Source organism: Pipistrellus kuhlii, unplaced genomic scaffold, assembly GCF_014108245.1.
Source record: "Pipistrellus kuhlii isolate mPipKuh1 unplaced genomic scaffold, mPipKuh1.p scaffold_m20_p_42, whole genome shotgun sequence".
In the NCBI taxonomy this organism is placed as follows: Eukaryota; Metazoa; Chordata; class Mammalia; order Chiroptera; family Vespertilionidae; genus Pipistrellus; species Pipistrellus kuhlii.
Genome location: NW_023425543.1, coordinates 215,970 through 337,865, shown reverse-complemented (window position 1 = coordinate 337,865; position 121,896 = coordinate 215,970). Strand labels below are relative to the sequence as shown.

The 121,896-nt window shown below is 50.3% G+C and overlaps 3 protein-coding genes and 2 long non-coding RNA genes across 8 annotated transcripts; 3 read left to right on the top strand and 2 right to left on the bottom strand.

Moving 5' to 3' along the window:
- Positions 1-2,285: 2,285 nt before the first annotated feature.
- Positions 2,286-22,389, bottom strand: LOC123651271. Its single transcript, XR_006739865.1, has 2 exons — positions 22,278-22,389; positions 2,286-2,323 (listed from the first exon to the last, which is right to left on the bottom strand). It is a non-coding gene; the product is annotated as an uncharacterized LOC123651271 (long non-coding RNA).
- Positions 22,390-28,023: 5,634 nt separating this feature from the next.
- SYNM (synemin) lies at positions 28,024-37,248 on the top strand. The gene is made up of 5 exons (XM_036411816.2): positions 28,024-28,982; positions 31,292-31,416; positions 33,286-33,356; positions 33,642-36,127; positions 36,867-37,248. Exons 1-5 carry the CDS (start codon positions 28,149-28,151, stop codon positions 37,149-37,151), a joined length of 3,801 nt encoding a protein of 1,266 aa, XP_036267709.1. The 5' UTR covers positions 28,024-28,148; the 3' UTR covers positions 37,152-37,248.
- A 2,840-nt stretch (positions 37,249-40,088) lies between these two features.
- TTC23 (tetratricopeptide repeat domain 23) lies at positions 40,089-65,696 on the bottom strand. Of its 3 annotated transcripts, XM_036411779.2 has the most exons (12): positions 65,421-65,695; positions 64,234-64,433; positions 62,802-62,925; positions 61,927-62,077; positions 61,141-61,266; positions 55,997-56,174; positions 52,182-52,287; positions 49,216-49,343; positions 48,031-48,180; positions 44,933-45,055; positions 41,231-41,313; positions 40,089-40,605 (listed from the first exon to the last, which is right to left on the bottom strand). In XM_036411779.2, exons 2-12 carry the CDS (start codon positions 64,411-64,413, stop codon positions 40,476-40,478), a joined length of 1,479 nt encoding a protein of 492 aa, XP_036267672.1. In that variant the 5' UTR covers positions 64,414-64,433; positions 65,421-65,695; the 3' UTR covers positions 40,089-40,475. The 3 variants fall into 3 exon arrangements, with proteins under 3 accessions (XP_036267672.1, XP_045427967.1, XP_036267675.1); XM_045572011.1 differs by lacking the exon at positions 44,933-45,055 and having other exon boundaries at positions 41,231-41,401; positions 65,421-65,696; XM_036411782.2 differs by lacking the exon at positions 44,933-45,055 and having other exon boundaries at positions 65,421-65,693.
- Positions 65,697-65,973: 277 nt separating this feature from the next.
- LRRC28 (leucine rich repeat containing 28) lies at positions 65,974-100,400 on the top strand. 2 transcript variants are annotated; one of them, XM_036411783.2, is made up of 10 exons: positions 65,974-65,993; positions 67,863-68,090; positions 68,982-69,022; positions 71,886-71,923; positions 72,609-72,746; positions 86,232-86,438; positions 89,650-89,752; positions 94,476-94,651; positions 95,833-95,992; positions 100,184-100,400. In XM_036411783.2, the coding sequence occupies exons 2-10, from the start codon at positions 67,923-67,925 to the stop codon at positions 100,254-100,256; spliced, it is 1,104 nt and encodes a 367-aa protein (XP_036267676.1). In that variant the 5' UTR covers positions 65,974-65,993; positions 67,863-67,922; the 3' UTR covers positions 100,257-100,400. The 2 variants fall into 2 exon arrangements, with proteins under 2 accessions (XP_036267676.1, XP_036267677.1); XM_036411784.2 differs by lacking the exon at positions 86,232-86,438.
- Positions 100,401-105,099: 4,699 nt separating this feature from the next.
- On the top strand, positions 105,100-107,339 carry LOC123651275. Its single transcript, XR_006739871.1, has 3 exons — positions 105,100-105,637; positions 105,852-105,932; positions 107,036-107,339. It is a non-coding gene; the product is annotated as an uncharacterized LOC123651275 (long non-coding RNA).
- The last annotated feature ends 14,557 nt before the right edge of the window (positions 107,340-121,896 follow it).

Genomic DNA, 121,896 nt, shown 5'->3' with positions numbered 1-121,896 from the left:
AAGGGAGCGGGAGAAAGAGAAGCATCAATGATGGGAGAGAATCATTGATTGGCCACCTCCTGCATGCCCCCTATTGGGGATGGAGCCCACAACCTGGACATGTGTCCTGGGACCCTTCCATCCTCAGGCAGATGCTCTATTCACTTAGCCACACTGGCTAGGGCTGTCTATACTTTTTTTTTTAAATTGATTTCATCAGAATAAACTCTGAAAGGCAGATTTTTTTTTTTCCGAGTGGAAGTTCTTTTGTTTGTGTGGGATATGCACGGTCCAGGTCCTCTTCAGAAGAAACGAACCAATTTTTATGGCCACCAACAGACCAGGGCCCCGTGTCTCCCCACCAGCCGGCCATGGGGCTTGTCGTTTGCTTTCCTTTACGTGAACTGAATGGGTGTGAGATGACACGCTGACTGAATTAAAGTTGAAGGATGTAGCGGTGAGTTCGTCGGATGTTGTGTTTCCTACAAGGGCTGTGTGCTGTTTAAACGATTCCTTTTCAGCTGAAACCGGTGTGGCTCAGTGGATAGAGCGTCAGCCTGCGTACTGAAGAGTCCTGGGTTCGATCCGGTCAAGGGCATGGACCTTGCTTGCGGGCACATCCCCAGTCGGGGGTGTGCAAAAGGCAGCTGATCGATGATTCTCGCTCATCGATGTTTCTAACTCTCTATTCCTCTCTCTTCCTCTCTGTAAAAAAAATCAATAAAATATATTTTAAAAAATAAACGATTTCTTTTCTTTTCACGTTTGTCTCCTGAACACTGGCATTTGGTTCTGTCCTAATGAACATATATGCATTGGTAGTCTATTATAGGGAATAAGCATTTACCTATCCTCTATCTTATTTTTCCAACTTATAGGATTTTTTTTTTAATCTTATGCTATTTTTAAAAATGAAATTCTGTCCATCCACTTTTCCCATGGCTTGACTAACCAAAGCTATTTTCATAAATTGCACTATTCTGTGTTCTCCTCATGTCCCTATCATAATGATTATTCTCATTACTTTACCATTGAATCTGCTCACTGTTTATTGTAGGTTTAAGGTCAGGGTCTAAAGTTAATTTTTTTCTTTATTTTGATTTCTAATGCCTTCATTAAATAATCATTCCCTCTCCACATGCTTTGAATTTATCATTCTCCAAATTCTTATATATTACCGTCTACTCCTCCACACTCTATCGTGTTTAAATCTGTTTCTGTTTTTTAACCAAGACCATAACTGTTTTCACTTTCTGATTGTCACTAAGCTGTATATTCAAAGTTTTTTCCATAACCATATATTTTGTTTTCATTTGATTTTGATCTTTCATCAAGAGAAAACATCTTTAAAATAGTATTTACCGTTCAGGCATAATTATTTTTGAGACCTAACCCTGGGATATATTTTTCCCCCAGATTTTTGTAAGTATCGATATTTTTAGAGGTTTAATTGAAATCAAATCAGATCTAAAACTTAACATGTGAGAAAATATATTCTTTTCCCCCCCCATTACTTGATTTGGTTGTTTTTCTTTACATCTCTTCTTAAAGTTTAGCCTTTATGAGTTTTCGCACAACCCGAATTAGTGTCATTCTGGAATATTATATATATTTTTTTCAAGTATTGTGAATGGGATTGCCTCAAACCAATTTCCAGTTGCGTGCTGGTTTTTACCAGAAAAAAAACTTCTGCGTTTCATGGATTTCGCCTTTACTGGACACTTTCAAAAGCTCTCTTCTTATTTCTAATATTTTTTCATTGGAATTCTTAGTTTCTTTTGGTGCAGCTTAAAATAACAATTTTTAATAATTTTTACAATGGTGATGTTTGGTGCCTTTTGGACGCATTGTTAGGATAATAAGAACCTCCAAAAATGGGCTTAAAAATTTAACCAAAAAAAAAAAAATTTTTTTTTGTTTTATTTGGTTTTCAACAGAATGCTTCAAAAGTTACTGATTAAAGACTGGTAGGTTTTATTGTGTTCAAAAATATTTTTCTATTTCTGTTTTAAAATATTTTTTAGGAGAAAAGACCATTAAACTTTATCAAATATTTTAGCCTTTTATTAAGGCCATATAAACTTTGTTCCTAAAATTATTTACATTGGGGGTTTTATTCATAACTTTATTTACATTAACCTGGACAGATTGCTATGATTAAGCCTATTATAAACCCGGCAGATAACTTTCGTGGTAAAAATACTTTAAAAAATAGTGTCATATTCTACTTACAGAAATTTTCACATTTATATGCAGCTTCATCTAGAGAGAGATTTCCTTCCGAGCTATCAGCTTCAAGAACAGAATCAGCCTGGCCAGTGTGGCTCAGTGGTTAAGCATCGAGCTAGGAACCAGGAGGGTCATGGTTCAATTCCTGTCAGGGCACATGCCTGGGTTGGGGGCTCCATCCCCAGTAGGGGGCGTGCAGGAGGCAACTAATCCATGATTCTCTCTCATCCTGGATGTTTCTCTCGCTCGCTCGCTCCCTCTCTGAAGTCAATAAAAATAAATAAATATTTTAAAAAGAACAGAATCCGTGTTTGCCTGCTAGAATAAACGGAAATAGTCCAAATAAATATTTTATGGGTTATAATTCAGGCGTTAGTTCAAATTTCCAGTTAACTCGTTTGTGACTCTGTAGCAGGAAAAGGCAGCCACGTGGTTAACTCTAGCTCCTTCCGTTAGCTCTTGGTCTATTCCCTTGCTCAGGCTCTCACGGATTCATTTAGAATTCTTTGGTAAAATCATTTATTTTACTTGGATATCCAAATGCATCACCATTGTAAATGGGCAACACAGTCCCTAATGATTTTTAGTCTCTTTTTCTTGATGTTTACATTTTCACTGGTTTCTAAAAAAAATTTTTTTTAATTGAATTTGCTAGTGGATTTCATTTTATTTTCAGTCTTTTGTAAGGAAGAGATCTCTGCTTAGTATTTCAGAAACTATTTCTTGTCCTAATTGTTTCGTTCTGCATGAATTTTATTTTCCTGAAGGATTTTGCTTGCTGCTGCTGCTGCTGCTGCTGCTTCTTCTTCTTCTTCTTCTTCTTCTTCTTCTTCTTCTTCTTTTTAGAAGTATAGTTCTAGTTGTCAGAATTTTGCTTTCTTCTTAATAAAGTCATTTAAAGCAGTAAGTTTTCTCTGGACACATTTTCCCCCCCTTTTTTAAGTTAAAAAAAAATATTTTGACTGCTTTTTGAGAGAGAGGAAAGAGAGGGAGTGAGAGAGAAACATCTATGGGAGAGTAAAACATGGATCGGCTGTCTCCTGCACACCCCTACTAGGGATCAAGCCCACAACCCAGGCATGTGCCCTGACAGGGAATCGAACCAGCAATCTTTCAGTGCATGGGGAAACACCCAACCACTGAGCCACACCAGTCAGCACTAAACCCATTTTTTCCCTCAAGTTCAGGGATTTGATGGGTACTACCTTTGACTCGCACATTTTAAAACAATTTGTTATTGTACTTCAAGTTTCTTCTCTGACCATGCATTTGTTTCATTGATATTTAGTTATTTTTGCATTTTTAAGTGAAATATTAACTTTTTGCAGTGATATTATACAATGTAGTGCCTATATAGTTTTTGGTATCTTTTTTCTTCATTGGAATGTCTTGTTAATGTTTTTCTGTAAACGTTTTCCATATTTCGTGTTTTCCCTCCAACTTTGCACCTTAAAATTGCTCATTTAACTTTATTCGTTGTCATTTTGTAAATTCTTATTCCCCTCTTCCTCCCCCCCCACATCATTGACTTGTTATGGTGGAATAGGATTTCTGCTGTAACTTTGCTTCTTACAATTTTATCTTAAAATTCGAATGTGTTTTAGTGCCTATAAATTTAACCATTTTCGTTTTTTACTAATTCTTTTGCCTTTTACTGTCACATAATAAACTAACTTTGATTGTTTCACCCTTTTGTATTGCATTCTGCTTTGATATATGTTTGCTTGTTATTTTCAACCAATTCTTTTCACTCTTTCTGCATCTTGCAGAATATTCCTGTATTTTTAAGTAAAATATACTTGTATGTTTTTCTTTTTAAAAAAAAAAACCTGAAAAAATTTTAATACAGGAAAACTTAATTCGTTGGCATGTACTTTCACAATGTTATATCTAAATAATTGCAATGTATTTTTATTTTTATTATTCTCTATTTTTTTATTCTTTGTTTCTTCACTTTGGAAAGTCTATGTAGGTTTCTTTTTAAAAAATATATATATATATATTTTATTGATTTTTTACAGAGAGGAAGGGAGAGAGATAGAGTTAGAAACATCGATGAGTGAAACATCAGCTGCCTCCTGCACACCCCCACTGGGGATGTACCCGAAACCAAGGTACATGCCCTTGACCGGAATCAAACCTGGGACCTTTCAGTCTGCAGGTCGACACTCTATCCACCGAGCCAACTTAGTCAAGGCCAGGCTTCCTTTTTTTTTTTTTTTTTAATCTATTATTTTTGTAAAACGATCCCTGCTCACGATTAAATATTTGAACAATGCAGTAAAGTACAAAGGGGGAGAAAAAAGTACTCAAAACCTAACCATCTGAGAAGTAACAACTGTTAGACATTTGTGAGTGTGTGTGTGTGTCTAAAATTTTTTTCTTTAAATATTTTTTTATTGATCTCAGAGAGGAAGGGAGAGAGAGAGAGAGAGACATCAATGAGGAGAAAGAATCATGGATCGGCTGCCTCCTGCACACCCTCTACTGGGGATCGAGATCACAACCCGAGCATGTGCCTTGACCGGGAATCGCACCGTGACCTCCTGGTTCATAGGTCAGTACTCAACCCCTGAGCCACGCCAGCTGGGCTATGCAACTCCTAATGCTTCTATCAGAGGACACCACTTGTGGTAAACCATCAGCATACAGCAAACTGAACACCCCTGCATGACCAGCACCCGACTGGTACCCCCATACCCACCACCAACCACGAGCCCTGCAAAGCCCCAGGATCCTAAACACAACCTGCGACATCCATGTCCCCCTCAGTGGGAACTACAGAAACAGGCCACCTTCCACTCTTGATTGACAGCTCCCTCTACATGGACTCATTCCACCACTTGATTGACATCTCCTTCTACATGGACTCATTGCACCATGTGATTGACAGCTCACTCTACATGGACTCATTCCATTACTTGATTGACAGCTCCCTCTACATAGACTCATTCCACCATGTGATTGACAGCTCCCTCTACATGGACTCATTCCACCATTTGATTGACAGCTCCTTCTACATGGACTCATTCCACCACTTGATTGACAGCTCACTCTACATGGACTCATTCCACCACTTGATTGACATCTCCCTCTACATGGACTCATTCCACCACTTGATTGACAGCTCCTTCTACATGGACTCATTCCACCATGTGATTGACATCATTCCACAAAGCTCCGCCCAGGGCCCATGGACCTGGCTTGGCGCTGGGACCTCCAGGGCCCCAGCTTCAGCGAGGTTGCCTTCATGGGTCCAGGCGCTGTAGGACCATGTTCCCCCATATAAACACAGAGCAACACCCTGTAAGCCTCTGTCCCAGCCCGCCAGGCATAGGGCGCCATGCACGTACCTGCGGTGAGAAGCGGGGCTCAGTGAGGTCACGGTTATGCGTCTGGACTGTGCGATGCTGGCGGGAGGTGCTCACGCAAGTAGCTGAGCCTCGGGCTGTGGCCCTGTTCCCAGCGGGAGAAGGTGCTCCCTCTGGCCCCTCACCTAAGTCACCGGCAGTGGGGTGGGGTCCAGCTTTGCAGGATTGACGTGTGGGGATCCAACCGGGTGGTTTCTGGAGAGGAGACACAAGGGAAGGAGGCCAGAGGCTGTATTACTTAATTTTCAATGTTTTTATTAAAATGCCCAAATCTGTGGGAAAGTAGAGAGACTAGAATATATCACCGTTTTAAAAACTAAGATTTTAAAATGAAGACTTTTTTTTTTTTTTTTTTTGCCCAGCCACCGTGGCTCAATGATTGAGTATTGACCTATGAACCAGGAGGTCACAGGTGGATTCCTGTTTGGGGCATATGTCTGGGTTTGCAGGCTCGATCCCCAGGAGGGGGCGTGCAGGAGGCAGCCGATCCATGATTCTCTCTCATCATTGATGTTTCTCTCTCTCTCTCTCTCTCTCTCTCTCTCTCTCTCTCTCTCTCTCTCTCTCTCTCTTTCTCTCTCTCTCCCTTCCTCTCCGAAATCAATAAAATATATTTAAAATATATATTTAAAAAAATAATAATACAATTTTTAAGAGTGAAATCTGCTGAACTTTGAAACTCAACTGTATCTTTGAAACTTCCTTTATATAAAAGTTTAAAACTCGAATGTAAAAGAAAACTTTGCTTTTAAGATGTGTGTGTGTGTGTGTGTGTGTGTGTGTGTGTGTGATGATTTGAAGGAAGCTTTTCTGAATCATGGCAATCCTCGGTTATAACCTAAAATGAGTATCAAACGTCATGAGATAGAGAGGCTGTCTTTGGCCCTGGCTGGGCGGCTCAGTGGTTTGGAGTGTTGTCTTATACACCACAGAGGTTTCCAGTTCCACCTCCCCTAGGGGTGTACAGGAGTCGACCGATCGATGTTTCTCTCTCTACCTCCCTCTCCCCCGCCCCCTTCAAATCAATAAAATACCCTTGACTGAGGATTAAACAGAAAAACACAGATTGCCTCTGTGTCCGATGAAAATTCGCTGTTCACATGAGGACTTCCAATAAACATTGTTTGGACCGCCTTTGCACCTATTTTGCAAATCCTCCTCATTTTGGATGTCTTTCCTACCGGTAAATAGGATTTCCATATCCCACTCTTTAGTCGTCCTGTGCAATTTGTCCAGCTAGCATTCAACAGAATTTTAAATGATTAGGTTTAATAACTACCCTACAAAATAAAATAAAACACACACACACACAAACTGCAGCCTTTTAAATAAATGAAACACCTCTTTTGTAAGTGCGGTCGACTTTTTCAGCTCCCTTGCAGATGGAAGGAATTAACGATTAAGTAATTTCTTGTGTTAACAGGGATAACACCCTATGTTTTTATTAAAAATAATTTAAGATCATCAATAGTCATTTAAATAACATAACCCCGCCTCGGGTTGTTCTATTTCCATTAACTTGAAATAACACAATTATCCATTTTTGGCAAATTGCAAGCATACTCTTTGCCTGTAAGGACTACCTCAAAAAGAAAGCCAGGGGAATAAATAATTCTGATTTGACATTCCCCTTAATATTTCTGGAAAGAATTTTTCTTTTAAAACTCAGATTATTTCCTATAAAACATTTATAGAAACCTTTGGTAACTTCCTTTATTATGCATATGAGATGAATTTTTAAAAATTTTCTTTAAGCTTTCAAAGTTGAGTCGGAACATTTTCATATCCTAGTTGCATATCCTAGTAGAAGGGAGGGAGAAAAGGAGGTAGGGAGAGAGACAGAGAGAGAGAAACATTGATGTGAGAGAGACACGTCGATTGGTTGTTTCCCACAGGTGTCCCAACCAGGGCTGGGGATTGAACCTACCACCAAGATACATGCCCTTGACCAAGATCGACCCTAGGACTCTTCAGTCCTAAGGCTGATGCTCTATCCACTGAGCCAAACCACCTAGGTCCTCACCCTCTGTTTTTTGTTTTGTGTGTGTGTATTTTTTAATAAACTGAAAATACATATTTTTAAATTTCAATCATACTTTAAACTCGGTGTTATTAACAAAGTTTCAGTGTCCTTCATTATTTAGAAGTGTGTGTGTGTGGGGGGGGGGGAAGCTTGTCCATTCTTAGATATAAAAACATATACCCTATCTAGGTGGCCCCTGGGGAAGACTTTATAAAGATTTGCATCTTTATATGTATATTAAAAAAAAAATAACACACACACACAATGAGTCTGTTCTCTTTCGATCACAAAACCCTTTTCTCCGTGTGTTTGTTTTCCAGTCCCGTCCCTACCGGCTTCTGTGGCAACTTCAAGACGAAGACATCAAAGCGGCGAAACCACAGGACACAGATAACCTGGAGGAAACAGAAGGCAGAGATGTTCGGGGCTGATTACAGCCAGATAGGCCATGCCCTGGCCCCAAGCTCCCAGGCAACTCGGGGATAACCGATAAAAAAAAAAAGTTCTGGTCCAGGACATGGAGTTACAGGGTTGTTGGTTTTTCTGTTTGCTTTTTGAGGGGGGGGGGGGCAGTTTTGTTGCCTTTTTTTTAAAGAAGAGAGTTCTTTAAAAAACGTGGCTCAGTTGGTTGAGCGTGGTCCCATGCACCAAAAGGTTGCCGGTTCGATACCTGGTCAGGGCACATACTTGGGTTTTTAGCTCCATCCCTAATTTTTTTTTTTGGGGGGGTGGGGGTGGGGGCTGAGAGAGACAGTGCAGGAGACAGTTGATTTATGTTTCTTTTATATATATTTCCTATTGATTTCAGAAAGGAAGAGAGAGAGAGAGAGAGAGAGAGAGAGAGAGAGAGAGAGAGAGAGAACATCAATGATGAGACAGAATCATGGGTCAGCCGCCTCCTGCATGCCTCCCACGCCGATCCCACCCCCGCCACTGAGGATGGAGCCCCCCAACTCAGGCACGCGTCCTGACCAGGAACTGAACCCTGACTTCCTGGTTCATAGGTTGACACTCAACCACGGAGCCACGCTGGCCAGGCCAATTTATGTTTCCATCTCACATGGATGTTTCTCTCTCCTTAACCTCCCTCTATCTGTCCCTCCCCCATTTAATTAAAAAATCTTAAAAAAAATAAATAAATAAAAGAGAGCTTACAAATTAAACTACTTCTGTAAAAAGTTTCTCTAGAACTAAACTCATGCAGGAATTGATCTCCCAGGTCCATGTAAAAGTGACTCCTGTTTAAACAGCTTTGGCTAGAGGGAGGCTGAGCAAAGATGCAACATTTGAACAACCATTTCCATATTTTCCTGCTGGAAATATTTCTTTTCTTAGCCATTGAACTTACACAAGTAGAAGGTGTTGCTCATTGTATCTGCTGGGGTGTCGTGTTGCTATTAGCAATGTGCCTGAGCTCCTTATAGAATAAAGATGCTAACTCTTGCACGGCCGGTGTGGCTCTGAACCAGGAGGTCACGGTTCAATTCCCTGTCAGGGCACAGGCCCGGGGTGTGGGCTCCATCCCCAGTAGGGGGCGTGCAGGAGGCAGCCGATCCATGACTCTCTCTCTTCACGGATGTTCCTCTCTGACATCAATGAAAATATATTTTAGAACGAAATGATATTAACCCTTGCTTTTCTGCTTGGTCACGTGCTACAGATGTTTCCCTCCATTGATTTATTTGTTTGAAAACATGGCCACGTAGAAAATCTCAAAGCAGCCTCCCGCCTGCCCTCCCCCCCCCCCCCCCCAGTTGCAAATCATTCTCTGCTTCCCAGCTGGTGGAGGCTCAGGAGACGCGAGTGACTTTTCTGTCAGCCTCAGCAAAACGTAATCAGGAAGATCACTTTGCTGCCAGCTCTACTGCGCGCGCGCACACACACACACACACACACACACACACGTACACACACGAGTCACACGCCACTCAACAACCAACATCAACGCTCCACAGCCTTGGGTTTCCTGGAGAGACACCGTACGAGAAGTGGTTCTGAAGACCGAATTGGGGAGGAGGGTGGAGGAGAGAAGGTGACTCAGTCTTTCCTTCTGTAAAATGGGTGAGGTCGTATTCTATAGTCTTAGAAGAAACATCGATGGGAGAGAAACATGGGTCGGCTGCCTCCTGCACACCCCCTCCTGGGGATGTGCCCACGACCAAGGTCTTTGCCATTTCAGAAGAATGGAGCTGAAGTCAGGAGGGAAATACAGGAAGGAGTGAGGGTCTGGGCTCCCGGTCACATGCTCACAGAAATGCGGTCACAAATGCTTCGGGGGGGTGGGTGGGTAGAGGGGGGTCAATGCCAGGAGTATGGAAACGCGGCTTCGCCAACGTAACCTGTTATCCCGTTAATGCTGTGCTGTTAGCCGCACATGGGGAAAGATATGACTGATGGTGTTCTGCCTTGTAAATTACTTGCTTGCTTTTTTTTTTTTTTTTTTTTTTTTAATCCTCATCCGAGGCTATTTTCCCATGGATGTTTAGAGAGAGTGCAAGAGAGAGGGAAAGACAGGGAGAAAGATGGGTGTGAGAGGCACCCCTCGATGGGTTGCCTCCTGCACATGCCCCCCTCTGCCCTCCCCACACACACACACACACACACACACACACACACTGGAATCGAACCCAGGACCCTTCAGCCCACAGGCTGATGATCCACCTACTGAGCCAAACCGGCTAGGACTACATTACTTTGGAAGAACAGAGAGTGAAAGAATGAGACAGTGAGAGTGAGAGTGGGAGAGAGAGAGAGAGAGAGAAAAAGCGCGCGCTCTAGGCTTCTGCTCATTAAAGCCTTTACGAATCTGTAACACATAATCTTCATATCTGTGACAAACAGGGACGCTGAGACTTATAATTTGAATCGCATGGAGAACCACAACAATAAGCGATTCAGATTTTTTTTTTTTCTCTCTCTCTCAACGGCTAAAAATACCTCCTCCAGCCAAGATTCCCGAACACGTTTCCACGTTACCTCTCCGGGCCCGTCGGCTATTTTAACTCTTTTCAAACACCTAAATTTAGACAGGTTTTTACATAGGACTTGATTGGTCTCCGGGACACAGAGACTTGGTTGCCATGGCAGCGCCGCGATACAATTATTTATCGCCATGACAATCTGCTGTCGGCTTTTTAAAAATACATGCCGTCTATTTTTATTAGTCTTGTCGGTGGTGCTGGGAAGGGATGCGGCCACGTCAGATCACTGAGAGCAGGACCAGGGAACGGGGATTCCTAGGACCCTGGCTGATGCCCACCCCCTCAGCAGCAGCAGCAGCAGCAGCCCTGCCCAGCCTGCCGGCTGCAGCGAGCACCCCGACATGGGATAAGGGGATCCTCTGACGTCTTCCCTGTGGCCCCACCTTGCCACGGTGGGTCACCATCCGCCGGAACTAGAAAGCCTTGTGGGCACCGGAACCGACGACTCTTGTCCCTTTTCGGGAGGAGAGCTGTGTGTGTGCTTCGTACGGCCCCGAGAGCTGGCCTGGGCTGTTTGCAGGTAGATGCGGGGGGGCTGTGAAGGGGCGGGGAGGGGTGTAACCCAACCCTTACCATGCCAAAATGGTCTCAGTCCCGCCTGGCTCTTAGCCTGCTTCCCTTTTCCCTCTCCCATCTCCTATCCTCCCCAGCCTGCCCGTCTTGTAGAAAAATAATCCTATCTAATAAAAGGCTAATGTGCAAATGACCAAATGGTCGCTATAATGCACACTGACCACCAGCGGGCAGACACTCAACTTGTCTCTTCCACCCTTCCCTGTCGTCTCTGCCACAGGCCCACACCCTGGGGCCACGTCTCCCTCCCCACCTACATCCGACCAGTTCTGCCTCTCCAGTATCTCTTCCATCCGCTCCCTTCTCCTGGTCCCTGAAGTCACCGGCTGTCCTCCTCGTTGCTTTTCCTGAAAGGCTATGATCACCTCCGAAGGCTGTCCCTGCCCTCACCTCTCCTCTCCTCTGGGTCAAGGAGGAAACGCCTTCCATTGCTCCCCGTGGTCCTCGGGCTAAAATTCAGCTCCTCCACAGGGCTCGGCGTTCGAGACCTCCCCTAACCCAGCCTCTGCGTGTTTCTCCAGCCTTATCTTCTGGCAAACCAAACTCTAGGGCAAATTGACCTACTTATCTTTATCTATTCCTTGAAACGAGATAAGCTTCCCTTCCCCTCCTTCGCTGCCACTCACTCCAACCACCATCACCACTCTGACCTAGACAGCGGGTCGCCTCCCCAACCTTCCCCTTCTTCCTTAGTAACAACCCCAACTCTTGCCATGGAGTTAAGGCCCTCATTTCCTCGGCTCCCTTGCAGCTATGTGGAACAAAGTGATCGATTTAAAATATATATATATATCTTTTTATTGATTTCAGAGAGGAAGGGAGACGGGAAGAGAAAGATAGAAACATCCATGATGAGAGAGAATTATGGATTGGGCTGCCTCCTGCATGCCCCCTACTGGGGATGGAGCCTGCCACCCAGACATGGACCATGACTGGCAATAGAACCGTGACCACTGAGCCACTATAGCCAGGCCAATGTGATAGATCTTCATTTGTATATTTTACTTATTTACTTTTAACTTTATTTATTTGCTAATCCTCACCCAAGGACATTTTTCCATTGGTTTTTAGAGAGAGTAGAAGAGAGGAGGAAGAGACACAGAGAGAGAAACATCGATGTGAGAGAGACACATTAATTGGTTGCCCTCTGCACACCCTGACCAGTGCAGAGTATCGAGCCTGCAACCAACGTACGTGCCCTTGACTGGATTCGAACCCGGGACCCTTCAGTCTGCAGGCCGACACTCTATCCACTGAGCCAAACTGGTTAGGGCCCCATTGTGTGTGTGTTTTTTTTAATTTTATTTTATTGATTTTTCACAGAGAGGAAGAGAGAGGGACAGAGAGCCAGAAACATCGATGAGAGAGAATCATCAGCCAGCTGCCTCCTGCACACCCCCTACTGGGGATGTGCCCACAGCCAAGGTACATGCCCTTAACCGGAATCGAACCGGGGACCCTTGAGTCCGCAGGCCGATGCTCTATCCATTGAGCAAAACCGGTTTCAGCCCATTGTGGTTTTTGTTTGTTTGTTTATTTGTTTGTTTTAGAGAAAGAGAGTGGAAGGGAGAGGGGGGAGAGAGAGAGAGAAACATCAATGTGCGAGAGACACATAGATTGGTTGCTTCCCGCACACACTCAGACCATGGGGGCCGGGGGAGGGTGGGATTGAACCTACCATCCAAGTATGGAGGTCGAGCATGGCAGTGCCCCAAAACGGAAGGGCCGCAGGCTGCTGCCGCCTACCACAGAGTTTCCGTATCACTGCCGGGCTCGGGATATGCGTGTGAGAAACCAACTTCTATCCGGCGCTAGCCACTCATGGTGCATCTCTGCTATGTGTAGACAGACCAGACGCTAATGGGTATAGAGAGTGCCTTCAAGCTCTGTGGGAACTGGCTGCCCTGAGTTGCCGCCTCCTCTGGGAAGCCCTCCTGGCTTCCCACAGGCAGATCAGAGGCCCCCTTCTCGGGCCTCCCTAGCCCTTGGCACGGCTTCCCCTCCTGGCACGGGGACAGGTCAGATCTGTCCACATTTTTGCCACCACCACCACCACATTCCCCAAAGGAGCCCGAGGCCTGGCACTAAGAGGGTCTCCGTTACGTTTGCTGGATGAGAAAACGTGTTTCACACCCAAGTGATTCACCCCAGAGAGACGGTCGTGCTGTAACCTCGAAAGGGAGCCAAGTGAGCAATCATTGTAGTAGTGTTAGGGCAACTCTGCCAGGCCCGGTTTGAGTGTCGACCCAGGAACCAGGAGGTCAAGGGTCAATTCCCGGTCAGGACACACGCCCGGGTTGAGGGCTCGATCCCCAGGAGGGGTGTGTGCATGAGGCAGCCGATCCGTGATTCTCTCTCATCATGGATGTTTCTCTCTCTACCTCTCCTTACCTCTCTGAAGTCAATAAAAATATATATTTTTCTAAAAAAAAAAAAAAATCTTTCTATCAAAGGACCCAAGGACACGTTAAAAGAGTTACTGACTTAATGCCCAGCAAATGTGGCTCAGTGGTTGAACGTTGACCTATGAACCAGGAGGTCACGGAGGTCACAGTTCAATTCCCCCATCAGGGCAGATGCCCGGGTTGTGGGCTCCAGCCCCAGTAGGGGCTGTGCAGGAGGCAGCCAATCCATGATTCTCTCTCCTCACTGATGTTTCTCCCCTCCGCCACACACACACACCTGACCTGCTTTCTCTCTCTGAAATCAATAAAAATAAATTAAAAAAAAAAAAAAGAGTTACTGACTCAAGAGGAAAATATCAAGATGAAAGGAGTGACTGCTGTGGCCATAACTTGAGAAAACCCTGAATAAATATTCATACGGGCACGCCGACTAGAATAGATTCCTATCTGGTTACAGATGCCACCTCTCTGCGGACGCGTTAGGCACACAAATCTCGGTGCGCCTGGCTGGATTTTAAAACTAGGTTGTTGTGGTTTCGTAACCTAATCAACTAGGAGAAGCAAAGTGGAAATTCAAGGCCAAGTGTGCCTCAGATAGGGAGAGGGATTCAAAAAGCAGAGCAATGACGAAATAAAGCTGAGGGCTGAATCCAAGTTGGGTTGGTGATGGGGGTGGGGGAGTGAGGTGGGAAGTAAGGAAGAAACGATATGGAAAAGACACAAACTCTCAGGATTAAAATCACCAGCTCCAAACTTGTTCTGTCTATTGCTACAATTTACTTTTTTAAAATTATTTTTATTGGCTTCAGAGAGGAAGGGAGAGGGGAGAGAGAGAAAGCATCAAGGATGAGATCCCCATACTGGTGATCAAGCCTTGCAACCCAGGCATACGTCCTGACTGGGAATCAAACCCGTGACCTCCTGGCTCATAGATCAACACTCAACCACTGAGCAACAACAACAGCCGAAACCGGGTTGGCCCAGTGGATAGAGCGTTGGTCTGTGGACTGAAGGGTCCCAGGTTCAATTCCAGTCAAGGGCATGTATAATACATTGGCTGTGAGCACATCCCCATTGGGGGGGTGGTGCAGGAGGCGGCTGGTCGATGTTTCTCTCTCATCGATGTTTCTAGCTCTCTACCCCTCTCCCTTCCTCTCTGTGAAAAATCAATAAAATATATATATTTTTAAAAACAAAACAACTAAAACAAATGAAAGGAAGACCGGAGTTCTGGGGGAGTGGCTTTATTGACCTGGAGCGCCCGGTTAGGACACTCCTGCCTTGAGAGAAAAGGGGTTCGTTTGGGGACGACCCCCAAAAACGACCACGTGGCTTGGCTCAAAGAAGTGAGTCCTGAGGAGAGAGAACCCCAGGCCCCATGTCGGTGTCCTCGCCCCGGGCGAGCTGTAAATGCATTCTGGCCGGGGTTAAGAGGCTCTCCTGGAACACGCAATCATCTGCCTTTAAAAATGTGTAAATGGCTTTGAAGAAGATTGTGGCGCTGATTGCAGGCTGAGCTAATTAATTACTCGCATCCCCATTTAGGGAACTCGATTTCTTGATAAAGACCAAGGTGTCAGTCTCTCCTAATGACCGGGGAGGGGAAGGGGGAAACCGGTGTGGCTGGGACTGCTTTTTTTTTTATTTTTATTTCTTTTTTAATGTATTTTATTGCTTTTTAGAAAGGGAGAGGGAGAGAGAGAAACATCCGTGATGCGAGAGAATCATTGATGGGTTGCCTCCTGCACGCCCCCCCACTGGGGATCGAGCCCGAAATCCAGGCATGTGCCCTTGTCCAGAATCAAACACTGGGACCCTTCAGTCCGCAGGCTGACGATCTATCCATGGAGCCAAACCAGCTAGGGCTGGGACTGCTTTTAAAATATATATATTTGTGTTGATTTCAGACAGGAAGGAGAGGCAGAGAGAGAGAGAGAAACATCCATGATGAGAGAGAATCACTGACAGGCTGCCTCCTGCACGCCCCCTACTGGGGATCCAGCCAGCAACCCGGGCCTGTGTCCTGACCGAGAATCGAACCCTGACCTCCTGGTTCCTAGGTCGATGCTCAGCCACTGAGCCACGCCGGCCGGGCTCACTCGACATTTTCGTTTCCTGAAATCCACGTGGATTCCGGTTTCTACCTGCAGGTGCTCAGTGGTAGCTCTTCTGATCGATGGCGGACGTAGGGGGTGGGAGGAGTCCGCGTGGGGCAGCCACGCAACCAACTGCCTCTCGCCTTTCCCAGGCAGGGGGGGGGGGGGGGGTGCAGCGGCCAGCGTCTGTTTGGGGCGTGGGAACCCCACCGCATAGAGTAAACCAAAACATTTCATTAAGATTCATCTCTCCTCTCACGTCTCGCTGAAAACAGAACAATATTTCAACCTTGGCAAAGCCACTGAATGATTCATTGGAAAATTAAAAAACAAACAAACAAACAAAAAAAAAAATACAGGAACACAAAACGGGGTGCAACACAGCCCGATACCCCTGCCCTTCCCTCCTTCCTTGCCATTCCTTCTGCATGAGGTCCCCCTTCCCGACGGTGGCCGGGGTCCGAGGAGCCTGCTCCCTCTGGTCCCCTAGTGGGAGCAATGCCTGGACAGGAAGCACGGCTCCCGGGCACCAGAGGACCTGGGGCGGGGGGGTGCGGGGAGAGGGGTCCCACACCAGAATCTGTGGGACTCGGGGGGGGGGGGGAGGACAGAGAGAGGTACAGGCATTATCCCAGGGTGAAAGCCTTCCTTCCTCGCTCCCTTTTTAACAAATACATGTTCTTATGGATGTCAGAGAGGAAGGGACAGGGAGGGAGAGAGAAACATCCATGATGAGAGAGATCACGAATCGGCTGCCTCCTGCGCGCCCCCTACTGGGGATGGAGCCTGCAACGGGGCCTGTGCCTTTAACTGGGAGTGGGACCCGGGACCTTTCAGTCTGCAGGCTGGCCAGGGCTAAAAAAAAATCATTTTAAAAAGATCCCCATGGAGGCCTAACGGGTGTGGCTCAGTGGATAGAGCGTCGGTTGGCAGAGCACCAAGGGTCCCAGGTTCGATTCCGGTCAAGGGCATGGACCTTGGTTGCAGGCACATCCCCAGGAGGGGGTGTGCAGGAGGCAGCTGATGGATGTTTCTCTCTCATCGGTGCTTCTACCTCTCTCTCTCCCTCTCCCTTCCTCTCTGTGAAAAAAATCAATAAAAAATATATGTTTTTTTTTAAAAAAGATCCCTGTGGAGCACACTGATCAGCCCTGGAACGTTTATAGAAGGAACCGACCACCCCGAGCTGGTGCTGTGGTTTCTGCCACGCCCGTGATCTTCCTGGTTTGCGGGGATGCTCTGCCCAACACAGGAGAACAGGCTGACACACCCTGGGTCCCGGCAGGTGCCTCTGCCCTTCTCTTGTTCCCCGGTCTGTCTGGCTCGGATCTCCGAGGCTTTCCAGCAATTGCGGTTTTGCCAGCTCTGACCCTGGGCGCCTCCGACATGCCACTGCCTCTACGGGCGCCCGGCGGTGCCTGCAGCGCACGCAGGTGACCTCGGGGGAACCAGCCCTTCTGCCACGCAGGGCTGGGCACCTTGGCGTGCAGGAGCCCACAGCGGCCCCGTGGGCGGCTCTGTCAGCATTGCGGGTGAGGCCTGTCGTGGAGGATCTGTCCCACCCAGCTCCTTCTTCTTTGAAAATACACGGAGTGGCCAGATGATTACAAATCTCTGAACGCATGATAACCTGGCCACTCAGGGTATAACAATCTTAGAGGCCCAGTGCATGAATTCGTGCATGGGTGGGGTCTGGCCAGCCTGGCCGGGGTGGGAGGGACGGGGGGAGGGGGAGGGGCGGGGACATGTGTGGTTGGCTGGCCTGCCTGCTGATCGAACTCCTGGTTGAGAAGACAATTTGCCCTTTTGCCTTTTATTCTACAGGATAGACAACAGTCCTTGGGCCAGAATCTTAGGCCCCTGTGTATTTTTGCAAAGCTTTATTAAGACACAGCTGGCGGTGGCTCATCGGTTGAGTGTTGTCCTGTGAACCAGGAGGTCACGGTTCCATTCCTGGTCAGGGCACATCCCCCAGTGCGGAGTGTGCCCGGTAAGGGGGCGTGCAGGAGGCAGCGGAGGCCATGATTCTCCCTCATCACTGATGTTTCTCCTTCTCTCCCTCTCCCTTCCTCTCTGAAATCAATCGATGTAAAGTTTTACTCGGAAGCACAGCGACGTGCATTCGGTTAGGGGGAGCATCTGTGGCGGCTGCTTGCGTGCTAACCCCCAGCCGAGGGGAGCGGCTAACCACGGAGATCGCGCACAACCTACAGTAGGGGTGTCGAACTCAATCAGAGAAGGGGCCAAAATCTAAAAGCCAGCCTAAATTGCGGGCCGAATGGTTTACTGAACAGTCATAAACTGTCATTGTGATGGAAACGCAGCGGAGTGCAGTGATGACAGCGCGGTGCGGGCCACATTGCAAGGCCTGGCGGGACGGATTTGGCCCGCGGGCCTTGTGTTTGACACATGTGACCTACAGTGTTTGCACGTGGCCCCTGAGCTGGTGCAAACAGGCCTTTCGGAGAAAGTGAGGCGGAGAGAGGAAAAGTTGCAGAAGCCCAGCCAGATCCTGGCAAGGAAGAAATGAACACAGAGACGCTGCAGTGGAGATGGGAGAGAGAGAGAGAGGGGGGGGGGGGAGAGAGGGTTCCGTGGGCGGCGGCTCCATTCCTTCGTCAGCAGAGGGCCGAGGCTTGGGTGCGAAGTTGCCATGGGCCCACTGGTTTTTATAGAGGCTTCGCTCACGCTATCAGCTCCTGGCATCTCTGACTCACCCCTCAGCCGCGAGAAACTCGCAACCACGGGGGAGCCACAGGTCCCGGCCCCCACCCCGTCTCTTTGGAAGCTCCCACACGGGAGGGGAGGATCCACCTTCCTCCTGCCGGAGGGTGGGCGCCCTCCGCTACGCGGGTCCTGGCTCCCCACGGAGAGAAGAGGAATACGCGGTGTCCTCCCCGGGCCACAGGGCCCTATTGCCTAACAGGGTTCGAGATGGGCGGCTGGCGTCTGCCTGTGTGATGATCCTGGCTTTGGATCCCATGGCCCAGGGCTGTGTAGAGCAGGTTCTGGTATAGACTTTACTGGGGCTGGGGACCTTTTATATATATGTATTTTTAAAAAATATATTTTATTGATTTTTTACAGAGAGGAAGAGAGAGGGACAGATAGTTAGAAACATCGATGAGAGAGAAACGTCCATCAGCTGCCTCCTGCACACCCCCTACTGGGGATGTGCCTGCAACCAAGGTACAAGCCCTTGACCGGAATCGAACCTGGGACCCTTCAGTCCGAAGACCGGCGCTCCATCCACTGAGCCACACCCGTTTCGGCTCTTTTTATTATTATTTTTTTTAATATATTTTTATTGATTTCAGAGAGGAAGGGAGAAGGAGAGAGAGACACATATATCCATGAGGAGAGAGAATCACGGATCAGCTGCCTCCTGCACGCCCCCCTATTGGGGGATGGAGCCCACAACCCGGGCATGTGCCCTTGACCAGGAATCGAACCCTGATCTCCTGATTCCTAGGTTAACGCTCAACCGCTGAGCCACGCCAGCCGGGCCTGGTTTTTGCTATCATCCAGATCCCCGTGCGGTATGACTCCCCCCAGGCAGCCCCGGCACACCCCGAGGAGGCCCGGCATTTCGCTGCTGTCCAAGGCGGACCCTGCAGAGGAGGCGAACACCCCGCCCCACGCCTGAGCCCCGCCAGCATCTCGCACCCGTGTCGAGTTGACGCCTCGCGTTCCGGGTTGAAAAGCAGCGACAGAACAGATGGCGGCTGACACCTTTCTCAGGAATCCTGGAGCCCCACCAGTCTACCCACTGAGGGATGAGAAAAAGAGAAAAAATAAGTTGGGGAGGGGGTATAGAAATGTGGTGGAGAGAGAGAGAGAGAGAGAGAGAGAGAGAGAGAGAGAGAGAGAGAGAGAGATATGCCTGGAGTGGGCGGGGCCAAGAGAAGACTGTGCTGGAGAAGCCAGCACCACCCCCTGCCAGGAGTTGGGGAGCAGGGCAGGGCTCTCGCTCTCTCTGAGGTGGCTCCAAACAGCACCCCAACCAAGCCTGTGCACTGGGGACACTCCTGTCCCCCAAAGGTTCCGAAGATGAGCTAGCCCAGTGGTCGGCAAACTCATTAGTCAGCAGAGCCAAATATCAACAGCCAAATATCAAGAGCCGAACACCAACTTCTGCGCATGGGCCACGAAGTTTCAATGGCACTGTACGTGTGTGCCCGCACAGGGTGTTTTGTGGAAGAGCCACACTCAAGGGGCCAGAGAGCCCCATGTGGCTCTCGAGCCACAGTTTGCCGACCACTGAGCTAGAGGAAAGCATTCCTTCCCACGCCCCTCCCTCCTTTGGTTAATCCTCACTGGACGATATTTTCCCATTGATTTTTTAGAGAGAGTAGGAGGGAGGGTGAGAGACAGAGAGGAACATCAATGTGAGAGAGACACATCGATGGGCTGCCTCCCGCATATGCCATGACAAAGGCTGGGGATCCAACCCGCAGCCCAGGTACACGCTCTTGACCGGAATCGAACCCAGGACTCGAAAAAGGGTCCTGGGAAATGGACCCATCAAAGTCACACCCTCCAACCTAAGCCTTGCCTACCTTATTCAAAAGGCTCTGGTTTTGCCCTAATCAATGTGGCTCAGTGGATAGAGCGTCAGTCTGCAGACTCAAGGGTCCCAGGTTCAATTCAAGTCAAGGGCATGTACCTTGGTTGCGGGCACATCCCGGGTGGGGGGTGTGCAGGAGGTAGCTGATCCGTGTTTCTCTCTCATCGATGTTTCTAACTATCCCTCTCCCTTCCACTCTGTAAAAAAATCAATAATATATATATATTTTTTAAAAGGCTCTGGGGTTTTTTTTGTTTGTTTGTTTTTGTTTTTTTAATTCTCCTGCTCCTCTGCCGCCCCCTGCATCTCCCCCTCCGGCCGCCCCCACCTCCCTTCCAGTGCGTACACAAAAAGGAGAGTAGACCCCCCCCACACCCTCACCCCCAGAGCAGACAGAGGTGCCAGCCGGACCTGCAGACTTGTTTACCACTCAGGGTCTCCCCCGCCAGACAGCTGCTCAGCGCCGCCACCTGGCGGCAGGAGCCGGCGCTGCACCGCGGGCCGGCCCACCCCTGCTGGGCGGATGACCCAATGCCGCAGGCATCTGGGTTCACCTTCCCCCCTTCTCTCCAGCACCAAATAAGGGGGCTCTTTCCCCGGCGCGCCCAGCCTGTGGCGGGGAGGCCAAGGGGCGTGGAAAGGAAGATCCGGGAACGAGGCTGACAGTCCGCAAGACAACCGACCACATTGTTCCTCCCCAGGCCGCCTGCTGGCCTCCACCCAGCCTCCACCATCTTCCTCTGGGCGGGCACGGCCCCAGCCCAGGAGGGGGGCGCTCCCTGCAGCAGCCATGGTGGACCCTGGGCTCCTCAGAGCCCCGTGGGCAGTGCCACGGAGCCCTTCACCCCTGGAGAAGTGGAAGCGCAAAGCCTCACCCGCCCCTGCCCTTGCTCCATGCAGGCCCGAGGGCTTTTGAGGGTGCGGCTGCAGAACCCCCAGTTCAGGCTGCCAGGTCTCAGGACCTTGGCATCGCCCCCAAGGGAGGGCGTCCCTGGTGGCTGACAGGATCTGGTAACCACAGAAACCGAGATGTGACCTATATTTTTCGAGGCTGGCCTCAACGCCGGGTTTCTTTCCTTCTAGAAATCAACAGGAGAGCGTCCGGGCCTGGCCCTGGCCCTGGCCCTGGCAGGGTGTGAATGTGCCAGCCAGCCGCAGGGCGGGGCGCGTCAGAAGGCCTGGCTGGTTGGTTTGTGGCCGGTGAAGAAGATAGGCGAAGACGGGGAGGGGTCTGGGTTCAGCACCCCGTCCCAGCCCCCTCTCACCGCCTCCTGCCAAGCACAGACCCTCCTGGCACCCCAGGGGGACGAGCCATGGGGCGGTAGCTCTCAGGATCTCCAAGAGGCTCGTCGTGGGCTATTTGCGTGTACATCTAAGCTGCGTACTTAGAACGTGGCCGCCGCCCTGCTCATGGCTTCAGCTGAGCATTGACCATGTGCTAGGCCCGTGGTCGGCAAACTTCCTCAAGGACCTACCCTGTCCGAAGTCCCCAGGGAAGGGAGGATGGGTCGCCGCGTCTGCACGAAGCGCCCCCCGCCGCTGCTCTGCGTCCACCTGAAACAAAGGAACGTGTTCCACGTTAGTGACAGGCATGCTACAAAGCGCCATCTGTTAAAGGGGCGGCGAGTGTCCTCTCATATTAATGAGGATGGCAGGGGGGTAAGGGGAGGGGGACGTGTCCCGAAAGGTGTGCCGTGTTTCCAGATCGTCAGACTCTCCGCATCACCCCATTTCCCAGGGGAGGCCCCCCTGGGACCCCCCGCACCCTTTCACCCGATGAAAACCCAATTTGGCCGGAACCGGTGTGGCTCAGTGGATAGAGCCTCGGCCTGCGGACTGAGGAGGCCCGGGTTCGATTCCGGCCAAGAGCATGTACCTTGGTTGCGGGCACATCCCCAGTAGGGGGTGTGCAGGGGGCAGCTTCTCTATCATCGATGTTTCTAGCTCTCTATCTCTCCCTTCCTCTCTGTAAAAAAAAAAATCAATAAAAATATATTTTTAAAAAAAACCAATTCGGTGCCTGGCTGGCATGACTCAGTGGTTGAGCGATGACCTAGGAACCCGGAGGTGACAGTTCGATTCCCAGTCAGGGCACAGGCCCGGGTTGCGGGCTCGATTCCCAGTGTGGGGCGTGCAGGGGGCAGCCAGTCCGTGATTCTCATCATGGACGTTTTTATTTCTCTCTCTCTCTCCCTCACCTTTCCTCTCTGAAATCAATAAACATAAACCATGTGAAGCATGTTATATAGTAAATAATAAACCAGGAAGTAGTCATTTATCATCACGATCCAGTATTATTTGCTGCTATACATAAATGTACATGTGTTGTACTTTTATGCGACTGGCAGCGCAGTAGGTGTGTTTACACCAGCATCACCACAAACAAGTGAACAATGACATCACACAATGACATCACACAATGACATCACAACAATGACATCATAGTGGCTACGACACCATAGTGGTCACAATTTCATAGTGGCTGTGATATCATAGAGGGCTACGAAATCACAGTGGCTGTGACATCACAGTGGCTGTGACATCATGGTGGCTATGACTCATAGTGGCTATGGTATCACAGTGGCTGGGACAGCATAATGGCTGAGACAGCATAGTGGCTGGGACAGCATTGTGGCTGCAACATCATTGTGGCTGTGACAGCATAGAGGTTCTGATGTCATAGTGGCTGTGACATCATGGGGGTATGATGTCACCAGGAAACAGTTTTTCATTCTGTTATATTACGGGACCACCATCGTATATGGGACACGAAAATGTCGTTATATGGTGCATCACTCCTGTGTGTGTGTGTGTGTGTGTGTGTGTGTGTGTTGGTTCTCCTTCTCTGGGGAACCCTGACTCACACAGATCTTGGTACAACTTGTGGGGTAGGGTGGCTCCCGGCACCTCAGAGGACAGAGCCTGCTTGTGGATGAATAGCTGTGTTGGAAATCTCGGGTCCCCCGGTGAGCCCCCTGCTCTGGGACACAGCCCCCGTCTCATTCCTGCCTGAGCTGTCCCTCTTTCTTCTAAGAAAGCCGTGAGCTGTACCTTCCCAAAGAACACGATGGCTAGATGCCGTTGGGAGGGTGGGGGAGCACAAACGGTGTCAACACTGACCCAGCCGTTACACCTCAGTCGGGGAGGCTGGTTTTCTTGCACAGTTTTCCTTGAATCCTGTGTCTTGACGTTGCCCCTAATCACCACGAGGCACGCACTTCCAGGAAGCCAGCGTGTGCCATTTAAGGAGCCCGCAGCGCAAGGCCCAGCCACGTGGAGGCTGGTGTTTCTTTGGAGTCAAAGGGGGGGAGAAATGAGGCCCAGAGGTGCTTGTCTTCCGGGAAAATCACATGCCCGTGTGCTAGGGAGACTGCCATCTTTTAAAATGCAGCTGTTTTCTGCCGAGACCGGTTTGGCTCAATGGATAGAGCGTCGGCTTGCGGACTGAAGGGTCCCGGGTTCGATTCCGGTCAAGGGCATGTGCCTTGGTTGCAGGCATATCCCCAGTAGGGGGTGTGCAAAAGGCAGCTGATCGATGACTCTCTCTCATCGATGTTTCTAACGCTCTATCTCTCTCCTTTCCTCTCTGTACAAAATCAATAAAATATATTTAAAAAATAAATAAATAAATGTTTAAAAAATAAAAATAAAAAATAAAATGCAGCTGTTTTCTCCTATGTACTCATCTGAATCTATGCATAGGATTTCATAATTGCTCCCATCCCTGCTACTTACCACCCAGTCCATTATGTACCTTTTTAATATATATATATATATATATATATATATATATATATATGTTTACTAGAGGCCCGGTGCATGAAATTTGTGCACGGGGAGGGGGGGTTGGGGGGGGTGTCCCTCAACCCAGTCTGCACCCTCTCCAATCTGGGACCCCTCAAGGGATGTTCAACTGCCCAGTGGGATCGGGCTTAAATGGGCAGTCAAACATCCCTCTCACAATCCAGGACTGCTGGCTCCCAATGCTCACCTGCCTGCCTTCCTGATTGCCCCTAACTGCTTCTACCTGCCAGCCTGATCACCCCCTAACCACTCCCCTGCCAGCCTGATCGATGTGTAACTGCTCCCCTGCCAGCCTGTCTGCCCCCAACTTCCCTCCTCTGGCGGCTTGGTCACCCCTAACTGCCTTCCCCTGCAGGCCTGGTTCCACCCAACTGTCCTCCCCTGCTGGCCATCATGTGGTGGCCATCTTGTGTCCATATGGGGGCAGCCATCTTGTGTGTTGGAATAAGGAAAGTGTGTATTACCCTTTCCTTAGATAGGATTGCTTTCAGAAAGGAAGGGAGAAGAAGAAGAAGAGAGAGAGAAACATCCATGATGAGGGAGAATCATGGACCGGCTGTCTCCTACACACCCTCTCCTGGGGATGGAGCCTGCAACCCAGGGCACGTGTCCCGACTGGGAATCGAACCGTGACCTCCTGGCTCCTAGGTCGACGCGCAAGCACGGAGCCACATCAGCCGGGCCCATATGTGCTTTCCAAACAGCCTCATTCCATCTCACCCTGGCGGCCAGACAACAGAGGGTGTGGCCTTTCCACGGAGTGACTTTCTGCAGTTCACATCCAAGAAAAGACACAGCGATGGGGAGAAACAGAAAAGAGCTGTGTCTCCCGGACTTGACTGAAAGTCCGGCTCCGAAGCCGATATGGCTTTCTTCCTGGAACTTAAAAGAGACATACATACATACAGGGTGAGGCTTCACACCGGGACATATACCTGGTCCCCATCTGGTCCCTTCCATCCCTCAGAGCTCCCTGGCTGCCTCCTACTCTGCCTACAAAGAATGTTTGCAAAAATCCTTGTCACGGGGTCAGCGCTCCATCTAGTGGTCAACAGGATAATTGTAAAAAATAATAATTCACAGGAAAAAACAGCTCCCCAGGTCAAATGCCAAACTGTTTGCAAAACTGCCTGGTACGTGATCTGTGCCCGTGGTTCTCAGACTTTGCCACCCGCTACAGTCCCCTGAGCGATGTGTAAAAAAAATCTGATGCCCGGGCTGCACCCCGAGCCAATGAAGCCAGAACTTCAGAGAGCGGGACCTAGGCATCAGCATTTGTTTAAAACTCTAATAGGAAGCCGGTGACCACCACAACCAAAACGAGGCATGAAAAGCGAGAAAAACCTCCTGTAAATATTGAATGTCACACGTTTCATAAAAATAGTTTTATGTATAGAAGGGGTTTTCCCCCTTCTTTAAAATTGGAATTTTTTAAACATTTTATTGCCTTTTTTTTTTTTTTTTTTTTTTTTTTTTTTTTTTTTTTTTTTTTTTTACAGAGAGGAAGGGAGAGGGAGAGTTAGAAACATCGATGAGAGAGAAACATCGATCAGCTGCCTCCGGCACACCCCCCTACTGGGGATGTGCCCACAACCAAGGAACATGCCCTTGCCTGGAATCGAACCTGGGACCCTTGAGTCTGCAGGCCGATGCTCTATCCACTGAGATAAGCCGGATAGGGCAAAATCGGATCATTTTTAATATATATTTTTATTTATATCAGAGAGGGAGGGAGAGGGAAGGGGAGAGAGAGAAAGAGAAACATCAATGATGAGAGAGAATCATGGATTGGCTGCCTCCTGCCTGCCCCACACTGGGGATCGAGCTTGCAAACCCCCTTTCCCTCACTTCCCCCTCCCCCCTACTCCACTCCCTTTCACTCCTACCCCACCTCCCACTCCCTGCATGTGCCCTGACTGGGAATCCAACTGTGACCTCCTGGTTCATAGGTCGATGCTCAACCCCTGAGCCACACCATGGGGGCTGACTGCATTGCATTTTAGCAGCAATTACAGGGCATATGGAATCCCAATGGTAGCCCGGGCATTCCCTTGACTGGGTACTTTGGGGTGAGGTTCTGTGACGAAACAGCCAAGCAATAGAGTCACCTTGATAGAAAGAGAGAAAAAAATATGCCGGTAGCCATGGGATGCAGAGGTCATTTGGATTTCAAAACTGAGGGGTCATGTAGGTCAGAGAGGTTTTATGGCATTCAGTGGGACGTGCTCTAATTGTAAGGGGGCGGACAGAAGGAAGTGAGGCTGCTTTTAGGCATCGGAGAAAAGTGATTTGTGCCGTACAGGACGAAATGAAACAATGACCCAAGGACTATAGAGTGAGCAGCAAGCAAAAGAGGAATTAAAAAAAAATTTTTTTTTTGAAGCCTGGCTTGTGGTTGAGCGTAGACCCATGAACCAGGAGGTCACGGTTCGATTCCCAGTCAGGACACATGCCTGGGTTGGGGGCTTGAACCCCAGTGGGGAGGGGGCCGTGCAGGAGGCAGGTCCACCATGATTCTCTCTCACTGATGTTTCTCTCTCTCTCTCTCTCTCTCTCTCTCTCTCTCTCTCTCTCTCTCTCTCTCTCTCTCCCTGAAATCAATAAAAATATATCTTTAAAAGATTAAAAAAAAAAAAAGAGAGAGAGAGAGAGAGCCCCAATAGTGCTGAATTTTGGAAATTTATCCTGCAAAAGGTAGCTTCCTTGGCCCTAACCAGCGTGGCTCAGTGGATAGAGCGTCGGCCTGGGGACTGAAGGGTCCCAGGTTCGATTCCGGTCAAGGGCATGTACCTTGGTTGCGGGCACATCCCCAAGTCAGGGGCGTGCAAGAGGCAGCTGATCGATGATTCTCTCTCATCGATGTTTCTAACTCTCTCTCCCTCTCTCTTCCTCTCTGTAAAAATAAATAAATAAATAAAATATATATTTAAAAAATAAAAATAAAGTGATGAGACCCTTGCCCTGCTGGTGTGGCTCAGTGGTTGAGTGACAACCTATGAACCGGGAGGTCAGGGTTCGATTTAGAAAAAAAAAAAAGAAGAAGAAGAAGAAAGTGACCAGACATCCCGCTTTTGGCGGGACAGCCCCGAAAGAATCTTTTCCAAAAAATCGGGACCGTCCCGCCAAAAGCGGGACGCCCGGTCACCTTAGTTGAGAAGTTTAAGTTTAAAAAATGTGGCTCTCCAAAGAAATCCCAATCATTGCGCTGTTGATCGTTGGCTCTGTGGACTCCGGAGTTTGCCGACCACCGGGCTAGGCCAGAAGACAAACGTGTGTGGGGTTCCTGCCACCCCGCCTCAGGCGTCCCGGCTGGCGCGTCGTCAGAACTTCAGCACCTCGGCATGGACTTCTGTGTTTTCCGTGAACACGGGCCATAGGGGTGTGCACGTATGTGCATGCGCTGAGTCACATACGTCCATTAGACATGCATGTGCATCCTTCTTCAAGACGGAAACCCCTCCACACGCCGAGGCCTCCCTGCCACGCCCAGCCTCTCACCTCATATGGCGGCTCCGAGGTCGGTCCTCGAAGGCCCGGACCCTGAGGTGCCGTCGGTGCGCGCGCGGCGGGACAGCAATAGGGGAGCCCTGCCCACGTCGCTGTCCCTTCCGCCGGCGACAAGCACCCGACAACCAGCCGGCGCCATGGACCGCCCCCCCCACCCCGGGCGCGCGGGCCCTGAGGTGGGCATGGCCCCTGAGGTGCGCACCGGCTCGGCGACGTCGCGGCCACTCGGGCGCCAGGTGGCGCCGTGCGTCCGTCCCCTGCGCCTGGGGCGCGCTGCGCTCTGATTGGCTGAGCGCCGGGGGGGTGGAGCGCCGGGGCCCGCCCCCATGTCCCCTGCGCCTGGGGCGCGCCGCGCAGTGCGTTCTGATTGGCTGAGTGCTGGGGGGGAGCGCCACTCGCAGTGCGTTCTTATTTGCTGAACGGGGGTGGGCGGGATAACCAGGGTTCCGCCCCCCTGTCCCCTGCCCGGGACCTAAGTGCGGCTGCTCGCCCACTCCCCGCGCAGTCTGCGGGCTTCCCGGGCGGCGGCGGCGGGGCCGGAGCGGCGCATCGGAGGCGGGGGGACAAGACCAGGACAGGAGGGCACAGGCAGGCCGTGCGGACACCCGCAGCGATGCTGTCCTGGCAGCTGCACACGGGCCCCGAGAAGGCCGAGCTGCAGGAGCTCAACGCCCGGCTCCACGACTATGTGCGCCGCGTGCGCGAGCTGGAGCGCGAGAACCTGCTCCTGGAGGAGGAGCTGCGCCGCCGGCACGGGGGGCTGTGGGGGGCCGAGGACCAGGCGGCCCGCTGGGCGGCGGAGGAGGCGGCGGCGGAGGAGGCGCGCGGCCTGCGGCTGCAGCTGGACGAGCTGAGCTGGGCCACGGCGCTGGCCGAGGGCGAGCGCGACGCGCTGCGGCGGGAGCTGCGGGAGGTGCGGCTGCTGGCGGAGGAGGCGCGCGCCGCCCGCCGCCGCCTGGACGCCGAGCTCGGGGCGCGGCGGCGGGAGCTGCAGGAGGCGCTGGGGGCGCGCGCCGCCCTCGAGGCGCTGCTGGGCCGCCTGCAGGCCGAGCGCCGGGACCTGGACGCGGCCCGCGAGCGGGACCTGCGGGAGCTGCGCGCGGCGCTGGCGGCCAGCCTGACCGTGAGCTACAGCGCCCGCGCCCTGCTGCCCGCCGCGCCCCCGCCGCCGCTGCTGCGGGAGGTGCGCGACAGCTGCTCGCTGCTGGTGGCCGAGTCGTGGCGGGACACGGTGCAGGTGTACGAGGAGCAGGTGCGCGCGCTGGAGGCCGCCCTGAGGTGCGGCGAGGAGAGCCGGCGCCAGGCCGAGGAGGAGAGCCGGCTGTGCGCGCGGGAGGCCGAGGCCCTGCAGCGCCAGGCGCTGGAGCTGCAGCAGCTGCGCGCGCTGCTGGAAGAAGAGCTGATGCGGATGCGGGAGGCCTACGAGCTGCAGGCCCAGGAGCGGCAGGTCCGTGCACAGGGACCCGCCCCATCCCAGCTCCCCCGGTGCGCCCTGCAGGGGTTAGGGGAGCTGCGGGTCTCCCCGGACCCACAGCGCCTTCACCGGGCGTCACCCGTGGGTGGGGTCGGTCGGCCCCGAGGGTGCCCTTGCTCTGCCTCAGGACCTCAGGGTCCCAGCATCTCTGCAGCCAAGGAAAATGGGCTCCTTGGCCCATGGACTCGAGGGCCAGTGCCAAGTGCCGTGTCATCTTAAAAAAAAAAAATTTTTTTTTTTAAATTGATGTCAGAGAGGAAGGGAGAGAGAGAGAGAAACATCCATGATGAGAGAGAATCATGGACCCGCTGCCTCCCGAACACCCCACGTTGGGGATGGAGCCTGCAACCCAAGCATGTGGCCTTGACTGGGAATCGAACCTGGGAACCTCCATAGGTGGATGCTCTATCCACTGAGCCAGAGCCAGATAGGGTGTGTGTGTGTGTGTGTGGAACAGGGATGGGTGTGTATGTGTTAGGACAGGTGTGTGTGTGTGTGTGTGTGTGAGTGGAACAGGGATGGGTGTGTATGTGTTAGGACAGGTGTGTGTGTGTGTGTGTGTGGAACAGGGATGGGTGTGTATGTGTTAGGACAGGTGTGTGTGTGTGTGTGTGTGGAACAGGGATGGGTGTGTATGTGTTAGGACAGGTGTGTGTGTGTGTGTGAGTGGAACAGGGATGGGTGTGTATGTGTTAGGACAGGTGTGTGTGTGTGTGTGTGTGTGGAACAGGGATGGGTGTGTATGTGTTAGGACAGGTGTGTGTGTGTGTGTGTGTGTGAGTGGAACAGGGATGGGTGTGTATGTGTTAGGACAGGTGTGTGTGTGTGTGTGTGTGTGTGTGTGTGTGTGTAACAGGGATGGGTGTGTATGTGTTAGGACAGAGGTGTGTGTGTGTGTGTGTCACTGTGGGAGCTGAAGCCAGGGCCCTGGGGAGTGTAAGAGCTGGGGGACACGGCCGGAGGCAGGCTGTTATAACAAGAGCAGAGTTAGGTAAACAGCTGCCATTTCAGAGAAGCACAGGCCCAAACCTCAGACTCCGCCGGGTGACACCCGTGTGTGATTTACTGTCCGTCCTCCCCGCCCAGCCTCGGACAGAACTGGGAATGTTCCCAAACCTTCCTATCAGCGGTTCCCGGGAGGACGGCTTAAAATAACCCGCCCATAAATGCAGAAGGCTTTTTTTTTTTTTTTTTTTTTAAGGGAACAGTGTGCGGCCCCGTTTAAAGACGGACGATTGGGTGATGTTGGGGTGCAGGGCAGGGTTGGAAGAGGCTGCTCGGAGGTGTGTGGTGTGGGCTGAATCCTCGCCATTCCTTCGCCGTCTCGGCTCACTCAGCTCGGACCTCGAAGCTCTGGTTTCAGTCTCATTTTTTTAGGGGTGGAAAAAAAACAACCCTTTCCCCTAATTAAATATTTAAAAAAAATAAATTGAAGAAAGAGGGAGATGAGAGAGAGAAACATTGCCGAGAAACATCATAGATTGGCTGCCTCCTGCACCGGTCTGTGCCCTGACTGGGAATCCAACTGGTTCTCCGGTCCACGCTCAGCCACTGAGCCACGCTAGCCAGGCCCAAGTCCGAAGCTTTTTTCCATCAGTGGGATGGGTTCCAACCTCTCTGGAGAGCGCCCTGGCTGGTTTGGCTCAGTGGATAGAGCATTGGTCTGTGGACTAAGATGTCCTGAGTTGATTCCGGTCAGGGGCGCATGCCTGGGATGCAGGCTCCATCATCCCCTTGGTGGCAAGAGGCAACCAATTAATGATTCTCATCATTGATGTTTCTATCTCTCTCGCCCTCTCGCTTCCTCTCTGAAATCAATAAAAATGTTTAAAATCTCTTTAAATTCATTAACTCATTCGTTTATAAAAGGGGGGGGGGCATATACCTCAGTTGCAGGCTCAGTCCCCAGCCAGGTTGGAGACAATGGGTGTGTCTCTAACATCGATGTTTCTCTCCCCCTCCTCCCTTCCATTCTCTAAAAAAAAAAAAATAAAAAAAATAAAAAAAAAATCAATGGAAAGTATCCTTGGGTGAGGATAAAAAACAAAACAAAACACACATATCTTCCATACGTAATAATAATAATAATAATAATAATAATAATAATAATAATAAACGAAACACTTCTATGTGGAACAAATGCCCCACTTAAAACCATCCTTGCTGTGACTGCCTCTTTAACCTGGAGGGCTTCCATCTCGCTGTGTCCTAGGCTGTTGGTACTGCACGTTGCACCCAGCGAAGCTCGGGGCCTCAGCCTGAGCACCCTCTCCTCTTTCTAGAGTGCCATTGCCCGCCTGGAGGATGAGAAGGCTGCCCTCACCTTGGCCATGGCCGACCGTCTGCGGGACCATCAGGAGCTAGTACAGGTGAAGACCAGCCTCAGCCTGGAGGTGGCAACCTATCGGTAAGGATGGGCTCCAGGCTGTTGTCCTGGCAACTGAGGAGGGACCGTTGTCATGGCAACAGAGGAAGGACTGTTGTCCTGGCAACGGAGGAGGGGCCATTGTCCTGGAAACAGAGGAGTGGCTGATGTCCTAGCAACAGAGGAGGACCTGTTGTCCTGGCAACAGAGAAGGGGCTGTTGTCCTGGCAACGGAGGAGGGGTTGTTTCCCAGCCATCCCAGTGGAACTCCAGGGTCCAGGTCTCAGGCTCTCCTGGGTCATGCGTCCATCTCTGGCCAGGAAACAGAGTGCCTCATGGGTCACCTGCCTTCTGCACACCCCACGGGGGGGATCGAGCCCGCAAACCCGGGCATATGCCCTGACGGGGAATCGAACCGTGACCTCCTGGTTCAAAGGCCAACGCTCAACCCCTGAGCCACGCCGGCCGGGCTTGTCCCGACTCGTTAATGAGGCCGCAGACCTGGTTTTCTCACACATGTCCGCTTATTTTCGTGCTGCGGAGGCCGCCGGCCCGGGGAGCCACATGGAACGGTCACAAATAGCCGGTGAGTCAGGAGGCTGGCATCTCGCAGTTCCCAAGGCCCGAGGCCCGGTTTCCTCGCCTCAAAAATAACCAGAGACGCTCTACCCGCTTCTTAAAGCCCTACGAGTCTCCTCCTTAGAGATAGTCCTTTGCGCCCAGCTGGCGTGGCTCCGCGGTTGAGCGTCGGCCTAGCAACCAGGAAAGGGGTCACCGTTCGATTCCTGGTCAAGGTACATGCCCGGGTTGGGGGTTCGATCCCCAGTGCAGGGCCTGCAGGAGGCAGCTGACCCATGATTCTCTCTCATCATTGATGTTTCTCTCCCTCTCCCTCTCCCTTCTCTGAAATCAATAAAAAAAATATGAAGGGGAAAAAAAACAAGGGGGTTCCCCTTGGCTTGCTTCCCCCTGCCTCCCGACCCTCTCCGACCACAAAGTTCCTATATCCGTGGGAATCACCACCCTCGGAATCAGTGGGCAGGAAACCTGGTTCCCGTTTGCCTGAAGCGCCAGGCCCCTGCCGGCCCTGGCGACCCATCTCTGCTTCCGTGCCCGGCTCTCCATGGTCATCGGCAGCTGCTGCCCACCTGTGGCCACCCACGGGACACGCCGGGCCGGCCCAGCCCCAGCATGCCCTCCGCAGGCCCACAGCTGGCGTGGCCACCGTGTCCTCGGGGCTCTCCGTGGCCGACGGGAATTACGGCTTGATGAAGATGCTGCAGTTTCAGACTGTTGGAGCTAGACGTGGCCAGAGAAGCCACCTGATGGGATGCTTTTCGAGTTTTATTCAAAGAGCTCAGAAGTGGGCGGGCGTAGGAGGCGGGGAGTGGCTCACAATTTTTTCTTTTCTGCTCCTACCTGCCTCCCCTCTTTCCTCTCTCTCTTTAATATATATATATATATATATATATATATATATATATATATATATATTATTGATTTTAGAGAGGAAGGGAAAGGGAGAGAGAGAAACATCCATGATGAGAATCTATCATGGATCGGCTGTCTCCTGCATACCCCACACTGGGCATGTGCCCTTAACCGGGAATGGAACCGTGAACAGCTCCTGGTTCATAGATGGTGCTCAACCACTGAGCTATCCCAGCCAGGATCCTCTCTCCCTCTCTCTCTCTCTCTCTCTCTCTCTCTCGCATTTTGTCCATTCGGTTGGATGGATGCTCTACCCACCTGGTCTGCGTTCGGACGCGCGTCCTCAGACACAGAGCCTGTGACAATGTGGCCATCGACCGAGGACAACACAGGGCGGCCTCGCCGAGCCCATCGTGTGCTCCATTTCCTAATGAGTTGTTGTTGTTGTTGTTAATGATTATTATTTTATTATTTCTGCAGCGCCTTATTGGAAGGAGAAAGTAACCCAGAAATACAGATCCTGGCGGAGCGCCTGGAACACCTGCCCCGAGGTAAAGACCGGACTGAGCGGTCCTGGGTTTGATTCCCGGGGTTGTGGGCTTACCCTCTGTCACCACCGAGGACCCCAGGCAGGGCTATCGCGCTGTGTTTTACTGTGACAGGATCGCTTGGAGAGTAGAAACTACCTTGTTTATGACAACCGTTCCGTGGTGATAGTGTGTGTTCATTGGGGTGGGATGGGGTGGGATGGAGTGGCATAGGCCTGAGGGGGATGCTTTCATGATCGAAAAAGGTCCCGATGATTCTCGTCCTAATGAACCGTTCGATTCCCACAGAGCTCAGAACCGCGGCCTACGGTTATACCCACGCCGGTTATACCAACGCAGCGTTCCGGAGGGAAATGAGGGAAAACGAGCGGAATCTGTTCCTGACGCACAAGCCGCCACCTCCCCAGAATGTCCACCGCCGCAGCTGGGCCTGGCCGGCCCCGCCCACGCCCAGGAGGCCCTTCCCGGGCCCGGGATCTCCTGCCCTGACCCCCGCCTGGCGGGAGACCGCCTACGAGAAAACCAGCAGCAGCAGCCAGGCCAGTTCCAGGGCTTTCTCTCCAGCGTACGGGGGGCTCCGGAGGAAAGCTGAGGTCCCCGTGACGCCGAGAACGGAAGGCGGCACCAAGGCGCGTCCAGCCAGAGAGCCCAGCCCCGCCCGGGAGCCCTACCGAGTCCTCGGGGACCGCAGGGCGGCGGCGGGCGCTTCCGAAAGCACCGGGGACGAGGAGAGGATCGTGGTTTTGGGGAAGAAGATGACGAGCGAGCCGGAGAGAGGCCGCCCGGGGACGGCGGTCCACGTGAGGCGGGACGAGAAGATGTTCGACTCGAAGGAGAAGGCGTCCGAGGAGCGGAACCTGCGGTGGGAGGAGCTGACCAAGCTGGACAAGGAGGCGAGGGAGCGGGAGAGCGAGCTGCGGAGGGACAAGGCGAAGGGGAAGGAGCCCGCCGCCCGGGAGACGGGCCTGCGGGTGCGAGAGGTCCCGATCCGCCTGGAAGGGTCCCGGGAAGGCCGGGCGGAGGAGGGGTCCCCCAAAGGGGCCCGGACGCCCCTGCCGAAGGATGCAGGCGGCGGTCGGGGGGAAGGGATGGACGCGAGGAGAGAGACGAGGTTCGGGTTGGACGCCGGGGGCTCGCCCGGGGGCCAGGCGGCCACGACCGAGACCATCGCCGAGAGCATCGTGTCCAGCGTGCTGAAGCGGTTCACCCAGTCCCCCGAGGCCGAGGCCCCGAAGCCGCCGGACACGAAGGTCACGTACGTGGGCAGGACGGAGCTCCCCGGGGAGCGGAGAGCCAAGACGGAGATCGTGGTGGAGTCGAGACGGACGGAGGAGGTGGACGTGCGGGAGGGGGCCGGCCTGGACGCCCTCCTGAGCCCCGGGGCGCCGGCCGGCGGCCTGGAGCTGAAGGGCAAGGCCCGGGAGCGCGTGATCGGAGACCTCCTGAGCCTCGGGCTGCAGGGCCGGGAGGGCCGGGCCAAGGTGGTGAACGTGGAGATCGTGGAGGAGCCCGTGAGCTACGTGGCGGGCGCGAGGACGGAGGAGTTTCCCACGCCCTTCCGCGTGGAGGAGGCGGACGACGCGTCCCCCCTGGGGTGCAGGGCCGAGGAGGAGGAGGAGGAGGAGGAGGAGGAGGAGGACCTCTATGGGGTCACGGAGGTCGCCTTCTCCGCGGATCGCCGTGAGGCATCCAGGAAATCGGATCGGGTGTCCCGGGTGGAAGAGGTGACGGAGGCGGGCGACTCGGAGGAGGAGGAGGAGGAGCAGCAGAGCTATTTCGTGTCCACCCCGGACGAGGGCCCCGAGGAACGCAGCGGCTTCGGGCGGGACGGGGCCACCAGGGCTGCGGGAGGCTCGGCGTACGGGCAGATCCACATCGAAGAGGAGTCCACCATCCGGTACTCCTGGCAGGACGAGATCGTGCCGGCATCCGGGAGGAGGTTCGCGGGGCCCCCGTGGGGCGGGGAGACCACGGTGGCGGCGGACGCCCCGGAATCTCCCCCGGAGCCGGAGGCCGCCGGCTCCCCGCACTGGATCGAGGAGACCACCAGCGGCGAGGTCCGCGCCGAGGCCACGGTCACCGACAAGGAGATCAAGATCCCGCACCGGTTCCACTCGTCCATCAGCCGCGACTTCAAGGAGCCCCGGCACCAGCTGGCGGAGGCGCTGGGGCAGCTGGAGGAGAGCCTGCCGGAGCGGGTGCGGGAGGAGCTGTCGGCCCTCGCCGGCCAGGACCGGGCCGGCCTGGGCCACCTCTCCGTGGACGTGAGGAAGGTCCAGCCCTCGGGCGGTGGGGCCATGACCCTGGTGGCCGAGGTCAACCTGTCCCAGACGGTGGACACCGACCAGCTGGACCTGGAGGAGCTGAGCAAAGACGAGGCGGGCGAGATTGAGCGGGCGGTGGAGGCCGTGGTGCGGGACAGCCTGGCCAAGCGGCGCAGCCCGGGTCCCGGGAGCCCGGACGGGGACGCGGGAGGGCCGGCACCGGCCACCGGCTACGGCTTCAAGCGCTGGGCCACCCAGGAGCTGTACCGCGCCTCCGTCGGAGGGGAGGAGGAGGAGGAAGAGGACGCCGGCTGGGCCTCCCACAGCTCAGAGACCATCACCGCCATGCAGGGCCCCGTGTCCGCCACCGTGGAGGTCACCAGCCCCCGGGGCTTTGCCCGCTCGCACGTGCTGGAGGACGTCAGCTCGTCCGTCAGACGCGTGAAGATAGGCCCCTCTGGGGTCTGGAGGACCGAGCAGGTCGCCTCCGAGGGACCGCCTGCAGGACAGGTGAGTGGGGAAGGTGGCTGGGGCCGGGCGGCCAGTTCCGAGGGAGCCCACTGTTGTTGTTTTGTTTTTTAATATATTTTATTGATTTTTTTTTTTTTTTTACAGAGAGGAAGGGAGAGAGATAGACAGTTAGAACCATCGATGAGAGAGCATCATCGATCAGCTGCCTCCCGCACGCCCCCCGACTGAGGATCGAGCCCGCAACCTGGCCTGTGCCCTGACCGGGAATCAAACCCTGACCCCGTGGTTCACAGGTCAATGCTCAACCACTGAGCCATCGCCAGCTGGGCATGAGCAGATCCTTTAGGCACCGAGGTCTTCCAGAAACACAAACCTCTGAGCATGCTGCCTTCTGTGGGCCCACATATATATTAAAAATAAATAAATAAATAAATAAATATAATTTTTTTAAATTGATTTTTTACAGAGAGGAAGGGAGAGGGATAGAGAGCTAGAAACATCGATGAGAGAGAAACATTCATCAGCTGCCTCCTGCACACCTCCCCCTGGGGATGTTTTTCCCCAGTCAAGGTCCATGCCCTTGACTGTAATCGAACCCGGGACCTTTCAGTCCGCAGGCCGACGCTCTATCCACTGAGCCACACCGGCCCATTTCTAAGACATCGGCCCTGGCCGGTCCTGTGGGCTTGCTTCCCTGAGGAGCTAGGCGAGTCCGCAGGCAGCAGGACACCGCGGCAGGGGGTACTGGGCCCCAAAGGAACCGCGTTTTACCTTTCAGATGGACGCGAGTCCCCCGGCGGGGGCCCCCCGCTGGGCCCGAGAGACCACGGTCCTGTTCGCCACGGGCACGGAAGGGGACGCTCACAGCACTACGCGGAGAGAGGCCGGCCGGGAGCCGGACGGGGCGGCCGGCGTGGCCGCCTCCCAGGAGCAGGCCGGGTTCGACCGGACGGTGCAGCTGCAGAGGATGGTGGACCAGCGGTCGGTGATTTCGGACGAGAAGAAAGTAGCCGTGGTCTACCTGGACCGCCAGGCGGACGAGGACGACGGACACTGGTTCTGAGGACGTGACGTCCTTGCGTCCGATGGTACTCGGCTTCGTCACGTATACCCACACGCAGAGGCCGTGGCTGCACTGCAAGTGGGGGTGGGCTGATGGGTGGGGAGCGGAAAGAGTGCCCTCTCTGTTCTGAAGCCTCCCCTTTCTTTTTTAATTTCTCCAAAGAGGACGACGCCAGGGGAGGTCAACTTTCTTTGCAGCCTGGAAAGGTGTTGAAGGAATGAATGTATGTCTTAAAAGGCACCGGAGGTTTTTTTTTTTTTTTTTATCTTTGAGTTGGGGGCTTTTCAAAAATACTGTTTATTGCTATAGTCTTAAAAGTTGGTATTTAAAAAAAAAAAAAGTATTTTTATTGATTTTTTTTCACAGAGAAGAAGGGAGTGGATAGATAGAGATAGAAACATCGATGAGAGAGCTGCCTCCTGCACACTCCCTACTGGGGATGTGCCCTCAACCAAGGTACATGCCCTTGACAGGAATCGAACCTGGGACCCTTCCGTCTGCAGGCTGAGGCTCTCTATCCACTGAGCTAAACCAGTCAGGGCTGTATTTTTTTGTTTTTAATATATTTCTATTGATTTCAAAGAGGGAGAAAGAGAGATAGAGACATCAGTGATGGGAGAGAGTCACTGATCGGCTGCCTCCTGCATACCCCACACTGGGGACTGAGCCCACAACCTGTGCGTTGAACAGGTGCCTTCTGGCTCATAAGTTGACACTCAACTACCAAGCCATACCGGCTGGGCTTAAAAGTTCCTTTTTTCTTTTTTTTTCTCTCCCTGGAGTTTTTGCTCCTGGGGATGGTTTGCACCAGTTTGCACCTGGTCACAGACACAGTTTGCACCTCTACCTTTAGGTAAAGCTGCCGAACTGGCAGCCTTATGGACAAGAGTTACATAGTACAGAGAACTTTATCTTTGCATGTGCTACTAAGAAATAGTCTACTAACCTTGTAAAAAAAACAAACACAAAAAACAAAACAAAACAATGCACTTTTCTCTTTCTGGAGTCTTTTCAGAAAGAAATCGTAGGAGATAAGCAGATGGCTCACTTGAAGAGAAATCTACGTGATTCCATCTTTAGGAAAAAGTTACACGTCTTAGAGTTTAAACCTACTGCAAGACTTGAATGAATTGCATTCTCTGTGCAGACTTTTAGAAAATAGAGCGTTTTATTTATGGAGAGGGTAGCTGTTGCGGCATTTCATTTTTTAAAAATATATTTTTACTGATTTCAGAGAGGGAGAGAGAGAAACATTGATGGGAGAGAACCATGGATCAGCTGCCTCCTGCACGCCCCCTAGTGGGAATAGAGCCCACAATCCAGGCATGAGTCCTGCCTGGGAACGTTTAGCACAATGGTCGGCAAACTCATTAGTCCACAGAGCCAAATATCAACAATATGACGATTGAAATTTCTTTGGAGAGCCACATTTTAAAAATATATATATATTTTATTGATTTTTTACAGAGAGGGAGAGCTAGAAACGTCGATGAGAGAGAAACATCGATCAGCTGCCTCTTGCACACCCCCTACCGGGGATGTGCCTGCAGCCAATGTACATGCCCCTGACCGGAATCGAACCTGGGACCTTTCAGTCCGCAGGCCGACGCTCTATCCACTGAGCCAAACCGGTTTTGGCCTGGAGAGCCAAATTTTTTAAACTTAAACTATAGAGGTAGGTTCAGCGTTATTAACTTCATTAGGGCACTCCTGAGCTGGCCTTTGCTAAAAACTCAAGGGGCCAAAGAGTTCTGGCTCGCATATGGCTCTCGAGCCGCAGTTTGCTGACCACTGGTTTAGGGCGTTGGTCTCCGTCACGGGTAAGTGGAGAATAAGAGAGCATGGCTTTTGGGGCGAGGACACGCTCTTCGATTCATTGTTGTTTCGCTGTCATAGTATTCTCGGACTGCGTCTCACCTTCCTGTTGCTGTTTCGAGATCGGTTAAAATGCACACTGAGAATGGCCTCCTCGGAAAGGCTTGCCTTGCTAACCAACCTCCTGTTCCCCACGAAGGGAAATGTCACAAGTGAATGTGTAAAAATAAAAACCTAAGAAAAAAAAAATAAACAAACCCTGGCATTGCCACGCGAGAGAATGAATGTTCTCTGGTGGGGGGTGGGGGGGTGTGTTTCCTATGTGAACACGAATGAAAACGTGTGTTCACACGCGTGCTTTTCATGAGGAACCACGGCAGAACCACGTGAAAACCCCCCCGTTCTTTAATCCAGCCACGACTTGACCCGGTCGGTCAACACAGAGCTAGAAGGCGTGGCTGACGGGGCGGGGGGGGGGGGGGGGGCCTGGTGGCTGGTGCTCAAATATGGACTGGTTTCCGGTAAGAATGTCCCCGTCACGGCCAGGGAGCCTGGTGGCAGGAGATGGGAGTGGTGACTGCCTCTTTCCCCTTCTTCCCACTCGGCCCCCATGCCACAGGCTCGTCTGGGGCGGGCGCGCGGGTGTGAGAGGGGTGTGTGGTCGCTGTCACACCCCTGAGGAGGACAGGGACCCTGCCTCCCTGCACCCTGTCACTCGGATCTTTGTTTTCCCCGTGGATTCTTTTTTTTTTTTTTAAATATATTTTATTGATTTTTTTTTCAGAGAGGAAGGGAGAGAGATAGAGAGCTAGAAACGTCGATGAGAGAGAAACATCGACCACCTGCCTCTTGCACACCCCCTACTGGGGATGTGCCTGCAACCAACGTACATGCCCTTGTCCGGAATCGAACCCGGGACCTTTCAGTCCACAGGGCAACGCTCTATCCATTGAGCCAAACCGGTTTTGGCTCCCCGTGGATTCTTGAGGTGGCGTCTGTCACAGACGGAACCGCAGTGGGTTGGGGTGAGGGCGCCAGCCTGCAGCCCAGGAAAAGCGGAGGGGGACGGTGGGGAGAGAGAGGAAGCACCACCCACACATACCGACTCCGGCACCTTCATGCTCCTTTTGCCAGTGTTTTATTCTCCATCCCATCGCCTTCCTGTGAGAAAGTCCCAGTTTTTCCAGAACTGGACTCCAAGTTGGACCCCCGACCGGGGCTGAGGGCTGTGTGCGCAGTGAGGTGGGAAGCCTTGACCTCCTGGAGAGGAGCGTGCTGATGGGGAAAGGCGTTGGTTGGCACAAAGAACCGCTTCGGAGGTAACGAGGAAGCTGCTTATGGGAGCACCGGGGGCCGCGGCCATGCCCTGCCAGCGGGGCCCGGAGACGTGGGGCCCCGGCCTGCCTCAGGACCGGCACGGTGCCCGCTGGCGCCACCTCCCGGTGGGGGAGGGGGCTGTGCAGCCGGCGCCCGGGCCTGCCCAGCTGTCCTCGGGGTGCGGTGCGCGTCTCAGTCCGCCGCGTGGGGCCTGGCCCTCCAGGGCGCTGCATGCTGGGCCTTGCCGGTGCAGAAGGCCGGCTTGGCTCTGGCTCTCGCTCTCGAGGCCGATCTCAGCTTCACGGTGGCCATCTCGGGGGCCCTGCGAGCAAGCGGAGGGCGGTGAGTGGGGCGCCTCTGGGACCCCCGCCCCGCGTCCCCCGCCCGCGTCCCCCCGCCCCGGCTGCTGTGGGACAGCCCGGCAGCTCCCGGTTAGATTTCATGGAGGAGACAGCCGATCAATGATTCTCTCTCATCATTGATGCTTCTCTCTCTCCCTCTCTCTTCCTCTCTGAAAATCAAAACAAACAAACAAACAAACACATTAAAAAACACAATATAATCAGAATTTAAATCTTAAAGAAAAGAAAAACGTGGGTGAAGTCAGAGGGCTCTCGGGCTCCCATCTTGAGCCCCGGGCAGGTTCCAGTGGGCCCAGGCAGTGCTGGGAGCCAGCATCCCCCGGAAAGACCAGGTGGCCTGCAGGCGGCCTGCAGGCGGCTGGTCGGCCGGCAGGAAGATGCATCCCAGCTCCTGTTTCAAGAGCTAATTCCTCCTCAGGACTGGGGCAAGGAGGGTATTTCATGGCCAAGGAGCTGGTCTTGCATGGTGTGAGTAACAGGAAGCTGGTATGGCTTTCCACGCACCGACAGTTCCCGGAGGCACAGACCGGCTTCCAGGGAGCGAGGTGCCCAGGGAACAGTGAGGGAACAGTGTCAGTGACTCACTTGGACAGCACGTCCAGGGCCTGCTGGGTGGCCAGCGTCCGCCGGTCCTGTGGTCCGTACAAGAGGGTCTGAATCTGGAGACACTGCAGGACACCAAGCAGTCACCGTGAGGGTGGGGAACGTCACGGAGAGCACGCAGCAGCAGGACGAGGCTCCCGAGAACAGGAGAGACTGCTTCAGTCGCAGGCCCGTCTGATCGTCTGACCTGCACTACGAATGCCAGGGACCGTCTGACCTTCACTGTGAATGTCAGGGACCGTCTGACCTTCACTGTGAATGTCAGGGACCGTCTGACCTTCACTGTGAATGCCAGGGACCGTCTGACCTTCACTGTGAATGCCAGGGACCGTCTGACCTTCCATATGAATGCCAGGGACCGTCTGACCTTCACTGTGAATGCCAGGGACCGTCTGACCTTCACTGTGAATGCCAGGGACCGTCTGACCTTCACTGTGAATGCCAGGGACCGTCTGACCTTCACTGTGAATGCCAGGGACCGTCTGACCTTCACTATGAATGCCAGGGACCGTCTGACCTTCCATATGAATGCCAGGGACCGTCTGACCTTCACTGTGAATGCCAGGGACCGTCTGACCTTCCATATGAATGCCAGGGACCGTCTGACCTTCACTGTGAATGCCAGGGACCGTCTGACCTTCACTGTGAATGCCAGGGACCGTCTGACCTTCAATGTGAATGTCAGGGACCGTCTGACCTTCAATGTGAATGTCAGGGACCGTCTGACCTTCACTGTGAATGCCAGGGACCATCTGACCTTCCATATGAATGCCAGGGACTGTCTGACCTTCCATATGAATGCCAGGGACCATCTGATCTTCACTGTGAATGCCAGGGACCATCTGACCTTCACTGTGAATGCCAGGGACCGTCTGACCTTCAACTTGGATGTTCCGAGGGATCCTGGAAACAAGTGTACAGTGCTAGCACTGTCATAGAACCCTCTGTGACAACCTGTATGCAAAAACATGTTTCAAAAGTATCTATTTTTACAAATAAAGGCAAAGAATTGGTATTCATGAGAGGATGGTGTCCAGTTTCTATTTTCGAATGACCCTTGCTACAGCCCAGACAAGTAAAAAAAAAAAAAAAAATAATAATAAAGTGTGTGCCCTGCCCAGCGTGGCTCAGTTGGTTGGGCGTCGCCCTGTGCACCCAGAAGTTGCCGGTTTGATTCCCAGATCAGGGCACACGCCCGGGGTGTGGGCTCGATCCCCAGTAAGGGGGTGTGCAGAAGGCAGCCGATGCACGTTATGCTCTCACGGCGATGCTTCCCTCTTCTCCCTTCCTCTCTCTCTCCCAAAATCAATAAACTATTGTTCTATTTTCTATGGGCTTTCTGTAATCATGACTACACAGCAATCTCCTAGGGAGTCACTTATTGAGGAGTTAAAACATTCAGCTTTATTCTGCTTATTATCCCGCCATTATCCCTGCTTGCAGCTGGCCAGGGCAATCTCAAGGGGAAGCTAAAGATTCAATCTGTACCCCCAAACGGGCAAAGTAATTTTGAAGAGGAATGAAGTGGAGGGAACTGATTTCCCGTCACTATCTTCATGAAACTCTAGCAATGAAGGCAGCGCTTTCTCATCCTGAGCAGACAAGTAGGCCAACGGGACGTGGCAGAGGGTCCAGCATGACAGATGACAGGAGAGAAGTGACCTTGAGGGGCCGACAAGGGAGAGCTGAGCTCGTCAATGGATGGAACTAGGAGGAAATGGACCCCTGCCTCCTGCCACGCCCAGCAAGGAATCCAGGTTGGTGGAAGAGCTAAATAAGAAATGCAAGACTTGGAACTTTTAGGGGAAAATATTGGAGATGACCTTTATGCAGAAGTAGTTCCTGGACAAGATCAGAAGTAGTTCTTGGATAATATCTGGACAAACTAAAAGATTTGATTTATAAAATTTTTTTAAAAATATATATTTTATTGATTTTTTACAGAAAGGAAGGGAGAGGAATAGAAAGTCAGAAACATCGATGAGGAAGAAACATCGATCATCTGCCTCTTGCACACCCCCTACTGGGGATGTGCCCGCAACCACGATACAGGCCCTTGACCGGAATCGAACCCGGGACCCTTGAGTCCGCAGGCCGACGCTCTATCCACTGAGCTAAACCGGTTTCGGCTGATTTATAAAATTTAACTACATTGAACATTCAAAAATGAAAACATGTATGCACCAGAATTCACCTTAAGCAAAGTATACGGATTGGATGGGGGAGGAGGGGAAGGAGACACTGCCCAAAGCAGAGGAGAAAGGATCAGCAGGCAGAAGAGACCAAGAACTTGCACAAGGTAACGAGAGACACGAACACAACCTCCCCATGGAAAAGGGATCGCAAGATAGGAAAGGATTATTCAAAGACCTTGAAAAACAGAACAGCGGCTGAGCACGCCCGATCTCACAGGCAACCAGAAACCACCGAAAAGCTCTCTGAGGGCGCCCTTCACCTGTCGGATTGCAAAAGGAACCACTTGACAATGGCCAAATCCAAGGCCTGTCAAAGAAACAAATGAGCAAGCACGCCTTTGTACAGACTGAGAGAGTCATTCAGTAACTCGGCTAAGGCAGCCATCGGCAAACTCATGAATCAACAGAGTTAAATATCAACAGTACGATTAAAATTTGAGAGCCACATTTTTTAAACTTAAACTTCTAACGCCACTTCTTCAACATAGATCGCCCAGGCCGTGGTATTTTGTGGAAGGGCCACCCTCAAGGGGCCAAAGAGCCGCATGTGGCTCATGAGCTGCGGTTTGCCGACCACTGGGCTAATGGATGAGTAACCTGTAACATGCCCATGGATTGTATATGTGTGATATACATGTTTGGTGTGTGTGTGTCCATGTAGATGAATCTCATGATGATAGGCAGGAAAGAGCAAATTGCAGATGAATGCAAATTATATAGATAAAATATGCACATTTTATGGGAAGCTTAAAAAAACACGTAGAGAAAAACCACAGTAAAATACAGCGCGGGAATGATGTCAAATGCAGGGTAGCAGTCACCCAGTACGGGGCGGGCAGGGGCAGGAGCGGGCACTTCCTTCCTGAGGGTCATGTTTTGAGTCTTCTATCAAACAGTGACCTCAGGCCCCAAGCCCCTGCGGGAGCACACCCCCGGCCGGCCGCGGGGAAGGTTTTCTGGGCTTTCTCCGTTCCTCCGGGGAAAAACCCTGTTGGAAACCAGCCTGGAGGGGGGAGGTTTCTCACTTTTCTTTAAGTGGACATAGCCCTGAAATCCTGAGTATCCAGGTGAATCTTAAATAATTAAAAAAAAAAAAAAAAAAAAAGGAAAAAGGAATACGGGCTGTGAAAATAAACCGAGGAGGATGTCGGTGGTGGCAGAGGGTACCTGGGTCAGACCCCCAAATGGGGCGGGGGGGGGGGGTCAGCAGGTGAGCGGCACCATGGGGAGGAGGGGGTGGGCGTGGAGTTTCAGGCAGGTGTATCTCCCCCCCCTCCTCTCTCCGTCTCTCTCATGCACACGCACCCCTGCAGCCCCCTTACCTGGGGGAGCACTAACTCTGAGCTGTGCATGAGAGGAACAGGTAAGGCGGGAACAAGGAGGGACATGGCGATGAGTGAGAAAGTGGTGGTGGGGGGGGTAGGCAGTGCCACTCACTCCGCTGCTCTTCCCGGGCCTGGAAAGCCTGGGTGCCACCCTCACTCCTCACCTCTGTGTTGCCAAGTGCCGTGAGCTCTCTATCCTTATCGACACCCCTCGACTCCCCCACGACTCTGCTCCATCCCCTGGCCACTGTCTTGGAGCAAGCTACCACCATCCTTCTCCAGCACAGCTGCAACACAAATGGTCAGAGGACAGATGCATCATGGGGGCACGGCAGGATTCCCCTCCACATCCAGCCGGGGTGGTTCAGTGGTTGTGCGCTGACCTAAGATCCAGGAGGTCACCCCAGTCAGGGCACATGTCCGGGTTGCGGGCCTGACGTGCAGGAGGCAGCTGATCCATGATTCTCTCTCATCATTGATGTTTCTCTCTCGCTCTCCCTCTCTCTTCCTCTCTGAAATCCAATAAAAAAATATATTTATAAAAAGAAACTAATAAAAGAGTAACCTCGTGGGCCATAGGAGAGCCGGGAGTGGGCTGGATTCGGCCTCAGAGCCCATCGTTGGGACAGTCACCTGAAGGATCAAGTCTGGGCCCCTTCACCTAGGAACTCCCCCCCCCCCAGCCCCGCCCATGGCTTCCGGGTGCCCCCTGACAGACAGTCCTCCCCAGTCACTCTCTGCTTCTTCAATGGCGTGTACTCTCCAGCCCCTCATCCCCGCCCGCCTCCTCTTCCACCCCATTTCCAACCTGGGGATGCGGCTCTCCCCCAGGCTACCCTCTTTTTCAGGACTACTTATTCAACAGACTTGATTTGGGGTGGTGAACACACAATACAATACACAGATGATGCATTATAGAACCGTCACCCCAATACATTCCATAAAAAAGTTAAAAAAGAAAAAGAAAAGAAAAGAAAAGAAAGGTAAGCTTCCATATTATTTTTATGAAGCAAATAATAGCATTGATACTTAAATGTCACTTATAAACACTGGTGCAAAGATGATAAAAATAAATATTCTCAGGCCGAATCTACCTCATATTAAGAATATAATTCAATATCACTATGCACATTTGTTCCAGGAATGCAAGGTTGGTTGAATACTAGAATAAAATACACCATGTTAAGTGATCTAAGAAGAGTCATCTGATTATCTCCACGGATGCTAAAAAAAAAAATTTGATAAAATCCAACACTTATTTCTAATTAGACTCACTAGAGGCATGTCCACTGAGATGAGGACAAGACAAGGGTGCCTGCCATCCCCACTCCCATTCATTATTGTCCTGGAGGCGGGAACCAATGCGAGCAGACGAGAAATCAGGCAGCGCCCCCAGAGCTGAAAACCAGAAAGTAAAAAGATTTGCAGATGATGTAACAGGATCTGCCCTGGAAACCCGAGAGAAGGCTCAAAATTAACTTCGGCAGGAAAAGCATTGAGCAAGCAGGCCCAGCACATAAAATTAACAGAGAAACCAGCCGCCTTCACGTACACAGAAAGGACCGGTCACATGCCCGTAACAGCGGATACCACCCTGCAGACAACAGTATGAAAGAAGGTAAAATGCTTAGAAATCAATGTGGTCAGAAAAGGGCAACACCCAGGATGAAGGGACACTTTAAAAAATGGGCCTGCCCTGATGCAAAAGTGGATGTCAACAAGTGTAAGGACATCCCTGCTCCTGAGTAAAATGACTCCACACCATTCAGATGTCAGTGCTCCTTAAGGTCATTTACAAACAACACGATCCTCCAGAAAATACCACCAAGCTTTGTATCCAGCGAGACAGGCTGTTAACACTAAAATTCACGGGGAAGAAAACAACAACAAAAACAACAACAACAACACGTGCCAGAACACCTGGGAAATGGGATATTCCAGAGTCAGAGACACCGCTCCTGGTGTCTAGTCCTCCCCGCTACTGGACCATGAGCTACGAAATCTCTACATTTAAAACCAACGAGCCGAAACCGGTTTGGCACAGTGGATAGAGTGTCGACCTCCAGACTGAAAGGTCCCGGGTTCGATTCCGGTCAAGGGCATGTACCTGGGTTGCAGGCACATCCCCAGTGGGGGTGTGTGTGTAAGAGGCAGCTGGTCGATGTTTCTCTCTCATCGACGTTTCTAGCTCTCTATCTCTCTCCCTTCCTCTCTGTAAAAAAATCAATAAAATATATTAAAAATAATAATAATAATAATAAATAAATAAAACCAACGAGGAACCAGCATTCACGCAAACAAAGCTGTCAGTGGAGCGGGAGAGACATCCAGAGACTCAAGTTCACGTAGAAATGTGGTATATACGGTGAAGGTGTGTTCTCACACCACTGGGCTCTTTAACAAAACGGTGCTGGACAACTGGCTAGCCATTTTAGAAAATAAACACATAAATAAATAACATTAGACCCGTACCTCACACCATCCAAGCAAATGAACTCCAAACTCAAGAAGAAACTGATGATGGAAAGGGCCTTGACTTGGGGTGACCACACAATACAATAGCCAGATGATGCATTACAGAACTGTACCCCTGAGACCTAGATCATTTTATTAACCAATGTCACCCCAGTACATTCAAATAAAAAAAGAACTAAATATACAAAGTACTAGAAGAACACAAACACATTCCTCTATAAACTGTGTGCACAGAGAGAGTACAATAAAATAGAAGATACATTTGCACTCCATAAAAATTAAAAAAATGTTTTTACATGGCGAAAATAATGGATAATTCAGTAAAAAGATATATACATATGTGTATGAGAGGATTGCTGTAGCTTTTACCGAAAAAACAGGGTTAGTTTAGACCGACTGTGAAAGCGAAGTCACCTTGCCTAAATAAACCACTTAGAAAGGCCTATTTAAAAAGAGCATAGTGGCCTGGCCGATATGGCTCAGTGGTTGAGCATCAACCTATGAACCAGGAGGTCATGGGTCAATTCCCGGTCAGGGCACCTGCCTGGGTTGTGCCCACTGGGGGGCATGCAGGAGGCAGCCGATCCATGACTCTCTCTCATCACGGATGTTTCTATCTCTCTCTCCCTCTCCCATCCTCTCAGAAATCAATAAGTATATTTTTAAAAAAATATATAAAAATAAAGAGAGCATGGGAAGGGAGAGAAGGTGACCCATAGGGAGGGAGGGAGGGGAAACAGGGAGGGTGGAGGGCTTCTCTCTGCATCAGTGTCGGCTTCAGGCTTACCTTGTTCAGCTTCTTGTAGGCCCCGCTGTGGTTCCCCTGGGCCAGGTCGGCGCCACTCAGGAGCCGGTAGGTCTCTGCCACCTCGGGACTGACGTCGCCAAACACCCTCACTTTGGCCTCCAGGGACCCCCTGAGGATCGAGGTCGCTCTCTGGGAAAGGAACGCAAAGCGGTCTGGTTAAAAATGTTCAAAAGCTGCCGAGACCGGTTTGGCTCAGTGGATAGAGCGTCGGCTTGGGGACTGAAGGGACCCGGGTTCGATTCCGGTCAAGGGCATGTACCTTGGTTGCAGGCACATTCCCAGTAGGGGGTGTGCAAGAGGCAGCTGATCGATGACTCTCTCTCATCGATGTTTCTAGCTTTCTATCTCTCTCCCTCTCTGTACAAAATCAATAAAATATATTTAAAAAAAAAAATGTTCAAAAGCTGACCCCCGGGGATCAGGGCCCATTAGGAAAACGAGGGAGCCCGGCCGGCGTGGCTCAGTGGTCGAGCGTGGACCTACTAGGAACCAGGAGGCAGGGTTCGATCGCCGGTCAGGGCGCATGCCCGATCCCCAGTAGGGGGCGTGCGGGAGGCAGCCGATCAAGGATTCTCTCTCATCATGGATGTTTCCACCTCTCTCTCCCTCTTCTTCTCTGAAATAAAAAAAATTACATATAGCCGAAACCGGTTTGGCTCAGTGGATAGAGCGTCGGCCTGTGGACTGAAAGGTCCCAGGTTCGATTCCGGTCAAGGGCACGTACCTTGGTTGTGGGAACATCCCCCAGTGGGGGGTGTGCAGGAGGCAGCTGATGGAGGATTCTCTCTCATCGACGTTTTTAATTCTCTGTCCCTCTCTCTTCCTCTCTGTAAAAAAATCAATGAAATATATTTAAAAAAAAACAACTGACAATTTTTTCTAAAATATATATATTCTAGAAAATATATATATTTTCTAAAATATATATTTATTTTTATTTATATATATATATATATATATATATATATATATATATATATATATAAAGAAAGAAAATGATGTAACTCACTGCCTGATAGTGGCCACAAGGCCTTCCTCATCCATGCCTTGCACACAGTAGACGCCTACTGGATGCTCGCACAGTGAGGGAGTTGCAGAGCCCTCTGGGTACCAACGGGGTCGCCCATGCAGACAGCCGGCCGGCTGCGGCCCACACTCGCTCACCTCCTCCTGCCCGGCGCCTTGCAGAAAATGGCAGTACTCATCCTGAACCGAGAGGAACTTGGCTCTCCCCACCCCTTCCGCGTCCCTCAGGTGGGCCAGGCTCTCCCGGAAGTACCGATCGGCCACATCTGAAGCAAAAAGCATCGTGACAACAACTGTGAAAACGGCTCTCGGACTTGAGATGGAAACCACGGAGACGCCTGTAGGGGCGGCGAACTATCTGAAAATAATAAGCAGTCGGGTAAGGGAGCCCTGAACCCGGTGGAGGGGTCTGTCGTTTGCCCGTTCAGCTGCCTGCGTTGTCGGAAAAGATTCGATCGCAGGAGGATATTTACTTTCCTCGCTTTTTTCAGACACCAGATCTCCCAGGGATGCAGCAATGCAAGGTAATGGCTTAAAGAGACTCCTCTTTCTTTTCTTTTCTGTTGATCCTCACCCGGGAATATTTTCCCACTGAATTTTAGAGAGAGTGGAAGGCAAGGAGACAGAGACAGAGAAACATCGATGCAAGAGAGAGACATCCGTTAGCTGCCTTCTGCATGCAGTCTGAACCAGGCCGGGGGTGCAGCCTGCCACCGAGGTCCAGGTACTTGACCGGGAACTGAACCTGGAACTTGGTTCAGTTTTTCTCTTGGTAGGAGAAAATTCTACTGCCTGGAAAGCGTTCCTTCCCTTTTACTGGCAGCTGACTCATCGCAATTTAATGCTCAAACTCTATTCACTTTGCCTGTGTTGCTGATCGGATGACAGCGAACGGGGCGTGATGCGGCATTTTTTCCTGCTGGCTCTGAAGGCACTGCCGACACCAGCAGTCCACGTCTCAAAACCAACGAGGGGAGGATGCTGGGGAGAGTTCTGTTTTCTAGTTGGAAATGAAGCCCTTCTTGAAGCGTAAGCATCTTTCCCGGCTGGTGTGGCTCAACGGGTTGAGCGTCGACCCAGGAACCGAGAGGTCGCCAGTTCGATGCCCGGTTGCGGGCTCAATGCCCAGTAGGGGGCGTGCAGGAGGCAGCTGATGGATGATTCTCTCTTATCATGGATGTTTCTACCTCTCTCCCCACCCCCCTTCCTCTCTGACATCAATAAAGACGTATTTTTAAAATGTTTTAAACAAACACAACTCTCACTAGGAAAAAAACACCTCTTCTAGAATCCTCAGCAACCTGAGGCGCTGGCCTGGGCAGCGGATGAGTCACTTTCTAAAGCAGAGGAGCACGGCTTAGCGGTAAACCTGAGCCCTCGGGGCACAGGTCAAGGCCATCAATCTCCTCCCGTGTCCACTCCCGAGGAACCCTCGGACTGCCTGCGGGTCAGGGCGGGGCGGTGTAAGGTCCCCTCACGGCCCTGTCAGACCCAGTTCCGTCTGTGCGACTTCACTCAGAGAGCGTGAGGAATGCGGGGTCACGGCTGGGCACCCGGCAGGGCAGGAGGCTTTCATGAAAGCCAATCCCTGTAGCCTGGCCAGCGTGGCTCCGTGGATGAGCGTCAACCTGGGAACCGGGAGGTCAGGGTTCGATTCCCAGTCAGGGCGCAGGCCCGGGCTGCGGGCTCGATCCCCATGTAGGGGGCGGGCAGGAGGCAGCCGATCCATGATTCTCTCTCATCGTGGATGTTCCTATCCCTCTCTCTCTCTCTCTCTCTCTCTCTCTCTCTCTCTCTCTCTTTCTCTCTCCCTCCCTCTCCCTTCCTGTCTGAAATCAATAAAATATATTTTAAAAATAGATGAAAACAAAAACAATTCCTGTAACTCCCCGGGCAGCGTGCGCATAAAGAGAGCTGTGTGTACCCGACAACAACAATGATCCTTTGTGATGGTCTTGGGAAAGACTGCGCTCTGTGCTGAAGCATAAGGACCCCCGGGGGATTGGAAGATGGAAAGTCTCAGAGCCCAGCTTGGCATGAACCCCGAAGGACCCACTAAGATCCTGCGGGGCAGGCCGAGAGAGGCATTGCAGGGCTGGGGCAGGGCGTGTAGAAGGCAGCTGATCCAGGATATTCTCTCTCTCTCTCTCTCTCTCTCTCTCTCTCTCTCTCTCTCCTTCCTCTCTGAAACTCATAAAAATATATTTTAAAAAATCTATACGGATGCTGACATCCGCTTGGGGAGCTCAGGGGCAGGACCGGCTTGGGCTGGCTGGGCATTCTGTAATGAGAGATGGGCCTTGAGGAGGGGCTGAGGAAGGCTAGGCCATGGGGGCGGCAGGGAACATACTGGTGCACGGGGAGCTGTCCCTCAAGAATGCACCCCAGCCCTGGCCGGTGTGGCTCAGTGGACAGAGCGTCGGCCCCGTGGACCGAAGGGTCCCGGGTTCGATTCCGGTCAAAGGCGTGTACCTCGGTGGCAGGCCGCTCCCTGCCGCTCCCTCACCAGGGGCACGTGCAGAAGGCAACCAATCCATGTGTTTCTCTTGCATGGACGTTTCAGTCTTTTCCCTCTCTCTAAAGATCAATGGGAAAATATCCTCGGGTGAGGGTTTAAAAAAAAAAAGAATGCACCCCACGCTCAGGAGCCTGGTCCTCTGAGCCAGGGACTCACCCCGTCGTCCCTGAGGCTTGGAGGGGACAGAGCCAGGTCCGCCTGGAAGTGCCCGGCGCTGCCCAGCCCCCTGGCGCCCGGCGGCGGCAGATGGGCCATTTCCAAACAAGGCCGCCCAGGCTGGGCCTCCGGGAGGTTTACGCTGACACGGACTTGGCTCCCACCCACTCCCTCTTCACATCCTTCTGACCCTGGCAGGCGGGGCTGGGAGAGCTTTTGAGACCAAGTTTGTCCGCGGCGCCCCCGGAAGCCGGCCTGCCCTGGGCGGCCTCAGGCAATCCGGTCCCCTTGTCGGCCGCTCCCTGCAGGGCCTGCGTCTCAGCTCCACCCCCTGCCCATCCCCAAGGCCCGGACATGTGCAGGCCAGGCGGGCGGCAGGCAGCACCCGCCATCCACCCTCCCACTCCCCCCGCGGGAGGCTGGCTCTCACCGTGGTGCTCCGGCCGCCCGGAAGCCGCGGCGGCGCTGGCCACGCAGTGGGCGGACGCCCCGGCCTCCTCTCCGGACCGCTCTGCGCCCAGGACGATGAGATGCGCCTGTCGCGGGGGGAGAAGGAGAAACGGGCTGGTGTCCACGCCTGGCCAGCGGGGACAGGGAACTCGCCGTTCCCGTGGCGATGAGCAGGGAGCCAGGGAGCGCTCCGGCCGGCGGGACAGCGGGCGGAGGGGGAAGCAGCGAGCTGCTCCGGGGGCGATGGGTTCTGAAAGCGCCGGGAGGGGGAGAGGGGAGCGCCGGACACCCAGTCCCGAGGGCTCGCAGCTGCGGCCAGAGGCCAGGGCCCATCGATCTATCGATCGGTAAGCAAGTTATTTCAAAGGCTCTGCTCCGAGGAGAGGGGAGGGTCTCCAGGAGGAAGGAGATGGATTTAAAAGGGTCAGTGGATAGAGCGTCGGCCTGCGGACTGAAAGGTCCCAGGTTCGATTCCGGTCAAGGGCATGTACCTTGGTTGCGGGCACATCCCCAGTAGGGGGTGTGCAAGAGGCAGCTGATCGATGACTCTCTCGCATCGATGTTTCTAACTCTCTCTCCCTCTCCCTTCCTCTCCGTACAAAATCAATAAAATATATTTAAAATTAATAAATAAATTAATTAAAGGGTCAGTGCTGCCCTGAAGGGTGTTGCTCAGTGGTTGACCAAACAGTCAAGTCACTTCTCGCCTGCCTATCAGCAGGGGTGTGGGGAGGGTTACAAATGCCTGTGAGTAACACGTGTGCATTTCATCCGATACACAGGTACTTACAGGTGGCCTGCTACTGGACACACGTGGGCCAGAAAGCGGGGCGGTGCGGGAGGACACAGACAGGAAACGCCGAGTCACACAGGGCACTCTCGTGAGCGGGCAGGTAGCGCCGGACACATCGCCAGAACACAGAGACCCAAACCCCGCGCGTTTCAAGGAGAGAAACACTGGGCCAAACAGGTGAACCACTGATATTTGAGCTGCACACTTTATAGATATATATATATATATATATATACACACACACACACTTAAAACAAAACAAAACATATTTTTATTGATTTCAGAGAAGGAGAGAGAAGGGGGAGAGAGAGAGAGAGAGAGAGAGAGAGAGAGAGAGAGAGAGAGAGAGAGAGAGAGAAAGAGAGAGAGAAACATCAACGATGAGAGAGAACCATGCATTGGCTGCCTCCTGGACACCCCCCACTGCGGACTGAGCCCTGCCACCCGGACATGCGCCCTGACCGGGAATCGAACCGTGACCTCCTGGCTCTGGTCAATACTCAACCGCTGAGCCACACCTGCTGGGCAGCGGTGGGCGGTAGCTCTATGTTGGGAGCCATCAGAGTTGAGACAAGCAACTCTGTCTTAAGAAAATACAACTCCATCTTAGAATTAAGTTCCTTCTAGCAGAAGTTATGCGGTGCCCTGCGGGTTTGGCCAGAAGCTCAAGATTAACCTGCCGCGTAGCACGTCTTGCTCCGGAGGATCTCTGCAACGGCCCCTTCCTGATCCTCCCCCATAGCTAGCCCGGCCTTGGAATGTTACACCGCCCGGCAGTTAGCCAATCCTGTGTTGCCAGATGCCTTACCACCTTGTCACTCAGTGCCTAAACCAACTATACACTGTCAAAGACCCCGCTGCATAGGCAACCCTGCTCCCCTTTGTTCCTGCTGTGTATATACTGCCGTTCCAAAAATAAAGTTTGAGGCTTGATCAGAACTTTGTCTTGCCTCCATTTCTCCGTGCCCCTGCCCCTTCTTTTCATCCTCCACAGGTCCACCCTCTCCCCACGTTGCTGTGCCCCGCGGGCCGGGGGCTCTAGACGTTTTATGACGGGGGCTGCTCCACGTCAAGGTGGCTGGTCGTGACCCTCCTGGCTGTGTTATTAATAGAACCGTCAGGATGTCGTATCCTCAAATGCTAACGACATCCCTTGTTCTGGAACTACTTTTGTTGTTCAAGGACAGAGACAAATACAAGAAAGGGGTCTTGGCAACGCCCCGATTAGTCATCCCCCTTTCTCTCCGCCCCCCCAATCTGGCCTGAAGGGCCGACTGGAGACGCTTTTCAAACAGCAGGCGGCCCGGAAGGCAGCGCCCTGTAAGTGAAGAACAGCAGGAGCCGCAGGGATGGAGCAAGGGGTCTCGTGGTCAGTGTCTGGGAGAGGAAGAGAGCGAGCGGCGAGTCTGCCCTGCTCCCCATGGCAACGGAGTCACGTTTATGATCCTGCCCTGGGTTCACTGCAGGGAAGCTTTTCAGGGCCGTGCACACCACAGGGGGCAGCAGGAAGTGGAAGGATGGGGGAGAGGGGGATCTCGGCTAAGAGCAAGAGGGAGCTGGGAATCCCCGGAGCAGTGGCTGGGAGGGAAGTCCCCGGGTGCCCGTGGCCGTGGCCGTGGCAAACCAGGCTCTCGGGGCCCCGGCCTGAGCCGGTTGCTTTTAATAGTCGGAGAGAGTCCTCCGTGGCAGCTCTCCACGGGTCAATTTTAGCTCCTCCAGAGGGCTGGCTGGCGAGAGAAGGCCCTCCCCCACCCCGCTGAGGGCTAGCCCCAAAATAGACGCGCCGGGGGCTTGCGTTTTCTGTCCAGGTTTGGTTGCAAGCAGGCGTTCATTCTCTTAACACCTAACTAGGCTTTTAGATAGGAACGCTAATTCCTGCCTGTCACTTTCAAAACCCTAAGTGGTGCCCTAACAGGCTCAGTGGATGAATGGAGCGTCGGCCTGCAGACTGAAGGGTCCCAGGTTCGATTCCAGTCAAGGGCATGGACCTTGGTCTCGGGCACATCCCCAGTAGGGGGTGTGCAGGAGGCAGCTGATGGATGTTTCTCTCTCTCGTCGATGTTTCTAACTCTCTATCCCTCTCCCTTCCTCTCTGTAAAAAAATCAATAAAATACATTAAAACAAAAACACACACAAAAAAAACCCCTAAGTGGTAGGAAGGAATAAACAACTTTAATGCCCGTCCCTGCCGTCCGTAAGCCACACTCTCTCTTCTGACTCCGGATAGACCCCTGCTGCCCTCTGTTTCCGTGTCTCTGACAGGCGCCCACCCGCGTGGCTCAGTGGCTGAGCGCTGACCTATGAACAGGGAGGTCAGCGTTCGATTCCACCCGCGGTGGCTCGGCGGGGCTGGCTCTATTTATCTCCACTTGCATGAAAGACGCTTCCTGAATGTTCCATGTTCCTTTCAGAAAAGGAAAGGCCTTTTCTTTTCTCTCTGGGCGCTGGTCACCGCGAAGGAATGCGGGGAGAGAGAGACGGGACGGGAGGCCATAAACTCCCTTTTCTCTGTGTGCGGCGGCTGACACGTGGCTCGGAGGCACCGGTTCCCTCCCAGAGCTGTGGCCGCACTGGGCCTTTCTGTCTTGGGGGACGTCCCCATGATTCCCTCTCACCATTGACGTCTCTCTCTCCCTCCCTCTCCCTCCCCCTGATATGAAATCAATAAAAACATACTAAAGCCGGGACCGGTTTGGCTCAGTGGATAGAGTGTCGGCCTGCGGACTCAAGGGTCCCGGGTTCGATTCCGGTCAAGGGCATGTGCCTTGGTTGCGGGCACATCCCCAGTAGGGGGTGTGCAAGAGGCAGCTGATGGATGATTCTCTCTCTCATCGATGTTTCTAACTCTCTGTCCCTCTCTGTGTAGAATCAACAAAACATATTGAGAAAAAAAAACACATAAAACATACTAAAGAGAAAATACGAAATGAATAGAAACGCATCAAAGAGGAAAAGGCGCTGGGCCTGGAGCGGCCCTGCAGCCAGCGCGTGCGCAGCTCACCTGCAGGAAGTGGTTGAGGGACGCGCTGTGCAGCCGCAGGGCCCGCTCGGCGTCCGCCAGCGCCCGCAGCACCGGCACGCACTCCAGACTCTTCTCCCCTTGGCTGCTCTCCGTGTGCTCCAGAGCCTCTTGGTAGTGGGGCAGGGCCTCCTCCCATTTCCTCTGGCCCTGATACATCCTGCAACGTCAGAGGGACGGCTTTTAGGATAATCACCAGGGGAAATGCTGGGAGCACAGGCGGTCTGGGGGCTGAGGGTTTGGCTCTCAGACCCCTGTTATTCAGGTTCGTTTCCTAGCCAGCTGGGACTTAAAAAAAAAAAAAAAAATTAATTAAATATATTTTATTGATTTTTTTTACAGAGAGGAAGAGAGAGGGATAGAGAGTTAGAAACATCGATGAGAGAGAATCATCCATCAGCTGCCTCTTGCACACCCCCTACTGGAGATGTGCCTGCAACCAAGGTACATGCCCTTGACCGGAATCGAACCTGGGACCCTTCAGTCTGTAGGCCGACGCTCTATCCACTGAGCCAAACCGGTTTTGGCCAAAAAAAAAAAACATTTTTTTTTAATGGGCTTCAGAGAGGAAGAGAGAGGGAGAGAGAGAGAAGCATCAATGATGAGAATCATGGATCGGCTGCCTCCTGCGCGCCCCTCACTGGGGATCGAGCCCTCAACCCACGCATATGGCTTGACTGGGACTCGGACCTCGACCTCCTGGTTCATAGGCTGATGCTCAACCACGGAGCCACGCTGGCCTGGGGAGGGCCCAAAAATAGTAATTTACCTGGAAGAGGTACTCTGGCAAGACAAGAAGATCTCCAGGTCAGAATGCTTCCCTAAGCATTCTCTGTGATACGGAAAAGAACAAAGAAAGCCCTTAAATTGCACCGACAGGCAATTGTCCAAGCAGGTTACCGTAAGCACATCCACACACCGCGGAAGGCCACTTAGCCATTAGAGGTAATGTCGATCCATATTGACCCCTATGGAAGAAGCACAGCCACTACACATTCCAAGCGAAAAAGCAAATTACAAAAATAACTTTGCGTGCTCTAGGAAAGCTTTGTGTCTAATCTATATGCACACAAGCGCACAAAGAGACACTGAGCCCTGGCGGGTGTGGCTCAGTGGGTTGGTTGCTGCCATTTGGATTCCTGGTCAGGGCACATACCCAGATTGTGGGCTGGATCACCAGAGGGGGACGGAGGGGGGCGGTGGTGGGGGAAAGAGGGCGTGCAGGAGGCAGCAGATCCATGATTCTCGCTCATCACTGATGCTTCTTTCTCTCTCCCTCTTCCTTCTTCTCTGAAATCAATCAAAATATTTTTCTTTTTAAAGCAGCTTAGAATATAATAACTGGACTTCGTATTTCATTTCTGAAGAGAAGACCGGCTTTGAAACACAGGGCTGTTAACCTATCCCTTTGCCGAGGAATAAGGTTACATAAAGGTTACGTAACGGAACACAGCAGTCAGCAAACGACAGCCTTAGGGTCCAATGCACTGTTTTTACACATAAAGTTTTATTGGCACACAGCCACGCCCGCTTGTTTACATATTGTCCAGTGCTGCTTTTGCATAAAATACTTAACTGCCTGGGCCTTTACAGCAGGGGTGGGGAACGGCCCATATAAGGCCCCTGAAATCATTGGGTCTGGCCCTGCCACGGCATTACGGGTGAGCTAATTAAATGCTTGGCCAAACAGAGCAGGCTAATTTTTAAGCTGATAATTTTTATACGGCTTTAACTATCCAAATGGCCCATGGCAGAAAAAAAAAAAAAAAGGCCCCACCCCCCACTTGACAGACACAGTGTGCCAGCCTCTGGGCCAGAATCTAGAGCAAGTCGCATAGTTTCATAATGACTGCAGATTCTTTCCACCGGATGGAGCCTCGGGAACCCGGACAATACCACAGATATTTGAGTGAAGGAAGGAGAGAAAAAAAAAAGATCACCTTCTTCCTCGCACGCTCATAAAGGATGAAGCATGTGGCGAGGGAGGCGAGGATCGGCCTCCGGCTTCCAAGGCTCCTTAAATGGTGTGCGTGTCCTGGGCCCCGGGCTTGCTCAGCTCGGTCCTGGCTCTGCTCTGACCTCCCGGACTGAGCGGGGTGCCTTCGTGAACACTGACTGTGCTTCCCCAGAACTGGGAATCCCTCTGCTCAGAAAACATCTCTCATACTGTATCTTGGTTTTGCTTATTTATTTATTTATTTATTTATTTTTTATTATTGATTTCAGAGAGGAAGGGAGAGGGAGAGAGAATCGATGATGACAGAGAATCATGGATCGGCTGCCTTCTGCACGCCCCACACTGGGGATGGAGCCCCGACTGGGAATCGAACCGTGACCTCCTGGTTCCTAGGTTAACACACAAACCACAGAGCCACGCTGGCCGGGCTCTCATACCGCAGTCCCACTCTGGGCACACACCTCAGAGATGACGCTGTGCGTGTGCCCAGAGAGACTCGCAGCAGAGGGGTCAGGGGGACGGGGTGAGGGGTCAGGGGAACGGGGCTTCCAAGAGGCAAAGTTTGGAGGCGATTTACAAGTTTTACTCTCGTGGTGGTGAGAAGGAGAAGGAACCATTCAATCCATTTTGTCTCTCCCCCTCCCTTCCAAAGTGAGTAAGCATGACTGGATGGAATGGTGCCGGGACGGAGGCGGACAGGTACCAGGGACGGGTGCTGAGGGCCCCAGGGAGGGAGGGGAGGCTGGGAGCATGAGTCACTCTGCAGCCCGCATCTGCCTGCCCGAGGAGGCGAGAGCTGGCCTGGCCCGATGGGCACCATAAAAGGCGAGGCTGATGGAAGAGGTGGATGCACCTAAGAGATACCCTTTTAAGAGAAACACAAATCCCATGAGAGCTGCCCGAGGGATCACCCCGGCCTTCTGCCTCCACGGCCTGGCCCTGATGGCTGTGACTGTGACTACAGACATGCACAAAACCAAAGCCTTCTTTTTTGTTTGTTTTATCTGCACCCGGGGATATTTTTTTCTGTTGATTTTTATAGAAAGTGGAGGACCAGAGGGAGGGAAGAACACAGAGACACAGAAACACCGATGTGAGAGAGACACATCGATTGGCTGGCTGCCTCCCGCACGGGGATCAAACCTGCAGCCGTCAAGGTGCGTGCCCTCGATGGGAAAGGAACCCATGACCCTTCGGTGCACGGGCCAACGCTCCAACCACTGAGCCACACCGGCCGGCCAGGGCAAAGCCTCGTTGCTTACTGGAGCAGATCAGATTGGGCAGAACATTCACACGTCAGCCAGGAAACAAAGCCGAGAGGGACTGCATGGAAACCTTCAGTTGAAACATGCGAGTTCCAGTAATTGGGTCAAGGAGAAGACTCGGGGATGGGAAAAGAAGTAGCGAAGTTTAAAACAACTCCCCGAAATGCAAGGTAACTGGAGGACAGCTGAGAAAGGGGACTCATTTGTTAGGCATTCAGGACAGACTTGGACGAGGCCCGCCACCTGCTGGCGAGATTCGGCACTGCTAGTCTGGAAAGCACTCCCAGAGGTGGTGCGGGATTCTGGGTAGAGGAAGGCAGGCATTTAACTTGAACTTTGCAGCAACGTTGTTCAATAGTAAGCACAAATGACATTCAGTCACATCTCAACAGATGGCAACAAACATCAGATCCGGGGCCTCTGATGTGCATGCGTCCTGTCTTACAATGCACGATAGGATGGCTACTTCCGGGCAGGGAGCAATTCTGGATTAGTAGTATAGCCTTTTGCAATCACTACCATCTCCTGTTACATCCGTGGGATCAGAGGCATGATGAGTTCTGTGGGAGTCTGATTTCTTTCACAAGCACTGCTTGTGAGAGTGACTCAGGATGTCAACCATAGGAACACGCTGACCATTCTCTCTGATGAACATGTCACACTTTTATCTACTAGACCTTCTTGTCAGAGGTAACCATCAACTTATTTTTTTTTATTATTTAATAATTTTTAATAATTTTGATGTTTTAAATTTACCTTTATTGTCGAAAGTATTACAGATGTCCCCCCTTTTTTCCGCCACTGACCTCCCCATCCACCCTGGCCCCGCCCTTCGCAGGCCTTCACCGCACTATTGTCTGCGTCCACGGGTTATGCATATATATGTATGCATGTAAGTTCCCGGATAGTCTCTCCCCATCCACCCACCTTCCCTCTGAAATTCACCAATCTCTCTCTCTCTCAGTAAATAAAAATTAAAAATAATAAAGAAGATATGCTGCTGTTTTAACCTCCCACCCAACAGAATATATCAGACGACATAAAACAATGGCCGGCAGAACCATGGACAGCGCTAAACAGCCCAACAATGGTGCATCAAAATTCAAATGCTCTTATCTTTCAAAATTAATACATCAGAGTCGCAAAAGATAAACAAAAATATAAATCCGAGTTACCCTAAGGCAGACTTATTGCAACCTTACACACGACAAAAAGCTCCCTGGGAACCTTCTGGAAACTTGGCTGTGGACTAGATCCCAAAGGAAGCTTCAGTAAAAAACTGCAGGGTCCATACCATACAAATATGTTTGTCTATAGTACCATAAAATTAGACAGGAATAGCACCCAAACATCCTGAAGAAAAAAAAATCTCATATATCTTCCAACGAAAACACAGGTCACTTGAATCATCGTTGGCTTAAAGGGTAATTTATACAATAAATTATAGATACTAAAAACTGAAGGGGATGTGCAGGAGGCAGCCAAGATCCATGAATCTCTCTCATCATTGATGTTTCTCTCTCACTCACTCTCCCTTCCTCTCTGAAAGCAATAAAGGCAGATTTAAAAAACAAGAAACTGCCGAAACCGGTTTGGCTCAGTGGATAGAGCGTCGGCCTGCGGACTCAAGGGTCCCAGGTTCGATTCCGGTCAAGGGCATGTACCTTGGTTGTAGGCACATCCCCACCAGGGGGCAGGAGGCAGCTGATCGATGATTCTCTCTCATCGATGTCTCTAACTCTCTATCCCTCTCTCTTCCTCTCTGTAAAAAATCAATAAAATATATTTAAAAATAAATAAATAAAAAATAAAAATAAAAAAAAACAAGAAACTTCCTGCCTGGAGGCAGAGTCTTCCGGCAAAGAACCGCCAGCGGCCATGCTTATGAAAAGTCCTGCACTTACCGTGCGAATGACAGTTTGATCCGAGCTTGGGTTTCTATCCACTCCTCCTTTGTGATCCTCCCACATCGCAGCAGCTCCTTCGAGAGCCTCTCTGCTTTCGCCAAGTTCTCTGCGGCCTCCTTAAATCTGAGCCGCGTTCAGGAAAACATGGCCCTAGGTTCTGGATTCCGGGACCCGAGTTCCTGGACATCCCGGGCTCCCTATACACTTCCCGTCACCCTTCCCGGGCCATCTGTCTGCTTTGAGAATCTTATATAATAAAATCCTAATATGCAAATAATATGCAAATTGTCCCCTCCACGGGGGGGGGGGGGGGGAGCGCCAGGCTGGCCAACCGCAGGAAGGAAGACCCCAGCTGGCGGTGGTGGCAGCAGGCAGCAGGGGGAAGTGAGGTCCCAGCTGGCAGCCACGAGGGACCCTAACCTTGCATGAATTTTGTGCACTGGGCCTCTAGTTAAATATAAAGAACATGAACAGAATGTCTCTTTGTAAGTAGAGGCCAACGGATACTTTTGTTATTGTTGTTAATCCTCAACCCAGGATATTTCCCATTAATTTTTTTGTTTGTTTGTTTTTTAAGAGAGTGAAGGGGAGTGGGGGGAGATAGAAACATTGATGTGAGAGAGACACATCGATCAGTTGCCTCCCTCACAAGCTCCAACCGTGGCCGGGAATCAAGCCTGCATCCAAGGTACATGGCCTTGACCAGAATCCAACCCGGGACCCTTCAGTCTGCAGGCCAATGCTCTACCCATGGAGCCACACCGACAAGGGCCAAAAGGATACTTCTGAAGGGCAAGGAGGGCACTCCCCAGGGTGTGAAACAGCTCGATGGAACACCTGAACACATCCGTGTTGTCCTCATAGGGCGGCCCGATGGAGCTGGTGAGGACTTCTCTGGCTGTCTCTGCGTGGTGTTTGGCCTGCAGGGACAGTCCTGGCGACAGGGAAGAGGAAGTCTCAATGTCTCCGTCATCTCAGTGGGCAAGAATATAGTCAGTCACTTATGGTCAGGGAATCCAATGAGGTCTCCTTGACCTACTCACTCTCAAGGGGAGAGGTACCGGGGCAGCGGGAAATACTATCATAACTATAGCAACCAAGTGTTTTATACCTAGTACTGAAGATGGAATCCCTCCCTCCCCGCTATCGTCAAGATAAGATCATTTCTCCCTGAGAATGGTCTTCTTATTTATCCACTTTTCTAAAATGTATTTTTATTGATTTCAGAGAGAAAGGGAGAGGGATAGAAACATCAAAGATGAGGGAGAGTCATGGATCGGCTGCCTCCTACACGCTCCACACTGGGGATCGAGCCTGCAACCCGGGCGTGTGCCCTGACTGGGAATCGAACCGTGACCTCCTGGTTCATAGGTCGACGCTCAACCACTGAGCCACGCCAGCCCGGCCCAAGAACCCTACTTTTAAGACCCTAAAAGACAAAACTCTAAGGGCCCAAATCTTCCCTCTCTTTTTTTTATATATTATATATTTAAAAAAATCTTATTGACTCTTTGTGATGGGAGATGGCTTCTCAATGTGTGCAGAGGAGAAGGATCAGGATAATTTCATCCCTGCATTTGCATGTTAGTCCAATTTGGGGGGTGGGGGAGAAAGCAAAATCCAACCAACAGAGCCTCCTGGGTCTGAGCTGAGCTCACCTTTCAGCTGAAGGTAGCCTCGAGCCAGATTAACGTACGCCTCTGCTAGTTTCCAATGGCAGCTGCCATAGCAGATCCTGGTCAACGCTACGCAGCGTACGAGCTCCTGGATCGCCTGCTTATGCTGTAAGGAAAAGAAAACAGGCTTACCGTTAAAAAATATATATATATTTTTTAAAAATATATTTTTATTGATTGCAGAGAGGAATGAAGAGGGAGAGAGAGATAGAAACATCAATCTATATACCGTATTTTTCGGACCATAAGACGCACTTTTTTCCCCCCCAGAAGTGGGGGGGGAAAGTCCCTGCGTCTTATGGTCCAAATATAGCCTACACATATACTTTAAAAAAAAAAGTTTTTTTACTTGCCCGGCTCTGTGTGGTCTCTGTGTGCTCGCCTGGCTCTAAAATGGTTCTAAATGCTGCTGTTTACTTTACAGGGTTGATTACATGTGTTTATGACTGTGATGTTGGGTTTTAATGCACATAAAATATTTTAGGACACTATTTGTTTCAGAATCTTTTTTTCTTCATTTCCCTTCTCTAAAAACTGGTGCGTCTTATGGTCCGGAGTGTCTTATGGTCCGAAAAATACGGTATATAAAAGCCTAAGTGACTGGCCGACTGGGACCGAAAGTAGCTATGATGCACACTGACCACCAGGGGGCAGATGCTTACCACAGGAGAGGAAATCACAGGTGTGGAAACATGGAACAGACTGATGAATCTCAGAGGGAAGGTGGGATGGGGGAGGGCAGGAAGAGATTAACCAAAGATCTTATATGCATATTAGAGCAGCAGTCATCAACTGGTGGTCCATGGACCAGTGGTGGCCAATGGGGTCCTAAAGGTTGGTCCTAGAAGCCCAGTGCACAGTGCCCTCACGCAACCCGGGACCCCTCAGGGGATTATTGGAGAGCCGGGTTCGGCCCAATCCCACTGGTGCATGAATCTGTGCACCAGGCCTCTAGCCTATAATAATTAAAGTGTAATATGCTAATTAGACCAGAGCCAAATGACCCTCTGGACGCCCTTCTGGAATCCTTCCGGATGACCTTCCAGACAAAGCTGGGGCTGCGAGGGCCAACGCAAGCTGCTGTGGCTGTGAGGGCAGAGCCCCTTGCACGAATTTCGTGCATCGGTCCTCTAGTAAGAGATAATCATCAGTCGGCTGCCTCCTGCATGCCCCCTACTGGGGATCCAGCCCACAACCCAGGCATGTGCACTGAAGAAGAATCAAAGAGGGACCTCCTTGCTCACAGGTCGACGTTCAACCACTTAGCCACACTGGCCAGGGCGGAATTTCCTTCTTTTTATGGCTGAATAATATTCCATGGTATACATACATACACTTTTTCCTGGGAACATACCCTAAGCTATTGCCCTTCTCAATGACCTGAATACAGGGATGGAGCGAGAAGGCTCCTCACCTCATGTCGGCTGGAGTAGAACTTTGCTTTCTCTTCACTGAGCTGGAGTTTCTCTTGGGGAGGCTGGAAGAGAACCGTCTGAGGCAGCCTGTTGGCCAACTTCCTTCTCGGCGTGATGCTGACGGCAGCCACGATTTCATCTAAGTACTTGGATATGTGGGTTTCCTGTGATTCTTCCATATTCTTACAGTCATTATCCTCTGGTTTTTAAATAAAATAAAATAGAAAAAGAGAGGTGTTAGGGGATCTTTTTCATGTCAACTTTTCCCCTAGAAACGTGAGGCTCCAGGAAGATTTCAATACCATATTCATGACCTCTTTGAAAACAGGAGCATTCTCACTCAGCCTACATGGCTCAGTGGTTGAGCGCTGACCGATGAACCAGGTCACGGCTGGATTCCCGATCAGGGTACATGCCAGGGTGATGAACTCTATGACCAGGTTGGGGTCATGCAAGAGGCAGCCAATCGATGATTCTCTCTCATCATTGATGTTTGTTTGTTTTTTCTCTCTCTCTTTCCCTCTCCCTGCCTCTCTGAAAGCAATAAAAATATATTTAAAAAAAATAAAAGAAAAAGTGGCCATGTTACCAAATAAGGTATTTAAAATTAGTTTTTGGTGTTTTTTTTTAAAACTTCCCTAAGGCCCTATCCGGTTTGGCTCAGTGGATAGAGTGTCGACCTGCGGACTGAAGGGTCCCAGGTTCGATTCCGGTTAAGGGCGTGTACCTTGTTTTCGAGCACATCCCCAGTAGGGGGTGTGGAGGAGGCAGCTGATCGATGTTTCTCTCTCATCGATGTTTCCGTCTATCATTCTCCCTTCCTCTCTGTGAAAAATCAATAAAATATATTAAACACACACACACACACACACACACACACACACACACACAAAAACTTCCCTAAGAATTCTTGGACTTTTCTTTTTTCCTTTTTTTAACCCACACAAAGCTCTCTTCCTTTGATGTCTTTATTCCCTGAAATAGGAGTATTCATTCATGGCCTATTCAGTCACGCTAGGAGCCGCCTCAGTATTTAAATGACTCAGTTGTCATTGTCTTTTCCAGCGACCCTTCCTCACAACAGGTATTTCAGAGACCAGGTGACCGCCTCCTCTTTGGCGGGAACGCCCTTCAAACCCTCCCAAGCCTCCGTTTTCCGTTCGTCCAAGGAGTATAATAACGGTACCTGTGCCATGGGATTGCTGAGCGAGTGAAAAGAGGTGAGCTATGCACGCCGCCTGGAACCCAACAAACGCTCGGCATCGATTATTGTTGTAAATTCCCTCCACGTACACATTCAGCGCGTGCACGTATGCCTGGACGGGTGCACGAATGACAGCGCCGAGTCGTTCCCGGCGGCCTCGGAGGTGGGAGCCCGGATAAATCACACCTTCACCTTTGCAAAAAGCAAAAAGCTACACCTTCCTGACAGCCAGCCCAGAGCCGGGGCCGGAAGCGGAAGCGAGGGCCGGAGGTGGGCGGGGCCAGTATGCCGGAAGCTATGCTCTCGACCAATGGCCACACGGCTTGGAAAAAAAACACACACACACAAGAGCGTCTCGTTTGACCTTTGGTGAAACCGCGAGAACTGGGGGGGCAATTATCGCGAGACTCCGTCCTCGGCGCCATTCCCGCTTTCCCCGTTCTCGGAAGGGGAGGTTCCGCCCCGCCCCTCACCGCCTAGCCCCGCCCCTTGCCCGGCGCCCCGCCCCGCCCGGCGCCCCGCGGTTGCTGTCCCCCCTCAGCCGGCGGCGCCCAGGTGAGTGTGGCGCCCCGAGTCTGCGGGGACCGGAGTGGCGAGGCCTCCTGTCCCGGCCTCCGCCTCGCAGGCTGGGTCCGGTGACGGGTGGACAGGGCCGCGGGGGGTGGACCGCGCGGGGCGAGCGGGCCCTGCGGGGGGCGGGGGGCCTCGGGTCCCCACCGCCGCCGCCGGGCCCTCCGAGCCCCTGGGGGTCCGGGACCTGGGTCTGCGGAGCACCTGTCGGGCCTTCGGAGGAAATAGCCTTTGACAGATGCTTGTCCTGGACCGTTTTCTGGGCTCCAGGGTGCAGGGTGAGGGAGTCGGAGTGGCACTTCTGAAGCCAGGAACGAAGCCAGTCTCGGGGGCTCCTTCCTTTCCTGGAAGGCACCTACCTCTACCCCTGTCTCCAATGGGTGAAATAGGCTTAAAATGGAAGGTTTTGTTTCTTTAAGAAAAAAAACAAAACAAAAACAAAAACACAAAACAAGACAAATACCACACGCACTAACGTGGGGTGGTGCTGACCTGTCAAGAAAACCCGTGCGGAGGTGCGGTTGTGTGCAGTGAATACGGAGCCTGTCGCTCCCTTTTTATGTTCCTTTTATTTGCTATACCAGTATCTCTCTCTATATATATATTTTTTAAAAATATATATATATTTTATTGATTTTTTTTTACAGAGGAAGAGAGAGGATAGAGAGTTAGAAACATGATGAGAGAGAGATATCATTGATCAGCTGCCTCCTGCACACCCCCAACTGGGGATGTGTCCCCAACTAAGGTACATGCCCTTGACGGGATTCGAACCTGGGACCCTTGAGTCCCCAGGCCGAAACTAGATCCACTGAGCCAAACCAGCTAGGGCTCTCTATCTATTTTTAAAAAAATCTTTATTGTTGAAAGTATTACCTATGCCCCTTGTCTGTAGGTCAGAGGTAGTGAAGGGAATTTGTGTAAGAAAAAAATACCCAGGTAAAGGAGGTCTGTGGCCGATGAATACGTATTGAAAAACTACTTGCATTATTTTTTTTTTAAATTTAGCTTAAGTGTTGATGTGTATATATATATTATTGATGTCAGAGAGGAAAGGAGAGAGAATCATGGATCGGCTGCCTCCTGCACGCACGCTCCACAATGGGATGGAGCCTGCAACCTGGGCCTGTGCCCTGACCGGGAATCGAACCGTGACCTCCTGGTTCGTAGGTCGAAACTCAACCACTGAACCTCGACAGGCCAGGCTGATGTAGCTATATTTTATTTTAAAATTTAAATATTCTTGAAATACCTTAAGCTGGGTACAAAAAAACACACACAAGGATTTGCCATGTTTGATTTTTAACTTGTTTTCTAGGTTGTCGATTATGAAACCGGTCTCTGTTGTTTTAAGTATTCCGATATCTATTTTCAATTAGGACTGTTTCTACTGGGTGATAAACATTTCCCAAGCAGGGAATGCATTTTTATTAAATGTTTATTAATTTCATTTCCTTCTAAATGTGTATGACAAGTTGAGTTGTTATGAAAGCGAAATATGGGGATTGATTCACTGGTTAACTCTCTCTCTCTTTTTAAAAAACATAGTTTATTGATTTTTTACAGAGAGGAAGAGAGAGTTAGAAACATCGATGAGAGAGAATCATCGATCAGCTGCCTCTTGCACACCCCCTACTGGGGATGTGCCTGCAACCAAGGTACATGCCCTTGACTGGCTGGAATCAAACCTGGGACCCTTCCGTCTGCAGGCCGATGCTCTATCCACTGAGCCACATCGGTTTCGGCGGTTAACTCCTTCGTATCCGTATCTGCAGTAGCTCCCTGTGCTCACTGGCTTACCCAGCCATGCTGTTGGCAGGTTCTGACTCTGCACCTGTCCTCCTCCCTCCTCAGAGATGGACCGGCTCTGACAGGATGTAGTGCTGCCGCGTGCCGGATGGGATCTGCTCAGCCATGGCGTCCGAGCTCTGCAAGACCATCTCTGTGGCGAGGCTGGAGAAGCACAAGAACCTGTTCTTAAACTACAGGAATCTCGACCACTTCCCGATGGAGCTGCTGAAAGGAGAAGGGCTCCAGTTCCTGGAGAGGCTCTACATGAAAAGGAACTCGCTCACGACCTTGGTACAGTATTCTGTTGCATTCTCTAAAAAATAATAATGATAATAATAATTTAGATCGTGGTCCTGACCAACGTACACGTTCCATATCTTTTTTTTTTTTTTTTAATATGTTTCATTGATTTTTCACAGAGAGGAAGAGAGAGAGATAGAGAGCTAGAAACCTCAATGAGAGAGAAACATCGGCCAGCTTCCTCTTGCATGCCCCCTATTGGGGATGTGCCCGCAACTCAGGTACATGCCCTTGACCGGAATCGAACCTGGGACCTTTCAGTCCGCAGACCAACACTCTATCCACTGAGCCAAACCGGTTTCGGCACGTTCCATATCTTAAGACAGTCAGACGAACACGGGTGTCCTCTCTTACTGTGTGAACAGGAACTATAGACCCACACACAGAGGGTCCTCGTGAGCGGAGAATGAATGACTCGAGACCCTGCAGTTAGGTGGGGACAGGAGGAGCTGTGAAGCAAAATATTCACAAACGTGCCACTTACCAAACTGCCCCCGTTCAAAACCCTTCTCCCCTTAGCCGGTTCCTGTGCCTGTGCCTGGGCCTTTTTTTAATGTGCGTTAAGCTTCCTAGGTGATTTTTGGACATGTTTGAATAGATCAGAATCCCAAAATGACATTAACAATGTCATTTTTGTTGTTTTTGTTGTGGCGGTTGCTAACCCTCACCCGAGAATATTTTTTCCATTGATTAATTTTAGTGGAAGGGATGGAGGGCTGGGGAGAGAGAGGGAGAGAAACATCAATGTGAGAGAGATACATTGACTCCCGCATGCGCCCTGATCAGGGCCCTCAAGAAGATAATGGTTTGTGCTTAAGCTATTTAGAGATATCTGTACACTTTTCAAAAAATAAAATTTAATTTTGAGTTTTTAATTTTCAGCCGGAGAACCTTGCTCAGAAGCTTCCAAACCTGGTGGAACTGTGAGTCTGTTTATTCAATTTTTTAAAAACGGGGATGAAAATAATTTTAAGTTATTTGAAATATTAGGAAATACAATTTTCATGTATTTCTTTTTTTAGCAACACGAGCATGGTAGATCTGTAGTTCTGCTAAGCCCAAAAGTCTTTTTAACGTGTTTTAACCATTTAAATTTGTGTTTTCAACATCTCACTTCAAGGTGGTGAAGATGCTGAAGAGTACCATTTCTCTGGGGGCAGCATCTTTGTCCCAGAATCATTCTGGATAGTCCATGTAATTGGCAGCATTTATTATTGTCACTACTACTCCATGTGATACTTGACATAAACAGTGAGACGTTTATAGATAATTTAAAATGTATGGTAAAAGCCTCCTTACCTGCATCCTCCATGCTTTTATTTTATTAGTATTTTTTAAAAAAAAGGTTTTTATTGGTTTTGAGAGAGAAAGGGAGATGGGTAGAACGATAGAAATGAGAGAGAAAAATCATCAAGCGGCTGCCTTCTGTACGCCCCCCCCCTCGGGGGATGGAGCCCACAACCCAGGCATGTGCCCTGACCAAGAATCGAACCACTGAGCCATCCTGGCCGGGCCCCGTTTACCTTTCAGCCAGTTCCTCCCATTGTTAACATCTCCCAATTCCACGATACATGCGTCAGAACAACAACAACAACAAAAAACAACCTGACACTGGCATGTTACTATTAAGTAAAGTCTATACTTAATTTTTATTTAAAAAAAAAAAAACCCTGCCACACCATTTTCCAAAGTGGCTGGGCTAGCTTGCGTTCCCACCAGCAATGAAAGAGAGTCCCCGTGTTCTGAACGTGATGAATACTTAGTCATATCGAGAACACCATTTCAACTTCTCTCGACTTTCAACTGCTAAGCATATAATGACAAATGACTCAAGATATAATAATAGTCATCACGACAATAGTAATAGCATTCACTGAGCTCCATTCAGAGAGCTCCGCATATGTTGATTCATTTATTTGTTACCATATCTCTGTGTTCTAATTGGTGCCATTATCATCTGCTTCTATAGACTGAGAAAGCTAGAGGTTAAGTCACTCGGATCATATAGTTCTAAGGCACAGAGCCTGCTCTCTGACCCCCTGTAACGACAGTGATTCTTTCTTTTTTCTTTTTTTTTTAATATGTTTTTATTGATTTCAGAGGAAGGGAGAGGGAGAGGGAGAGAAACATCAATGATGCGGGCTGGATCCCCAGTAGGGGGTTGCAGGAAGCAGCCGATCAATGTTTTTCTCTCATCATTGATATTTCTATTTCTAGCTCTCTCTCTCTACTCCTTCCTCTCTGAAATCAGTACAAATATACTTTTAAGAAAAAATAAAATGTGGAATCATTTTATGTACACAAAATAAGGAATAAAATGTATCATGGAATGGTGTAATTACTTAAATTGTGTTAGACCCAGCAGGTTACTACCTATTTCAAAATTAATTTAGTCCAGCATAGAATAATTTTCTTCAATTTATTAATTTTCTATCTTTTTTTTTTTTTTAACATTTTATTGATTTTTTTACAGAGAGGAAGGGAGAGGAATAGAGTGCCAAAAACATCGATGAGAGAGAAACATCCATCAGCTGCCTCCTGCACACTCCCTATTGGGGATGTGCCCGCCACCAAGGTACATGCCCTTGACTGGAATCGAACCTGGGACCTCCAATCCACGGGCTGACGCTCTGTCCACTGTGCCAAACTGGCTAGGGCTAATTTTCTTTCTATCTTATTCTTATTAGACTTTAAAATGGAGAATATTTTGAAAATCTATTTTTAAAGACTTTATGAAGATTGGTTAGTGAGTACAAGAAATAAAAGGACAGGTTTGAAAATAAAGTTTTTCAAAGTCTAGTTTTCTTGTCTCAAAATCAATTATATAAATTTATTTTAAAAATTATTACTGTATGATCTCCCGTGGTCCTTATTGTTTTACTGTTAGTGGGCTGCTTGTGACTGCATAAAATCTCCACCAGAGGGTGCTGCAGACACTCGCCTGGAGTTGTCAGCCTTGGTGAACTTTTTTTCTTTAAGAAAAGAATTTGATCCTTGTTTATGAAATTCATTTTGCTGTAAAATACATTCTGTACTTTGACAGTTGAATATTTCTACAGATAAATGATGAGAATTTAATCTCCAGAATTCTTGGTTATCAGTAAGCATGCTTGCTGACTGGAACTACCTCTGGTTTGCTTATTTTGGGAAGTTATCCTTTAGAAAGGAAAAGTTGCATTTCCCTTTTCACAATAAGTGCTGACTCTTTTTTACATGATAACTGTATCTTTGAGAATCTGAATAGTTTAAAACAAAGTAGGAAACTAGTTTGTTTTATGAGGTTGAAAAAATACCTCTAGTTTGTCTTTTGTGTTTTTATTTCATTTTAAAATATTAATAGCACTCAAAGCCCTAGCGGGTTTGGCTCAGTGGATAGAGCGCCAGCCTTGTGGATCAAAGGGTCCTGGGTTCGATTCCAGTCAAGGACTCATGCAGGAGTCAACCAATCGATATGTTTCTCTAACACTGATATTTCTATCTGTCTTTCCCCCTCTTCTACTCTCTTAAAATCAGTGGGGGAAAAAAAATGCATATTAAAAAAATAAAACAGCATTAAATCAATACATAGTTTTAATATTTGCAATCCCAGCATTAAATATCTTAAAGTATTATTATTTGTGGTGACCATATATTTTGTATTATGTACTTAGAATAGGGTGTTAAAGAAAGTCTGGTCCTTTATATTTGGTATATATTTATAAGTGAGCATTTTACAGATCCATTCTGTAGCATAAGTTCTGAATGACAACAGCTTTTTTTTTCTTTTTTTTTTTGGTATTTCCCCAGGTACCTTCATTCAAATAACATAGTTGTGGTTCCAGAAGGTAAGTGAGCACACTTCCAACTTTTAGACAGGAGACACTATAGCTTAAGCTTTCCTTTCTAACAGTAGAACAGACAGTCTCTTTAAACCCATTGTGGTCGGTATATTAGTGAATTTTAACTATAAAGCATCTTTAATTTATTCATTTCAAAGATTCTTCCCCCAATTAGTAAATCCAGTTAAGAATTAGGACTAAATGATATTAATAGAGTCCAAAATGGCTATCATGATTGGATAAATTATTTTTAGGTATACTGTTGTTGGGTAAATAACAAATTGATAAGTCCTAAATTCAGTATATCCATTTAAGAATGTCGTTTAGATCGAAAACATCCTTATATACTGTTTCATGAGTTATTTTTTTATTCAAACAGTATTTTACATTGTTTTAAAAATGTTGATGTGCGCTTTTTTTGAAGTCATATTTTATATAGAGGTAGAGGTCTTATCACCTCCTTAAAATTTAGTTCTATGTATGTTATTATTATTTTGGGAGCAACTCTAGTAGTACATTGTGAGATGGTTATACATGTGACTGTGTTACTGATCTCCCTTCTGCCTCGCCCATGCTAGTACATGTAGGAAATTCGTATGAAACCATTGTACCGTGGAGTTCTTGCATTAAAGATCTGGCATGACGCTTGGGTCAAATGGACTTAGCCTTTCCCCTCCTTTTCTCTTTGAAGCCATCGGATCGCTCATAAAACTCCAGTGTTTGGATCTCAGTGACAATGCCTTAGAAATTGTTTGCCCAGAGATTGGCCGCCTGAGAGCTTTGCGTCATCTCCGGTTAGCTAACAACCAGCTGCAATTCCTACCTCCAGGTAATCGTAGTAGTCGGGGGCACAAGTCTCTTTTCTCTTACAAGTCTGTTTTCATTCTCGTGTCTCCCTGTGTGTCGAGGCGGTGGGCTTTGGAAAGATTTGTAAGTATTTGATCGTTCATTTGTTGGACTGTGTAGCTAAGCAATGTGGGGGAGGGGGAAATATGACAGTCTTTTCCCAGATGCAAACATTAAGAAGGGGGGGGGCATTTATGTTTTTGAGCTACAATTGAGCATTGGTCTTCAGGTCACTGCTCTGCTGAAATACTTTTACAAAAGCTACTTCAGCTCTGAATTTCTCATCAGAGAATTTTGGGGAAATTTGCACAGTGCAAATTTGTACAGGGTTTTCTCATTCTCGAGTGAGATAACGGATGTCCATTAACTGTGATTTACTAAGAAACCATACAAGAATTCAGCAGCACAATTTAAGTTTGATCCTAGGATTAATTCAGTTTTGCCTACTGAACATTCTTTTAGATTGTGACGTACCTATAAACCAGGGTGGGGAACCTTTTTTCCGCCAAGGGCCTTGTGGGTATTTATAACATCCTTCGCAGGCCATACACAGTCATCAACCTAAAAACTAGCCTGCTACATTTGGTCAGAGTATTTATTTATGATTTAAGAAGTACTTTCTCCAAAGTTTTGCAAGTACATAAATTTCTTTTTGAATACACAGTACATGATTAGTTTTGAGACTTGATGTGCTGAATATAGAGGTTCAATATTGCTTACAAAAAATGGTCCTGGTATAACAGTCAGTCTGTTTAAAAAATAAGTTCTTAACCTCATATGATGTCTTTTCAAAAGTTTCTATTCAAGATACATTGCTATTACTGTATATCATTTTACTCCAAACATGCAAAGCTATAGTTAACATAAGGATTTTCAATATGGTATAGGAATATGGTCTCTCCTTTAGATTTTATTGTCAATAATTAGGCTCAGTGGTATGCCATCATTCTACCTTTGTCAGGTTCACATATCCAGATATTCAGGAAATGAGATTCTCTTTTGGAGATCACCTCAAAAATGTGTCATTAAAATGATATCTTTAAATTTTCCCGGATGGGACTTATAAAGATACACATTGTAGAATCAAAATGCATGGATGGATAGAACACTGCCTGTCGGCCCTTTTTATGTATGTGTCAGTAGCACATGAGAACAGAATTCCCTGCTAAGCCATTGTTCTTGGTGTTCTATTATTCTCTCTTCCTGTAACGTAAGGCACTTTGTGGTAGAATGTGGCTATTTCCTCCCATTATATACGCTCGGAGGTGAAGGATGTGCGGCCGATAGCGCTGACGGCTTCCTCCTCACCAGTGAAGGTCATAGGTTTCCTGACTCCTTTCATGTAATTTTTTATTTATATCGCACCTGGCGCTTAATCGGTTGGAGGCATTTATCCCTGATTTTATCGCCTTAGCTTATTTCTGTTGTCTGTGTTTGTTTTTGCTTGTTTTGAGTAAAATTAAATGCAGTAATAGCAATGTATTTTGAGCCATGCATAGACTTTTTTTTTTCTCTTTCTAGTCTATCGTGAATAGCAGTGGGCTAGGTCTTACTATCTGACTCACTTTATCTCTCTCTTTATGAGGTAGTTTCAATGTTATAATGTGAATGGGTGAGGGGCTAGGTATGCCTCTGCAAATGTTTATGTTTGGGCACATACTGTGGAAATGTATTTTAATTATAGTTTTTAAGACTGTGAGTGATGCCATGTTGTCTCCATTCGATGACCACTGACATGTGGCTGTGTGAGTGATCTCCCTTCTGCCTAGTCCATGCTAGTGCCTGTAGACTTTTTTTTTTTAAGAATATATTTTTATTGATCTCAGAGAGGAAGGGAGAATGAGAGAGAGAGAGAGAGAAACATCAATGATGAGAATCATGGATTGGCAGCCTCCTGCACGCCCCACACTGGAGATCGAGCCTGCAACGCAGGCCTGTGCCCTGACCGGGAATCGAACCGTGCCCTCCTGGTTCATAGGGCGACACTCAACCACCGAGCCATGCCGGCCAGGCCGTATAGACTTCTTATGCGTTATATCCCCTCGAAAGACTTAACATTTTACTATGTGTATTTGTTGTGGTTGAATACACTTTGAATATGAGATCGTAATCAGTAGTATTTATAATTTTAGAGCACATTTGAAAAGCTGGGAACATTTGAAATATACCTAGTGGCTATAGAGGGTTTTAAGATTAGGATCTAGGAATGCATTACACGGGGTTCATGAGTGCCCTCACTGGTGTGCATTTTGCAGAAGAGTATGCAACTGGTAATTAGTCCTTTTGACATGTGCTCAGAGCCTTCATAAGGAAAGTTTCCTTCCTGCATACAGTTAATTTCCTTCGCCATGGTATGTTACAGGCGTGGTGCTGTATGGGAACCATAAAGAGAGTACTGCCTGGCCAGTGTGGCTCAGTGGTTGAGCATCAGCCTATGAACCAGGAGGTCCCAGTTTGATTCTTGGTCAGAGCACATGCCTGGGTTTAATGTTTTTAAGACACAACCTATTATTGACAATTCAGAGATTTAATTTTATTCTTGGATCTAAATCAACTTGTGGTATTTTAGAGGTATTGTCTTATGACATGATCAGAAAACTCTAGTTTCATGTCAAACTCTATAATTGTGAAGAAAAATGAACAGGTAGGATAAAGTGTATGTGCTGAAACAATTATTTGTTAAAAAGTGTCTTCAATATGTAAAAAATTTATTTTTTTATATGTTATGGGAACAGGCTTGGTGCTTACTTCATCTATAAATTATGGCTTCATCTGTTAGAGGTTTTAATTTAAATCAGATAATTCTGCAAGTAATTTGGAAGTTAATGATTGTTTTAGTGAATGAAAAGCTTTATGATTTGCCAAGGGTTGATGTAATAGAAGTAATTAAACAAAAGTTAGTTTGATATGGATTGTTACCACGTTCTTCTCCACGCTCCACACATAATTGACATCGCAGCTCTTGGTTTAATACTTTTTATTATCGCTTTTTGAAAATTAACATTATGTAATATACACAAAATGTAAACCCTCGTACTCTGTTATGTCATGCCTTTTAGAAACAGAAAGCAGATATCCAATGCTGTCATTATCCCCTTCGTAAAAGCAAGCTCATCAGAGTTACCGTAATCTCTTATGTTGGATGTTAGTGGTAGAAAGAATGTCGCAGCCCATCAAGTTAAAATTTAGCTGCTACATTAGCAAATGGAGGCCTAGGGACCAAGTGGCATTAATTTTATAGGCTTTTGCTTTATTGAACATTCACAATTCTTTTTTTAAAATATATTTTATTGATTTTCTACAGAGAGGAAGGGAGAGAGAGAGCGAGAAACGTTGATGAGAGAAACATCGAACAGCCACCTCCTACACACCCCCCACTGGGGATGTGCCCGCAAATAATGTACATGCCCTTGACTGGAATCGAACCTGGGACCCTTCAGTCTGCAGACCTACACTCTATCCACTGAATCAAACCGGTTTTGGTGGGTTTAGATATTTTTAGATATGGGATATTCAGTTTTTCCAGTACAATCTGTTGAAAGACTATTTTTTCTTTGTTGAAAATCAGTTGACTGACCATGAACATATGGGTTTATTTCAAATGTTCTGTTTCCATTAGTCTTTATGTCTGTCCTTATGGCAATACCATATTGGTTCGATTACTGTAGCTTTATAGGAAGTTTTGAAGTGAGCTTGTGTAATTCCTTCAACTTTGTTCTTTTCCAAATTTCTTTAAGAGAAAAAAAAAATCAAATTTCATTATTTTTTTTTTAAACACCAAAGAAAGTTTATTTTTCTTTCTTTTGGGGCATTCCATCTGTATATATATATATATGTTTATGCATATATGGTAGCAATAAGAAGGTAAAAATGGAATGGAAGACTTTATATCAAAGGGATCCATGGGGATCATTACACTAACCAGTATAATTTCTAATCACTTAACCTAGTTCTCCTTTTTAAATGTTTTTATTCATTTCAGAAAGAGGAAGAGGGAGGGGGATAGAAACATCAGTGATGAGAGAGAGTCAAGGATCGGCTGCCTCCTGCACGCCCCTTAACTGGACATGTGCTCTGACCGGGAGTCAAACCGTGACCTCCTGGTTCACAGATTGGTGCTCAACCACTGAGCCACACCGGCCAGCTGTATTTGGTCAGATGTTTAATTAACTCACCCTTAATGCCTTGTGGGGCCAGACCACATGATTCTTAGTAAAAACGGGAACGGATGCCTGCCCATTTCTTCTTCAGGAAAAAGCTGGCAGTATTTCAGCATCCGTCATTGAGACGCTATGCCTCAAGCGGCGGGAGTTAATGTCTTCTCAGCACGATGATGAAGGCTATTGAGAAGGCTGCTTTTGTGAAATGTTTTCATTTCCCCCTTTGTCTTCATTTCATTATCTCTTCGCACTGCTGCTTATTAGGCTAAATTGCGTGGGCATTTCTAATTAAAATTAAATATCTTATTGTGATCTTGCTTCTGAGAAGCCGTGTAGGCTGATGATGGTGAATCTTTTCACTTCCCTCCTGGCCCCGACATTGCCTGCGTTGGCTTCCTAATTTAGTAACAGAAACTCAAGCATGCACTGCTGGGCAGGTTTGGTATGCTGGCAGCCGGCCAGCAAGCACGGGTTTCTTAAGTAAATGGACCGATGGGGATTTGTGGAAAACACAGATGACATTACGTTACGTTACATGAGCTTTGCACTTCCCAAACCCCCAGCTATTGAAAGGAACTCGGCTAACCCACGCCATCGAAATAAAAGCCAGTTTCCTTGAAACACGCACTCACACTAAAGTTTCCTTTGCCAAAATCGCCCTTCCTTTTTGTAGTTTTAATTTGGTATCTGTGTAAGAGTTTTTGCCCATGGATTTTTGGAGAGAGCAGAAGGAAGCAGGGCAGAAGGAGAGGGAGAGGAAGGGAGAGAGAAACATCGATGTGAGTGGCGTACATGGGTTGGTTGCCTCCTGCATGTGCCCCATCCGCCCCGACCAGACCCTGGGATGGAAGCTGAGCCAACGGGCCAGGGCATTGTGTAAACTTGTAATAAGCACTTTCTCTTTCAGTGAATGAATAAATGCATCAAATTGACTTCATTCTATTCAATTATTGTGTGTGTTCATAATACCATTCAAAATATATATATATATTAATATTATTGATTTTCCACAAGAGAGGAAGGGAGAGGGAGAGGAATAAAGAGTTAAAAACATCGATGAGAGAGAAACATCGATTCATCTGCCTCCTGCACATTCCCCACTGGGGATGTGCCTGCAACCAAGGTACATGCCCTTAACTGGAATCGAACCTGGGACCCTTCAGTCTGCAGGCCGACTGGACACTCTATCCACTGGGCCAAACCAGTTAGGGCCATCCTGATCAACTTTGAACAATTCATTCTACCAGAGCAGCATTAGCCACAATATGCAACAAAATGGATGTCATGTAAACGTACGAGTCAAATTATATCGACTGTAGGATTAAGATTTTTGTGTTGCAAAAATGCCACCCAGAAGTTTTAGTGAGAAAGAAGACTCACCATCATGGATTTCTTGACCAAAAGGGGTCAGGTTTTAATCCTTCAAAATAGTCCGTCCTTCAGCTGGTTCACTCCTCACCTTTTGCTAATAGAACAGATGTCCAGCCCTCGTCAGGTCTCCTCCCTCCGTACTCCCTTTAATACCTTATCCTCTGCCTCCCAGTGCATTCCAGTGTTCTTAAAATCCACACCCCAGGGAGACTGGCTCGGAGGGCCTCTGTACTGGCCTGCCCTGTGCTTTCCTGGGGGGAAGGGCCCTATCCTATCGGTTTTGGCTGCCAAAGAGATGGGCAGAGCAGAGGGGGCCCAATTGCAACCTCACCCAATTGTTTTTGAGAGGTGGGACCCACTTGTACCCTCACCCAATGGTAGTTGAGGGGTGGGACCCACTGCCAACCTCACCCACTTCCTACGTCATCCAATGGTTGTTGAGGGGTGGGACCCACTCCCCACCTCACCCAATGGTAGTTGAGGGGCATGACCCCCTTCCAACCTCATCCAATGGTTGTTGAGGGGTGGGACTTACTTTGAACCTCACCCAATGGTTGTTGAGGTATGGGTCCCACTTCCAACATCAACCAATGGTTGTTGAGGGGTGGGACCCACTGCCAATCTCAACCAATGGTAGTTGAGGAGCGTGACCATCTTCCAACCTCACCCAATGGTTGTTGGAGGGGGGGGCGATCCACTGCCAATCTTACCCAATGGTAGTTGAGGGTCGTGATGCACTTCCAGCCTCACCCAATGGTTGTTGAGGGGCGGGACCCACTCCCAACCTCAACCAATTGGATTTGAGGGAGGGATCCACTTCCACCCTCACCCAATGGTTGTGGAGAGGTGTGACCCATTTTGAACCTCACCCAATGGTTGTTGATGGGTGGAACCCACAGACAACCTCACCCAATGGTTGTTGAGGGGCGGAACCCACTTACAACATCATCCAATGGTTTTTGAGGGTCAGGACCCACTTCCATCCTCACCCAATGGCTGTTGAGGGGTTGGACCCACAAACGAGTCCTCGGGCTGATGCTCTTACCACTGAACATAATTGGCCAGAGCTGTTCATTACATTGTTAAAAATAGAAATTATCATTTCAGAATAATTCTAGATTTACCCCACAATTGCTTATTGAGTTCAGGGTTCCTGCGCACAGGTCTGCATAGCTAGTCTCTCCTATTGTGCACAGCTTCCATAACCCCGGCGCCGACACAGCTAACAAGTGAATGCTTGAACCGCACTATAGATTTGTGTTTCCCTAGCCTTTCACTAATAGCCTTCTTCTGTTGGAGGATCTACCCAGAACCCTTCACTGCTTTTAGCCCCATCTGTGCATTGTCTCCCAGGCGTCCTTGTTTTTAATGACCTTGACGAGCTTGGAAGGTGCTGTGTGGAGAGGGGCTACACCATTTGGACAGGTTCAAGACTGGGACTCATGAGGGGACCCAGTCCTCTCTTGGCCATGTCATTATCTCTTGTCCCAACTTGGAAGGCAGAGCCTCCCAGCACAATTACATCCGACAGCTAGAGCTGTAAGCTGGAACCTGTGGTCTGAACACATGGCCCCACTTGCCTGAGCGATATAAGTTGCAAGTAACCCAAGTTTGATCAGCTGCATGCAATGGAGTAGGACGGAAACCCTTGAGAATGCTGTAAAGATCTTGACCAAGCCCTTACTTTGCCTCGTGGCATCTGCTACAAAATAAAGATTCAGCTCGTGGGCTTGGGGGCTGTCTCTCAGGAAGCAGCACCCCACCGAGCCCCAGCTTTCGTTCTCTTGTCTGTCTTTTCTGAGCCTTTCAGCCGCCCCCTCTCAGGGCCGCCCTGGGCCGTGTCTGGCGGCGCAGTGCTGGGCCCGTGTTTGGAAGGATGTCTTTTGGATTCTCTGATGTTTCCCTCATAATAGACTGGGGTTCAGGGAAGAGCACCACAGGTGTGGAGCATGCTCATCGCACAGAGTGAGGGCACGTGATACCAACACGATTTATCCGTGGATCCCTCTTGATGTTGGCCTTGGTGGCCAGGATCCTGGGGTGTCTGCCAGGGTCTGTGCTGTACACCTGCTGTGACTTCCGTCCCGCAGTCTGAGCATTGGGAGAGAGAGACACATAGTGCCTCCTGGTGATGGGAGGAAGGCAGAGGGGGGAGGAAGTGCTTTGGGATGACACAGTTGCCCCCAGTCCTTGAGGGTACATTGGGCATGAGCAGTGAGGAGGAGGTGGGACCAGTCAAAAGGGCTGGGGGTTGTTCAGAGAGATCTGTATTTCTGTAATTAATATGTGCCCTGCCTTGTGGACCTACTAGCAACCTCACACAGTTGTTGTTTAGGGGTGGGACCAACTTTGAACCTCACCCAATGGTTGTTGAGTGGCGGATCCCACTGCCAACCTCACCCAATGGTAGTTGAGGGGCGGGACCCACTTCTTACTCACCCAATGGTTGTTGAGGGGTGAGACTTACATTGAACCTCACCCAATGGTTGTTGAGGTGTGGGTCCCACTTCCTACATCACCCAATGGTTGCTGAGGGGCAGGACCCACTCCCCACCTCACCCAATGGTAGTTGAGGGGCGTGACCCACTTCCAACCTCATCCAATGGTTGTTGATTTCAGAGAGGAAGGTAGAGATAGAGAGAAATATCACTGATGAGAGAGAACCATCGATCAGCTGCCTCCTGCACACCCCCCATTGGGGATGGAGCCCGTAACCTGGGCATATGCCCTTGACGGATCAAACCTGCAACTCTTCAGTCCATAGGCCGATGCTTCATCCAATGAGTCAAACCAGCTTTGGCTCTCATGGAAGCTTTTCTATTTTTGTTTACCTTTCTGCAATTTGACTGTGATGTGTCTAGATACGGATTTCTTTGTGTTTTTCCTACTTGGAATTCATTGAACTTCTTGGATCTGTACATTAATGCTTATCATCAAATATAGAACATTTTCAGCCATTGTCTTTTAACGTATTTTTTTTCTCCCACTTTCTCCTTTTCCTCTCCTTCTGGGACTCCCATTATAGATATGATGGTATCCCACAGGTCTCTGAGGCGCTGATCATTTTCTGTTGATTTTTTTTCTTTCTGTTCTTCAAATTTAATAATTCCTATTGACATGTCTTTGAGTTTACTGTTCTTTCCTTCACCATGTCAAGTCTGATCCTGAGGCCATCTAGTGACCATTTTATCTCAATTACTGTATTTTCCACTTTAGAATGGCTCCCTGGCTCTTTTCATGTCTTTCTATTTAGATTCTCTATTGATTGAGTCATTGTCATCATAGTTTTCTTTAGTTTTTGACATAGTTTCCTTTGCTTCTTCAAACACATTTGTAACAGCTGCTTTGAAATCCCTGCCAAGTCCAACATCTGGGCCCATTCAGAGTTAGTTTCTGTTGACTGCTTCTCCTCATTTCGCCCCTCTCCTCCACGCACCCTTGGTTATGGGTCACACTTCGCTATCTTGTATTTTTGTGGTTGTGGAAAAGTGGAAAATTCAGTTAACATATTGGGACAAACTTTGGATTTTGACTTATTTTTCTGGAAGTTGTTTTCTTTCTTAAATTCTTGTTCCTTCCTGCGGTGTACATGTCAGACTCTCTCCCCCCTCTGTGGTATGTAGCTGCTCGGAGTTTAGTCCTGTGCTCCTTAACCTGGCTCCGTAGGGGCAGCTGCGATGTCTGTATGGCCGAGGAGCTGCCATCGCTTTGGAAAGACGTTTGCTCAAACACTTCCAGCCTGTGCAGCTCCCGTCTTACGCGAACTGAAATAAATGTGCTCGGATTGTCAGGCGCTGTCAGGGCGCGTCAGCTGTCACATCTGCTCCGCTGTTGACTTTGTGCAGACTCTCGGGCCTTCCCTGCGCGGAGACATGGCTCCTGGGCTGTGGAAGGATTTGTGGAGAGCAGAGCTAGCACTTCATCTGCTCTCCCATTTCCAGAATCCCCCAATTAAATTTATGGCTGTTCAACCGCTCATTCCAACGGGGTCTGAATACCAGGCTAGCAAAGCATGTGTTTTCCTCATTCTTTTCCTACACCGTTGGCCACTTTTAGCTAAAAAAAAAAGGGGGGGGGGGGAACCTGTGAGATTTACCCCAACCCCCTCGCCCCCCCCAAGTCAAGGATGCTCTCTCTGACTGCCAGCCTGCTGGTTGTCCTCACCATTCCTCCTCAGCCCTGCCTGGGTAAGCACATATTCTTGAGCTTGAACTTGGGGCCTGGATGGGAGAGGAGCCACCCCAAGCAATAAAAGGCTCACACTCCCGCTGTTCTTGAATGAAGCTTTAACAGGTTTCCAAGAATAGACACTTAGGAACTTGTCTGCCTCTGGGTGGTGTCCAGAGCCCTGAAATAGTTGATTCTTTACAGGTTTGTCCAGTGTTCTGCTTGCTTTTGGTGGGGAGACTTCACCCCGTTCTTCACACCACCTTCAGCCCCACTCTTTTGAAATATTCTCAGGCCATTTATATAATATACTAGAGGCCCGGTGCATGAAATTCGTGCATGGGGACAGGGGTGGGGGGAGATTGTCCCTCAGCCCAGCCTGCACCCTCTTCAATCTGGGACCCCTCGAGGGATGTCCAGCTGTCCGGACATCCATCTCACAATCTAATATATTTTTATTGATTTCAGAGAGGAAGGGAGAGGGGAGAGAGATAGAAACATCCATGAGAGAGAAACATCGATCGGCTGCCTCCTCACGCCCACTACTGGTGTTTGAGCCCGCAACCCGGGCATGTACCCTGACTGGGAATCGAACCCTTGACCTCTTGGTTCATAGGATGATGCTCAACCACTGAGCAACACCGGCCGGGCTCCCTATACCAATTTGAGTTTAGAAAGTGAAATGAAAGCAATCGCTAGAAGGATATTTTATTCAGATAGCATAATATGGACTGTTTGTAGTTATTCTCTTCAAAGTAGTAAAATAAAAACTAAACTTTAATGCTGGACGGTGATGCTGTGATATTTCTCGAGGCAGCGGTTATAATAGCTTTATGCCAACAATGGGCACCTGGTGATCTCATTCAGGTCACAAGCTCCATTGTGCTGTCGCAGTGAAGAGGGAAGAAAGCCTGCCTCGAAGAAATCTGGGGAGTAGACAGTCCCCAAAATACAGCACAGGAATGAAAACCCGCGTATGTGGTCTCCATTCGTCTTGCAGAATGAAGACAATAAAAGGCTTTTTCTAAGTAGCGATTCGTGTATTGACACAAAGCAGTGGTACAGACGCTAAGTTTTAGAATACATGCTTTTTCAGTTTCAAAGACGGGCTGTATCTAAAGAAGAGAGAGAGGCCACTTCTGTCTAACAGCGGGTTAGATTATGGTTGGCACTCCGGAAGAGCACTTTCAAGAAATAGTTTCTTATCTCCTGCAGTGGTCTCAGGGCCATTTTTGCTAGGGTCAGGTCAACCATTTGGTTAGATAAGCAGTAAATGCCTGGTAAGTAACTTATTTTGAATGACATTGAAAGAAACTTTAGTGCATAATTTAATTGCACACAAAGCCCCACCTAAAATGTCAAAACAGTGTGATTTTTAAAAATATGTATTTTATTGATTTTTTACAGACAGGAGGGAAGAGGGATAGAGAGTTAGAAACATCGATCAGCTGCCTCCTGCACACTCCCTACTGGGGATGTGCCCGAAACTAAGGCACATGCCCTTGACCTGAATCGAACCTGGGACCCTTTCACTCTGCAGGCTGAAGCTCTATCCACTGAGCCAAACTGGTTAGGGCAGTGATTTTTTTTTTTTTTTTTAATATGTCTTTCACATTTTAAAATTTCTATTGGGAATTAGTTGCCAAGTTTGACACCCAGACATAAATATTTCAGTCCTATCAGTGTCTGTTGTGCTTCTCTGATGTCAGGTGGTTTAGAGCATTTTATTTTAAAGCTCCCAAATAATATGTTATTGTCTTTCCTAATTAAGAGGACTTTTTAATTGCTTGTTTGATGTTACTTCTATTAGACAAATGCATAGTTAATAGATTTTTTTTTCAATGAGCTTTCTGGTATTGTTAATTTTATTCTTTCTTGTGATTGATTGTTATTAAACATAACCTGCCACACATTCTTATGAATATATAGCAAGCTCTTTATGACTGGTTTTAATTTTTTTACTTGACCAAGGTAGTCCTACCCATTTTCTGAAAGATTATCTACTTTCTGAGAGCCCCTTTCTCTATGTTAAACATAACAAACCTTGAATGTACTGTGTTCATAATTGATTCTGTGATAAAACTTACATCAATTAAAAAGGCCCTTATATTTAGAATTTACATTTTAAAAATATGATTTAATGAGCTGAAAATTAAAAATAAATACAATAGTAATTGTTTTCTGCCATGTCTTGTTGAATCTATGAATATTTAATCCCTTCAGGTACATGTTAGTCAGGTGTTTTTATAGATGATTTCTTATTTATTTTTTTAAATATATTTTTATTGATTTCAGAGAGGAACAGAGAAGGAGAGAGATAAACATCAGTGATGAGAGAGAATCATGAATCGGCTGCCTTTTGCACACCCCCTAACTGGGGATGGAGCCTGCAACCTGGGCCTGTGCCCTGACTGACTTGAACCATGACCTCCTGGCTCATAGAATGATACTCAAGCACTGAGCCACGCCAGCCAGGCTGTAGATGATTTTTTAAACATCAAACCATCTCATCTAAATACCTGAATAAGTAACCCAAAGTTGCACGGATGATGAGTAATAGGGTTATGGCTTGAATGTATTTCTACGTACCAGAGTATGGGCCTTGCAACGCCGGTCTATTGGTAGAGAGAGAGAGAATGAGCATACAGAGGGACACACTAGTACGCAGAACGGAAGCGGACACTGAAATCTTGCCCTTTATGTCTCTGTGTGTGCGCTCCCCCTTACCTGGCAGCTTCAGTTAGAGCAGACTTGGCGGCAGCGGAAAAAGCCAGTGCTTAAAAAACACCCGGCCTTGCTATTGACTCTGCGGTCACTGCCCTGCACCGCGCGGGTGGCTTCCCTCCCATTCCCGTTTAGACCTCAGACGAGGTCAGCGTGCGCCAGCCGAGAGGGATGGTCCGGGGGGAGCCTGCTGCGTTCTCCCGAGGAGCTGCACTTCCGCACTGTCTGTATGCTTCGTGGGAGCAATCAGTGCGTGGCAGCTAGGAAGTCATTCTCAGGGTGTTCTGTAAGTAGCTGCAGAGTTGTGAGGTTCTAGCGTAAAAAGAAGCCATGCCGACAGCCGCGAAGTTAGGATCATTCTAGGCACACTAAGGAAACGGAGTCTGCACACTGGTGTTTACTCCGTGGGGAGTAGGTGCTGACAGGGAGACCAGCCGGAAAGAGTCAGGTTCCACTGATATTCTAAAAAGGACGCATTGAAACTCTTTATCAGTAATATCACACTAATTTCAGGGTGACTGATCAATAGATATTTTTGAAGGCGTCAGTCATGTTAAAAGGTAAAATTAATTATAGACAATTTTATTAAAAAGGAAATAATACTTGCCCTGCCGGGGTGGCTCAGTAGATGAGTGTTAGCCTATGAACCAGGAGGTCAGGGTCCGATTCCTGATCAGGGCACTTGCCCAGGGTTGTGGGCTCCATCCCCAGTAGGGGGTGTGCAGGAGGCAGCTGATCCATGATTCTCTATCATCACTGATGTTTCTATCTCTCTCTCTCTCTCTCTCTCCCTCTCCCTTCCTCTCTGAAATCAATAAAAACATTTTTTGAAAAACAATTCTGGCAGGCTCCTTTAAAAACACCTGCCCAGGTTGGATCATTCGCATACTAGACCTCACCCCGGGCCTCCCCATTCCTGTCTGTGGAAGTAGCTGCAGCCACTGGGTTTAATTGGGTGAACTGTTGCAGTATTGATTCATTTGATTTAATCGGCCTGCCTGCCGCGATGAGGATGCGATTTATCTTCATTCTGATTTTGGTTGTAGAGGTTGGCGATTTGAAGGAGCTGCAGACACTAGACATTTCTGCCAATCGTTTGCTAGCTTTACCCGAGAGGCTTCACCTGTGCCTTTCTCTGCAGTACCTCACCGTGGACCGGAACCGGCTGTGGTGTGTGCCGCGCCACCTCTGCCAGCTGCCCAGCCTCAATGAGCTCTCCATGGCCGGAAACCGGCTCGCATTTCTGCCGCTTGGTGAGTGGGCCAGTGTGGCCGCGGGCAAGCCCAGAGGCAGAGACCGAGACAGCACACCTCTGGGCCCTCGCCTGGGAGGGAGGGGTCCGTTTTCTCCATTCTGTTGGCCTTGAGCTTCCTCTCTTAAACCCACCTGTGCCGTGAAGAAGGCTTCCTGCCTTCCCGAGTTCATGTCGGGATTTGAGATAAAAGAAGAAAAAAAAAAATCTGTGCGAAAAATGTGATTAGGGACAAAACGTGTGAAATATGAGATGGTTTGCTCTGAGAAAGGATTGACATATGTAGGATGTCCCAAAAACTGTCTACGCGCACTTGGAATAATTATAAAGGCAGTGTTGATCAAAATACATTTCATTTTCAGACTTGAGCCATCCGCGGTTAAAGTGTGCAGACATTTTGGGGACACCCTGTATGTGTGTGTCCACATATGTGTGATATTTTTCACGTAGAGAACATTACAGTTGACAGGGGTTATAGAGCTACATGGAAGGGTGGCCACTCGTACAGACATACCTGCTTAGATGTGGGCTTCTATGTAGAAAAATTTGTATCGGGTGTTCTAATGGTTAGTGTTTCCAGGTAAGCAGACTAGACATTTTTAAAGACCGAGCTTGAAATGTCACTGGACCTAGCTGGTGTTGCTCAGTGGATAGAGCATCGGCCCATGGACTGAAGGGATCCCGGGTTTGATACCGGTCAAGGGCATGCACCTCGGTTGTAGGCTTGATCCCAGGCCTTCGGGAGATAACCAGTCGATGTGTCTCTCTCTCATCAATGCTTCTCTTTCTCCATCTCCCCCCTCCCTTCCACTCTCTCTCAGAATCAATGGGAAAATATCCTCAGGTCACACACACACACACACACACACACACACACACAATGTCACTCTGGCTAATAAGGAACGTTATCCACTGCGGACTTCTGTAATTGGCCCGTTCTGACATAATATGTGTAAACAAACATGGGCCTTTAATAAAACAATACATTTATTTTCACTGAGAACCAAATTATTTTAACTGGTAAGAAACGAAAGTGCCACTTAAACGAATTTCAACGTGAAACCCCCAGTCTGTGCTGGACCATCAGGATGAGTCTCCTTCCCCAGCATCTTCTCTGAAGGAATTCCTGGGACTTACTGCAATCCCTGCCCCAAATCTGGAAGCGGAACCGTCCCACAGGGAGGTGAGCTTTTAAAGGGAGCTAAACACTTCCTTCACCACTGGGCTTTGGCAGTGCCTCCTGACGTCACACCTGGAGGCCTCCTGACGTCACAGATGGAGCCCACAACCTGGGCATGTGGGCTGGACCTCCTGGTTCCTGGGTTGATGCTCAACCACTGAGCCACACTGCCTGGGCTCCTGTAGGTAGTTTATATTAGCTTTTTAAAATATTTTCTGAATAGACTACCAATTACTGTCCATTCATTACGAAGATACCCACATTTTATAGGCATTAAAAATGTCATTATGACTAGTTACAGATCCAATTTCCCAAACTCTGATTATCGGTATAACGTTGACAGATCATTCTAAACAACCCCATTTCGGTCTGTCGTTTTCTTGAAGAGACTCCATCATTCATCTTTGATGGAAGGAATGAGGCTCACGCTGGCCGGGTCTCAGTAAACAGACCCTGTTGGTCCTGGCCGGGCCGGCTCTTACAGGCCAGTTACACACCCAGCGCCCCGCACACAGTGCCCTTTGTGTTCCCTGGGCGGCCATGTGCACCGCACATGCCAGGGCCTTGAAGTTCAAGGAGAAAGAGCTGGAGTCTGTGCAAGACCGCGAGCTCTCGCTAATTTGCAAGTCACAGCGCTTTGATCTGGGCGCCTGGAAGGAAGAGAGGAAAAACACTTTGGACGCGTTAGAAAGCCACATGAAGAAGTTCTTTGTGGCTTTCACATCTGGGCAGATGTTCACTTCCTCGCTTTATGAAGTTCACGTACTGAGCACTCCCGCACAGGAACTGGGAAGGGTATTATTGCATGACATGTTTTATTGCACGACATCGGCCCATTAAAATTAATAGGAGGAAGAAAACACACCCATCTTGTTAGCTGGCGGGTCACTGGCATCTTCCAGAGACCCGGCCAGTGTGGCTCAGTGATTGACCTATGAACCAGGAGGTCATGGTTTGTTTCCCAGTCAGGACACATGCCCGGCTCCTGGGCTCAATCCCCAGGGATTCTCTCTCATCATCGAGGTTTTTCTCTCTCTCTCTCCCTCTTCCTTCCTCTCTGAAATCATTTTTTAAAAAAAAGATTCTCAAAGTTAGTTACTGAGCGAAAATTTTGTTTTCAGAATGGAAACATTCTTTAAAATATGTTTTTATTGATTTCAGAAAGGAAGGGAGATAGAAGCATCAATGATGAGAGACGTACGTTGATTGGTTGCCTCTTGCATGCGCCCTGACCAGGGCCTCGGATTGAGCCCGCAACCAAGGTACGTGCCCTTGACTGGAATGGAACCCGGGATCCTTGAGTCTGAAAGGCCCACGCTCTATCCACTGAGCCAGACCAGCTAGGGGAAGAATTCTCTCTTAATTGACCCTCTCCTGGAGGGCACACCTCCAAATATCACTTACTGATAATCACGGGAATGATAATAACTGCCATATATTGGAGAAGGCTGGGTGCCAAGAATTCCACTTGGTCATTCAGAAACTGTGTTAGTAATTCCCCCTGAATTGAAGAGGCAGCATTATTCCCCCCTTTGTCCAGATGGTAACATCAAGGACACACATTTTGTACACAAGAAAATGAGAATTCAAACCCTAGGTGCCTGACTCCAAGATGGGGCTCCCATGATGAGTATCCTACATGCCTTCCCGCTGCATCAGCTCGAGCAGAGACTTACCTTGAGTCCTCTAGGACAGTGGTAGGCAAACTCATTAGTCCACAGAGCCAAATACCAACAGGACAGCGATGGAAATTTCTTTGGAGAGCCACATTTTTCAAACTTAGACTCCTTCTAACGTCACTTCTTCAAAACAGACTCGCCCAGGCCGTGGTATTTTGTGGAAGAGCCACACTCCAGGGCCCAAAGGGCCACATGTGGCTCGCGAGCCGCGGTTTGCCGACCACTGTCCTCGGGACTCCATACGGCACACCTGAGCTGAGAGCGTGTTTGGGTGGTGTCCGCGTCGTTGCACTGAATTTCACATTTCCTGTTACGTGGCTGTGGGAGTTACAGCGCTTTGCTTTCTGACCCAGATCTAGGTCGATCTCGAGAGCTGCAGTACGTGTACGTGGACAACAACACGCACCTGAAAGGCCTGCCGTCCTACCTGTACAACAAGGTCGTCGGGTGCAACGGGTGAGCAGACGTCGCGTCTCAGCCTGCGGTCCAGCTCCTCTGCCGCCTTTGCTTCTGGTCTCCTCATTTGGGCTTGATCTAGCGGAGGGAGAGATGCACTGACCTGATAATCCTGCTCAGTTTTATCTCTGTCCTTCATATGCGAAAGCACATACCTTTAGACGTAAGCATATGGGGCAAGCAAGTTTGGAGCGTTGTCATTCAAGAAATCTCTGCACATCCTTCTAAGCTCGGTGTCAGTCCCAGAACGGCGGCGTCAGCAGGAACGTAAAGGCTGTCCTCCTCGGCCCGCCCCTGCAGGGCCGCCCTCGGATCGAGCCCTGAAGCACTTGGGCTGTTTAGGACTCAGCGTCTGAAATAGCCCCTCGTGCAGATCAGGATCCCGGCAGCCAAAGCAGATGTTTCATTCAATGGGGAGCGATAGGCCCTGTTTTCAGAACAGCAATTACCTTCTCTTCTCAGTCGGGCTTTTAGAAAGATGGCTTCGGCCCTCTTGGCGTGGCTCAGTGGTTGAGCAGTGTCCCATTCTGGTTGCATTCCTGGTCAGGCCACGTGCCCATCCCCAGTAGGAGCTGTGCAGGAGGCAGCCAATCAATGTGTCTCTCATTGATGTTTCTCTCTTTCTCCTTTCCTCTCTCTAAAATAATCAATATACATATATATTTTTTTTAATTAAAAAAAAAAAGTCAGCTTTAGCTCCTCCCATAATAGTGGGATGGACCCACCTTAAAGTGCTTCCCACAGGGGTTTGGGGTTAATATAAGCCAGCTTCCAGAGCCTGCTTCTGGCCTCGCTCCCCTCACTCAAGCAGCCAAAGGACGCTGGGGACCCCTCCGAGGCCACTTAGCACGTTTGGCTCTGCGCTCACAATCCCCAGCACCCTGCCTGACCTGCCTCTCCCCATGGGCAGCTCTGGCCAGAGAGGGCTTGGCGATGGGCTGGTGCACAGAGCACAGCAGTGCCCCTGCTGGCATGGCTCCGGGGGACGGGCACCCAGCAGCCATCGCTCCGGAGAGTGCCAGCCTCGGCGTAGCCGCCTCCCCGGGGAGAAATGACACGGTTGTGATCTCGGGGGAGCCCTGGATGGATGAGGTCAGCGCCTGTGCAGGCTGATGAAACACAAGCCAGGCGCCGACCGGCAGAGCCCCCTGGGAAGCACAGTGGTTTGTGCAGCTCAGCGGTTCCTGCAGCTGGTGTGACAGCTGTGATTCTCCTGTCACTGATCCCCACGAGGTCCTCCGGGGGAGGAAGGGCCCATCACTAAGACAGGGAGTGATGCAGGCCAGCCCCAGGATGAGGCAGGGCGCCCGCACCAAGCCGGCCTTCAGAGATGGCACTGAGATGTCTTTAGGCTGTGCCATGATCCAGATAGCGGGCCTTCTGCTCCCATGTTTAGATGTGGTGCTGACTGCCAGAAAGTTCTGTTGGTTCTGAGCAGGGAGAGAGCTTTCAGTCCTTGACTTGGTATCTGGTAGCAGAGAAAGCGAATTTTCTGAGAGCTCCAAATCTCTGCGGACAGTCAATAGTAGTGCAAAATATGCAGATTTTTTAGCCAGGGGCTTACGTTCGATGGTTGTTATTAGTAGTGTAATAACGTTTTCCCTTGATACTAGCCATGAGAAAATAAATTACTATTAGGAGAGCACCACACAGTCACCTTTCTCACACGGGGAGTCTGGGAGTGGAGGCAGTCCCACCTGCCAAGCCCCAAAGGCATTTTCAGTCTGCTGGCTTTCTTACTAGTAGCTCCGCATGCAGTTGTCACAGGTGCAGTTCTGGTCCTTCTATTCCAGAATTGTTCCTTTAAAGGCCCAGCTGGTGTGGCTCAGTGGTTGAGCATCGACCTATGAACCAGGAGGTCACGGTTTGATTCCTGGACAGGGCACATGCCCGGGTTGTGGACTCCATCCCCATTGTGGGGCACGCAGGGGGCAGCCGATCCATGATTCTCATCGTAGATGTTTCTGTCTCTCTCTCCCTCTCCTTTCCTCTCTGAAATCAATAAAATTTACCACAAAGAAAGGAAAGAACTTTTTCTCTCCTGCATCACTTTGTGAGTGTCATTTAGTCTCTGATGTGGTCAAGGGAGGTTGGCCATGGCGAGCGGAAAGGTCCCGAACCCCTGTGACTCCCTCCCTTGCAGCCTGCATTCTCCACCTGCTGCTCTTCTCTCCTCTTAGGCAGAGAAGGCATTCATAGATGGATCCTGAACTGGATTTAGTTAGCTCTTTCCGTCCAGTCAGGGAGAGTAGGAACTTCCTCTGAGAGAACTGTCAGAGGGAAATTCGACCTTATGCAAGATGAGGATCCACTTACTTGCTAATGCGCCTTTGCGGTAGCGTCAGTCAGACCCCTGTCTTCCTCGTTATTGGAGACCAGGAGAGCGCTAGGCAGAATCTGGTTTTGAGTTTGTAAGCCTTTGTTTGCTCCTCTGTATTATTAAATTCTTCAGGCGGACCCACGCTGAGCCCGTCTGCAGTCGGGTTAAGAGCAGCAGCTGCCACGGCAATAACAGGATGAAGTAAATACTCACCAATGATTGGCCTGTTTCGTTGTTTTATGGTTGTGCTCAGGGTTCCCGAACTGCAGTATGGCTGTAAAGTTTGGAAACAAATATTCTTCTACCATGTGTTCTCCATGGCGACAGAACCAGTAGAATGAGGTGAGGGGTGGGCGGGAGAGGGAGATTAATTTATTTTAAGAAATTGGCTCACCCTAGCTGGTATAGTTCAGTGGATAGAGCGTCGGCCTGCGGACTGAAGGATCCCCGGTTCAATTCCAATAAAGGCCACTTGTCCGGGTTTTAGGCCCCCATTAGGGGGCGTGCAGGAGGCAGCCCATCAATGATTCTCTCTCATCATTGATATTTCTATCGCTCTCTCTCCTTCTCCATGGCTGTCTGAAATCAATAAAAATACGTTAAGGAAAGATTAAAAAAAAAAAAAGATAAAAAGAAATTGGCTCATCTGATGGTGAAGGCTTGCAAATGTGAAATCTGTAGGCGGGCTGGAGGCCCAGGGAGGAGCTGAGCTGAGGAGGCAGCTGGAGGCTGAGGACACTGAATGGAAGAACTTTCTCTCCCTCAGGGGACCTCGCTCCTGTTCCCTAAGGCCCTCAGCTGATTGCGTGAGGCTCCCTCACATTAGAGCTGAATCGGCGTTAGTCAGAGTCTGCTGAATTATGCCCATACGGTGTTGCTCAGTGGTTTGGTGTCCACCTATGAACCAGGAGGTCATGGTTCAATTCCCGGTCAGGACACACGCCCGGGGGGCAGGCTCCATCTCCAGTAGGGGGCGTGCAGGAGGCAGCCAACTGATGTTTCTCTCTCATCATGGATGTTTCTGTCTCACTTTTCTGAAATCAATAAAAAATATTTTTTTAAAAAGAGAGAGAACAAATGATCAAGATGACTCCTTTTCCTTGGAAAACGAAACGATTACAATGATTCTAATGTTAGTCAGAGAAGACGGAGTGGAGTTGGCTGCCTCCTTGCACACCCCACTGGGGGATCCCGGTTCATAGGTCGATGCTCGACCACTGAGCCACACCGGCCGGGCTGTTTGTTTTCTTTAAGTATCTCGCTTGGCTGGCGAAGAGTGGGAACATCTCCTAGTGGAAGGAATGAGCAGACGAAGGGCCTTCCTAATGAGCCATCCAGCCAAGGGCTTCTTTTCTCTCCCTCAGTGCCCGTTCCCCGGGGGCGGGGGTCAGGGGGGGGGAGGTTGTCCCAGGTTACGTCTGCAAAAGAGCCAGGTCCGCTGGCGCCTGCTGGTCGTTCGGGAAGGAACGTGTGAAGACTTTCAGGCAGCCCAGTGGTCGCAGGCAGGGGGTGGCATGAGGTCAGACGCCCGAGTGCGGGTAATCCTGAAGGAACAAGGCCCTCTGTGCCCTGGGTCTGAGCAGCCACAGGGAGCAGGGTGTGGCTTGGCTGAGTCAGCAGGTTTGGCCGAGAGCGTTTTCACCACAAGCCTGCGAACGGCTCCCATAAAGGTATCGTCTGCTATTAAAAATCTATTTGCTCCGCAGGGTGTTTTTCCACGCCAGCAAGTTCTGTGAAACCACGGCCCTATAACCTAACAGCGTGTCCTTTCTTCCCCTTTTAATTTTGAAAACGTCAATAAACATAAACGCGAAGAGGGTCCTAAAATGAGGACACGTAGAGCTCACAGGCCGTACCGTGTGGATCCGAGGAGGAAAAGTTCCCTCAGTCTGTCCTCGCCGGAAGGCCCAGACCTCAGCAGTGGCTTAGCTGGGTTTCAGCTGGACAGCGTAGATTTATTTATTTTATTTCTAATTTTTGTTATTTTAAAAAATATATTTTTATTGATTTCAGAGAGCAAGGAAGAGGGAGAGAAAGAGAGAAACATCAATGGTGAGAATCATGAATCGGCTACCTCCTGCCCCCCCTTCCCCCCTCAAACTGGGGGGTGGAGCCCACAGCCCGGGCATGTGCCCCGACCGGGAATCGAACTGTGACCTCCTGGTTCATGGGTTGACTGACGCTCAACCACTGAGCCACACCGGCCAGGCTGTGCCAGGTTTTATTAAGGAGCCCGGGAGAGCATCTGTTCGCTTTGCAAAGCATTCTGGCAATTCAGCGGCGTCTTCAGATGTTTACATATGTTCAATGTATATATACAATATTTTGACAAGCACATGTTTTATTGCACGTGTCTTCCTTTCCTCGTCGCTCACCTGGCGGTGAATGCCTGTCTCTCCGCAGCTGTGGGGCTCCCGTCCAAGTTTCCGAGGGGAAGCTGCTGTCCTTCTCATCCGGGCCCCTCACCGTCTTCCTCCCCGCCGAGGTGAAGGCCATAGGGACGGAGAAGGACCACATCCTGCCGCTGCAGGAGCTGGCCATGAGGCGCCTGCATCACGTCTACCACAGTCTTCTCAAAGGTACGGGGCCCCCCCCCCCCCACCCCCCCCCGTCCCTGTCTGCCCCCTCCAGGGACCTGTGCCGTTGTGTCATGCCACCTGTTTCCCTGTTTTTTGTTTGTTTGTTTTTTAAATATATTTTATTGATTTTTTACAGAGAGGAAGAGAGAGGGATAGAGAGTTAGAAACATCGATGAGAGAGAATCATCAATCAGCTGCCTCTTGCACACCCCCTTCTGGGAATGTGCCCGCAACCAAGGTACATGCCCTTGACCGGAATTGAACCCGGGACCTTTCAGTCCGCAGGCCGACACTCTATCCACTGAGCCAAACCGGTTTCGGTTCACTGTTCCTTTTTTTTTTTTTTTATTATTGTTGTGGAAAAATACACAGAAGTAAAATTTACCATTTAATCCAGTTTTTAAATTTTTACTTATTTTTTAAAAATATATTTGTGTTGATTTCAGAGAGGAAAGGAGAGGGAGAGAGAGAGAAACATCAATGATGAGAATCATGGATCTGCTGCCTCCTGCACACCCCCTACTGGGGATCGAGCCTGCAAACCGGGCCTGTGCCCTTGAACAGAATAGAACCCGGGATCCTTCAGTCAGCAGGCCAACGCTCTACCCATTGAGCCAAAGAGTGAGGGGCAGTTTTTTTTGAGGGGCAACTTGGTTTCGTTGCTTTTCATTCCTTTTACATTTTTATTTTCCCTTTTTTTATTCTTTTCAGTCAATATGATTTAACTTGATTGATTCTAAATGCCCAATAGATTTAGGAAGAACTTACTGAAAGCCCATTTTCATCTCCAATCCAGTCCCTTTTTTTATTCTCTGTCTCTTATAGAAGTTTACAAGCCCACTCTGGTAAAATCACACTTTTCTGATCTTCGTTCTTAAAGAATTCTTGCTCTTGTTCTTTCCTTGCCTCTTCCTCATGGCAGCTTTTGGTTGCTCTTAAAAGCCGATGTGGATTTCCTCTTAGTATCAGAAATGTAAAAGCATCTTCATCTCTAAATAATGTTCCGTTTTTATTCCATGCCTGACAGATAAAAGAATTTCCAGCATGCGGTACTTTTAACTAACTGAACTCACTCGGTAACAAAGAACTATATTTAAAAGCCTGGTACTGTAAAGCATTCTGATTTTTTTTTTTTTTAATTATTATTATTCATGCATGCTTGTCTCTCTCTTATGTTCCAGATCTGAACTTCCTGTCTCCCGTCTCGTTACCCAGAAGTCTCCTGGAGCTGCTGCACTGCCCCCTGGGGCACTGCCACCGGTGTAGCGAGCCCATGTTTACAATCGTCTACCCCAAGCTCTTTCCCTTGAGAGAGACGCCGATGGCGGGGCTGCACCAGGGGTAATCATGCCCACGTGGGCACCGGGGTGTATCCCTGGGCGCCGGTGGGGGTGCGGGGAGGGGTGGGTGCCTCGCAGGAAAGTACCGTGAAGTCAGCAGCTACATAGGGGCAAAGGCCGTGCTAAATGAAACGTGCGCATTTTTAGCATCATGAGGAAACATTTTTGCTCATACACAGAACAGTTTTATGGCATACATTATTGAGAGTAGCTCATGCTTTGCAGGCATGCTTTTCTGCTCTTCCCCTGTTCAAAGTAGTCTTCAGGTAACAAGGAATTGCAAGAACCAGATAGTTATTATACAATGGGACCAGCCCAGCCCGTCTATGCAATGGGTGTTGCTAACTGAAAGTGTGTGGCTGACCGGTGTGTGTGTGTGTGTGTGTGTGTGTGTGTGTGTGTGAGAGTATGTGAGTGTGTTGAATTTCTAACCCTTCCAAATGGCTTTCTCTTGCCACTTTCTGCTTCTTGGCACAATGCCTTGAATTTGCTAAAAATGTTCACTAAGTCAAAAACGCCATACCGGTAGTTTAAAAAAGAATACCAGACAATTAAAAATAGAACAGCAAATAAAAAATTCCCCCATTAGCACAGCCATAGCATATAGATTTTTCTAAATTTAAGATTTTTCTAAGTTTGCATTTTTCAAAGTTAAAAAAAAAAAAAGGTGCTATAATACCGTACTTATTTATCCCAGGTGGTGTTCTGGGTTAGTCAGTTTTCCAGGTCACTCGTTACCTCTATTCCCTGTCAAGAGGTGTTTCCTTTGTAATCATTTCTTTTTTATTTTATTTGTTACTGATTTCAGAGAGGGAGAGGGAGAGGGAGAGAGAAACATCAATGGTGAGAGAATCATTATCAGCTGCCTCCTGCACACCCCATATTGGGGATCCAGCCTCCAACCCTGACCTCTCCACTGGGAGATCTTGGGCAAATTATTTAAATTCTCTGAGCTTAATTTTTTTCATCAGTAAAATGAGCATCATAAGAATATCTGTTTAATAAGGTCTTTGTGAGGTTTAAGTGAGACGATTCATGTCAGGAGCCCAGGATGGTGCCTGCTATGTAATCAAGACTAAGTAAATGTTAACTATTTATTTCTGTAGCTCACAGACTTTTTCAAAATTAAATTTATTGGGGTGACATTGTTTAATAAGATTATGTAAGTTTCAAGTGTACAGTTCTATCATATACCATCTATATATTGCATTGTGTGTTTGCCACTCAAAATCTGATCTGAGATTTTGTTTTAAATTGTGTATATAAGCAAATTTTAATATCAGTATCTTTATATGAGTAAGACGTACTAGAAAATTCATCTAATTCATTCAGCTGTAGTAAAATTCTAATGCATTGTTATTGCAGTTTCCTATAGAAGGTATTTTCTTACCGAAAAAATGAAAAGGAAAACAATTCAGTGTGGTCAGGATGCACTGTTAATAGCTGATAAAATTCTAAATACCTATTTTTAAAAAAAGACAGACTTTCTTTTGTCGCGCTAATTAATTGGTGAAAGTAAAGAAGGCCCTTCAAATGAAGTCATTTTTGTATTATCTTTACATGAAACTGGGAAACTTACTCAGTATTTTCAAATACCATTTACTTCTGCTTCTTCTAGAAATTCAGTATGGATAATCTTACATTGTCTCAGCACATAAATTTAATAGTGGTCGTTTAATAAAATGTGTGTATCGAGTACCTAGGAGTTAGTGCCCTCTGGTTGAGCGAAGCCATAGTGCCTGTGTTTATAGCAGAGATAATACGCTGAGCTATAAACATGGCTTTCTGTGGCGAGGTAATGCTTGGTCTGAAATTGAGAGCTCGTGGTTTTCATCTGGTCCACCAGCCTGTGCTCCTTCCCATGTTGCCATGGAGATTGTATTAAAAGCATCGACTTCGGTTTCCACCATAGCCTTTAAAGGACTTTTTTGGTAACTGAAAACCAAATACTTGAATCTCAGGACCTTATTGCTCAAAGTAAAATCAATATTTTGAATGTCATAAATTCTCAAAGGTCTTGGTAATCTTATTTTTCTAAGTTTTCTAATATATTGAGGTCTGTTGGTGTTGCTTGTCCTAAAATCAAGTATTGTTTCAGCCAAAGTCTACATTAATATGGACATCTGGCATTGTTGTGAAAGAACATGTTGAATATTCTTCTAAAACACCACGTCCCTTACAAGTGTTAGCTCAAACCTAAATTAGTGCAGTGTAAAGTAAAAAGAAATTATTGTAATTTCACATAAATGATAAATACCTAAACCTTTAAATATCTACCGCAGAGAAGAATGAGTCATCTACTGATAACTTTTGATCCTTATAGGGATAGCAAATTTTCATTCCCAAAACTTACTGTTCATTTATTAAAATGAAAGACATCAACTTAGAGGACTCTTGTTCAACATAACAACATGCATCTGGCTTTTCCCAGGCATGTCTGCTTCTCACAAGTTCTGTATTTCCCAATCCGTAATCAGGCTACCGAATGTTTTTTCAGAGTAGTGTACTAGTTTGCTAGAGATATCGCACCAAAATACCACAAAATGCTGACTGACACAACAGCTATCTGCTGTCTCACAGCTCTGAAGGCTGGAGGTCAGAAATCAAGGTGTTGGCAGGATGCGTTTCTTCTGGGGGCTGTGAGGGAAGAGTCTGCTCACGAATCAGGTAACATAAATGTAACAAGCAGATACAATACGTTATTAGGGGGTTCTCCCTTCAGCTAGCAGTCCACAGGCTGGCGGTTCTATTTCTCCCTCTTTCATCGGCTTGGCTTTTATTTTTCTTGCTTTATTACAGTGGTTAGGATTTCCAGTACTGTGTTGACGAAGGTGGTGGAAGGAGATATCACTACAGAGTAGGACATTAGCAAGTCCTTTTTTGTCGATGATGTTTATGAAATTGGAAAAGGTCCCCTCTATCTCTAGTTTGCCGCGTGTCTAGCGTGAGTAGGGGGTGTATTTTTTCAAACGCTTTCCTCCGAGTCCATGGACACCATGCGCGTTTGACTCTGTTCACCCGTGGATAGGGTGGATGGCATTGGCTTTCAAACATTGCGCCCGCCTTCCCGCCCCAGAATAATTCCCACTTGATGTCAGATTTTTTTTTGATTTGCTGAAGTTTGCGTTTCCATTCAGGTCCTGTGAGGTCTTATCCTTTGAGACTTTCCTCTTTAACCCACAGGAAACAGCTCGTTTGACCGACAGGTTAGAAAAGGGCAGAGAACTGGGGTGTTTGATCGTCACGTTTGGAGTCCCTCCTCTGATTTCTAGTCTGATTCCGTAACGGGCAGGGAGCGTGCGCTATGATTGCTACTTGCTTTAGACTTAAATGGCTCTTTATTCTCCAACTTCCTGGTGGAAACTCAGGTTACTGGTTTTAGAGCTTTTTTCCCTCCCCTAATAAGTGTGTTTAGTGTTATAAATTTCCCTTTAGCTCAGCCTTTGCTGGGAAAAGGACTCTCAATCTCTACTATTCAGATTTTTAAACTCCCTCTACAGCCAATCTCTGTGACTACATTTATAGGGTAAAGTCTTTAAAATTATGGTTTTTAGGCTCTCTGGTGTGTGTGTGTGTGTGTGTGTGTGTGTGTGTGTGTTCTAATTAAATTGGCGAGGTTTTCTGTTACATGATTTAAAAAAATTTATTTTTTTACTGATTTCAGAAAAGGAGGGCGAGGGAGAGAGATATAGAAACATCAGTGAGGAGAGAGAATCATTGATCAGCTGCCTCCTACTCGCCCCTTCCTGGGGATGGAGCCCACACCCCGCGCATGTGCCCAGACCGGGAATTCAACCCTGGTTCATAGGTCGATGCTCGACCACTGAGCCGCACCAGCCGGGCTGGGCTTTGTGATTTTTACAACACGTTTGACATGCTGTCCTCCTATTGTTGGTTCTAGAAAGCAGACTTCAGACCGTAGCATGCAGAACGCTTGTTTTTCATGTGCTGTTAGCGGGGCGGGGGGAGGGAGGAGGGGGGGACTATGATGTCATCTGATCACTGTTAATAACGGGGGCACAGACACACCCCACCTATGCCCAAAGGAGACGGGCATCTCTGCTGCATGCTGTGCTGGCCATACCTCATCCTTTATTCTGACAAAGAAACGGACCGTCTGTAGCGGAACGAAGCCCGAGGCTTTGATCTTGAACTCACCGTGTCCCTCTCTCTTCCTCTTTTCCACTTCCAGGAGGACAACTGTGAGTTTTGTGGCTTACTGCTGCTCCACCCAGTGTCTGCAGACTTTTGACCTACTCCGCTGATAAACACTCAGGAGCCTTGGGAGGCCTGCCAACCGGACGCTGCAGCTGCCTGCGGGTCACACGCCGTCTGCGGGCGGAGGGACAGGGGCGCCCCGCCAGGCCACACAGGCCCTCACGTCCCGTCCCGTCCCGTCCCGTCCAGTGCGGGGGCTCCGCAGAACTCTCTGGAAGTGTGGTGACCGAGCTTCGGAGCTGAAAGGCCTGCGCCCTCCCCTCCCTTCCCTTCCCCACCCCCCTCCCCCCGTTGGAATACATCCTGCCTCCAAGTCAAGGACCCTTTGTCTCGTGTGTGTTTCTTTGTATGAAAGTGTCTCAGACGGAAACGATTTGGTTAGACGTGTCTCCCCGAATCGAATTTAAAGCAAGCTTCAGCTCCCCGAAGAGCTAGGATTTGATAATATTGTCAAGTGAACTTTTGAACACATTCTAACTCGATGATACTCTTAGTGTTCTCTTCCTTCCCCCCAGAGAATAATTCCCCCCCCCCCCGAGGTTATTCTCCGTGTTTATAACAAATTTCAGCCAGCTCCACTGCCTCAATAACACGAATAGTAAAGGGTGTGGGGGGACCCCGAGTTGGCAGAGAAGTTAGACTCGGGGATGATTCCGCAGGGTGCCCGTATACAGCCTTTGAAAAGTTATAACCTAGTTTGTAAGTTCCGCAACATGTTAAGGGACTTTTATGAGGGATTTTAAAAATAAAAATGTAGACTAGAAATAAAAATACACTGATTTTGAAATACTGTTTATAGGAAAAGAATCATTGAAATGGTTGCTTTCCTGATAAGATTTTTTAAAAATAATTTTTTATTGATTTCAGAGTGGAAGGGAGAGGGAGAGAGAGAGAAACATCAATGAGAGGCATCAATTGATTGGCCACCTCCTGCGTGTCTCCTACTGGGGACCGAGCCCTCATTCCGGGCATGTGTCCTGACTGGGAATTGAACCGTGTCCCGGTTCACAGGTTAACGCTCAACCACTGAGCCACACCAGTCAGGCATATATTCTTAAATATTTTAATTATATAGCGTTTCCTCTAAGTTGGGATGGAAAGGGGGGAACCAAGAAGGTTGAATTGGCAGGAAAAGTATTTTCACAAAAATGTCAGACTTGTCTAAAATTCCGTTTGTGGAACTTTGTTCTCTGCCCTAAATCTGTCATGCTCGGTTCTCACCTCGCTAAAAATCCTACCTCGTTACTGACAACTGTGTGATCTTTTCACAGTCACACCCCCCCGCTGCCCGGAAAGCAGACTCCACGCAGAACGCTGAAGGCAGAGCGTTACACGTGTCCCAGCTGTGCTTCCACTGCTCTCACCTCCCCCTGTCCATCTCCTGACTTGGCCTGTTCCGCCTGCAAAGGCGTCGAGCATAATAGGTACTGAAGATCGACATCAAAACCTAGCACTTGTCTCATCCTGGAGAATAACGGAGGTGTTAGCGGAAGCGCTCCCTCCGTGCTTGTACCCTGGCAGGTGAAAAACGTGGCGTGAATCCTCACAGATGTGATTCCGGCCCACGTGGCTGCTGCCTATCACTTACCTGCCAGCCGTCTTTCTCTCTCACCCTCCCACAGTCATGTCGTAAAATGACACGTGCTAACCCGATACTCGGGATTCTCGCTGGGATGCCGATATGTGGTACTTCTTTATTTCTTTTTAAATGTAATTGTACTGATGTCAGAGAGGAAGGGAGAGAGAACAAGAAGCATCCATGATGAGAAAGAATCACCCATCAGCTGCCTCCTGCACACCCCACACTGGGGATGGAGTCACAACCTGGGTATGTGCCCGTTGAAGGGGCTCAGCCCTCACAGGCCCAGCTTCAATGGGAAGGACGTCCGGATGGTCGTCCGTTTATCCAGTCTAATTAGCATACTATGCTTTTATTATTATAGATGTGCATTGAGCACCAGCAGACTCAACTTTGACCCTGGTGCAGCACCCAGCTTGATTGATGGAAAATTCAAGTTATAATTTGGCTTCCCTGGTGCAGTTTTATTATTAAAAAAAAAATTATACTAGATTCACTATTGTCATTCTTAATACTTTGCATATTATGTGAGAACATTGGAGATTGGAGAAAATTTGCCCACATGCTATATATTTTTGAGGTGTGTGCAGTGCTTTGCAGAAAATTCTAAAGTTGTTATATCGTGTCTTCTTGATCAACAGTTAATGCTACGTAGAGAAATACTTCGTGTAGTCATGATATTGAAAAAAAAAAAAAAAAGCGAGTCACTTGGAAAATAGTCTCTTCCTAGGTAAGTTTATATCAATAATCTGATGTGGTTCATGGTAAATTTTATAATTCAGAATCACCTGTTCGGCAGTGGCCTTCTCATGACAGAGTGTGAAAGACAATCCATTTGAACTGGATTGCCCTGTCAGTGCCATTCAAGATGCCTACTGGTTATCATACCTAATTCCCAGATTACAGAACATGGTATAGATGAAGTGTTGCCTCTTCCATGGAAAAAAAAAATGTGCCCTGGCTGGTTTGGCTCAGTGGATAGAGTGTCGGCCTGAGGAATGAAAGGTCCCAGGTTCCATTCCGGTCAAGGGCATGTGCCTTGGTTGCAGGCACATCCTCAGTAGGGAGTGTGTAGGAGGCAGCTGATCAATGTTTCTCTTTCATCAATGTTTCTAGCTCTCCTTCTCCCTTCCTCTCTATAAAGTATATTTAAAAAAGAAAATATGTCCATGCAAAAACTAAAAAACAACAACAAAAGTTCATAATAGCCCAAAAGTGGAAACTACTTAAATGCCCGCCAATGGGTGAATGGTTGAATCCAATGTGGTATAACCATGATGGACTAATATCAGCCATGAAAGGAAAGAAGCACTCGCACATGCTACAACATGGATAGACCATGTAACATTATGATGGAAGCCAGACACAAAAGACCTCATACTGTATGACTCCATTTAGATGGACTATCAAGAACCAGCAAATCTATAGACACAGAAAGTAGATTCGCAGTTGACGAGGGCTGGGGAAGGTGGGCGGAGAAAACGGGTAGTGACTGCTAATGGGTACAGAGTTTCTTGGTGAGGTGATAGGAGTGACCATGAGTTAGATAGTGGTGGTAGTGGTACTTCATGGTGAATATACCAACCACTGCATGGCACTCTTAAAGAGGTGAATTTTATGGTATATGAATTATATCTCAGTTTTAAACGGTGTTGCACCTTATTTTATGCATCTGTTCATAAACTATTTTGGGCCCGGCCTGCGTGGTTCAGTGGTTGAGCATCAGCCTAGGAACCAGGAGGTCACGGTTTGATTCTCGGTCGAGGCACATGCCCAGGTTGCAGGCTGGATCTCCAGTAGGGGGCGTCCAGGAGGCAGCCGATCCATGATTCTCTCTCACCAGTGATGCTTCTCTCTCTTCCTCTCTGAAATCCATAAAAATGTACATTTTAAAAAAAATAAATTATTTTGGGGTAAGACGCACAACCCTTGCAGAAGGTATGAATGGAACTGCTCTCTCTGGCCGGGATATAGATGGAAACTTGGTGTTAACAGCTCACCGGGTGTCAGAATTGGTCCTCATTGGTTAACACCAGCCTCGGGCCAATATGCAGTCATTTTAAAGTTCTCAGCTGTGTGCTTCCGTCTTATTTCATCCATTGAAATATCATTGGATACCCCTCAAGGAGCAAGACCCCCTGGAAGTAAAACATCGTGAAATGAGTGGGTCTGAAAATATAATCAAGTGGAAAGTTCTGGAATGAACTAAGAGGTCGCGTTGGCTTCGTTCCTAGCGCTGTTTGGTACCATTCTTTCCCCAGAACAAAAATGTAAAGGGAGGCTCTTATTTACTGAAGGTCCTATCTCCTCAGCATGATTATTAAATATTTGTATTCCAAACATACCTCGATTCAAGGCTTTTCATAATTTTCTGAAACTGATCAAAGTAGCTGTTATAATGTATTGGCACAGCTACAGCAAGGGTGTGCGGTCAAATTTGGTCAGTAGACCAAAATGAGAGCTAGATTTTAAATAAAATGCAGGGATTTAAAAAGTGTATAGTAGTTACATTTTGCTCTCTTCAGGTATCGGGTACTTTATTTTCAGTTCTTTGGGCTGGTAAAAAAAAAAAAAAGTGTTTAAGAGAAAAATTTAAAACCTAGTTGTAATATTATTAGAATGACCTATTCAAAAGAATCCAGCTAAAATGTTATTTTTTATTGCTTTCAGAGAGGAAGGGAGAGGGAGAGAGAAACATCACTAATGAGAGAGAATCATGGATTGACTGCCTCCTGCACGCCCCCTACTGGGGCTTGAGACAAACCCGGGCCTGTGCCCTGACCAGGAATCGAACCCGTGACCCTTTGGTGCTAACCACCGAGCCCCAGCCAGGGCAATATGGCATATATTTTTAAATCGCCAACAAAACATGAGCTGGGATTTGGTCAATTAAGTCTCTGTATAATATTAAATTCACAGCATCGATTCATAATCAGATTCACAGCCAAAATATTTATAGTTAACGTCGTAGTCTGGGGTCCCTGCAAAAATAAGATATGGGAAGGAACTTTGGAACAAGAAAGTGTTCGTGCCAAGGAGAACATGGCAAGGACAGGGGGTGGGGAGCCAAGCAGAGGCCCGAGTCAGCAGCTCGAGAGCAAACCGCACCCTTTAGGGGAGTTTTCGTGGCTCGCACCCAAGCGGCCAGCCAGCTCTGCAGACTTAAGAAGCGTGGAGCGTAGGGAGGTTAGAGTGACAAGCAGAGAAGAGGGGGTGGACGGGGAACAGTACCCCCTTACTGACACAAAAATGAGGACCCAGGACCCTGAATGTGAGGAAAGAAATGTCTGAACGTGATCATGACCGTGTGCTCTGCCTCTAGCCATCCACAGCCCTCCTAAGTACTCCCAGCGCCATGCTTGTGCGGGTACCAGGCCCCCTCCTCCAGGCAGGCAGCCGAGATTGCTTGTAGGCCAGCAGACGGGAGCCCCGGAGGAGGAGAATGCCTTGAGGACTATGTCTTCTGAAGAGGAAATGAAGCGCAGAATTTAGGAAACCTGGACTGAACATGAGCACATCTCTGTTTACCCCCTAGGAGGCGACGCTGGGCACCCGAGGGCAAAGAGGGGCCCTCGGAGTAAGGGTCAGGAGAAATGGTGCGCGCCCCTCTCTGCCCAGGGTCCCCGGATCTGCTGTGTTTGGCAGAGGAAACGCTCGCTCTGAAGGTAAACACGGAAAGCTGAGATGAAGGGGCAGAATCATCTGATACCACACATCCAAAAAGAGAAAGCAAGAAATGACTTGATTTTTGCCCGAGCCTGTGGCCACCCGGAGGAGCTGCCTTCACACGCCACTTTCCTTTGGGATAGTCCTCCCCGGGGGCCGTATCTTCGCGTGGATCTCGCCCAGGTATCTGAGTTGGCGAACTCCTCCGGGGGGGGGGGGGGGATGGGAGAATTCCTTAAATAGAATCCATCCCGCCCCGCCCCGCCCTGCCTCGCCCTTGGGTTTCTCACAGGTTCCTCCCCAGCCCCTTTGCCAAACGTGTCAATTTGTGCAAACGTGGACCATTTCTGCTTCAGATGGTTAACTCTGATCAAATGTTTTTATTTCATTTGATTAGATGCTGTCCATTATCCTACCTAATAAAAGAGCAATATGCAGATTGACCATCACTTGTCCTTAGGCAGAAAGAACTCAGCGTGTAAGTAACGAATGAATGGAATAAGTAAACATAAATACGACAGTTAGGATGCATAAAAGCAACGGGTCATACTCTTAGGCTTGGGGAGTTCATTCTTTAGCTCCCTTGTTTTTTTGGGTTGCTGTTTTTTAAATAAACATTTTTATTTTTATTTTTTATTTTTTTTACTTCAGAGAGGCAGGAAGAAGGAGAGAGAGAGAGAGAGAAACATCAATGATGAGAGAGAATCATAGATCCACGCACGCCCCCACCGGGGACTGAGCCTGCAACCCGGGTATGTGCCCTGACCGGGAACCGAACCGTGACCTCCTGGTTCCTAGGTCGATGCTCAACCACTGAGCCACAGTGGCTGGGCTCTTTCGCTCCATTCTGACCCGGGTAGCAGTTTGAGAATCTGCAGACGTGTATCCATTACATGGAATCATCACTTCAATTCTAAAAATACTCGCCTGCTACTAAACTCAATTAAAAAGAGGTGCAGTAGGAAAGCTTAATTAAGCTTTCTAGGTTGTTAAAACTCATCCAGAAAAAGAAACACACACACACACACACACACACACACATTATTTTTAAGAGTCCCCACAGTCCAATTGCGAGAAACAGCCAGTATATTACCTGTCAGCAAGGTTGGTTTCTTTTTTTCCTTTAATATATATATATATATTTTTATTGATGTAAGAGAGGAAGGAAGAGGCAGAGAGAGAGAGAGAAACATCAATGATGAGAAGAGTCATTGATCAGCTGCCTCCTGCACGACCCCACTGGGGATGTGCCCGCAATCAAGGCACATGCCCTTGACCAGAATCGAACCCGGGACCCTCCAGTCCGCAGGCCAACACTCTATCCACTGAGCCACACCGGCCAGGACAAAGGGTGGTTTCCTTCTCTTGCTTAGGACCAGGCTGTGGGATGGGGTTTCCATTGAGCCAACCCCAGGCTGCTAGGCCGCTGGTGAGAACTGTCCTGGCAGCAACATCAGCCCCACGGGAGGGAGGGGAATTGACCGGGGGCCAGATTCCCCGGGGGGAAATTTGGGACGAGTTGAAACCTCCCTTCCCCACCTCGCTTTGATGGTGGCGACTGATAACGTCTTCCTCTTCCAGCACCTGGTGCAGCAGCGCAGGCTGCAGGCTTCCCGGCTCCCAAGCAGCAGCAGAGCAGGGGCTGAAGCGTCACCTGCAGCCGGGCCGCGTGCCCCTGAGCCCACGGAGGGAGAGGCCGCAGCCGGGTGAGGAGACACACTCCGTCTCCTTTTCCAGACGTCAGCATGGGGGGGTCCACCCAGGGAGAAGCCGCGCAAGGTGGGGGCAGCGTGTCGTTTGGGGCTCTGGGCAGAGGCCCCGAGGCAGGGCCTGGGTAGCTCTGAGTCCATTGTAATGTCACATCCCACCCCCCCCTATGAAATTAGTTTTATTGGATATAAGTTACACTTTATTTATTTATTTTTGTATTATTATTTTTTAAAAATATATTTTATTGATTTTTTTTTTACAGAGAGGAAGGGAGAGAAATAGAGAGCTAGAAACGTCGATGAGAGAGAAACATCAACCAGCTGCCTCCTGCACACCTCCTACTGGGGACGTGCCCGCAACAAAGGCACATGCCCTTGACCCGCATCGAACCCGGGACCCTTCAGTCTGCAGGCCGACGCTCTATCCACTGAGCCAAACCGGTTTCGGCTACAGTTCATTTTTAAATATATATATTTTATTGGTTTTTTTGTACAGAGAGGAAGGGAGAAGGATAATCAGAAACATCGATGAGAGAGAAACATCGATCAGCCGCCTCCTGCACACAACCTACTGGGGATGTGCCTGCAACCAACGTACATGCCCTTGACCAGAATCCAACCCGGGACCTTTCAGTCCGCAGGCCGACGCTCTATCCACTGGGCCAAAACGGTTAGGGCATAAGTTACACTTTAGTTCAGAAAACAAGCAGAGGGGAAAATGCAGCAGCCCTTCTACCTGTCCCGCCCTTAGCCCTGACCTCCCACCCCTGCCCTCATCACCAGCACAGTGGCCTCGAGCCCGGGTCACGCCTGACTCTTCCCTCTGACCACCTCCCCAAGTCCACATGTAACCGCACAATCGGTGGGTCCGGGCTGCCGGTCACTGCCTGAGCCCGTTCGGCAGAGGCAGGGTGGAACCCCACGTGAGCGCTGATTCCAGCCCAGCCGGCAGCGTGGGAGAGCCACAGGGCACCCACAAACCTCTGCTCTGCCCCCCACCGTAGCCAGCTGCCGATGGTGGGAGGAAGGACAGAGATGACAGGGGACGTTGGCCAGAGGGTTATGCCAGATGGGCAGTTTACAGGTGAGGGGGCTGGGGGTTTGCAAAGGCTTGTGGGTATGCAAAGGCCTGGAGGTTTGCAAAGGCCTGTGGGTATCCAAAGGGCTGGGGATTTGCAAGGGCCTGTGGGTATGCAAAGGGCTGGTGGCTCTGGTTTTTGCAGCAAGGTTGTCAGTCTTTCCAAGCTCACAGGCAGCCCCCCGATGGGGAGGGAGGGCCCCATTTCCAGGGGAGCTCCCCGCCAGGTGGGAAGCTACCTTCTCTCATCAGAACAGCACGATCAGTTAACAGAGCAGATCCCTCCTCACAGTCACAGCTGGTCTCCAGCGCTGTATCCCACCCTGCCATTGGGAAGGTGGTCACATGGGTCTGAGGCACACGCATTCCTGTCCCTACGACAGTGTCCCCCGCCCTCCAGGCCTTCAGAACGTCTTACCACCCTCCCTGTACAGACCGGGCTTGCCTGCCGTGACCTATCCCAACTCCTCCGCCGTTCTTGTCCCAACCTGTGCCGCTCTTTGTCTCTGAATGCCTCCTGCCTCTGATCCTCCTCTTTGCCCACATTCACACTTACTCACTGCACCGAGGTGTCAGCACCTGCTGCCTCCCTGTGCTTCAGCGTGCCGGAGCAGGGCCACCTGCGAACCCGGGGGTCGTTCCGGGTCGCCCGGACCCTGAGCCAGCTGGGACTTGGGCCCCCTTCTTCCGACGGGAGGGTCCCTGCCCAGTCCCCAGGCTCTGCCTCCCGGGGCGCAGGTGGTTTCTTTGCCACTTTCCTGGGCCCCGGGCTCCATTCGGCCAGGCAGCTGGAGCTCCCAGCCAACTAACTCCTACAAACAGCTGGCATCACCAGCCAGACTTCCTGGCACCACGCGGCCCGGGCATTCCCCGGTGATGGGGCTGCCTATAAAAAGGGAGAATAACAGGCCAGAGCCTCCCCTGGCACACCCATCCACCTGCCAGGCCGGCCCTGCCCTCTCCCCACAGGACGCAGGAGCATGGGGGCCTGCCCCCCGCCCCTCCAGCTGACCCTGTGACAGTCCCTCACCCACCTGAGCCCTGGGAGGCCACCCTTGGTTTCCCTTTGCTGTCTGAGTCTTTGCCTTTGACCTTGTCGCTTCCCTCTCCTCAGGGCAGGCGACCCTGCTCATCAGTGCTGGTCTGCAGCCAGCTCTCCCCTCCCGGACTCTGGGAAGCTCTGTCGGTGGCTCTCCCATGACGGAGATCCCAGCCTTCTGCATGGGAAGTGAGCCATCGTCCCATGCAGCCCACGATGAGTGCCTATCTGAGCCAAGTTCAGGTCCTAGTGTTCTGGAAATATTCCCGAGTATTTGTGATTTGAAGATATTATTCTAGCCCTGAGTGGTTAGAGCGTCGGTCCTTGTGGATTCGATTCCCAGTCAAGGGCACACACCTGGGTTGCAGGTTTCATCCTGGGCCCCATTTGGGGCGTGTGCAGGAGATAACCAATCGATGCGTCTCTCTCACATCCATGTTTCTCTCTCTCTCTCTCTCTCTCTCTCTCTCCTCCTCCTCCCTTCCTCTCTCTCTAAAAATCAATGGGGAAAATATCCTCGGCTGAGGATGAACAACAACAAAAAGATGCTCTTCTAGACTCTGCAGGTGTACATACCGTGGCCCATGCCTTTGAGAAGTTTACAATATGCTCACTCATTGGAGTAAAAAGGCATCAGCAGGAAAGGGAAGTGGAAAGAGAGACGTGACCATACTGATCACCAAGCAAGGAGAAGCATTGCCCTGTTCAGCTTGTTCTAGGAAGGGGCGTGCTGCCATGGTGACGCATCCAGGAGACTGCGTGCTGGCCAGAGCAGTCCTTCCCACGACCTGCCGCCCCCCCACCCCAGGCTCGGCCACGGCAATGCCCCACCCTTCCGGTCTGCTGAGGTCCCGTGTGAAGGTCCCCTCCGATCTCCCCTCGCTGCTGGGTTGGAGAGAGCGGCTCACTTGGGGAGGAAGGGGCGGGCCCATGAGAGTCTGTGGTCTCCACTTCCTACTTTCTAAAACGGGGGCCGCTTCTGGCCACGAGAAGAGGGAGACCCAATTGCTGCTTCTCGGGGGTCCCTTACGGTCCCACCATAGTGGAGAGGAGAAAAGGTTCTTCCAGGAAGCAGAGCCTTAGGAAAGAGGAGACCACAGTCCTAAGCAGACAAGTCTCTTCTAAAGTGGGTGGATGGATGGATGCATGGATGAGTGAATGAATGAATGAGTGGAAGGGTGGATGGATGAATGAATGAATGAGTAGATGAGTGGATGGATAGATGGATGGATGAGTGAATGAATGAATGAGTGGATGGATGGATGGATGGATGGATGGATGGGAGAGTGAATGAATGAGTGGATGGATGGATGGATGGATGGATGGATGGATGGATGGATGGGAGAGTGAATGAGTGGATGGATGGATGAGTGAATGAATGAATGAATGGGGCAGTAAGTGAAGTGCTGCCTGCCGTGGCAGTGCAGGGGCTTGGGCTTGTGGCTCTCCACCCTCTCGCTGTGCAGTGTCACTTCCTGGTGGAGGAAAGATGGCCCTGGGCCAGGAGGGGGAGGCGGTTCCCAGGAGCCTTCTTCTCCGTTCTGCTTTGGCAAACCGCCATTTCCCGCCGAGGGGCCCTGGCGGGCTGTGGCAGGAGTCAGCGGTCATCACATGGTCAGGGGGCAAAGGGCACCTGTGCTCATGACGGGGAAGTGGGAAGGCAGAGATCTGGTGTCAGAATGAGGGCCATTACCTCCTGGCGCTTCCCAAGGAGGGCTCAGGGCAGGCCCGTGGGAAACCGAGCCTGCAGGGGGCGCCAAAGCGGAGGAGACCCAGGGCATGGGGTTCTGCAGATTGCCAGAGTGATTAAGAGCCCTTATGAGCTGGTTAGGGACCCCCAAAAAAGCCTCACCCCTTCTGCCTAGGGAGGACAGTTTCTGCCTCCAGCCTGACCCTGAGCCATGCAGGTCAAGGGCAGGCACTCTAATCTCATCTCACGATCCTCTCCCAGGCTCTCAGGGCAGCCTGCTGACCCACCGGATGAGTGAACTACCTCGCTCAAGGTCACAGAGCTGCAAAGTCACCCACGGCCGTCCCCTCCCCTGCAGCGTTCCCTGCCCGGGGCGGGGAGTGGGACTTAGAGGGCCCCAGCCTGGAGTTGCTCCCACATTTCCAAGCATTTTTCAATCCGGGAGGACAGGGTGCTGGAAACTCTTTAAAGGAGGAGCTGAGGCCTGAAAGTCTTGGCTGGGATGGAGGAAGGGATAGAAATGCGTCCTGTGCCATCAGGACTCCCCCCACCCACCTCCCCCCCACCCCCCGGACAGCACAGCCCCTGCCCCTTGCACACCGGCCTGAAACGGCTGCTCCCGCCCTGGCCCCCAGCTCAGCCGTCCAAGGACACAGGCGAGCAGCCAGGCCAGAGCCAGGCGCCCGCGGCCCCGGGGGCAGGACACCCAGCTCGTTGGAGAAGGCTCTTCCGCTCAGCTCCGCTCCTCATATTAGCGTGTTTACTCATGTAATACGGCTGGATGCTGTTTACACACAGTTAAACCACAGCCCGTGGTTCCCCGGCCCCAGGAAGGTCCCGAGAGGATTGGCTGCTTCCGAGCTTTTTTTTGCGGCCTGTGCATGGCTGTTGTCACGGCCTCGCCTTTGCGCACAGCCAGTGGAGGCTGATGGGAAACTCCTTCCCTCGCAAGCACCTGGGCTGTCCTCACGGCTTCTTGGCAGGGCCCCGGATGAGCCCCCAGGAGCCTGGGTCACTGCTGCTCCCCTGTGCCCGCAGGCCATGCCACCTGGCCCTCTGGCCCAGCAGCCACCTGCTCAGGGCTGCAGGAGGCCCAGCACGCACTTGACCTTTCCCTCTCAGCATCATTGTCTGTTCAGCTGTGGCCTGGCCCGGCCTTGCGATAGGGGAGCCTTGCCCCAAGGCTGTCATTGTTTCAGGAGCAGGTCACCCGAGGCTCAAGAATCTCCCAGAAACCAGAACTTCCTGAGTCGCCGACACCCACCGAGGGGCCTGGCCTCGGATGGAGGAGGGATGGCAGGGCTGGGTGGAGGCGGCGGCTCCCTCGCCCCCAAGCGGGCCCAGCTGCTTTAGCAGCGCCCTCCCTGCCGGGGGAGCTGGGACTTTTGTAGCTCAGGCCAAGTGCCAAATTGGCCTGCGGGTCTGGCCCTGAGCCTGGGCCTTGCTCGGCCTTAGCCAAGTCCCAGGGGAAGGTGGTGCTCCCCCTCCTCCCCCCCTCTCCCCTCAATGCTCAGTGCTAAGGAGGGAGCTGAGAGGTACGTGCGTAACCTTGCCAGCCCAGCCCTGCCGCCCCCTGGTCTGTCTGAAGCCCACACACTCGGTGGGGATCAGCCCTGAGTGTCCTAAGCTTCCTGCCCAGGCCACGAAACGAGCATCCCTCTGCTCCCGGCCAGCGGCAGGCTCGATGGGGAGGTGGTTTTTAACAGCCTCCTGCGCATCGATTTCTGGGCGGCGCGGGCGGCTCCAGCCCGCTCCCCGCTGGAGGGAGGCTGGAGACCAATGCTGCTCCGTCCCACCTATTTCCTGCAGGCTTCCTGGCGCGGGACCAGCCCCCCGCTGGCTGCGTGACCTTGGGCACGTCGCCTCGCGGTGGGTTCAGTGTCTCCGTACCTGTGTCATCTGGTGACGCCGTGGACCCCGGAAGGGCCAGACCCTTTTCTCCGCGGCCTCCCTACGCAGGTATGACTCAGCTTTCCCTGCCTTGTCGGATAAGGAGACCGAGCCTGTGGCCGCAGGTGATAGGACATGAGTGAGAAGGCAGTTGGCCCACCCGAGGGAGGCAGGGGGCCAGATCGATGCCGCATCGAAAGGTAGGACCGGCCCTAGCCGGTGTGACTTAGTGAATGGAGCATCTGCCTACAGACTAAACTAGGGGTGTCAAACTCAATCAGAGAAGGGGCCAAAATCTAAAATCCAGCCTAAATCGCGGGCCGAATGGTTTACTGAACAGTCATAAACTGTCATTGTGATGGAAACGCATTGGAGTGCAGTGATGACAGCGCGGTGCAGGCCACATTGCAAGGCCTGGTGGGACGGATTTGGCCCGAGGGCCTTGTGTTTGACACATGTGGACTAAACCGTCTCATGCAGGCAGCAACCCATTGGCGTGTTTCTCTCACATCGATGTTTCTCTCTGTCTCTCCCTCTGTCTTCCACGCTCTCGGAAAAAATCAACGGAAAAATATCCTCGGGTGAATATTAACAACAACGGAAAAAGGCAGGACTGGAGTTTTCTCCAACAACCTACCCTGGACCCCACCCTGGACCCCTAGAACCGATTTGACCCCAAACAGCAGCTCCTGGGAGGGTCGTGAGCACCTACTAGGTGTCAACCTCCAGCTCGTGCTGGGGAGACAGTTGTAAGGGTCTGGGTCGGGCAGGGGTGACACACTGAGGCGGGGTCACCCTTAAGGAGGGACCTGTCATCTCCCAGCCATGAGGGGGGGCGCATCCACGGGGGGCCCTGGATTCATCCCCAGGACCCAACGAGGTGGGTACCACCCTGCTCCGGACAGTGTGTGTGGCAAGGGGCACCCTGCCCGGCTCCCTGGGGTCCTTCTCTCTGTCCCCTAAGCCACCCCATGGGCTAAAAATAGACCATTCTGGCCAATTCCACCCTCTCGAGCGCGGCACCCCAGCAGGACACTGCGGTCCCCTCCCGGCGGTCAGGCGGAGAACAGTGAGAGGAAACAGGCCGAGATGGGGCGGGGACCTCCCTGAGCCCGGACTCCCGGGGCGGGCAAGCGCCTGCGTCTGAGAAATCCCCTCGGCCCGGCCCCGAGGACGGAGCCACCACGCCCAGCCCCGCGTGGGCGTGCGGCCTTCAGCGGGGCACCACGCCCTCCGCCCCCTGAGAGCTATTTCTGCCGCTTCCTGGCCTGGTTTCCCTCCCTCCGCCCCCACCTCCGTCTGGGTTAGACCCAGAGGCCACCCGCCGGGCAGGCCCTGGCAAGGAGGGGGAGACCAGCCTGGCCGGCGCGGACGGGCAGCGGGCCCCTGTGCCAGGTGGAGGGCAGATTTAACCCCTGGGAGTCCAGTTAACATGGACCATTTGGAAAATGAGAACCGTCTCGGCTCACTCCACCCGTCCCTGCCCGAGCTAGTGCTCCCCGCCAGGCTTGGGGGGCTTCTGGTAACTGTCCCCACGGCAGGGACCCCCAGAGCTGTGGGGCCCACAGCCGCTTGTAGTCACTGTCTCTGGTCGGAGGGCTCAGCAGTCCTACACCCTCCATCTTCCTTCCCTGCAACAGGGCGGAGGGCTATACCCCATCGCCAAGGGCATAGGACACAGCTGGCTCAGAGCTCGCAGCCCAGAGTTTGCCTCCTGTCTGATGCTGCCACCGCCCCACGGCCGCCTCGCAGCTCCCCGGGGCCGAGCAAGGGAAGAGCGAGACCCATCCCAGAGGGGCTCATGTTCCGGTCACACTTCAGAAACGGCCTCCTTCCCTTTTTAATAAAGGGTTTATTTATATTTGGATCATGAACAAGTCCATCGGTCACACATGCGAAGCCTCCAGCACCCCCACCCCCACCCCCGCCCCCACCCTCCCCGGGCCCGTGGACCAGAGTCTGTGCTCTTATTGCTAGTTGTTGTTGTCGTGAATACTCACCCGTGGATATTTTCCATTGATTTTTAGAGAGAGTGGGAGAGACAGAGAAAGACACATCCACTCGTTGCCTCCTGCACGTACCCAGACCAGGGCCAGGAATCGAGCCTGCAACCGAGGTACGTGCCCTTGACTGGAATCGAACTCAGGACCCTTCTGTCTGAGGGCTCATGCTCTATCCACTGAGCCACACCAGCCAGGGCGCAGAGTCTAACGGAAGGTGTGAGTGGCCGGCCCACAGAGGAGCCCTTCTCCCGGGCTCAGAGAAATGCTTTGCCGAAAACATCCTGGTTTCTTCCTCTCTTGCCTCTGCGGCTCCTGGAACAGCCGGCGCGGGGCGGAGGGGGCCGGGCCTCCCTGTTCCTGCGGGGAAGCGGGAAACGGTGAAGGGCGAACCCAGCAATTAGCCCGGGAGAGCGGGGAGGCGAGGCAGCAGGCGCTGGAGAGCCAAGGAAACAGCAGCCCTAATTGCGGGGTGTGCCAGCCTGAAGCCTCAAGTGCGTGGGGGAGGGGCATTGACACAGCAGCCACCTCTGTGTGAGGGCCTGTCAGTGTGTGTGTGTGTGGGGGGGCGCCCAGCAGGGGAGGAGTAGGGTGACAGGGATGCAGAGAACTGGGAACCCAGCTGCCAGGAACCTCTGCAAGCCTGCACCCCCCTCCCCAGGCCTGCCCCCCCCTCCCTGGGTCTGCACCCGCCCTCCCCGGCTTGCAGGTCAGTCAGGCTTGCTGAGCCTTTGTCTCCCCTCGGCCAGACCCCTCACTGCCCCACCCTGGGATGCTGCCCAGGGTTACTAACTGCAGGGCCTGCACCAGGCTCCTTGGCTTCTGGAGGGCAGGGCTTCCAGCTGACAGCTCCATTCCCCATTTCGGAATGAGGTCCACAGAGGAGCAGGCCTTCGGAGTGATGCTCAAACTGGGGTTCCTGGAACCCTGGGGCGCCATGGATGGGCGAGAGGAGGAATCAGGTGCTGCCCCTCGCCCCAACCCCATCCACGCACCCCAACTGCCACCAGGGGCTCGGTTCCTGCCTGTTTTCTATATTAGAACTCTGAATGAGATGTCACTTCAGAAATGAGCTTTTGCTAATTTTTAAAAATATATATTTTATTGATTTTTTTTTTTTTTTTTTTGCAAAGAGAAAGAGAGTTAGAAACATTGATGAGAGAGAAACATTGATCAGCTGCCTCCTGCACATTCCCCACTGGGGATGTGCCCACAACCAAGGTACATGCCCTTGACCGGAATCAAACCTGGGACCCTTGAGCCTGCAGGCCGATGCTCTATCCACTGCGTCAAACCAGTTAGGCTGTTGCTACGTTTTTGAAAAAAGGGAAGGGGAGGAAAATGTTTTCATCTGACATAACCATGATTTTTCTGGACTTACCTTATCCCGTGCTGCCTGGATAAAAGCAGACCCTTCTTCATCCCCCAAACCCCCAACACCAAGTGTCCCCGCACCCAGGCCACAGATGCCCACCTGGGGTGGGCTGGCGACTTCTGTCCTCCCCCGGCCTGTGAGATCTGAATGAAGAAAGGAGGTGCCGGAGAGAGGCACCCCAAATAAAAGCCGCTGAGGATGAAAGCCCGAATCCAGTCTTTCCCCGGAAAGAAAGACTTCCGTTTGTTCTCAGGGAGCGTTGAAAGAAGAGAGAGCATTGTCCTCATGAAACAGTTCCATTTGAAGCCTTCCCTTTGGGGGCTTGTGCCGGTTTCACGCCTCCTCTCCTCCCGTGGCCGCTGCGCATGAAAAGCGGGGGTCAGGCCAGGCGCGTGGGGGGGCGCGAGCGGCCGGTTGCGCTTTGATTTTCCCCAGAGCGGCAGCGGGGACGCTTTCCACCGGGGTGCCTGGCCCTCTCCCTCGGGCCAGCCCCAGACCGGGCAGAGAATAATTCCTCCTCTCATGCCCGCACGTAACAATTCCCGTCAGACGGTTCAAATGCTCCACGCCTCCCTCAGAGCTCAGAGAGGGGCCTTTGAGGGTTTTCCACGGAACAGAAATAAAACCTCCGCGGAGGCTGGGGAAAGGGGCTGAGGTCCCCCCACCCCCCCAGGTGTGTGCCTTGAGGCTGACATGTGAGGGGCAGAAAAACAGCCCGGGGTGCTGGTGAGGAAGGTTTGTTTCCCGGGAGATTTTGGGCATTTTTGTTGTTGTTGTTGTTTTTAAAAAATATATTTTTACCAATATCAGAGAGGAAGGGAGAGGGAGAGAGAGAAAGAGAGAGAGAGAGAAACATCAATGGTGAGAGAGAATCAGGGATCGGCTATCTCTTGCACACCTCCTGCTGGGGATCAAGCCGCAGTGCAACCCAGGCTTATGTCCTGAACAGGAATTGAACCGTGACCTCCTGGTGCTCAACCACTGAGCCACACCGGCCAGGCTATTTTGGGCATTTTGATGATGTGAGCCAACAATGAACAATGTGACCTCTGCTCTTTATTTCTACTAAGGAGGGACCTCAATCCTCCCAAATGATGGGCAGCCCCCACAGCAGAGGATTTTGCTCCCTTCCTACCTTCCAGCAAGGCAGCTCTGAGTCTAGAACCTAACTCAGAGGTACCCAAATTCATTCATTCATTTATCCATTCATCCATTCATTCATTCGTCCATCGATCCATTTATTCATCCCTCCATTCATTCACTCAGTAAGCACTATACCCAGTCCCTGTTCTAGGTGCTAGATATACAGCCGGAAACAAAAGGACTCCAGCCAGCCTGGCTCCTGCCCGTCCAGCACACACAGGGACTGAGAAACCCAGATAGAACATAAGCAGTTTTCCAGGGCTCCGGTCCCAGCCAGGAGCGTGACACTGAGTCACCTGGGACCTTGTTAGAAGTTGAAACGGAACATGAGCAGCAGGAGTCAGGAGGGGCCTGGGGCTCTGCATTTTTTAACAAGCTTCCCCAGGGAGGGTGGGAGGGTGGTCACCACCGCTGGCCCCAGGTGAGAGCGCCAAGCCGTCTGCGTCCCCTCCCAGCCCCGTCATCAGCCCTGTGAGCCTGGGCAGGCGTTCCAACCACATTCTGCCTCAATCTTCTCACCTATAAAAGAGAGGCCGGAACGGTTCCCACCACACAGACATGTCTGATGGAAATTATTATTATTATCATTCTGTTTGGCCTAAGCCTGTTGGAAGTGAGGTTTTTCCATCCCTTGCACAGAGTCTCAGCGATACAGTTTTAAAACAAAAATTATTTTATTGATTTCATAGAAGAAAGGAGAGGGAGGGAGAGAAAAACATCGATGCTGAGAATCATGGATCGGCTGCCTCCTGCGCGCCTTCTCCTCCTGGTTCATGGATTGATGCTGACTGAGCCACACCGGCCGGGCCATCGTGGATTTTTTTTTTTTTAAAGCACATTGCCTGTTAATTCTCTCTCGAACTTTCCTTCTTCTGAAAGCAATGAGGGTGCGGCTGCCTCTGGCTGACCACCAGGGAGAAGGGGGGTGTGAGGACTTGAGGAAAGGAAAAGTTCAGGGCTGAGTCCGCTGAAACACCTTCTCTCTGCACAGCCAGCCCAGGAAGGGAGGGAGCTGTCACTCCTGTGGGTGCGGTGTGGGTGGGGAGAGAGGGAGTCACGCTGGGGACCCGAGCAGGCGGATGAGGCTTAATGTCCTAAGTTCTCGGGGTGTCTTGTTTGGAGTTGGGCTGTGTGCGTTAATGAGGTTCCTTTAAATCTGTACAGTAACCACTCAGTTCATTTCTGGAGTAGCAGATGCCTGGCCTTTTTTCTATGGCAAAGTGGGATTGAGTGACACTCACTTCTTCCCCACCTCCGAGGCCTCTGTTTGCTCCCCAGAGGCCAGCCTGGGGACGGGTGACTTCTGTGCAGCCGGACCCAGGAGTGCGTCCCTGGGCGGATCTGCCCTCCCCCGGTGTCTGGGTGTGTTCTGTGGACACTGCCCTGCTTCCTCCCTCGCCTCCTGGCTTCTTTCTGTTTTGTTTTGTTTGAATCCTCAGCCCAGGAAATTTTTTTCCTATTGATCTTTAGAGAGTAGAAGAGGGAGAGACAGAGAGAGAAACATTAATGAGAGAGAGAGAGACAGAGAGACAGAGAGAGACATCGACTGGTTGCCTCCCGCACGCGCCCCAACCAGGCCCAGGGATCGAACCTGCCACTGACATAGACGTGCCCTTGACCGGAAACCGAACCCGAGACTCTTTAGTCCGATGCTCTAACCACTGAGCAACCGGCCGGGGCTCACCCTCCTGTCTTAGAGAACATTCCAAACCCACCCATCAGAGGTCGCCTTCAGACGGGTCCCCCGAGGCAGCGGGAGGGGGCCTGGCACCCAGACGTCCGTGCAACACTCGGTTGGTCCCCGGGAACGCCGCCTCCCCCAGGAGCTAGTGGTCCAGGTTGCTGCTTAGAAATTCCCAACAACAATTGAACACCCAGCTTAGCGTTCGCAGGCGAGGCCCCCTCCCCGGTTCCCGGTGCCGTGGCTCTGAGACTGCACCTCATCCTTGTTGCCGAACTTGGCGTCCTCTCCCCCCACTTCTCATTAGCAGACACGTGCCAGCTTTTGTCTTGCCCCCCGCCCTTGGCTGTCACCACCCCTCAGCATCTCCCTGGACTTACACAAGATCCTATCTTTGTGATTTGCAGTGGAAAAACTGTGTCACTATTTTTTTTCCTCCCCTCACTCATGGAGTTTATCTTTTTTTTTTTTTTTTTTTTTTTTGCAGGAGTTCTCTCACGGGAGCTTGACTACAAAAAGGAATGTGGGAACTGCTGATTAACTATCAAAATGATCCTGCTGTCATCTGCTCTGCATGTAAAGATCAAAAGCAGTCACAGCCGCCCTGGCCAGTTTAGCTCAGTGGATAGAGCGTCGGCCCGATGACTGAAGGGCTCCTGAGTTTGATTCTGGCCAAGGGATCGTACCGCAGTTACAGGCTCGATTCCCGGCCCTGGTCAGGTATGTGCGGAAGGCAACCAATTGATGTGTCGCTCTCACATTGACGTTTCTCTCTCTGTCTCCTCTGTCTCTCCCACTCCTTTCCACTCTCTCTAAAAACCAATGGGAAAATATCCTCCGGTGAGGGTTAACCACAACAAAAAAGGAATAATAACCGTGTGTCCCCCTCTCCTGCTTCTGAAAAAGGCAATGGAGGAAGACGCCCCCTCCCCCCATCTTCATCACACATGCCCTTCCTTGCGGGCTCTTGGCATAGAAAAGATGAGTAACCGATGTCAGAGGCTAAGAGCCAAAACCCCCGCCTGGCCCTGGCCAGGAACAGTCTCTCCTCCAGCCGTGACCTCCCCACCAGCTCTGACCGCATGGACGCCGGGCATGAAGTCAGGGAGCAGGACAGTGGGCGCTTTGGTGGCCGACTGCCCCCTTCAGGACACTCCCTTAAGTACCTACTGGGCCAAGTAAAAGAGTGTCCGTGGCTTCCCCTTGGAGGATGAGGAAGCTGAGCCTTCTTCAAGACAGATGGCCTTCGGAAATCTTACTGGGGATCGACCCACAACCCGGGCATGCGCCCCAACCGGGAATCCAACCGTGACCTCCTGGTTCATGGGTCGACGCCCAACCACTGAGCCACACCAGCCGGGCTGGACATCTGTCTTTTTACCAAGCCCCGGATGATGCTGATGGGCACCAGGGAAGCCATGGAAGACCCCTGGGTGGACTCCAGAGGACCCATGACCTCTTGATATCAAACACGCTTATTGGCACGGATATCTTTCTGGGGAGTAGCTCGCACCAGGATGTCCAAAGCGGCATTGCATCGGAAACAGGTCACTGACGGCTGGGAAGGAATGAGAGGCCAGGAGACCAGAATTCAGCCTCACAGCAGACACTGGCTGCCGTGTAGCCCGGGGTCAAGCATGGAGCCTGCAGCTCTGAGGCCTCCCTATGCTGTCAGGCGTTGGCTGCTCTTTCCTCCACCCCTGGGGGTGCAGGTGACAGAAGCACAGGAGCTCAGAGAGAAGAGAGAGGGTGACAGGATGGCCTGGGCCACAACTCTTCCCAGCGGAGGGGGCTCATCTGGCCCCCGTAGGAGGGAACACAGCCTGAGCTCCAGCAGGGAGGCGGAAGTACGCCTGGCCCGGGAGGAGCCAGGCCTGGGCCTAGTAGCCCAGAGAGCACTGCCCCCGAGTGCATCTCTTGGCCACGATGCCCAGTCTCTGTGCCTACCCCCCACACTCAGAGCTCGGCTCTTCCCTAGTGTGGGGTGCCTCCCCTTCGAGGGAGCGGGGAGACCTCCCCTGACCGCCTTCCTGGTGATGGCTAATGAGATCACGTCTGCCTGCTGGGAAGCGGCGATTACCCTGCCGCGCCGGGTGATTACCCTTTACAAGTGGCGCTCGGCCGGCCCCGCTGTCTGCCCGCCCCGGGCCATGCACACCTGGCCGGGCCAGGGCAGCTGCCGGCTCGGGAGCCGCTCCTTGGCAACAGGCTCATTAGCAGACGTGGCCTCCACGGCGGGCAGAGCAGGGTGGCGGACGGCACCCCGGCCTGTCTGGGCCTCGGGGCCAAATCCCAGGAGCGGTGCGTCCCACCACGCCACGCCCAGCCCAGCTCCGCGCTGCGGTGCCAGCTGGGGAATCGGGAGGCGCGGAAGGAGGTCTGGGAGTCTCCGAGGGGAGCCCCCCTTTTGTGGAAGGGCCCTGAGGCCCCGGCCCTGCATGGAGCGCCTCCATCAGGACCCGAGGGGATAGCAAAGGAAGGGCGGTCCCCTGGACTGGGCCAGCAGCGCTGTCCTGGTCGGTGCCTCCTCCAGCTCGCTGCCATCCTGAGCCCCGAGCAAAGCCTCGGTCTGAACCGGCACCCGCCTCCCGGATTTCCCAGCCCGTCCTGTCGTTTCCAGGGGCTCGAACCCTCCCGGCCTGCTTGGTGTCAGGGCCACCAGCTTGCAGGGAACAGAGGAAGGGGTCCCCAGGAGTGCTGAGCGGGGTGGAGAAGTATGTGGTCCTAACTACGTGAAAATGTAAATCAAGGAAGATTCCCTGCCCGGCCGGTGTGGCTCAGTGGTGGAGCATCGGCCTCTGAACCAGGAGGTCAGGGTTCGATTCCCGGTCCAGGGC

What these genes read in the sequence shown, in the direction of transcription:
- TTC23 (XM_045572011.1), bottom strand. Translation starts at nt 64,413, where the DNA reads ATGGAAGAATCACAGGAAACCCACATATCCAAGTACTTAGATGAAATC. An exon ending in ATCAAACTGTCATTCGCACG is followed by an intron (nt 56,175 to 61,140) that starts GTAAGTGCAGGA and finishes CTGACGTTGCAG; the next exon opens with GATGTATCAGGGCCAGAGGA. An exon ending in CCTACAAGAAGCTGAACAAG is followed by an intron (nt 41,402 to 48,030) that starts GTAAGCCTGAAG and finishes CGACTGAAGCAG; the next exon opens with TCTCTCCTGTTCTCGGGAGC.
- SYNM (XM_036411816.2), top strand. Translation starts at nt 28,149, where the DNA reads ATGCTGTCCTGGCAGCTGCACACGGGCCCCGAGAAGGCCGAGCTGCAG. An exon ending in TGCAGGCCCAGGAGCGGCAG is followed by an intron (nt 28,983 to 31,291) that starts GTCCGTGCACAG and finishes TCCTCTTTCTAG; the next exon opens with AGTGCCATTGCCCGCCTGGA. An exon ending in CCTGGAACACCTGCCCCGAG is followed by an intron (nt 33,357 to 33,641) that starts GTAAAGACCGGA and finishes CGATTCCCACAG; the next exon opens with AGCTCAGAACCGCGGCCTAC.
- LRRC28 (XM_036411783.2), top strand. Translation starts at nt 67,923, where the DNA reads ATGGCGTCCGAGCTCTGCAAGACCATCTCTGTGGCGAGGCTGGAGAAG. An exon ending in CTTCCAAACCTGGTGGAACT is followed by an intron (nt 69,023 to 71,885) that starts GTGAGTCTGTTT and finishes GTATTTCCCCAG; the next exon opens with GTACCTTCATTCAAATAACA. An exon ending in CTACCACAGTCTTCTCAAAG is followed by an intron (nt 94,652 to 95,832) that starts GTACGGGGCCCC and finishes CTTATGTTCCAG; the next exon opens with ATCTGAACTTCCTGTCTCCC.